Raw genomic sequence first — 121,896 nt, forward strand, 5'->3', positions numbered from 1 at the left:
TTTTACCCTCTGGACAAACAGCAGTTGGGACGAGTGGGGCTTTTTTTTTTTTTTTTTTTTTTTTTTTTATGAGTTGAGGTACTCAGGGCTGGAAAATAAACAGGCAGCTAATGAGACGTTCTTCTGGAAACTGGCATAAATAATAACAAAGACAACATCCTGTCCCTGGGTGCCAGCACCCGCACGTGAGGGGGTATAAAAGCTGCTGTCGGGCAGGCGACCGTCAGACTCGGGGAGCTCTGGGCGCGGTCCTGACCTGCGACCTGACCAGCGGGGACCATGGGGTGCTGCCCAGGGGACTGCCTCGCCTGCTGCACGCAAGAACAAGACTGCTGTGAGGTGTGCTGCTGCCAGCCCTCCTGCTGCGGCTGCTGCGGCAACTGCTGCGGCTGCTGCGGCGGCGGCGGCGGCGGCGGTGGCTGCGGCGGCGGCTGCTGCGGATCAGGCTGCGGGGGCTGCGGGGACTGCGGGGGCTGCGGCGGCTGCGGCGGCTGCGGGAGCTGCTGCGGCTCCAGCTGCTGCGGCTCGTCGGGCTGCTGCGGGCCCGTGTGCTGCCAGCCCACGCCCATCTGCGAGACGAAATGAAGACCGTTCCGCCCTCTCCGCGGAGGCGGTGCAGGGAGAGCCTCCGTCTGCCCCAGGCGGAGACGGCGGGCCCCCAGGCCGAGACCGCGGGCCCCCAGGCCCTTCCGCGTGCCCGAGACAGTGGCCTGCCTCCTGTGTCTTTTGTAGAAGATTTAGTCTTTAAAGCCGGCCCGGGGCTTTCAAGGCACTGAGAACAAGAGCCACATGCTGGTGAGAAGTGACAGCTGGGTCCCACCGCACCCAAAAGTGGTACCCGAAGCTCAAAGGGTGAATCCTCATGGCTTGTTTCCCCACCATGATGTTAAAAGGACACCTTCTTATTTAAAGTGACTTTCTGCTTTCCTGAGATGCAAACATTCCTCTTTGTTAACTTAATAAATTCAAGCGTGCTGGCATAATCAAGTTAGTTCGCCCGCCTCTTCCTTGGCTTCTTCCCCTTGGGCACTGGCCCAGGAAAATTGACTCTGGCATCCACAACAGGGTTCGGGAAACGTGGTTGTGGACCACCTGCGTTAGAATTAGCCGGGAGCTAGTTAGAACAGAGGTTCTGGAGCTCTCTTTGAGACAAGCGGAATCAGAATCCACAGGGGTGTGGCTTGGCAGTCTGTTTTTAACAAGACCCCAGATGTAGCTAGACTAGAGTTTCTACATGTTGCAGGAGAGTCACCTGGGGCAGATTTAAACCCATAGATCCTGCAGCTTCCCTGCTAGAGATCTGATCTTTCAGCTCTAGGGTGGGGGCCCTGGGTCCTGAATTTTTAAAAACTCCCAGGTAAATGCTGACGCTGGCCAAGTTGAATCTTGAGCGAGGACATGACTTCTTCTGCATCACAGTTCTGCAGGAAGGCTTCCAGTTTGGTTAGAAATTTCGGGCAAAGTCAGGGGGGAGGATCCTTTGATAAAACAAGCTCGGTTCTGAATGGAAGGGATCCCTGTGGCAAATCTTGGGAACACCCAGGATATTCTGGGAAGTCCAGTTCCTTCCTCTCCCTTTTCTGGGTTAGGTTTTCTTGTCCTGGGATCAGCAGTGTTTCTTCTGCTTGAGTTCCAGGTATGAGAGTGGTGTGTATCTGTGAGGTAGGGCCTGACCCAGGTGTGTGAGAGTCCAGTTGGAAGGTTAAAATTAAAAAGATAATTCAACCTTTGGCTGAACATGATTTTCTTTTTTTTAACAGAGGTACTGGGGATTGAACCCAGGACCTTATGCATGTTAAGCAGGCACACTAGCACTGAGCTATTACCCACCCCTACCCACCTGCCTCCCACCAGGTAGAACATAATCTTAAGTTACATGTGGAACAAAACTAATTCTGCTCTTGCCTTGGGAGAACAGTATTTATTCTCATTCCCACAAAACAATGTTTCTTTCATTTAACAAACAAAACCTTTTTTTCTGATTATAAGCATAAAAATGATCTCTAAAAATATGAAAAAAATACAGAAAAATATAAAGAAGAAATAATTGCCATCTGAATTATTACTATTTAGGGTTTATTACTGGCACATATCTTTCCACACTCCTTCTAAGCATCTTTATAAATAAACTGGGATTACGGTGTTTTTACTTTTTTACCTTTAAAATTTTTCTCTTTCATTTTTCATAAGTCAACTTTATTGTGCTATAATCCATATATAGTAAAGTAACCTATATGTAATTTAATCTATATGTCATGAAGTATTCCCATTTTTAGTGTACAGTTCAATGAGATTTGACAACTGTATATACTTAAGTAACCACTCAAGATACAGAACTTTCTATCATCCCCCAAATTTCCCAGTGCCCCTTTGCAGGTAATGCTCCCCACGACCCACCCCAACCTTAGGCAACCATCAGTCTGCTTTATATTACCATAAACTTTGCCATTTCTGTAACTTCATATAAGTGAAATCATACAGTGTGATTTTTTTTTCAATTGGAATAACACTTTTTTTCATCCATGTTGCTGCACTCTCAATAGTTTATTTCTTTTTATTGAATGGTATTCCATTGTATGAATAAACTACATGAAAAATATTCAACTACTGATGGGCATTTGGGCTGTCTCCAGTTTTGTTTTGTTTTGTTTTGTTTTGTTTTATTTTCATTATTATGAAAAAAGCTGCAATGGACATTGATGTACAGATTTTATGTGGACATGTTTTCATTTATTTTGGATGAATACCCAGGAGCTGGATTGCTGGGTAAATAGTAAGTGAATGTTCAACTTCATAAAAAACTACCGAACTGTTTTTGCAAAGTGGCTGTACCATTTTGTGTTCCCCTCAGCAATGTCAGAGAGTTCCAACTGCTCCATGTCCTTGCTAACACTTGGTATTGTCAGTCTTTTTATTTTTAACCATTCTGGCAAGTGTGTAGTGGAAGATCTTCTTGTTTCCTTCCTTTCTTCCTATCTTCCTTTCTTCCTTTCTTCCTATCTTCCTTTCTTCCTATCTTCCTTTCTTCCTTTCTTCCTATCTTCCTTTCTTCCTATCTTCCTTTCTTCCTTCCTATCTTCCTTCCTTTCTTCCTTCCTATCTTCCTTCCTATCTTCCTTCCTATCTTCCTTCCTTCCTTCCTTCCTTCCTTCCTTCCTTCCTTCCTTCCTTCCTTCCTTTCTTTCTTTCTTTCTTTCTTTCTTTCTTTCTTTCTTTCTTTCTTTCTTTCTTTCTTTCTTTCTTTCTTTCTTTCTTTCTTTCTTCTTTCTTTCTTTCTTTCTTTCTTTCTTTCTTCTTTCCTTTTTTTTTGTTTCATTAAAAATCCCAGCTGGTTTAGTACTGTCTTGCTTTTGGAGAGCATTCAAGATTTGACTTTTTTCTGGTTCAGTTTCAGACTTTATTATTCAGATCATTTTGGATCTGGCTGGAATTAGCACACTGAAAACTGACTCTTTAACAAAGCCACAGCCAGAGCAGGAGTGTGCCAAGGGGACAAAGTTGTCAAGAGGCCAGTGGGGCTTCACCGAGTGGTTGTGATTCAGAGCAGCTGAGTCTTTCCTTGTTCATGGTCTCCCAGTTGGGTGAGTCGAGGGTAGTAATTTCTTTGAATTACTGATAGGGAATTGCCCTTTCCTAGCTGTCCACAGAGGCCCTCATTCATTCTTTCCATAAATATTAATTGTGACCATCCTATGTATCAAACATTGCTCTGGGTGCTGGGTATATATCAGTGAATAAGCAAAATCCTTGCTTTCCCGGTTCTCAGATAATGTCAAGGGGGAAAAAGAGCTATAAGGAAGAATAAAGTAGGAATGGGCTAGATAGTTAAGAGTGGCTTATTTCATTTAGCAGGGAAGGATTGTTTGAGGAGAGGATATTCCAGCATAACAGATGATGCTATGTAAATTTCTCCACTGAGAGAGTTTACAAGGGATATGTTGGGAGGAGAGCTATCTCCCTCTAAAGTTTCGTTGCTGGCTTAGCTGAGGAAGAGAGGTGGATGGTAAGGAGAACTGGAAAGATGGGGATCAGGGTCTTGGGGGCTTCTAGTCTGCCTTATACTTTGTGAAGCTGTCCAAAAGTCCTCTTTCCTCACTGCCTGAGAGTCACATCTCAAAGGATGTCACTTCCTATTTTTTCTATTTTCAACCACAAAGTCCTGTCAGTTCTGCCTCATGTCGCTCTAGTTTCAAGGCACTTCCCAGTTTAGGTTGTCACCCTGAAGTTTTCCCCAGAACCTCAATGGTCTCCTTACCTCCAGACTTGTTCTCATTCTCCAATCCCTTTTCCACAGCCAGAGAGACCTTTCCAAAGGGCAAATCTGGTCAAGTTATTCTCTTGCTTAAAACTCCCAGGTTTCAGTACAAAACACAACTTCTGATCATGATCCACAAGGCCTTCCATGAGTGCCTAGTAACCCTCTAGTCCAATCACCATTCCTTCCCCCTTGTACTTCTCATCCTGGCTATAGAACCCTTTGCTGCTCCCCAAATGTATCATGCTCTTGTGTCTTTGGTTTCCATAGCTGACTCTTTTCCTGCCTTTACTGTCCCTCCTTCCTTGAGGATTCAATTTGGCCATCCTATTACTTGAGAAACCTTCCCTAACTTCCCCAAAACCATGTAGATGTTTCTCTCGGGTGCCCTGTAACACCTCATGCATCCATGTATTGTAGCACTTGTACGTATACTGTACCATAATTACTTATGTATGTATCTGTCTTTCTTCTAAATTTGGGCTCCTTGTGGCCGGAATTGCAAATCATTCTTTTCATATCCCTCATGCAGAACCCAGTGATGGCTAAACTGAATGGATGAATAAAAGAGAAACTGAATGAATGATTGCATAAGTTAATGAATGAAGGGAGGATGATGACTGGTTGGCACAATGGTCCAGCTCTTCCAAAGGAGAGTATGCCTAGTGCATTGATATTGAAATAACATAGCAGAAGCAAGGTAGGTTTTTCATTCAGCAAGGATGTCAGGCCTTGGTGTTTAGAAACCTAGGGTTTGTTTTTAACCCCACCTAAGCAGTAGCATTGATAAAATGCTTTAAGAAAGCATTTTTGTTCTTTGCGTTTGCTTACAATGTCTTTGCAAAAGATCTCTTGTCCTTCCTCTTTACTCTTGGGGTCTCAAAGGTGTCTTTCTTTTAGGAGCTGTTAAAATCACCAAAGGCAAGGACTCTGGGGCACTGCTGAATGCTTGAGGTAGGAGTGAGTGGAAGAAAGGAGGGAGGAGAAGCAGAGAGGCTAAGTCAAGTGCTCTCTGGGGATAGACAGAACCAGTGTTCTAGGGCAGGGCTGCTCACAGAACAGGTTGGAGGACAGCATTGTAGGCTGTGCCTATATGGCTCTTGAGAAAGGTCTGTCTGGATGGGATGAAGAGGAAGAAAAGCAGCCCTACATTAGGTGGCAAGCTGTGTGTGATTTTTAGCAAGCCACAGGCTTTCTGATTCTAATTCCCTTTCTTTTTCTTCACCTATGGGGGTGCAGTAGAAGAGATGAATCCCTGCTTCCAGGGATTTCTGATGGTTTGAAATGAGATCATTGTTGTAAAGTGCAGTAATTTAAAATGCAGCCCAGATATCCCCTCTCCCACAGAGCTCATCACTGTTTCTCTCTGCTTAACCCTTGATGTCTATTGTTGAGTTTGTCACTGCATGGCAACGAGTTGGCTTGCATGCTTGCCCACTAGAGAATGAGATCTGTGAGTGTGGGTGAGTAGGACTTATTCATGTGGGCATCCCCTGTGTCCAGCTGAGGGCCTGGTGCAGAGGACTAGAAGATGGTGAAATTATAAGTTCCTTTCTTCCCTTATTCACGATGCTCAGAAACACAGATTGTTCAGCTTGGAGGTGATGATGCTTATTCCAAGAGGACCTGAAGCTTCAAAGATTCCAAATTTAGCAAATCAGTAAACAAACAGCTTCTTTATGGGGATATCAACAACTTCCAGATCAACAAAGCTTGGCTAATAAGATGTTTCTGTGAAGACTGGCCCAAACAGCAATGAGGAAAAGATGCAGGGGCTCAAAACAGCATGTGCCAGGGAGCGGGTATAAAAGTGAGGGCCTCGGAGAGCTGTCTCCATCAGGCAGCAAACTCTCAGCACTCACCAGGGAGCAGAGGCACCTCCACCATGCCTGGAAACTGCTGTTCTAGAAAATGCCCCTCTGTGCCAGCTGTCTCCCTCTGCTCCACTGAGGTGAGCTGTGGAGGGCCTGTTTGCCTGCCCAGTTCTTGCCGGAGCCGGACTTGGCAACTGGTGACTCAAGATAGCTGCAGATCATCCAGCTGTGGCCTGCAGCGCTGTGAGCCCTCCTGTCCCGTAAGCAGCTGTGCCCAGCCTGTGTGCTGCGAGGCCACCATCTGCGAGCCCACCTGTCCCGTGAGCAGCTGTGCCCAGCCTGTGTGCTGCGAGGCCACCATCTGCGAGCCCACCTGTCCCGTGAGCAGCTGTGCCCAGCCTGTGTGCTGCGAGGCCACCATCTGCGAGCCCACCTGTCCCGTGAGCAGCTGTGCCCAGCCTGTGTGCTGCGAGGCCACCATCTGCGAGCCCACCTGTCCCGTGAGCAGCTGTGCCCAGCCTGTGTGCTGCGAGGCCACCATCTGCGAGCCCACCTGTCCCGTGAGCAGCTGTGCCCAGCCTGTGTGCTGCGAGGCCACCATCTGCGAGCCCACCTGTCCCGTGAGCAGCTGTGCCCAGCCTGTGTGCTGCGAGGCCACCATCTGCGAGCCCACCTGTCCCGTGAGCAGCTGTGTCCAGCCTGTGTGCTGCGAGGCCACCATCTGCGAGCCCACCTGTCCCGTGAGCAGCTGTGTCCAGCCTGTGTGCTGCGAGGCCACCATCTGTGAGCCCACCTGTCAGGTGAACAGCTGTGCCCAGCCTGTGTGCTGCGAGGCCCCTTCCTACCAACCAGTCCTCTGTGTGCCCACTACTTGCCAGAGCATCCTCCGCAGACCCAGCTGCTGCCAGCCAGTCATCTGTGAGCACACCTACTGTCCGACTGTCTGCACCAGGCCAAGTTCCTGCCAACCAGTGATCTGTGAGCCTGCTTGCTGTCAGCCAGTGTGCCCCACGCCTAGCTGCTGTTCATCTGTCCGCTCTGTGGCCAATGGCCGCCAGTCTGTCTGCTGTGAGCCACCTTGTGAGCCACATTGTGAGCCACCTTGCTCAGAGCCCATATGCCAGCCAACCACCCGTGTGTCTCTGGTCAGTGAGTCTGTCTGCGTCCGCCCGGTCTGCTGTGTTTCAAGCCCTTGCGAACCACCTTGTGTCTCTAGCACGAGCCAAGAGCCCTCTTACTGCATCTCTAGCCTCTGCCAACCCATCTGCTCCGAGCCCAGCCTCTGCTCACCTAGTGTCTGTGTGCCCCGGCCATGTCAACCCATCGGCTATGTCGTCAAGCGCTGCCAGTCTGTCTGCTGTGAGCCCGTTTCCTGCCCGTCTACCTCCTGCCGACCTCTCTGCTGCCGCCCAGGGTCTTCTGCATCTGTCATCTGCCGGCCAATTTGCTCTCGAACTTTCTACATACCCAGCTCCTGCAAACAACCGTGCACTCCTTCAATTTCCTACCGCCCAATTTGCCGCCCTCTCTTCTCTGGACCCACCACCTACAGGCAGCCGTATGTGACGTCCATCTCCTACCGCCCAGGCTGCTTTCGCCCCTGTTACTCCATCTTGCGCCGCCCGGCCTGCATCACTTCTGTCTCTTACCGTCCCATCTGCACCCACCTGTCTTGTACTGACACCTGCAAACGTGATTGCAAAAAGTCTACTTCCAGCCAACCGGATTGTGCTGACTCAACACCCTGCAAGACAGAGGTCTCAGAGGCCAATCCTTCCCAGCCCACTGAGGACAAGCCCACCAACCCAACCACCTGTGAGGCCGCAACAAGCCAGCCTGCTGCCACCAAGCCTGCTAACTGCTGAAATGGCCTCTGCCCACAAATCCCTGTAGTGCATGCCTCTGGCTACAGAGAAAATATGACTGCCCTCCCCAAAGCTCATTCTGACGTAGAATCTTTTTCTTTCTGCATTATCACTCACCATCTGCTTATGCTTCAAAGAACTCACCAGAAATGTCAGTCTCCTAAGGGTCCAAATGAAGTCCTCCTGGGCACGAGAGGGGGACACCCAGGTTCCTGTCTGCTGCTGCCCATAGGCTGAAAAAGGCTGCTGCGCTACATCATCTCAAGTCTCTCTCCTGGCATCAGATTTTTCTGTCTTCATGCGTGTGCTCCCTCGCTATGTGTGCCCCTCTTCCTTGGGGACCTCTTCCATGAGATCAAGCTATTTACCTGTCCAATAAACATGGCTAAGTTGAAGTGACGCACTGTTCTCACGGCTCTCTTGTTCGTGCCATATTCTCATCAGCTGACCTGTTCCATCTTTGAGAGCAGCTTCATTCATCCACTCATCCACCCAACAAACTTTATTAGATAGCTGTTAGGTGCCAGGGACCATGTCAGATTCTGGGAACGAGAAGACGAAAGTTTTAGGCCCATACTTAGGAGGCTTACTCTCTGATGGGGAGACAGGCAGAGAGATGACCACTATGTTCCACTCATGTGGTGCTAAGTCCTGGGGCAGAGGGCATTTGGAACTCAGCAGGGCATGGGGAGAAACAGGGAAGAATTCTTGGGGGATGTGATGCTGAAGCTGCGTCTTTCAGTACAAGTAGGAATTAACTGGTTGGAAACCAGGAAGGAAGAGCTTTCCAGACAGAGGAAACATGTGCAAATGAATGGGGCTTGTGAGCAAACTGTTCATTAGGCAAATCTTGGGCAGAGGTGTGCTTAGAGGAGTGGTGAGCTCTGAGGTCAGATAAGTAGACAGTGACCTGCCTTTGTCAGGCCTTGTGTGCTAGACAGAGGGGCCTGGTGCAGGGCTGACATGAAGGCATTGAGGGACTATATGCAGGGCAGTGGTTTTGGGATGTCCCTCTTGCCTTGGTGTGGCGAGCTTAATAGAGGAACATGGACTTGGATATAGGGAGACTGAGGAGGCAGCCAATGGCTTTGGGGTCCACAGTGGAATGAAACCAAGTAGGGGGTCATATTTACAATAAGGAATGTAACCTGGATTTATTGTACAAGAGATTTATGTTCCCTTATTCCCTAGAAGACACACTCTTTGTAAACCCCATCCATACCCTCTTACAAGCCTCAAGGACAGAGTCTCTTCAAAGTAGTCACCCCTTGCATTTACTGCACAGACTGAAGGGCTACCCCTTGTCCTCAAGGTGCAGCTTAGGCTATCCTAACCACAAGAGGGGGTAGCCCAGGGATTTTCAATTTTGGCACCACTGACATTCTGGGCTGGATAATTATTTGTTGTGGGGACTGTTCTTTGCGTTGTAGGATATTAAGCAATATCCCTGGCTTCTACCAACTAGAGGCCCCCTGAGGGTGATGGCCTGAAATGTCTCCAGACATTGGCAAACATCTCCTCTGGGGAGGAGAGGCAAAAATCACCCTGTTTGAGAACCATTGGGTTAGACAATGGCAGAGGGAGAAAGTCAAAAGTGAAACTTATCCTACACATTGGTGTTGGAGTTACTTTCTCATTTGGCCATTGGGATTTATTTCCATTTCCTTCCAGAGTCAAGAGATGAGTTGGCAAGGGTTTTAAATCTCTGATCCCAGCACAGACTCAGTATTTCATGTAAATCACAGCAATTCTGTGAAATAAGATTTCTTTTTCCCTATTTTATAGATGAAGAATTTGAAGGATAAATGATCCAAATGCCCATCAACAGAGATGAGAAAATTGTAGTATATTCATTCACACAATAGTTATTACACTGTAGTGAAGACACCTGGACAAAGGCTACATGAAACAAAATGGGTGAACCTTACTACTGTGATATTGATTGATATGAACAAGCCCCAGAGATCACATACATATTTAAAGGTCAAAACCAACACACACATACATACATATACATATGTATGAGTAGACATGTGTATACATATATACAAATATATATATATTCTATATCTGTATCTATCTATTCACAGGGGAATGACAAACACAAAATTCAGCATAATCACAGCCAGTAACACACCAAACCCCAGTACTGTCCAAGTTTGTGTTTTCATGCACCAACATGAAATCACAACAGCTTAATGTGATCACAACTCCTGGTGGTACACCAGATGTCCTTACCATCTTGCACCATGGCAAAATGAAAGTTCTTTCTACTGGGAGGGTTGTTTTTCAGTTTTATTTAGGGATAATTGACAAAATTGTGAGACATTGAAAGCATAGATTGTGATGATTTGATGTATATAATATTGTGAAAAGATTCTTCCCACCTAATTCATCTGCATATCCACCACCTCACATATTTATCTTTTTTGTGTGTGATAACATTCAAGTTCTTTTAGCAAATTTCCATTATATAATACAACGTTATCAACTATAGTCACCACGCTAAACATTAGATCCTCAGTCCTTATTCATCTTAGAGCTGAAAGTTTGTACCCTTTTTACCAGCCTATTGAGTGTTTTCTTTAAGAGGAATAGAGGCAAGTGCAAAATCAGAGAAAAGCGGATGTAAAAATGGATTGCTCTGAAACAATGAAAGTGGTATGTATGGGTATAAGATATAGGCATCTTTGTCAGATTGAAATTTGCATGGTTTCTCAAATAAGTTCATGTTCCCATTTTGACTGACCTATTTGGTGACACCAACAGTACTTCCTCCTGGGAGATGAGAGCTTTGGGATGTAGATGTTTAGGAATAAAACACAGTGCAGGGTTTGCAAGATGCTAAAATGAACAGCAAAGAGATGGGAGGACAAAAGAAGTAATCGATGCTGTGATGTGAAAAGCGATGGCAGAGGAAAGGCATTTTAATGACCAGGGTGAGGATTTTTCAGGCACCACTGTGATCAGAAAAATTTCTCTTCCTTTTAAAATGAACGCAAGGAGAAGGCATTTTGCAACTGGTACTTTGAAAAGTAGTTTCCAGAGTTTCCAGCATTTTCAATGATTGTGAGGCAGACCATAATAATAAAAGTGACCTGAGCAATAGCCATACAATTGATGAACAATCAGTACTTTTTTTTTTTTTTTCCAAATAGCAGTACTGGGGATTGAACCCAGGACCCCATGCATGCTACACATGGATTCTACCACTGAGCTCTTCCCAGCCCATAACACTCAGTACTTTGAACCCTTGGGTAGTGAGCTAACATGTCCAGCAAAGTGAGTTTGTGGCAGAGCCAGAAATCAAGACTAGCCCTACTGGGTCCCAAAGCCATGATCTTTCCATTCCATCATGTACCTCCAGCGTGAAACAGGCCAGGATGTGGACCAGTGTGGGATGCTGAAATTTGCTGGTGATGCAGAGCCGGGACCAGCCCAAAGGAAGAGGGGAAGAATCCACAAAGCCCCTCATGAATCTCTCTTGGAAGAAGTTGATTTAACACAAAAACGACTTTGCAGAGATGTCTTTATATCACTGCTACTTGCTGTGTTTTATATTTATAGAATTCATATGCCACTTACCCCACAGCATGAGTTTAATCTTTCTTTCTTTTCTTTTTTTTATTGAGTTATAGTCATTTTACAAAGCTGTGTTAATCTTTCTTGATGAAACATTTTGCAATTTTAAATTTCCAAATTAAAAAATTGTCTTCAGATATATTGGTAAGTAGAGATAAGTACACATACCAGTTTGATTTAGCTGATGGTTACAGTCACTAGAGTGGGCAGAGGACCCCCAGCAGAGGGCCTGGATTACCTGCCCTTGAGCCAGCGCTGCTGCACAAATGTCAACCTTCAATCATTATGTTAGAGTCTCCCTCCCCACCTCCAAATTTGGGAGGCATAGTAGGTGGTTAAGATCAAAGGTTTTGGGGTTGGCCCAACCTAGGTTTGAATTCTGTTTCTATCCCTTATTACTTGCATAATTTTGGGAACATGATTTAAACTCTCTGAGTTAGTTTTTCTACATCTACCACAATGGTGACAATTGCACCTATGAACTAGGATCACTGCAAAGATTCAATGAAAAAAGGTCAAGGACTTGGTACATAGTAAGTATGCTATAAATGGAAGCTGTTACTAGTGTTATTATTATTGGTGGTACTAGTAAAGTTGAGTTTCAGGAGAGCCAAACAAGAAGGTTCTAGAAAGAGGTTGTTACCAAGTCCAAGCTCGTACTGCTCGATGCATGACAGGCCAATAAATCTAGAGATGATTTGTTGGGGCAAGGAATAGTGATTTACTTTATTCAGAAAGCCAGTAGACCGGGAAGATGGTGGACCAGTGTCCCAAAGAACCACATTGCTTGAGTTAGAATTCAGGCTTGTTTTGTACTAAAAGAGGAGGGAGTAGTCAAACATTTCCTCATTCTGGTCATCCTCCAGTGGGGATGTGCTAATTTCTTTCTTCCTGCAGTCGTTCACAGGTGGGCCTGGTCAGGATGCTTCCCACGAGCTAAATAAAAGTATTTTAGAATTTAACCTTATAGGCAATATCCCTTTAGTGATTAACTTGTAATAGAACACAAAAGGGTTCCTTCCTATGACCAGGTCCCCACTGCAGAGTCCCTTGGGATGCACTACCTGATTTTCTGTGTGCCACCTCTGATATCAGCCTCCCTCAACTGGGTCAGAGCTTCATTTCCTGGCTGAATGGTGCGGTACTGCATTCCTGGCAGAGGAGCAGGCTGTTTCGGCTGGGCTGTAGCCTTCTGATGAGAGGTTAGCATTGGGAAGAGGCCTGCTTCAGAGAGGCCGAGAACAAGCTGTAAAAGAGACAGCTTATCCCAGAGCCGGAGCAGTGGCAAGGTAGCCCAAACTCAGCCATGAAAATGCCTAACTCAACAGATGAGTTTTTAAACTGGGGACATCTCCCAAGCTCCTGAATCCTCCTAATCAGATGTTTGTATGCAAATGTGTGGCAACCATAACAAGGAAAGATGCTCCATCATGCCAACATCCCTAGCGAAGGACTATAAAAGCCCCCACATATCAGATGTCTTTCAAACTCAGGGATACTGAGGTTGGAACCTCCTGGCAAGGTTAGCACCAGCACCATGGTGGATAGCTGTTGTCCTGGAAATGCCACTGCCATTCCAGCGGTGCTCCTGTGAATCTGGCACTGGTCAGTCTCCTTGTCTGGTTAGCTCGGGCGAGCCCTCCTGCTCAGAAACCATCGGCAGTCGGGGAAAGTGCTGTGAAGCCAGCCCCTGCCAACAGAGCTCCTGCCAGGGACCTGTCTACCTGTCTGGGTCATGCCAGGCAGCCTGTGGCCTAACAGTCTGCTGTGACATAGGTCCTGCCATCCATTCTGCTCTGAGGCAACTTTCTGTCCTGCAACACCTTGCCCACCAGCCATCCGTGCAGCTAGTCTATGCCAGCCAACTTGCTGCCAAGCACGTTCATGTCAACTCATTAGTGGTGAAGACCAGCCCCGCCAATCAACTTATTACCAACCTGTCTGCTACGTTTTTAAGTCTTGTCAATCAGTTCCCTGCGTGCCTGTGCCCCACCAGCTGTGTCCTTGTGTTTTCGGTTCTTGCAATCCTGCTTGCTGTTTCTCCTCCCCTTGCCAGACACTTCACTGCCCACCAGTTCCATCCATAACCTTCATCTGCCAGCCAGTGGCTAACCCTTGTTCTGTAAAGAACCCTTGCAAACCAGCTTCCTGCAGCACCATCCCTTCTGGCCAACCAACTTGTGGTGAACCTACTTCCTGCAATCAAAGTGCCTGCAAATCCCCTTCCTGCCAACAAGCTTTCTGTGTGACAGGTTCTGGCAAATCATCCAGTGGAGGTTCCAGTCGCTTCTGAGCCACTGCCCCAAGTCTGCCAGGCCAGCACCTGCTAGCCAACTTCCTGCCAACCCAGCCAGGAGTCCAGCTTCCGTACAGTGACATTTCACTGAGAGAGCACTCTTTACACGTCCTCCGAGGTCTGCCACTGTCTGCAAGTGCATAGCCACCCCATGCTTGCTAACTTTACTCTGAATCTGGCCCCCTCTTCTCTCCAGGTGCTGGTGAAGGAACTTGTCCAGCCACTAAGAGATCCTTCTTAACTGAGGATAACCTTTCAGCAAGCATGGTCCAAGCTAGAGCTTGCGTTTCCTGATGTCATCATTTCATTTCAGAAAAACCTTTTCTCTAGTTTTTCTTTCTTTTGATGCTGCCAAGTCGTTAAGAAGACTCTTTTGCTGCCAACTGCTGATAAAAACGTGACTGGTTAATCATAACAAAGCCTCTCAGAGTGCTTTCATTCCTTTCAATACACCCCTATGTTGATTTCCTTCAGTTCTCATTTGAACACAATGACCTTGGGTCCTCTGAGTCAGTGTGTCTGCATTCCTCTGCAAGGGTAGTTTGTGTCTAGAAATATAGATGCTCAAGCTGGAAGGAAGTGAGGACAAACAATGCCCTGGCTTCCAACCTTTACACTTTACCAAGTGCTCTTTTGAGTTGGGTGGCCTCAGTTCCCCGACAGTGAATAGACTTGGGCAGCCAAAGCCAGAATTGGTCCAGGGAAGCCACAGATGAAAATAAACATGAGGTTTCGACCATGGAGAATAACTAAGGGTTAAGTCACTTAAAATTGGTTTTAATGATCAATTCATCTGATTGGCCAATTTAAATAAAGTTAAAAAGTCTTTAGGAATTTTGGGCAGGTGTTTGCTATGGTTTTGACTTTCAAGAGACAGTTGAAAAAACAATTAGTCTAAGGGAACTTTTGACCGAATTTTGTATTTCCAGGGTGTAATTACTGAATCTAAACATTTTTTGGATTGGTTTTCTTTTGGGGGAAGCTTAGAGAAAGATGTACAGTGTGCGCTTGCAGCAATGGTGCAGAGTCTTTCCTGAAGGGGATCTGGCCCCCCTTTTAATCAAGGGACTTGGGGTCTGCAAACTGATTTAGGTATCTAACCCAAAAAATTCTCACACAGGTCCATAAAGAGACATGTATGAGGATGGTCACTGTGGCATTTCTGTAATGACATGAATTTTAAAGGAAATCTGTTGTCCACCACTAAGAGAACAAGGAGTGGGTAGGTAGGAAGTAGTGATTCCTTCCTTGGGTGTTGTATTAGACTGGTTCTAGACCTATCAGTCTATCTATCTATCTATTTATCTATCTATCTATCTATCTATCTATCTATCTATCTATCTATCTATCTATCTCCATTGAGAGGAATTGGCTCATGTAATTATGGAGGCTGGCAAGTCCAAATCTGTAATGTGGGGCCAAAGTGTGGGCTGACAGGCTGGAGACCCAAGAGAAGGCTGCCTGCTGGAGAATTTGCATCAACAGAATAAAACAGCCGCCTATAGGGAAAGGATGGGGCATCAGGGGAGCAGGAATTACATGAATTGATATAGAACTACATAAAGGAAAAATAAATAAATAAGAGCGATCTTGCAAGGACTGAAGATGATAATGTGCCAATAAAGAATATAACTGATTCAATTTTTTTGCAAATGAAGTCCAAACAGAAAATTAAAAAGAAGAAGAAAAAAATAAAGGGGGGTGGGGGGAGGGACTTTGGTATTGCAAAATTACCATGGATGGAATGTCTTCTAGAAATGACATTTTGATGGATACCACATTTAAATTCCCTCCCCCACACCTTCCATGGAGATTTCTCAGTCATGTCGGAGGAAGGATGAGGCTCTGGGAGGTGGAATGCATCTTACTTCAGTCTTGAATAGAATTTTCAACAATGTTCCTTACATGGTAACTTTAAGGAGGTACATCTCCCTAAATAATTTGCTTAATTCTTAATTCTTGACATACTTGGAACTTCAAATTTCATTTTGCAGTGTTTTTTTTTTTTTTGATCATCTTATTCTTTTTATCTTTTTCTTTTTTATCTCTGTTGTACTGGCACGAGTTTTTCACTGGCCACTTGCCAACAAGCAGACTGCATGTTTTAAACACGTTAAGTGTAAAAGGTGTGTTGGGAAGTCTTGTATCTCCTCCTATGCTTGGCAACAGTTTAAATAACAAAGCACTTAATAACTCTCTTTAGGTTTGCTAGAACTTGTTCATGAAACATCTGAACCTCCTTTTATAAAGAGTGTTTTGCCAAGCCTGAACATGCTTATAACTAAATCTTTATTTATATTTATGTCCCAGGTAGGGAAGCAATTTTAAAAGTACAGGGATATTTTGATTAAAATACAGGCACATCATGTTGTACTGCACTTCGCTTTATCATGCTTGGCAAATTTTGCATTTTTTGTTAACTGAAAGTCTGTGGCAACCCTGTGTGGAGCAAGTCTAATGGTGCCATTTTTCCAACAGCATTTGCTCACTTCATGTCTCTGTGTCACATTCTGGTAATTTTTGTAATATTTCAAACTTTTTCATTATTATTATTTGTTATAGTGATCTGTCACCAGTGATTTTTGATGTTACAATTGTAACTGTTTTTGGATGCCACAAATCATTCCCATATAAGATGGTGAACTTAAGATGTGTGTGTTCTGGCTGCCCCACCCCGTCACCGGCCATTCCCCCATCTCTTTCCTTCCTCTTGGGCTCCCCTATTCCCTGAGACACAATGATATTGATATTATGCTAGTTAATAACCCTACAATGGCCTCTAAGCGTTCAAGTGCAATGGAGAGTCACTAAGTCTCTCATTGTAGGTCAAAAGCTAGAAATGATTAAGTTTACCGAGGAAGGCATGTTAAAAGCTGAGAGAGGTCAAAAGCTGGACCTCTTGCACCAAAAAGTTAGCCAGGATGTGAAAGCAAAGGAAAAGTTCTTGAAGGAGATGAAAAGTGCTACTCCAGTGAACACATGAATGATGAGAAATTGAAATAGCCTTATTGCTGATATGGAGAAAGTTTGAGTGGTCTGGATAGAAGATCAAACCAGCCACAACATTCCCTTAAGCCAAAGCCTAATCTGCAGCAAGGTTCTAACTGTCTTCAATTCTATGAAGGCTGAGAGAGGTGAGGAAGCTGCAGAAGAAAAGCTTGAAGCTAACAGAGATTGGATCATGAGGTTTAAGAAAGAAGCCGTCTCCATAACTTCAGCTGGAAATATTCAAATGGCTAAGGGCCAGAAACTTCTGGAGGCTTCTTTTCTCCCATGCATGGTGCCTGGGCTAGGATGACTTGAAGGCAGGGCTTAGCGGGGACTGTTAACCAGAGTGCCTTGATGTGGCATTTCTGTGTTGCTTGCATTCCTCACGGCATGGCAGCTGGTTTTGGAGAGGGATTACTCCAAGAGGGAGCAGCACATGCTGGGTCTGCAGTAAGGCTGGCAGCACAGTGAACCACTATAGGTGGGCTGGCAGCCGGTGGTCTCAAACCAGGTGGTCCTGCAGCAGGTGGCCGGCAAAGGGAGCAGCACAGGTGGGTCACAGTGTGAGAAGTGGAGGTTGGGCTCCTTTGTAAAGACAAGTTTCCCCAAATGTGAGAATATATTCTTCCCTGATTTTTTTCTTTAATACATTGGTTTTGCAAGTTAGTATTATTGAAAAGGAAATATTCTTTCCTTAATACTATATATGACATTTACTATGACTTTGAAAGATGGCTTGGAAATTGTTGACTAAATGTGATTAAAAAAAAAAAAAAGAAATAGACTGGGTTAAATAGGTGAAGGGAGTCAAAAGGTATGAACTTCCAGTTGTAAAATAGAACCAAGGGGATGTAAGGTACAGCGTGGTGATTATAGTTAATAATACTGTATTGTCTACTTGAAGGTTGCTAAAAGAGTAGATCTGAGAAGTTCTCATAATAACAAAAAAATTTGGTAACCTTGTGTGGTGATGGATGTTAACTAGACTCAGCGTGGTGATCATTTCACATGTATAAATATGGAATCATTATGTTGTGCACCTGAAACTAATATAATGTTGTATGTCAGTTTACTTCAAATAAAAAAAAAATAGACTGGCTGATTCCTCATTTGGCTCTCATCAAGTTGGTTCCATCTTTGTGATGGTGAGGTTCAGGGAATTATCCCGGTAGTGAGTGACTGGAATGGAATGAGGATAAAGCTCATAGCCAGTGAAGAAGTCAAGGAACTGAGAGGTCAAGATGTCAGATGAATTATCCTTATGGAAGGTGAATTCACTAAACATAATGATAGTCTGAAGGATGCAAGAATTACCGTGAGCCACAAATGAATAATGGGAAGTGTCTGGAAACTGATGAAACAGCCAAAAGGAAGGGAAATGGCAGTAAAATCTGATGGTGTGAACTTCAAAGCAACTAAAATTTTTGAAGGAAGAGTGGGAGAGAAAGGCTTTGTTAGTGGCAAAGCCACTTTGAGAAGCAGATTTTTCACTCTGACTTGCCTTGGTCAAAATTCAGGACAATGAAGCCTGGATGATCACTGACTTCACGAAATCTTAAAGGCATAAGGAATCCTGTAACTCAGTTGGCCAAATTACCCACTTATTTACACAGTTCTTCTGTGACATCCATATTACTTTTATCTGAGTCTATGACTGTCTCCAGAGAGCAGGACGCGCCACCTCCTGAGGAAACACTGCTTCTCTGGACAGCTCCAACAGTGAGTTTTCACTCATTTATTGCTCCCTTGATTGGTCTTGTTTCTTGACCCCATAAGACCTCACAAGATACACTGAATCCATCTTCTGCTGACAGATATTTCCATATTTGGAGACACTAGGACATTCCCTCCCACCAAAGATCTTCTTTTCTCTTGGATAATTGTCACCAGATACCTCCATTCTTCATTATGTGACTTGAATTCCAGTTCCACCTCGAGGATAGTTGCACTCCTCAAAGCACCTTCCAGTTATTCACTATTCCTTTAAAGGGGACATCACCAGAGCTTAACTCAAGATCTAGCTGTTTTTTTTTTTTTTAAAAACAATCTAGTATGTGAAGTAGTCATCCTCCTCTTTTATTTCCCCTGGGTCATGTCTGCTTGATGATATAATTAATTACTATCCTTTAAGTTAGATATCTCAGCCACACCAGGAAATTTGCTGGAATTCAAATGACTAAGTCCCTGTTTAGTGAAGCAGCATCTATCTTCCTCAAATGGTCACCTTGTCCCTGTGTGGACATTCTCTGTTCCTGTCTTTGTATGCCTGTTGCTAGGTTCATATACCTACTCAGTCATACTGATATTCTTATTGTCATTGTATGGAAAAGGGAGTTCTTTGGGTTCAGATTTAACATCAACTTCAGATACATGACTCTTTGATTTGAATCTCAGTTAGTCATAGTTTCCTAACTAGCAAACTCTGATGCTTTGAGTATTTGCAGAAAAGCCTACCCAGTGGATCTGTCCAACTACCCCTCTAGTATATCTCCTGTCCAGGGTCTCAGCTTGAATTTGGGGTCAAGTGTTTGTTATTAATGGGTGACGTGAGATGCTGTCATTGGAAAGGAGACATGTCTTGGCAATTGTCACTGAATTCAGTCTATATTTCTGTACTTTCTTCATAAGATACTTTGAGAATCCTTTTCAATTGTCCTGCTGAAATTCAGATTCACTTGCTACTGAATTTCATTGATCACCTAATCTGACAAAGATAAAAAGTTAAATTATTTGGCATGACTTGGTCTAAGTGGTCCCATGTTCTTTTCCTCAGGGTTCACAAAATGTCTTTTGAACAGCCCATTCTACAATTTGCAGAAGTTTAAAAAGGCAATGGCACTTGCTTGTCTCAAAACATTCAGCATCTCTTGTTCTAAGATTCCTCAAAATCAATGTTTGGAAACACTGCTTTGGGAAAGATCCCGAGTGTTCTCCTCACATGCTGCAAGTAATAAATCCTTCTTTCTCCCTGAAAAAAAAAATGTGGTCCACTTCTAGTCTCTGAGTGCTCTGGAACACAGCATACAGTGATGTGAATTTATTTTGAGAATCTTGGCATTTGTAAAATCTATTAGTGCTTGTAAATGTTTAGTTATTTTTCCAATTTGATTATTCCCCATTGTCTGAAAAGACAGACACAAAATTTAGAATTTCTCTAGCACAACCCTCACATTCTTTGTACTAAATTCCACAGGGAGATCTCAGATCTTATCTCATTCCAGGTCTCAGCATGAACTAAGGAGAGCAAACCCCTTTTACAAGCCTGGATTTTCATTGCCAGATGCTGATATGTTGACAGCTCATGGATCATGAGTTGGGCGAGGAGCGGTTGCAAATGCATTAAGCAAAAAATTTTTTCAAGCCCACACTGAGGAGCTGACTTCATATTAAACTTCTTGGTGCTGTTTTGAAATAAGGTATGATTTCCTCATTCAAATCAAAAGGAGTTAAACTCTCTTTTCTTTCTCTCTCCTCTCTCTTTCTCATTGTTACAGGTTTTCCCATCTGGTTCAGAAGGACACATTACACTCTTCATTTTTCTTTTATTATAAAAATAGCTGATGCCTGATGTAGAAAACAATGCATAAAAAAAACTTGGAAAGACCTGGTCCATCAAAACTACCCCCGAATCCCACTTCCCTGGGGCAAATTATTGCTTTCTGTTTATTATGCCCTAATCTTGGGTTTCTCTTTCCCTGCACAGATAACTGGTTGTCTTCCCTATTTGAAAGATGGAAGAAAAATAAAAAGGAGCATCGATTTCTATATCTCAAGCACACACACAAGATTATCCACTCAAAGTAACACTTTTGTCCTGTGTGGCAGCATCCTTACTTTGCTTACGATCATTTTATAAACAACACATCTTCCTATGTGTTTTCTATTTTCTATTTTTTTCCTTTGTGAGCATCTGGAGCTTCCTTCATTTTTCTCATGGGTGTGTACCATCCCTGTTTAATGACCAGTTCATGAACCTTTCTGTGTAATTAAACACACTTTCTAATGTAATTAAGTACTGTACTCTAAATTAGCCCCCACCAGGAAATTTGCCAGGATTTGAATGTGGTGGCATCTGTCCTCCTGTAAGGAACAACTTCTGTTACTCCTCAGATATTCAACTGCAGATTATCCATTATTTTTGATCTACAAAAATGAAAATTTCATATGGTTCAAACTAACATATTCCCTACTTGGCCTTTTTCAGTCAGATCCTAATACACAGCTCCTTATAACTCGGGTACCTTTATACACTGGGAAGTATTTTAAAGGCATTAAGACAATCATCACACATAGGAAAACATTTTTTTAAAAAAATTAAGACAGTTTAAGCCATTCTTTCTGTCAGTGTCTTTTGGAATGAAATCTTGCCTGTCATTTTTCTGATTCTTTTGAAATCTATTCAACAACTAGGCATGTTAGACTGTCCTGAGAAATTCCATTCCTGAAGAACAAAAGCTATTTTATTATTTATCTTCTCTTCATAATCCTAAGTGTGAGACTGGCATAGTGGGTTTTGATAAAGAAGGTTAGGGGCAAAAGAATTAGTGTGATGACTGAAACAACCTCATAAAGGTCAATTTTGAAACTAAAGATCTACAGGGAGTCATCCCAGCGGCTATAAATAAGGGAAGTAGAATGGAAGGCAGTGTCTGAGACATACAAATGGCTCAAAAGATACAGATAAAGAGCCTCTGAGTCCCAAACATAACATGCGGCATTTTCCCATCTGTGTGATGTATGACGTTCAGTGTTATTTTTGTTGATCTCATGGATTTGCCCGTATAAGTGGGTTCATCTTATAACAACAGTTCCCATAACATCAGGAAGAAAATTTCCTCTTATAATCCACTTTCTCAGAAACTTCTGGGCAATGCTCTGTACCTTGCTGGTGCTGGAGAAATATTTGATGATAATGATTTTATGATGTCTAGTCCAGAGCTCTTACAAACAAAATCAGAGAATTTCTCCTTAGGTGGGCCCCTTACTTAGACTCTAAGGCAGCTCAGTGTGGGGGCCATAATCCTAGCTCCATGTCTTCAAATTTGGCCTCTTGCAAGCCAGACTGAAAATGCTACATATTGTATGATTTCAACAACATGACATTCTGGAAAGCCAAAGCTGTAGGATTAGTATAAAGATAAGTGGTTGCCAGGGGTTTAGGGGGAGGGGGAGAGGGATGAACAGGTGGCACACAGAGGATTTTACGATGGTGAAACTATTCTCTATATCTTAATGGAAACACAATGATTCACTCATAATAGAACTGTACAACACAAAAAGTAAACCCTCATGTAAACTATGCACTTTAGTTAATAATAATGCATCAGTATTGGTTCAGAGTTTGTAACAAACGTTCCACACTAATGCAAGGTGTTAATAACCTGGGGAACTTTGTGGGGTTGGGGTAGAGGGGGCATATGGAAACTCACTACTTGCTGTGCAATTTTTCTGTAAAATTATTCATATTCTAAAAAGTAAATTCAATAAAAAAAATAAGCTACCTGATTTGTGAAATATAAAATGTCTTAAATATTCTTAAAAGTATTCTTTCATGTATTTGATAACTTTAGTGTTTATATGTATCTTTAAAATAATTATAAGAAAATTTTAGTTAAAAAATTTGGCTTCTTGCCTTTGTGGTGCGGGAATAGATGTAAAAGAATTTTGTAAAATATGAAATAGCTACTAAATCTAAGGGCTAATGAAAACGTTGTCCACCTCTAGTCTCACACTGTACACATAGTCTAGGTCACTAGAAGACATGGGAGATGAGTAGAGTTTATTAGGTGAATGCCTTGGTTGCAAAGAACACAATTCAAATGACCATTATGGGAGGAAAACACATTACAAGCCTGATGAAGAAGGGTGAAAGACAGACATTTTTAGAGGTGGAAAAATTAACCAATTATTTAGATAATCGGCAGGGGTGGATGATGGGGATGGAGAATCTTAAGCCTCTCCAATTTCTTTCTTTCTTTTTTTTTTTCAGTGAAGGCAGATTATAAGATATTTTTTTAAAACATTTTTTATTGATTTATAATCATTTTACAATGTTGTGTCAAATTCCAGTGTTCAGCACAATTTTTCAGTTATTCATGGACATATACACACTCATTGTCACATTTTTTTTCTCTGTGAGTTATCATAACATTTTGTGTATATTTCCCTGTGCTATACAGTGTAGTCTATTCTACAATTTTGAAATCCCAGTCTATCCCTTCCCACCCTCCACCCCCCTGGTAACCACAAGTCTGTATTCTCTGTCTGTGAGTCTATTTCTGTCCTTTATTTATGCTTTGTTTTTGTTTGTTTGTTTGTTTTTGTTTTTGTTTTTTAGATTCCACATATGAGCGATCTCATATGGTATTTTTCTTTCTCTTTCTGGCTTACTTCACTTAGAATGACATTCTCCAGGAGCATCCATGTTGCTGCAAATGGCATTATGTTGTCGGTTTTTATGGCTGAGTAGTATTCCATTGTATAAATATACCACGTCTTCTTTATCCAGTCACCTGTTGATGGACATTTAGGCTGTTTCCATGTTTTGGCTATTGTAAATAGTGCTGCTATGAACATTGGGGTGCAGGTGTCATCCTGAAGTAGATTTCCTTCTGGATACAAGCCCAGGAGTGGGATTCCTGGGTCATATGGTAAGTCTATTCCTAGTCTTTTGAGGAATCTCCACACTGTTTTCCATAGTGGCTGCACCAAACTGCATTCCCACCAGCAGTGTAGGAGGGTTCCCCTTTCTCCACAGCCTCTCCAGCATTTGTCATTTGTGGATTTTTGAATGACGGCCATTCTGACTGGTGTGAGGTGATACCTCATTGTAGTTTTGATTTGCATTTCTCTGACAATTAGTGATATTGAGCATTTTTTTCATGTGCTTTTTGATCATTTGTATGTCTTCCTTGGAGAATTGCTTGTTTAGGTCTTCTGCCCATTTTGGATTGGGTTGTTTATTTTTTTCTTATTGAGTCGTATGAGCTACTTATATATTCTGGAGATCAAGCCTTTGTCGGTCTCATTTGCAAAAATTTTCTCCCATTCCGTAGGTTTTCTTCTTGTTTTATTTCTGGTTTCCTTTGCTGTGCAGAAGCTTGTAAGTTTCATTAGGTCCCATTTGTTTATTCTTGCTTTTATTTCTTCTAGGAGAAAATTTTTGAAATGTGTGTCAGATAATGTTTTGCCTATGTTTTCTTCTAGGAGGTTTATTGTATCTTGTCTTACGTTTAAGTCTTTGATCCATTTTGAGTTGATTTTTGTATATGGTGTAAGGGAGTGTTCTAGCTTCATTGTTTTACATGCTGCTGTCCAGGTTTCCCAACACCATTTACTAAAAAGACTGTCTTTTTTCCAATGTATATTCTTGCCTCCTTTGTCAAAGATGAGTTGACCAAAAGTTTGTGGGTTCATTTCTGGGCTCTCTATTCTGTTCCATTGGTCTATATGTCTGTTTTGGTACCAATACCATGCTGTCTTGATGACTGTAGCTCTATAGTATTGCCTGAAGTCTGGGAGAGTTATTCCTCCAGCCTCTTTCTTTCTCTTCAGTAATGCTTTGGCAATTCTAGGTCTTTGATGGTACATATGAATTTTATTATGATTTTTTCTAGTTCTGTGAAATATGTCCTGGGTAATTGGATAGGGATTGCATTAAATCTGTAGATTGCCTTGGGCAGTGTGACCATTTTAACAATATTGATTCTTCCAATCCAAGAGCATGGAATATCTTTCCATTTTTTAAAGTCTTCTTTAATTTCCTTCATCAATGGTTTATAGTTTTCTGTGTATAATTCTTTCACCTCCTTGGTTAGATTTATTCCCAGATATTTTATTACTTTGGGTGCTATTTTAAAGGGGATTGTTTCTTTACTTTCTTCTTCTGTTGATTTATCGTTAGTGTAAAGAAATGCAACTGATTTTTGAACGTTAATTTTGTAACCTGCTACCTTGCTGAATTCTTCAATCAGCTTTAGTAGCTTTTGTGTGGACCTTTTAGGGTTTTCTATATATAGTAACATGTCATCAGCATATAATGACACTTTTACCTCTTCTTTTCCAATTTGGATCCCTTTTATTTCTCTCTCTTGCCTGACTGCTGTGGCTAGGACATCCAGGACTATGTTGAATAGGAGTGGTGATAGTGGGCATCCTTGTCTTGTCCCAGATTTTAGTGGGAAGCTTTTCAGTTTTTCACTGTTGAGTACTATGCTGGCTGTAGGTTTGTCATATATAGCTTTTATTATGTTGAGATATGTTCCCTCTATACCCACTTTGGCGAGAGTTTTTATCATAAATGGGTGTTGAATTTTATCAAATGCTTTTTCTGCATCGATTGAGATGATCATGTGGTTTTTGTCCTTTCTCTTGTTGATGTGATGTATTACACTGATTGATTTGCGTATGTTGAACCAGCCTTGTGTCCCTGGGATGAACCCCACTTGGTCATGATGTATAATCTTTTTTATGTGTTGTTGGATTCTATTTGCTAAAATTTTGGTGAGGATTTTGGCGTCTATGTTCATCAGTGATATTGGCCTATAATTCTCTTTTTTTGTAGTGTCTTTGCCTGGTTTTGGTATCAGGGTGATGGTGGCTTCATAGAATGAGTTTGGGAGTATTCCCTCCTTTTCAATCGTCTGGAAGAGTTTGAGAAGGACTGGTATGAGTTCTTCGTTATATGTTTGGTAGAATTCCCCGGTGAAGCCGTCCGGTCCTGGACTTTTATTTGTAGGGAGGTTTTTAATTGCTATTTCTATTTCCTTTCTAGTGATCGGATTGTTCAAGTGTTCAGATTCTTCTTGATTCAGTTTTGGTGGACAGTATGTTTCCAGAAACTTGTCCATCTCCTCTAGGTTATCCAGTTTGGTTCCATATAGTTTTTCATAATATTCTCGTATGATATTCTGTATTTCTATTTTGTTTGTTGTAATTTCTCCATTTTCCTTTCTTATTTTGCTAATTTGTGCTCTCTCTTTTTTCTTCTTTGTGAGTTTGCCCACAGGTTTGTCGATTTTATTTACTTTTTCAAAAAACCAGCTTTTGGTTTGGTTGATTTTTTTCTATGGTCTTGTTAATCTCTATTGTATTTAATTCCTCTCTGATCTTTATTATTTCCTTCCTTCTGCTGCTTTTTGGGGCTTTTTATTCTTCTTTTTCTAATTCATTCAGGTGGTGGGTTAAATTGTTTATTTGAGATGGTTCTTCTTTTTTGAGGAAGGCCTGTATCGCTATAAACTTCCCTCTTAGCACTGCCTTTGCTGTGTCCCATAGGTTTTGAGTGGTTGTGCTTTCATTGTCATTTGTCTCAAGGTATTTTTTAATTTCAGCTTTGATTTCCTCATTGATCCATTGTTTTTTCAATAACATATTGTTTAATCTCCATGCTTTCCTTTTTTTCTCCTTTGTTTCTCTGTTGTTGATAGATTATAAGATATTATTTATTAAGCAAGTTATAGTTTAAGGGATCTAACCGATGACCACCCTTGGTTTCAAACGGAATTTGGGAGAAGAGATCAGATCCCAAAAGACTGCAGCCTGCATCCAACTCACTAGGAATCCTTGTTTCTTTCTTTCTGTCTCTTTTTGCCTCTCCAATTTCTAATGACACTCAACCCAAACTATCACTAGTGGCCAGAAAGCCCAACTTTTTGACAAGGTCAGTGAAGACTAAGGGGTGTTTTAAATCAAATCCTGTTATTTCCCTGATAATGTATTACTCCACCAGAGGAATAAATGTAAGCGGCCTGTTTTACATGTGTCTCAAAGCATCAGAAAAAGATTTGACACCACTGAACTGAACTATCAGGAAAGAGGGGGAAGGAAGAGGATGTCACTCAAGGCAAAGAGGTGCAGCTTCCATGGAAGCACCAGGTGCACCTTTCTTAGGACAGATCTGTACAAAGGAAGTTAATATTTACCAGTTTAGAGCAAAGAGAAGAAGGAGGAAGAGGCAATTCAGGCATTAAACAGAATGAAGATTCAATAATTTGAAATACAGAAAATGCTACAAATGCTGTTACAGACAACAACAACAACAATAATATACTGTTGTGCAATGGACACTGTAAGTTATTAAGGGTCAGTGAACAAAAACAGCTCTTCTAATTCAAATCCTGGTGCATAGATTGCAAACACTGGGACAGTCACCAGTTCCTGCGAGTCTGTTTCTTATTTCAGTCAGCTCAGATTGTACAAAAATTCTCTATGATGCGGATGCCCACCTATCTCTTTATGTCTCAGATTCCCCACAATTTTTCAGATTTTCAAATATCATCAACAAAGGTTTAGTGTCCTCACTTGGAAGGTATATTAGTATTTGAGAAGTATTTTGGCTAAGGTCAGTAAACTCGAACTCATTTAGAGAAACTAAATGTTCTGCACACTGTCCACACCCATTTAGAGCTATTAATCCCTCTTTTCAATTTTCTTTCTTCGCAATTCTGTTCAAATATTATCCTTTACATATGTAATACTGAGTAATACTGAGATGTCCTCTTTTCTTAAGTCATGGTCATAATTCTACCAATGGATCTTAAGTGAAATCTTATTCTTCTTGTAAGTCATCTATTTGGTGGGGGAAAATACTTTTTTGAGGAGGGGGGTCTTACTTAGTTGTTTGCTCTGTATATTAGGTATATTTATACTTTGCTGTATTTATTACTATTGGGCAGTTAAACAGGAATGCTTAGAGAGAACTGGGTTAACTTTGCTGGAAATCAGTCCTAAGTGGTACAAGATTACTTGAAGTTTGTTCCTTTCCATCTTAATCTTTGCTGCAAGCAAGAATCTGAATGAGGCTAAAGAACTTGTTTTTTTTTTTTTTTTTTTTTTTTAATTATACTCTTATCTTGGATAAGGAATGTTTTGTTTAGGAGGATCTGAAGGCTTTCTGGCCAGGGACAGTTACAACCACTGTGAACACAGGTATAACAAAGGAGAGGCCAAGCTTGCATGCTTTCCTTATCAAGTTTACAACTACCTATACAATTTAGACTTTTTGGGGGGGGGGCGATTTATGGTTTGGGCATGGAGAAAGAGTCTGATAATGGCCCATGTTGGTGCTGTAAATCAATGACCTTCAAAAAAGAAGTTCTGGGGAGAGATAACACAGGATTGTACCCCTCCTATCAAGGCCTCTAATTGAGAGATTTCCCTGGTGTCAGGAGAGGTTGAGTAGAGCTTGTTGTGTCAGTTTTGAGACTGGGCAGGAATTGCCAGGGCCTTGTTTCCATTAACATTTGTACATAGGCACATTTTAAAAATATATTCTTTAGATCTTCCCATAAATTCTAGGTAATAGGGTGGCTGGAGGGAGAAAAAGAGAGTGACCCAAGTTGTGGGTTGGATTTATGGGTCTGGGGGAACTGGCAGAAGTCAAGGAGCAGTGCAGCCTTGAGCAGCTCATACAAAGGACTGGAGATTTGAGGAACTAAAGGTCTAAGAAAAGGGAGAGGAGTGGACTGATGGCATAAATACCAGATCTCAAGGGATTTGAGGATCCAAGGTAAAAGGTCTATGTCTCAATCATGACATCCATTATGAAACATGCCCATGTTTGCAACTGTGTCAGGTTGATAAACTGAGCCTTTTAAAATTCCACTTAATTTAGTCCTTCCTTATGAATGAATTATTGGGAGTTCAGCTTCATAATAAAAAGAACCAAAATCCCAATAATTAGCCTTTTAACCAGAAGCCCCCCCCACCGCCCCGCAAGTGTTGCCTGCATCTAATGGAGTGGGTAGGTGGAGAACTACTACATGGGAATGAAAGGACAATTCTGATCCAAACCTGCAACTGATCACAGACACAAACACATAAAACCTGGCTCAGTTATTCTGTCCTATGTTGCAGACACCATCAGATGATCCTCATAGTCCAAATAAGAGTATCAATATGCATGCTGGTCACAGGATACGTGGGGAGATTGGAAGTGCTTCGTAAACATGTAAAATGCTTTCTTAAGGGGAATATTGAAAGGACTCAGGGCTCATATCAGTCAGAAGGGGGGAGGTAATTTGGTTTGTTTGTTTGTTTATTTATTTACTTTTTAATGGAAGTACTGAGGATGAAACCCAGGACCTGATGCATGCTAAGCTTGTGTTCTACCACTGAGCTATACCCTCCCCACAAGAGGTTTTAAGATGAGTTGAGATTATTAGGAGATTAAACAGGAAGGCCCTATTGTAGTTAGAAAGATTATTCAAAGTTAGAGTAAAAGGTAGGAAAAAGGATATCAGAATAATGAAGCAACCAGGGAAAACATTGTTCTGTACAAATGTTGAGCAATTGCAATTACTTGGGCCTGAACAATCAGCCTTGAGGATTTGGTTTTTAAAGATGTATTAGATTAAAGGACTGACCTAGAATCTCTTTGGGAACGTAGATCTTGTCATTGTTTGCCAAGATCTCTAAGCTGGAGTTACAAAAAGAAACTGAAATGTTGCAAACATCTCTTTGATCAATCACAACCAACAATTCTTAATAGTCTAAATTTCTCTAGTTGTAGAATACCCCTTATTTTCCCAGATTAATATCTATATTTGTTTACTGAAGTGGGAATTATTACAATTTTACTTTTGATTCTTAATCTTGTATTTTCTAAGTAAGTTACCTCCGAGCCTGTAAAATTCCTATTTCTTTTGTGATTAATTTGACTTTGAAATAGCTTCTTTTGTTGTCATTTCTAAAACTTGTCTCATTTTCCTTAAATGAAATGAAGTCTGTTGCAGAGTTTGGGCCTGGAGTCTAACAGCTATTCTGTTTCAAGTGCGTACACAAGAAAAATCCCAAGGTGCACTTTCTGAACCATGTAGATTGAGCGAGAACCATGGAGAGATTCCATGGAGACAGTTTCCAGTGATGAAAGCGCTAAGTGCCCCCCAACCGCCCCCCAGCTTTGAATGAAGGAAACAAAAACTGAGAATGGTTTTCTGAAATTAACCCCTGTTCTTTCCCTAACAATATTACATTACACTAGAGCGCCTAACCTAGGGATAGCCTTTCAAGTTCCATCCCAATCTTAAGAAGAGTAAATTAACTATAGTGTAATCACTAGAGTAACTCACAGGAGGGAGGGAAGGAATGTGATGGGTGTGTCACTCAAAACAAGCAGGAGATGTTAGATTATAACCTGCTAAACAAAGACACACAAAAATCAGAGTCAGCGCAATATTCTGATGTTAACTCCACATCACTAAGGATTCTTTTCCTCCTTTTTTTTTTAATACTTAGAAAAGAAGAGAAATGTAAATAAACCCTAAGTTACTGAGAAATACAATTAGAACTATTATAAATAGCCAGAATGAGCCAAAACATACATTTAATCATGGATGCTCACAACGCAGTGTGTGAGTGCAGATGCGTGACAAGTGGGGACCACAGTGAGACGCCACCCAAGACTCAGGATCTACATTAAAAAGGCACAAAGCGAATTATGTAATGTCGCCTTAAGGAGAAGGATATCTTTAAAGTCTGAGGAGTTGATTCGGAACTGATTAAAGATATATGAAATGTGAAACTTACCTGAGGGTGTTGGTGAACCCCAGAGTCTCAGAGTTAAGACAAGAGAATGTTGGCAGTGACCACTCGGGCACTGCTAGGGAGGGTGGACGGTGAGTTGTGGGATTGTGAGTTTTCAAGTTTCACTGGTGAGACCTGCTATAAAATGAATGCGTCAAATGCCATCTGACGTTGAGTTCCTTTAACTTCCTTTGCGGACTCCTTGCTCATGTGGTGGTTGAGAAGATCCTGTTGCAGTTAATTCTCCTGTAAGGTCATAAATCAGCATCCTTGCTTTATGGGCTTGGCTAACTGAGTCTGTTCCAAGAGGTGGCTTCATGCTTGTTTACAAGGCACGTAAGTATGTATGTAAACAAAATCGAATCTCCCATAGTCTGCAGGCTCAAGGCTAGTCTCTGATGACTTTATTAAGACCCTGATTGCCTTTTGGGAAACAGCCTCCCTACCACTCCAAGGGAATGACTGTTATCATGGCAGTGTGTATATTTTCATTCAAGCATTATGTATTTAAATGCTTATGAACTTCACAGACAAAGACAAGTATCATCTGATATTACTTACATGTGTAATCTAAAAAAAAATGACACAAATGAACTTATTAACAAACTGAAAATAGGCTCACAGACATAGAAAACTCAGTTACCAAAGGAGAAAGGGTTGGTGGAGGGTAGGGAGGGATAAATTAGGAGTTTGGGATTAACATATACACACTACTATATATAAAATAAACCTTTAATGAAAAAGAATATGAAAACAAATATATGTGCATATATGCATGACTGGGACATTGTGCTGTACGCCAGGAATTGACACACTGTAACTGATGGTACTTCAATTAAAAAAAATAGATGAATTACAAAGACCTCCTGTAGCGCACAGGGAGCTATATTCAATATCTTGTAATAACCTATAATGGACAATACTCTGAAAAAAATATATACATACATGTATGTGTATAACTGAATCAATTTGCTGTACACCTGAAACTAACACAGTATGGTAAATCAACTATACTTCAATAAAAATAAATAGAGGATTTGTGAATGTAAAGAACATACACATACATTGAAAAGACATGTCTAATATCCCCATCAATGAGACATACCAACTTATAAAACAAATAATGGGAATTATTTTTTAATAATTTTAATACTTATGAACTTCAGAGAATGATAACATGTTAGCAACCAATCAATCAAATGAGGCTGCGGCAAGGCAGAGAGTGTTTAAAGACCTCACTCAATCTTGATAAACTACCTGCCAAGTGGTTGTGAGTTCCCATGCTTGAATATCTAGTAATCAAGGGTTGGGTCTCTTTTACCCTTGGGAAGCTCTTTTAAAGAGTTTCTCCACATTTCAGGTTACACTCGCTCTATACATCCTGAACTTCTCCTCCATCAGAAGCATCCCTGACTGTACAATTAGAATGGCATTTCTGAGTACTTTCCTACCCTTATTAGCTCTGCCCTTTATTTCAGTGACCTGAAATCACATTCCTTTTCCTCTAAACATGGCAATTATCTTTATGCTCTGTAGAACATAGTTCTAGTCAAGCCAGCAATTTCTGTGACTGGGTTTCACAAAGTTTAAGATAGTCTGACTGTAGCAAGTTTATCATCATTAACTTTGCTTACCAGGGCCACCTCATTGTTAAAATCAAGTTCAGAGTGGTTTACCTGCATGCTTAAGAACTTTCTACTGTGTCTTAGTTACACTGAGAATCCCCCTGCAACATGCAGAGATTTGGGTGTCCCTTCATCCCTTTTCCTTGTACATGTGCCCGTTCTGTGATTTGCATTTTCAACACACCATCAATTCTCTGTGTCTGGTCAGGAAGTCTGTAAAGCATGCCCACATAATGAGAGCTCACCTATACACCCGTCCTTTTGTGTTCATCCTTATGTTCTCCATTGCAGAAGATAGGAGAGGTTGGGCCATGGGGACTGAAATCAGATAGATGAGTATTTACATCATGCGTGTTCTGTTGCCTATTAACTGCAGGCTTTTGAGAACATTACTTAATATATTCCAACCAGTCAGTGTTCATTGTTTTTATGTATACCTTGCTGGGGAATTTCTGTACCCAAATTCTTCTTTCAACATCACTCTTGCTATTTTTACATAGTAAGTTGGTTCATGGGATCAATATGAGGTTTTTTTTTTTTCCCCTTTCTTCCCCTCCCTGTTGTGTCAGCCAGATACAATCCTGCCTGCATACAGCCCTCCTGAACCATTTTTCCATATCATTAGTGATCATTAGTGATATAAGTTCATTACCCCTACTTCAGGTGTATAAATTTCATCTCCTGTTTGCATCCCACTTAGTAAAATAAAGATGGGGAACTTGAATGTCTTGTCCACAGGCACAGTACTCAGTAAGTACTCGATAAATCTTGTTGAAGTAAGCGACACTTTAATTTCCAGATGTAACTCTTACTTCTTTCGCCTCTGCAAAGTCCCTACTATTGAAAGGAGAGTGAGATAAACTGTGTTAAAGCACCAAGTAATCTGTTTTCGCATTCAAGGCTTCACAGACCGAGGTTCTCTCCCCAGTCTGGTGGGAGCAGGGGGCGTCGGGCACACGTGAGTGTGGTGCAAACAGCCTAGGGTTTGAAGCCACATAAACTGTTGGCTAGTGGTGCAACTTTAAGCAGGTTAGTTCATCTTCCTTAGCCTCTGTCTCCTCATCTGTTAAATGGGGATAATAAACCTTTTTCTTACGGTTAGATTGTGAATTAGAAATGATGAGAAAATATCAAGCCTAGTACTTGTAGTAACGCAGTAAACGGTAATAGTCCCTTAGTTTATCCCTCCCCATCATGAAGCAAATCAGAGAACCTGGCAGCCTCTTCACAGAATCCCTCTGCCCTGTGAGGTCTTCTAGGACCTAAAACAAGAAGATGGCTCTGGTCATAAAATACCCTTTTCGTCCCACAGCCAGTATCATGTCTTTTTCCAGCAAATATCTAGATCTCCTCTTTTTCTTCAGTTCTTCTTCAGAAAATATGGTTCCTACTTTGGAGGACTAGACTCATACCTATTACACCCACCACAGCTTCTCAGAGTGCTGGTTTCTTTTCTTTATCAAATTCTTCTGTTTCCCTCAGGATGATGTTTTAGAGAGATGTGGATGGCTCCAAAGTAAAATTTCCACGGTACAGTTAGCTCAGTGCCCAGTTCTATGTCCATGCTTAATTTACTGTGACGTGGTCATTTTGGTTCTGTCAGTTTTGGGGTCATTGTCAGGCTCAGAACAGAAAATACCTGTGAAATAAAATATGAATGAGAGGATTTACGAGAAAATGTTGCACAAAAAGTCAAATCACAATATAGGCTGGAAGACAGCAAAGGCTTCAACAGGATGGAATCAGAGAAGCTTCCTCATAGCTTGGAAGACAATACAGGGTCATCATAAAGAGGAGGAAGTGAAACAGAAGAATCATGAGTCCACTACAAAAGAAATGATTATAAAGAAATAGTAAACATGGAAGGAACCTAAGAAAACTATCACAATGATTTGTGCTTTAGGTTACTTAGGAAAAATGGTGATCATTTTTGCAAGGCTGATGCAATGACTGTAGGTCAAGGAGCCCTAAGATCTGCAGGTATCACAGAGATTGGCTGCAAATAAAATGAAGAAAATAAAACTGAAGTCAACTGCATGTCACTACACCATCTCACAGTGCCTCTTATTCAATATGACTAATAGAAAGATAGTGGCAGCCCACCAGACGCTAGTGAAGCCGGGTGATGGAGCTGGTGGCAGTAACTGGAGATCTCACAAGTTGGATGGCAGAAGGTTGGTCTGTGTCACATGATTCCATGGTGGGAGGATCAGCAGGAGGACAGTTGGCAGCAGCCGACACACAGCAAGGCTGGGAGCAGCTGGATCTGCAGCTCTGGGCCAGGCACCCAGGCAGGCAGCAGCACGTGGGGTGGTACCAGGTTTGGTGGCAGTACACGGGCGCACAGCTAGCTGGCTGGCAGCAAGGCTGGCAGCAGCTGGACTGGCTGCAGGTTTGTCCACAGCTACTGGACCCACAGCAGGTGGGCTGGCAACAAGGAGAACAGCACGGTCATGGTGTCAGTGGTGGAGGGCGGGCTCCTGTTAATGTTGAGTTTTCCAGAATCTCATGTCTCCTTCTGTTCTGGAGTTTTTATACAGGGGCGCCCCAAAGTTGAGACCAACGAGCAGGACTTCCTTGTCCTTCATAGTCATGGTGAAATTGTAAAAGAGGACATTGTTCTCTAAATGCAATGACTCTTCAGAAAAAAGTGTTTAATGTGTTTCTTAATTGACAGTAATCCTTAGAAACTTTTTCAGAAAAAGGAAGGCAGTCACATCAGCACCAATTTTGCTTTGATCATAGACTATAAACTAGTCACATGATACACTTTCTGATGGCCCTATGAGTGTCAGTACAGTCATCTCACAGAATCCCTCCTCAATTTTATTCCTTTGGTTGTACATAGATTAGAAAGTATACTTGGGGGGAGGGACACGATGCTGATCTCTTCACAGTGACAAAATGAAGCCATGCCTGAGTCCAAGTGTGTTTCCACAAAGCCTGATCCAAGACTTAGGCATCCCTCTGTAGCAACCAGCCCGCCCTGGGTAGCCCAGTCCTATCAGACACTTGAATAGAGGATTTTTGGCACAATGGCTTTCCAATGGCAAAGCAGAACCAAAGCAGGTGGGCAGAGGTAGAAGTAGTGCACTGGGGCTGAGGAAGCATCAGTTTATGTCCTGGGGTGACCAGCTGTACCAACTGAGGGATTCTCAGGAGGTGAGTTTTCACATATAATTGGAGGCAGTTCCAAGCAAATCGAGATGAGCTGGTGACTGTAACTACAGTCATGTTTTTACCCAGAGTCAATCAATTACCTCTCATCACTGAGTGCACTTTTTTTGGTTACTTAGTTTTTTTTTCTTTCATGAAACTAGACTAGATGAGATGATACCTGAGGTATCTATGAGTTCTAATATGTTCAAAACATTTTTGTGGTTGACATTGCATAACTGCTCTGGAAAGCAGTTTGGTAGTTCCTCTAAATGTGAAACAGTTACCATATGATCTAGCAACTCCACTCCTAGGTATCTACCCAAGAGAAATGAAAACATACACCCGCACAAAAACTTGTATGTGAATGTTCACTGCAATACTATTCATAATAGCCAAGAAGTGGAAACAATCTTGTGTCAGTTTCCCAAGGCTGCAGAAACAAATCACCACAAACTGGGTGGCTTAAAATAACAGAATTTTACTCTCTCACAGTTCTGAAAGCCAGTAATCTGAAATCAAAGTTCTGGTAGGACTGTGCTCCCTCTGAAGTTTCTAGGGGAGATTCCTTCCTTGCCTCTTCCAGCTTTTGGTGGCTTCTGGGGTTCCTTGGCTGGCTGTGGCTGCATCAATCCAATCTCTGCCTGATCTTTACATGTCTCCTCCTTTCTCTCTCCTCTATGTGCCTCTTATAAGAACTTTGGTCCTTGGATTTAGGGCCCACTAGGATGTTCTCATCTTGAGATCCCTAACTTAAGTGCATCTGCAAAGAACCTTTTTCCGAATAAGGTCACATTCATAAGTTTCAGGGCTCTTAAGGGATGGACATATATTTTGGTGGCCACCACTCAATGCACTGCAAAACCAAAGGTTTATCAACTGATGAATAAACAAAGTACGGTCCATCCATACAATGGAATATTATTTGGTGATAAAAATACTGACATATGCTACAGCATGGATGAAACCTGAAAACATTATACTAAGGGAAGAAGCCAGAAAAAAGCCCACTATTGTGCAATTCCATTTATATGAAATGTCCAGAATAGGGAAATCAACAGAAACAGAAAGTAGATCAGTGGTTGACTAGGGTTGTTGGAGCTGTAGGTGGAATGGGGAGTAATGGGTATGGGGTTTCTTTATGGCATAATGAAAATCGTCTAAAATTTTTATTACGGTAATAATTGCCCAGCTCAGTGAATATACTAAAAACCACTGAACTGTGCACTTTAAACAGCTGAATTGTATAGTCTGTGAATTATATCTCCATGAAGCTGTTCAAAATGAGGAATTAAAAAAATGAATAATGAACTGAAATGTATCAAGTATGCTTAAAAATTATGTCTGCATCTTTCACTTTTTTTTTCAGGAACTTTGTACCCTTAGTTTTATTAAACATGATTTAATGAACAAACTGGTTCAATGTTTTAAAGAGCCAATGATTATTCTGAGTTCCACATATATTGAAATATAAACTTACAAATTCAGATATATCTTGGCCATCAACCTATCTAACCCAATTGCCTCAATTTGTTAAAAAAAAAAAAAGTAAGTACAAGTTGGAATATCTCACCTGAGATTAGTGGCCCAGATAGAAAATAATGTTGGAAGATTAATAGATTGATGCTGTCTGAAAACCAGTGCCCTACTTCTGCCTCTATTCTCCTAATTTGGTGCTGATTTGCATCTGAAAAACTTTGTGCCAATCATCTTCCATGTAAATGTCGCTGATAAAACTGGGATTCTGAGTCAGTTGCCACAAACATAGATAAATGTGTTAGTCTTGAATCAGACTTTGTGGGAGATCAGACTTAGATTCAAGCAGGGCTTCCTTCATCACAGAATGCATCTGCATCCTGACCCTCTAAATGCCCTTCCTGATCTAAGTACAGTCAAAGGAGCAAAGCTGAGAGGGCAGAATTGTTCTCACCTTCTCAGAGACAGCAGGAGGAGCTATCACATGAGCAGATGATGTCCATGACCAGAAATGTTACTGGTGATGATTCCTGACTGTTTCATTTCTGGAAAATGTTCTTAAGTTGTAGTCACAATTAAGAAAATGATCAAACATTAATTTACAGAGGTATCTCTATAAAATGCAAAGAGAACAACTTCCTCCATAACAATTACCCAGTGACTCCAAAAACAACGTAAACAACAACCAGGAAAGTCCTGCTTATTGGTCCCAACACTGGGGGTCCAGTGTATAAAAGCCCCAGAACAGAAGGAGTGATCAGAATCTGAGAAACTCACCACTCAACAGGAGTTCCAACTTCCACCACTGACACCATGACCCATTCATGCTGCTCCCCTTGCCGCCAGCCCACCTGCTGTGAGTCCAGCTGCTGCCAGCCTTGCTGCCCCCAAACTTGCTATGAAGCTACTCAGACCACCTGCTGCAGGACCACCTGCCGCAAACCTACTTGTGTGACCACCTGCTGCCAGCCCACCTGCTGTGAGTCCAGCAGCTGTGGACAAACCTGCTGCCAGCCCACCTGTGTAACCAGCTGTTGCAGCCCTTCCTGCTGCCAGTCCACTTGCTGTGAGTCTAGCAGCTGCGGACAAAACTGCGGTGGGTCCAGCTGCTGCCAGCCAGCCAGCTGTGCACCCGTGTACTGCCACCGAACCTGGTACCAGCCCACGTGCTGCTGCCTGCCTGGGTGCCTGGCCCAGAGCTGTGGATCCAGCTGCTGCCAGCCTTGCTGCCGCCCTGTCTGCTGTCAGACCACCTGCTGCCGCCCTAGCTGTGTGTCCAGCTGCTGCCAGCCCTCCTGCTGATCACCTCGCCAAGAGCCATCCCCTGCATCCAACACAATCTGTCAACTGAGTTGCCATTTTGGGGGCAAATTCACTTCCTAGGTTTGCCAATTATCAGCATGCTCTCCCAGAACTTCTGTTACTCTTCTGCTTGTTTAAAGCATGTGAATCAGCTTGTTGGAGTGCAGAGGACTTCCCCCAATTCTCTTGCTCTCGTGTAGGTGGATGATGGGCCAGCTTTGTGCATCCTTGATATGGAGTTTGTCTGGGCTTTGACTCTGAAGTCAGGTCCACCCAGTCCCTCTGAGTGACTAAGGAAAACTAATTCTGGTAACTTTTTCATAGGTTTCTGCAACTGATCAATGTTATTCATAATCATATTTTCTTTATCAATGTACTCGTGGCTCTCACACCTTTCTTTTTTCTTTTATGATCACTTTGAGTTGTCTTCCTGGATACAGGAGTCTTCCCTATGTGTCTCTCAATAAATTCCGTATCATAATTTATCCCATATTGTGTTTGATTTATTGCACAGCATTCCTGATATAGGAATTTTAACCTGCTTTACACACTGTCTGCATTATCCATTCTGAGCATCATAATAGCCCTCCGACCCAATTATCTCCATTTTCAGAAGAAAAACATTTCATTGTGTAATGTCATGTAGCTAATCATAAACAGACTCATCCAGGATGAGGTCTTTCCTTGCTCAAAGGCACCACATTTGCATCTCAAGGAAATAGATGTCTGAGCCTCCGGTGACTATGCCCTCAGCAAGCTGTGGTTGCTGTCCTTGCTTGTGTGGTCATCCCTGGGCATGGACACAGCATGAGATACTCCAGGGAAATTCTGCATTCAGATGTATTTCCCTCTGCCCTCTACCTTCATGATAACTATCCCTCACTAAGTAATAGTAAGCTTTCTTGCCTGCTGATCTACTGACACGAGGAGCCCTAAACGACCAGAGGACATTTGTAAAATTAGGTTGTATCCCCTGACAGAAATGTGACTTCCATAGGATTAAAACCTTCAACCCAGGAGAGTCTAAATCCATGGAGATGGGAAGCACAGATTCCTGAGTATGTTACTGAGAATTAAAGTGAAGGGTTTCACTCCCGCATCCACCCATCACTTTCTGACACTACGTATACTACTTTTATGCACCTGTACGGTGCCACCTGTATGTGAACCACTTAGTGCCCACTGCATCAAGATACATACAACATGCAGAAGACAACCTATCAATCTCACAGGTTGTCACTCTAAGTAGGTTTCTCGGCTGCACATGTAGAAGACATTCCAATTTTCCATGAGGTGAGCCATTTCTCTGCCATGTGATGTGGAGCAGAGCAAGCAGATCTCATGGACTTCTGCCTGTTGTTTGACCTTGTTCACCATACAGCGGGTCCCTTGGTCCAAACTCATGATGATGATACTCTAAGTGGCTGTAATAGCACTGAGACAAGGAAGACAAATCCATACACAAAACACGCAATCGTAGTAGGGAAGAACTTGTGCCTTCTCTATGTAGACGGGGTCTCATGCAGAAAACTTGTCTTCGAGTGGGATGGTTCGGTGTCATGAGTGACATTACCAGTTAGGGCTCAACAACTTTCTTTGCTTCTGACTAACAGCACATACAGCAGAGGCAACCATGGTGAGAGGGACCCTGAGCTGTGGGGTCCACACAACCCTCTGCCTCTGCCACCATGGCTACTCTGTTGATGCTCTCCTGTGTAGATACCAGTGCACCTGAGGACAGAGGTGGGATGAGTTCTCCCGCAGTCGTGTTGTCTGGTGCCTCCTAAGTGGTGGGCACTGTCTGGTGGGCACCGACATGGGACACAAGGAGGAAATACTTTCTGCCCACACACCCATCTCCACCTAAGTGATTCTTCTCCAGATCTCCTTATCTTCCAATCATGCTTCTCCAGGGCTCAGTCCGATCAGTCAATCTTTCAGCACTTGCAAACAGTCAATGGATATCATTTCCCATGACCCTTCTTTCTCCCACCCCACAAAATTGTGACCATGTGTACTGCTCACAGTTTTTAAAATTGGGATAGCTCCTTTTTCTACTACCTTTTGAGCCCAGAAACTGTTGGTCTGTTGTAGTAAACATTCTATCTGGCATAAAGTGCAGCAACACGGATGGACTTGGAAGGCATTACGCTCAGTGAAATAATTCAAAGATAAATACCATATGATGTCACTTACGTGGTATCTCTAAAATACAACAAACTAGTGATTAAAACAAACAAGAAGAAGATTCACAGATGTAGAGGACAAGTGAATGGTTATCAGTTGGGGGGAGGGGCAACATGGGGGTAGGAGAGAAAAAAGGATTATTATGAGATTATATAAAATCATCTGTGTGAAACTTTTGAAAATTATAAAGCACCATAGAATTTGAAGAATTTCACTCAATAAAAATAAATCAATTAGAAAGCATTCTATCGGGCATAAAAGTTGCTGTTGGGGTTATCGACCAGTGACGTTTAATGTATTTCATGTTTATATAGTATAATCACATATGTTTTTTGCAGGAATCAAATGGAATTGTGCTGAGAATGATCACCAAGTATTCTATAGTCATTGAGATTGGCACTAAAGTCTGCTGTTGTCCCACATGGGTTGTAGCTTTTTATAAGTACTTTGGTTTGGATATTTCTGATTTGTAAATTTGAGGCTCACTTTTGTGAAGTTGGGCATACAGAGGTACATAAAAGACAAAATCTTAGATTGCCAAGGAGATGAAAGGGAAAAGGAACAATTCTCTACTAAAAGTAAGGGTGACAAACAGATTTGTTCCTGTGATATCACTTGATAATATATGAAAACACTAATCTGAAAAGATATGTGCACCCTTTTGTTCATGGTGGCATTCTTTACACTAGCCAAGAAACAACCTAAGTGCCCAACTATGATTGAATGGATAAAGAAGAAGACGTGGTTCACTCACACGCACACGCGCGCGCGCGCGCACACACACAGTGGAATACTATTCAGTCATAACAAAAGATGAAATCCTGCCATTTGCACCAACATGTATTGGCGGTATTTTGAGGGTATTTTCCTATGTGAAATAAATCAGACGGGGAGAGTCAAATTTTGTATGACTTCACTGATATGTGGAATACAACAAGCTATAATAAACATAAAGAAAGAAAGAGGTAAGTAAATACATAAGTAAATAAAAACATAAATAAGTGAACCAACCAAATCAAACAAACACAAACAGGTAGATACAGAGAAGAAAGTAGTGGTTATCAGAGGTGGGGGGCGGTAGGGAGACGGCAAAGTGGGTAAACGGGATTAACTTCATGTTGATGGAAACTAAATTTTTGGTGGTGAGCACATTGGAGGTATGCAGAAGGAGAACTATAATGTTGTACACACGAAAAGAAGAAAAGAATTGTGGCCCTTTCATGAAGGAATCTGCCTTTAGGCTGGCTCACCCAGTGAAAAAGAGAAAAAAGAGAAAGAAAACACCTCCAGGTTACACCATGGGTGGGCACCGTATGTGAGACAGTAGTCGGAAAATAAAGAAATGTTTAAAGGATGATGACACAATACACATGGGAAACAGTTCATGGAGTGACTTAAATATATTCCCCCAATCAACAGGTAGCGGCTGGCAGACCCGGAATGTGAATAGTCTTCCATACGATTTTATTTCCCATAACAGGATTCTTCCACCATAGATAATTTATGGTTGAAGATAACATCTGAGGTGAACAGATGCATGATCTATGAGGGAGCTTATACGGAAAATGGATAATGCAAACTAGAATCATCTTACAACACTGGCACAGACCCAAGTAGTAAAAATGATAAGACATGTCCATACATTTCAAGAATATTTCATCCCACTAAATCAGAATCTGGTAACATCTAGAACATTTAGAGAAACCACTCTGAATTTATTTTAATGATTAAGATCTGGTTAACCTTGCCAGGGGCCGTGGGGAAAACGAGCATCTTAGAGTTCATGCAGTTGACAGGGAAATGCTGTGCACAGTCAGAAGTGCATCCTATGAGGTGGGAAAACACTGGCCAGGATTAGAGTGAAAGGAGTATGATGTTGCAGCATGGGATATCAGGAAACAGGTTTATAATGAGAGGAAGAATTGCTCAGCAATGCTATTCTGACCATCTAACCATAAATGATCCCACTGAGCAAAAGACACAGGAGACCCAGGATGGACAGATGTTAACTTCATCAATCCTTATTCATGGGAGATGCCTGAAAATGAAATAAGCTGCCATGGAGGTAGGAAGTCACATCACTGGAGGTATCCAAGCAGTTGGCAGATGGAATATTGTATCTTTGATTGGCAGCCTCTGTGAGTGAAATCTACCAGGGGCTTCTAAGGATCCCTTCCACTATTTTTTTAAACATTTTTTTTTATTGAGTTACAGTCATTTTACAATGTTGTGTCAAATTCCAGTGTAGAGCACAATTTTTCAGTTATACGTGAACAGACATACATTCATTGTCACATTTTTTTTTTGCTGTGAGTTACACCAAGATCTTGTATATATTCCCCTGTGCTATATAGCATAATCTTGTTTATCTATTCTGCATATGCCTGTCAGTATCTACAACTTTTGAGCTCCCAGTTAGTCCCTTCCCACCCCCCACGCCCTTGGTAACCACAAGTTTGTATTGTATGTCTATGTTTCTGTTTCTGTTTTGTATTTATGGTTTTTTTTGTTTGTTTTTAGATTCCACACATAAATGATCTCATATGGTATTTTCTTTCTCTTTGTGGCTTACTTCACTTAGAATGACATTCTCCGGGAACATCCATGTTGCTGCAAATGGCATTATGTTATCAGTTTTTATGGCGGATTAGTATTCTATTGTCTAAATATACCACATCTTCTTTATCTAGTCATCTGTTGATGGACACTTAGGCTGTTTCCATGTCTTGGCTATTGTAAAGAATGCTGCTATGAACACTGGGGTGAAGGTGTCTTTTTGAAGTAGGGTTCCCTCTGGATATATGCCCAGGAGTGGGATTACTGGGTCATATGGTAAGTCTATTCCTAGTCTTTTGAGGAATCTCCATACTGTTTTCCATAGTGGATGCACCAAACTGCATTCCCACGAGCAGTGTAGGAGGGTTCCCCTTTCTCCACAGCCTCTCCAGCATTGGTCATTTGTGGACTTTTGAATGATGACCATTCTGACTGGTGTGAGGTGATAGCTCATTGTAGTTTTGATTTGCATTTCTCTGACAATTAGTGATATTGAGCATTTTTTCATTTGTATATTGATCATTTGTATTTCTTCCTTGGAGAATTGCTTGTTTAGGTCTTCTGCCCATTTTTGGATTGGGTTGTTTGTTTTTTTCTTATTGAGTCATATGAGCTGCTTATATATTCTGGACATCAAGCCTTTGTCGGTCTCATTTGCAAAAATTTTCTCCCATTCTGGAGGTTGTCGTTTTGTTTTACTTCTTGTTTCCTTTGCTGTGCAGAAGCTAGTAAGTTTAATTAGGTCCCATTTGTTTATTCTTGCTTTTATTTCTATTGTGTGGGTAAGCTGCCCTAGGAGAACATTTTTGAGATGTATGTCAGATAATGTTTTGCCTATGTTTTCTTCTAGGAGGTTTATTGTATCTTGTCTTATGTTTAAGTCTTTGACCCATTTTGAGTTGATTTTTGTATATGGTGTAAGGGAGTGTTCTAGCTTCATTGTTTTACATGCTGCTGTCCAGTTTTCCCAACACCATTTACTAAAAAGACTGTCTTTATTCCATTGTATATTCTTGCCTCCTTTGTTGAAGATTAGTTGGCCAAAAGTTTGTGAGTTCATTTCTGGGCTCTCTATTCTGTTCCATTGGTCTATATGTCTGTTTTTGTACCAATACCATGCTGTCTTGATGATTGTAGCTCTGTAGTATTGTCTGAAGTCTGGGAGAGTTATTCCTCCAGCCTCTTTCTTTTTCTCAAGTAATGCTTTGGCAATTCTTGGCCTTTTGTGGTTCCATATAAATTTTATTATGATTTGTTCTAGTTCTGTGAAATATGTCCTGGGTAATTGGATAGAGATTGCATTAAATCTGTAGATTGCCTTGGGCATTGTGACCATTTTAACAATATTGATTCTTCCAATCCAGGAGCATGGGATATGTTTGCATTTTTTAAAGTCTTCTTTAATTTCCTTCATCAGTGGTTTATAGTTTTCCATGTATAAGTCTTTCATCTCCTTGGTTAGATTTATTCCTAGGTATTTTATTACTTTGGGTGCTATTTTAAGGGAGATTGTTTCTTTACTTTCTTTTTCTGTTGATTCATCATTAGTGTAAAGAAATGCAACTGATTTTTGAACGTTAATCTTGTAACCTACTGCCTTGCTGAATTCTTCGATCAGCTCTAGTAGTTTTTGCGTGGACCTTTTAGGATTTTCTATATATAGTATCATGTCATCTGCATATAGTGACACTTTTACCTCTTCTTTTCCAATTTGGATGCCTTTTATTTCTCTCTCTTGCCTGATTGCTGTGGCTAGGACTTCCAAGACTATGTTGAATAGGAGTGGTGATAGTGGGCATCCTTGTCTTGTCCCAGATTTTAGTGGGAAGCTTTTCAGTTTTTCACCGTTGAGTACTATGCTGGCTATTCGTTTGTCATATATAGCTTTTATTATGCTGAGATATGTTCCCTTTATACCTGCTTTGGTGTGAGTTTTTACCATAAATGGGTGTTGAATTTTATCAAATGCTTTTTCTGCATCCGTTGAGTTGATCATGTGGTTTTTGTCCTTTTTCTTGTTGATGTGATGTATTACACTGATTGATTTGCGTATGTTGAACCACCCTTGTGTCCCTGGATGAACACCCCTTGATCATGAGGTATAATCATTTTTATGTGCTGTTGGATTCTATTTGCTAATATTTTGGTAAGATTTTTGCATCTATGTTCATCAGTGATATTGGTCTGTAATTCTCTTTTTTGGTGGTGTCTTTGCCTGGTTTTGGTATCAGGGTGATGGTGGCTTCACAGAATGTATTTGGGAATAGTCCCTCCTTTTTGATCTTGTGGAAGAGTTTGTGAAGGACTGGTATGAGTTCTTCTTTGCATGTTTGGTAGAATTCCCCGGTGAAGCCGTCCGGTCCTGGACTTCTATTTTTAGGGAGGTTTTTTTTTTTTTTTTTTTATTGCTAATTCGATTTCCCTTCCACTATTGAATCACTGTGAGGTCCCTAAGTCCTCAGTGTTGTTCAAGCACTAAGGCTGATTGACTGCTGACATTGCTGTAATTCGCTCAAGTCCACAATCATTGAAAGGCATGACATTAAAAACAATAATACATGGTACCATGAAATTATATTATCCATTACCTAGGCAAAAAGAGCTCTTTCCCAGAAAGGTTTTTAAGTTGACCTTCAATATTTTGACAAATCTATGAGGGCCTGAACTTGATTCTTGCAGATTCAGAAATCTACGCTTATTTCACTCTTATTTACATACAAAGGATGTCCACTTGTTGGGGCATAACAGTTTATCCATCATCGTAAACTGATATGCCAATTTTTTAATCACAATCATAACTGCAATAAATATAGTTTTTATAGGCTTTTTACTTATAGGCTTTTTTTTTTTTTACCAGTTTTCCATGCATGAATATCTAAAGGAGAGATCAGTAGCAATCAGAAGATTATTTTGTGAGCAAAGAATTAGAAGAAGTATTTGGAATGATGAAAATTTGAGTGGCATCTTGCATTTATGTCAAACACGTGGTCTTTCCCAAGGGACTGGAAGACTCAGGCGCAGTGTCCCTCTCCCCTGTGCACTTCTTGGCTGTGCACTGCCAACTTTTGCACGTGAGCCTCTCCTAACTCTGAACTTCCATGGTTGACTATCCCACCTGCATTTAAGAAACATGCATTCATTTTTCAAATCCTCCTCCAGGCTAGAGGAAATTCTGCTTGTCTTGACAAAGCCCTTTTTCTATAAAATACCTTTGCAAAAATTGATTTTGCTCCTATTTATGTCCTTTAAGTTCCACTTTATAGACGGGCAATGCCATCAACTGTAGTTGGTATGACTGGTCACGTAAAATTAAAAAAAAAATCTATTGAGTAACTACTAGATATAGTAAGGGAGTTTGGTAACAAGATCAGCATACATAAATTAATTGCTTTTATATATGTCAGGAACAGCGAAAGAATAAAAAATTTAAACTATAGCCTATAATAGCATACAAAATAAAATACCTAGAAATAAATTTAATAGCAGTGGGAAAGACCTCTACAGAGAACAGTATAAACACTTTGGCCACACACTTCTACGAATAATTCTACTCATGGAATTTAATCCAACAGAGATGTTCATATATGTTTAACAGGACAATTTTTATTAGTCCCAGATGGCAAACAGCCCACATGTATATCAACAGTATACAAATAAAATACATCATATTCATTCAGTGAAGATCATACAGAGAGGGGGATGAATGTCCTATGGATAATTACATGGATGATTCTCACAATATAATTTCTCTTCCTATTGAGAGAGATAATTTGAAACGAAAGGGGTTAAGTTCTATTTCTTAACCTGGTAATAGGGACATGGGTGTGTTCACTTTGAGATAATCTATGAAGTTGGTCATTTTCTCACGTGAGAAGGGAAGAGAATTTGTGGGGGACCGTATGAATTCAGAAGGAACAACGCACGTGACATGCACCTGTGCGTAAATCCTTACAGCAGGAAAGCTGTCCAATAACCCAAAGACACAACATGGGATGAAAAGTGGAAGAGGATTTATTTAGAAATGTGGGTAAGATTCCCTGCTTCTAGGGAGACACCTCAAAGTGATCATGAAAAGAAGAAAGCAGGGTACAAGAACCATGAATACATTGAACAAGAAATGTGATTATGAAGAGTATTATGAAGATACGTAGCAGAAACTGAAGGAAAAGTCATGAGGATTTTTTTCCCCTACGTTACATGTGGAGAGAAGGTAAAGATCATGATTTCAGAGTCAAAGCAGAGACCAACACTCCCCGTGGAGGATGCAGGAAGCCAGCACAGGACCACACACATAGGAAGAGAATCAGGAGGAAGTCTTCCACACTCCATCAGGCTGATTCACAAGCTTTTAAACAGGCAGATGAGTAACAAAAATGTGGTGGTAGAATGCTGGCTTTCAGCAATGTTTGGAAGTGACATTTGTTCTAGAATGCCAAATCTAGAATGCCATGTGAGATGGTGGTTCTTGGAGAGGTGATCAGCAGCAGGAGGGCTGGCAGCAGCTGGACACACAGCTAGGGCGGCAGCAGGTGGATCTGACAGCAGACAGGGCGACAGCAGGTGGTCTGACGGCAGACAGGGCGGCAGCAAGGCTGGCAGTAGCTGGACCCGCTGCAGGTTTGTCCACAGCTGCTGGACTCACAGCAGGTGGGCTGCCAGCAGGTGGTCACACAGGTAGGTTTGCGGCAGATGGTCCTGCAGTAGGTGGCTTGAGTAGTTTGATAGCAAGTTTGGGGGCAGCAGGGCTGGCAGCAGCTGGACTCACAGCATGTGGGCTGGCTGCATGTGGTCCTGCAGCAGGTGGGCTGGGAGCAAGGAGAGCAACACAAGTGGGACATGGTGTCAGTGGTGGAGGCTGGAATCCTGTTCAGAGGTGAGTTTTCCAGAATCTGGTGACTCCTTCTTTTCTAGAGTTTTTATACATGGGGTCCCCACAGTTGTGACAAATGAGCAGTATTTTCCTTATTTTTGTTCACATTTTTTCCATGGTCACTGGGGGAATTGTAAAAGAAGAAGTTTTCCCCTAGACACTATGAATCTTTAAAAAATAATCTTCTAATGTGTTTCTTAATTGAGAATAATTCACAGAAACTTTTTCTGATGAAAGGAAGTAGTCATATCATCAGTCTCATTCCTGCTTTGATTACTATTTGATCATGTGACATAGTTCCCACTTACTTGGGGAGGGTCAGAGCAGTTATCACTCCCCAGTTTTTCCTTTTGGATATATGTAGATTGGGGAGTGTTCCTGGGGAGGAGCATGCAGCCTGTATCTTTACAATGACTAGAGACCAAATGCGTTTTCCCACATAGGCCTGATTCAAGAGTATTTCAAATATCACTTTGCAGCAACCCACACCATTTGTATATGCCAGTTCTACGAAAGACACTTGGGTAGAGGACGTTTGGCGATCTTTCAGATGGGAAAGGTGAACTGAAGTAGGTGGATAAAAGCAGAAGCAGTACACTGGGATTAGGAAGCATAAATCAGTTTACCTCCTGGAGTGACCAATAGTCCTAGCCAGGATGGGAGATTTTCACATAGGCCTGTGGGCATTTCCAAGCAAATCAAGATGAGTTGGTGACTCTCGTTAAGTCTTTACCAGCAGAGTCAGTGACTTGAAATCACTGACTGCACTTTTCCTGTTTTCTTTCTTACTTTTTTGGTATTATATGAATTAGACTAAATAGGGGATACCTAAGGTATATGTGAGTTCTAACATGTTCAAAACATTTTTGTGATTAAATTTCATTTAAAAAGTGCTCAGATTTAAAGTTTACAACTTGTTAAAATTTATTCATTTTAAATTGGATGGAGTATCACAAAATGAACAACCCATGTTGCTATTAGTGAGTTAAGAAATTTTTAGTTCAGTTCTGCTTTAGAACTGAACGACCCTCTCGAATTATACCCCTCATTCATTCCCAAAGTAAGTGATCATTCCTTTGACTTGTAGCACTGTTTGTTAGTTAGTTAGTTGGTTTTGGATGTTTTAGACTTTGTACAAGTGGCATATTATGGAATTGACCTCTTGTATACATTCTGATTGTGAGATTTATCCGGGTAGTTCATTCATTCTTGTTACTGTATAATCTTCCACTGAATAAATTGACATAATTTATTTTCTCACCCTACTGTTGATATATATGTAGGTTATTTGAAGTTTGGCACTATTGGAAATATTAAAATATTAAAATAGTTTTACTATGTATGTTTCTGTACTTGTCTTTTGATAAATACGTATGTATATTATATAAATAAAATATTTATTTATTTACACATTTGAATGTATACATTCAGTTCATACAATGGAAAGATATTCTGTGCTCATGAATTGGAAGAATTAATATTGTTGAAATGTCCATATTACCCAAGGCAATCTACTGATTGAATATAATCCCTATTAAAATTTCAATGTAGTTTTTACAGGAATAGGAAAAATAATCCTAAAATTTGTATGGAACCAGAAAAGACCTCAAAGCCTAAAACAATCTTGAAAATGAAAAATTGGAGGCATCATGTTCACTGATCCCAAACTATATTACAAAGCTCTAGTAAACAGAACAGTACGATATGGGTATAAAAAAGACACATAGATCAATGGAACAGATGCCCAGAAATAATCCACACACATATGGACAGTTAATTTACAATGAAAGAGCCCAAGTTACAAAGTGAGGAAAGAACAGTCTTTCCAATAAATGGCGTTGGAAAACCTGGGCAGTCACATGCCAAAGAATGAAACTGGACCACAGTCTTATAGGATACACAAAAATTAACTCCAAATGGACTAAAAACTTGGCTGCAAGACCTGAAACCATAAAACTCCTAGAAGAAAACTTAGATGGTAAACTCCTTGACATAGGTCTTGGCAATGAGTTTTGGGATTTGACAGTAGAAGGAAAGGCAACAAATAATCAAGTGAGACTGTATCAAACCAGAAAGCTTCTGGACAGTAAAGGGAACAATCAGCAAAATGAAAAGGCATCCTACTGAATGAGAGAAAATATTTGCAAACCACGCATCTGATAAGGCATTAATATTAAAATTATACAAAGAACTCACAAGACTCAATAGGACAAAAACCCAAACAATCATTAAAAAGGGGGAAGAATTAAGGAAAAGACATCTTTCCATAGAAGGCATAGATGAACAATAGGTTCGTGAAAAGGTGCCCAACATCACTAACCATCAGGGAAATGCAAATCAAAACCACAATGCCGTATTAACTCACATCAGTTTAGAAAGACAATTGTTTAAAAGATATGAAATAACAAGTGTTGGTGAGGATGTGGGGAAAAAGGAAACTTGTGCGTTGCTGGTGGGGATGTAAATTGATATAACCATCATGGAAAACATTATGGATGTTTCTCAAAAATTAAAGGCAGAACTACCACATGATCCAACAATTCCACTTCTGGGTATTTATCTGAGGAAAACAAAAACTCAGCAAGATATATATGCACCCACATGTTCATTGCAGCATTATTTATAATAGCCAAGATATGGAAAGTGCCTAAGTGTCAGTCGATGGAAAAATAGATGAAGAAAATGTGGTTTATACTACACAATAAAATATTATTCAGCCATTAAAAAGAAGGAAATCTTCCCATTTGTGATGACATGAATGGACCTTGTGGCTATTATGCTAAATGAAATAAGTCAGACAGAGAAAGACAAATACCGTATGATCTCACTTATATGTGGAAACTGAAAAAAAAAAAAAAAACCCAAAGAAACAAAAACTGAGCTCACAGATACACAGAACAGATTGGTGGTGGACAGACGTTGGGGGTGGGAGGGTGGGCAAACTGGGTGAATGGGGTGAATGGGTACAAACTTCCAGTTATAAATAAATAGGTCATGGGAATACAACATACAGCATGGTGACTATAGTTACTAATAATCTATTGCATATTTTTGAAACTTGCTAAGAGAGTAGATCTTAAAATTTCTCATCATAAAAAAATTTTATACCTATGTATGGTGACAGAGGTTAACTAGACTTATTGTAGTGACCATTTTGTAATATATATACATTTCAAATCATTATGTTGTACACCTGAAACTAATATACTGTTATACAGCAATTACACTTTAGTTTTTAAAAAAAAAGCGTAGATACATACCAGAAGAATTCAGAAGGCCCACAATATCAGGAGAGCAGGTGACACTGCTGGCAGTGGAATGTTGAAACACTGTTTCATTCTGTCTACTCCTATTGATGATATGTTTGCCTCATGACACAGCAATTTTACTCCTACATGTGTACCTAGAAGAGAGAGAATGAGGCTGAAAAATAATTAAGAAATTGTAGTACACTGTTCTACATTTATTGAAATATGAAAATTTGTAAATTCAAATATACCTTGGCTATCACCTTATCGATTCTGTTTGTCTCAATTTATAAAAGAAAGTACATGTAAGTCGGGATTTGAGATCACTGGCCCAGCTAGAAAATAGCAATGGAATATTAACAGATTGATGCTGTCTGAAAACCAGTATACTGCTTCTGCCTCTGTTCTCCTGATTTGGTGCTGACGTGCACCTGAAAAAACATTGCATCAATCATCCTCTACCTTAATGTCTCTAGGAAAACTGGGAAATTTTGTGTTGGTTGCAACAGAGATAGACACATGTGATAGTACTGAATCAAACTTTGTAGGGGATCAGATTTCAACTCAACAGGGCTTCATTCATCGCAGAACGCATGAGCATTCTGACCCTCTTAGGACACTTCCCAATCTAAGCATAGCCAAAGGGACAAAGCTGAAAAGGGTCGACTGCTCTGACCTTGGAAAAGCCACCAAGAACTATCACATGACAAGATGATGTCACATGAACAGAAATGCTACTGGAGATGATTTCTAAGTTTCTCATTTCTGGAAGAGGCTCTTAAGTTGTAGCCACAATTAAGGAAAAGATCAAACACTAATCTAAGGAGGCCTCAAAGAAACAAAAGAACAACTTCCTCCATGACAATTACCCAGTGACTCCAAAAACAACGTAAACAACAACCAGGAAAGTCCTGCTTATTGGTCCCAACACTGGGGGTCCAGTGTATAAAAGCCCCAGAACAGAAGGAGTGATCAGAATCTGAGAAACTCACCACTCAACAGGAGTTCCAACTTCCACCACTGACACCATGACCCATTCATGCTGCTCCCCTTGCCGCCAGCCCACCTGCTGTGAGTCCAGCTGCTGCCAGCCTTGCTGCCCCCAAACTTGCTATGAAGCTACTCAGACCACCTGCTGCAGGACCACCTGCCGCAAACCTACTTGTGTGACCACCTGCTGCCAGCCCACCTGCTGTGAGTCCAGCAGCTGTGGACAAACCTGCTGCCAGCCCACCTGTGTAACCAGCTGTTGCAGCCCTTCCTGCTGCCAGTCCACTTGCTGTGAGTCTAGCAGCTGCGGACAAAACTGCGGTGGGTCCAGCTGCTGCCAGCCAGCCAGCTGTGCACCCGTGTACTGCCACCGAACCTGGTACCAGCCCACGTGCTGCTGCCTGCCTGGGTGCCTGGCCCAGAGCTGCGGATCCAGCTGCTGCCAGCCTTGCTGCCGCCCTGTCTGCTGTCAGACCACCTGCTGCCGCCCTAGCTGTGTGTCCAGCTGCTGCCAGCCCTCCTGCTGATCACCTCGCCAAGAGCCATCCCCTGCATCCAACACAATCTGTCAACTGAGTTGCCATTTTGGGGGCAAATTCACTTCCTAGGTTTGCCAATTATCAGCATGCTCTCCCAGAACTTCTGTTACTCTTCTGCTTGTTTAAAGTGTGTGAATCAGCTTGTTGGAGTGCAGAGGACTTCCCCCAATTCTCTTGCTCTCGTGTAGGTGGATGATGGGCCAGCTTTGTGCATCCTTGATATGGAGTTTGTCTGGGCTTTGACTCTGAAGTCAGGTCCACCCAGTCCCTCTGAGTGACTAAGGAAAACTAATTCTGGTAACTTTTTCATAGGTTTCTGCAACTGATCAATGTTATTCATAATCATATTTTCTTTATCAATGTACTCGTGGCTCTCACACCTTTCTTTTTTCTTTTATGATCACTTTGAGTTGTCTTCCTGGATACAGGAGTCTTCCCTATGTGTCTCTCAATAAATTCCGTGTCATAATTTATCCCATATTGTGTTTGATTTATTGCACAGCATTCCTGATATAGGAATTTTAACCTGCTTTACACACTGTCTGCATTATCCATTCTGAGCATCATAATAGCCCTCCGACCCAATTATCTCCATTTTCAGAAGAAAAACATTTCATTGTGTAATGTCATGTAGCTAATCATAAACAGACTCATCCAGGATGAGGTCTTTCCTTGCTCAAAGGCACCACATTTGCATCTCAAGGAAATAGATGTCTGAGCCTCCGGTGACTATGCCCTCAGCAAGCTGTGGTTGCTGTCCTTGCTTGTGTGGTCATCCCTGGGCATGGACACAGCATGAGATACTCCAGGGAAATTCTGCATTCAGATGTATTTCCCTCTGCCCTCTACCTTCATGATAACTATCCCTCACTAAGTAATAGTAAGCTTTCTTGCCTGCTGATCTACTGACACGAGGAGCCCTAAACGACCAGAGGACATTTGTAAAATTAGGTTGTATCCCCTGACAGAAATGTGACTTCCATAGGATTAAAACCTTCAACCCAGGAGAGTCTAAATCCATGGAGATGGGAAGCACAGATTCCTGAGTATGTCACTGAGAATTAAAGTGAAGGGTTTCACTCCCGCATCCACCCATCACTTTCTGACACTACGTATACTACTTTTATGCACCTGTACGGTGCCACCTGTATGTGAACCACTTAGTGCCCACTGCATCAAGATACATACAACATGCAGAAGACAACCTATCAATCTCACAGGTTGTCACTCTAAGTAGGTTTCTCGGCTGCACATGTAGAAGACATTCCAATTTTCCATGAGGTGAGCCATTTCTCTGCCATGTGATGTGGAGCAGAGCAAGCAGATCTCATGGACTTCTGCCTGTTGTTTGACCTTGTTCACCATACAGCGGGTCCCTTGGTCCAAACTCATGATGATGATACTCTAAGTGGCTGTAATAGCACTGAGACAAGGAAGACAAATCCATACACAAAACACGCAATCGTAGTAGGGAAGAACTTGTGCCTTCTCTATGTAGACGGGGTCTCATGCAGAAAACTTGTCTTCGAGTGGGATGGTTCGGTGTCATGAGTGACATTACCAGTTAGGGCTCAACAACTTTCTTTGCTTCTGACTAACAGCACATACAGCAGAGGCAACCATGGTGAGAGGGACCCTGAGCTGTGGGGTCCACACAACCCTCTGCCTCTGCCACCATGGCTACTCTGTTGATGCTCTCCTGTGTAGATACCAGTGCACCTGAGGACAGAGGTGGGATGAGTTCTCCCGCAGTCGTGTTGTCTGGTGCCTCCTAAGTGGTGGGCACTGTCTGGTGGGCACCGACATGGGACACAAGGAGGAAATACTTTCTGCCCACACACCCATCTCCACCTAAGTGATTCTTCTCCAGATCTCCTTGTCTTCCAATCATGCTTCTCCAGGGCTCAGTCCAATCAGTCAATCTTTCAGCACTTGCAAACAGTCAATGGATATCATTTCCCATGACCCTTCTTTCTCCCACCCCACAAAATTGTGACCATGTGTACTGCTCACAGTTTTTAAAATTGGGATAGCTCCTTTTTCTACTACCTTTTGAGCCCAGAAACTGTTGGTCTGTTGTAGTAAACATTCTATCTGGCATAAAGTGCAGCAACACGGATGGACTTGGAAGGCATTACGCTCAGTGAAATAATTCAAAGATAAATACCATATGATGTCACTTACGTGGTATCTCTAAAATACAACAAACTAGTGATTAAAACAAACAAGAAGAAGATTCACAGATGTAGAGGACAAGTGAATGGTTATCAGTTGGGGGGAGGGGCAACATGGGGGTAGGAGAGAAAAAAGGATTATTATGAGATTATATAAAATCATCTGTGTGAAACTTTTGAAAATTATAAAGCACCATAGAATCTGAAGAATTTCACTCAATAAAAATAAATCAATTAGAAAGCATTCTATCGGGCATAAAAGTTGCTGTTGGGGTTATCGACCAGTGACGTTTAATGTATTTCATGTTTATATAGTATAATCACATATGTTTTTTGCAGGAATCAAATGGAATTGTGCTGAGAATGATCACCAAGTTTTCTATAGTCATTGAGATTGGCACTAAAGTCTGCTGTTGTCCCACATGGGTTGTAGCTTTTTATAAGTACTTTGGTTTGGATATTTCTGATTTGTAAATTTGAGGCTCACTTTTGTGAAGTTGGGCATACAGAGGTACATAAAAGACAAAATCTTAGATTGCCAAGGAGATGAAAGGGAAAAGGAACAATTCTCTACTAAAAGTAAGGGTGACAAACAGATTTGTTCCTGTGATATCACTTGATAATATATGAAAACACTAATCTGAAAAGATATGTGCACCCTTTTGTTCATGGTGGCATTCTTTACACTAGCCAAGAAACAACCTAAGTGCCCAACTATGATTGAATGGATAAAGAAGAAGACGTGGTTCACTCACACGCACACGCGCGCGCGCACACACACAGTGGAATACTATTCAGTCATAACAAAAGATGAAATCCTGCCATTTGCACCAACATGTATTGGCGGTATTTTGAGGGTATTTTCCTATGTGAAATAAATCAGACGGGGAGAGTCAAATTTTGTATGACTTCACTGATATGTGGAATACAACAAGCTATAATAAACATAAAGAAAGAAAGAGATAAGTAAATACGTAAGTAAATAAAAACATAAATAAGTGAACCAACCAAATCAAACAAACACAAACAGGTAGATACAGAGAAGAAAGTAGTGGTTATCAGAGGTGGGGGGCGGTAGGGAGACGGCAAAGTGGGTAAACGGGATTAACTTCATGTTGATGGAAACTAAATTTTTGGTGGTGAGCACATTGGAGGTATGCAGAAGGAGAACTATAATGTTGTACACACGAAAAGAAGAAAAGAATTGTGGCCCTTTCATGAAGGAATCTGCCTTTAGGCTGGCTCACCCAGTGAAAAAGATAAAAAAAGAGAAAAAAACACCTCCAGGTTACACCATGGGTGGGCACCGTATGTGTGACAGTAGTCGGAAAATAAAGAAATGTTTAAAGGATGATGACACAATACACATGGGAAACAGTTCATGGAGTGACTTAAATATATTCCCCCAATCAACAGGTAGCGGCTGGCAGACCCGGAATGTGAATAGTCTTCCATACGATTTTATTTCCCATAACAGGATTCTTCCACCATAGATAATTTATGGTTGAAGATAACATCTGAGGTGAACAGATGCATGATCTATGAGGGAGCTTATACGGAAAATGGATAATGCAAACTAGAATCATCTTACAACACTGGCACAGACCCAAGTAGTAAAAATGATAAGACATGTCCATACATTTCAAGAATATTTCATCCCACTAAATCAGAATCTGGTAACATCTAGAACATTTAGAGAAACCACTCTGAATTTATTTTAATGATTAAGATCTGGTTAACCTTGCCAGGGGCCGTGGGGAAAACGAGCATCTTAGAGTTCATGCAGTTGACAGGGAAATGCTGTGCACAGTCAGAAGTGCATCCTATGAGGTGGGAAAACACTGGCCAGGATTAGAGTGAAAGGAGTATGATGTTGCAGCATGGGATATCAGGAAACAGGTTTATAATGAGAGGAAGAATTGCTCAGCAATGCTATTCTGACTATCTAACCATAAATGATCCCACTGAGCAAAAGACACAGGAGACCCAGGATGGACAGATGTTAACTTCATCAATCCTTATTCATGGGAGATGCCTGAAAATGAAATAAGCTGCCATGGAGGTAGGAAGTCACATCACTGGAGGTATCCAAGCAGTTGGCAGATGGAATATCGTATCTTTGATTGGCAGCCTCTGTGAGTGAAATCTACCAGGGGCTTCTAAGGATCCCTTCCACTATTTTTTTAAACATTTTTTTTTATTGAGTTACAGTCATTTTACAATGTTGTGTCAAATTCCAGTGTAGAGCACAATTTTTCAGTTATACGTGAACAGACATACATTCATTGTCACATTTTTTTTTTGCTGTGAGTTACACCAAGATCTTGTATATATTCCCCTGTGCTATATAGCATAATCTTGTTTATCTATTCTGCATATGCCTGTCAGTATCTACAACTTTTGAGCTCCCAGTTAGTCCCTTCCCACCCCCCACGCCCTTGGTAACCACAAGTTTGTATTGTATGTCTATGTTTCTGTTTCTGTTTTGTATTTATGGGTTTTTTTGTTTGTTTTTAGATTCCACACATAAATGATCTCATATGGTATTTTCTTTCTCTTTGTGGCTTACTTCACTTAGAATGACATTCTCCGGGAACATCCATGTTGCTGCAAATGGCATTATGTTATCAGTTTTTATGGCGGATTAGTATTCCATTGTCTAAATATACCACATCTTCTTTATCTAGTCATCTGTTGATGGACACTTAGGCTGTTTCCATGTCTTGGCTATTGTAAAGAATGCTGCTATGAACACTGGGGTGAAGGTGTCTTTTTGAAGTAGGGTTCCCTCTGGATATATGCCCAGGAATGGGATTACTGGGTCATATGGTAAGTCTATTCCTAGTCTTTTGAGGAATCTCCATACTGTTTTCCATAGTGGATGCACCAAACTGCATTCCCACGAGCAGTGTAGGAGGGTTCCCCTTTCTCCACAGCCTCTCCAGCATTGGTCATTTGTGGACTTTTGAATGATGACCATTCTGACTGGTGTGAGGTGATAGCTCATTGTAGTTTTGATTTGCATTTCTCTGACAATTAGTGATATTGAGCATTTTTTCATTTGTATATTGATCATTTGTATTTCTTCCTTGGAGAATTGCTTGTTTAGGTCTTCTGCCCATTTTTGGATTGGGTTGTTTGTTTTTTTCTTATTGAGTCATATGAGCTGCTTATATATTCTGGACATCAAGCCTTTGTCGGTCTCATTTGCAAAAATTTTCTCCCATTCCGGAGGTTGTCGTTTTGTTTTACTTCTTGTTTCCTTTGCTGTGCAGAAGCTAGTAAGTTTAATTAGGTCCCATTTGTTTATTCTTGCTTTTATTTCTATTGTGTGGGTAAGCTGCCCTAGGAGAACATTTTTGAGATGTATGTCAGATAATGTTTTGCCTGTGTTTTCTTCTAGGAGGTTTATTGTATCTTGTCTTATGTTTAAGTCTTTGACCCATTTTGAGTTGATTTTTGTATATGGTGTAAGGGAGTGTTCTAGCTTCATTGTTTTACATGCTGCTGTCCAGTTTTCCCAACACCATTTACTAAAAAGACTGTCTTTATTCCATTGTATATTCTTGCCTCCTTTGTTGAAGATTAGTTGGCCAAAAGTTTGTGAGTTCATTTCTGGGCTCTCTATTCTGTTCCATTGGTCTATATGTCTGTTTTTGTACCAATACCATGCTGTCTTGATGATTGTAGCTCTGTAGTATTGTCTGAAGTCTGGGAGAGTTATTCCTCCAGCCTCTTTCTTTTTCTCAAGTAATGCTTTGGCAATTCTTGGCCTTTTGTGGTTCCATATAAATTTTATTATGATTTGTTCTAGTTCTGTGAAATATGTCCTGGGTAACTGGATAGAGATTGCATTAAATCTGTAGATTGCCTTGGGCATTGTGACCATTTTAACAATATTGATTCTTCCAATCCAGGAGCATGGGATATGTTTGCATTTTTTAAAGTCTTCTTTAATTTCCTTCATCAGTGGTTTATAGTTTTCCATGTATAAGTCTTTCATCTCCTTGGTTAGATTTATTCCTAGGTATTTTATTACTTTGGGTGCTATTTTAAGGGAGATTGTTTCTTTACTTTCTTTTTCTGTTGATTCATCATTAGTGTAAAGAAATGCAACTGATTTTTGAACGTTAATCTTGTAACCTACTGCCTTGCTGAATTCTTCGATCAGCTCTAGTAGTTTTTGCGTGGACCTTTTAGGATTTTCTGTATATAGTATCATGTCATCTGCATATAGTGACACTTTTACCTCTTCTTTTCCAATTTGGATGCCTTTTATTTCTCTCTCTTGCCTGATTGCTGTGGCTAGGACTTCCAAGACTATGTTGAATAGGAGTGGTGATAGTGGGCATCCTTGTCTTGTCCCAGATTTTAGTGAGAAGCTTTTCAGTTTTTCACCGTTGAGTACTATGCTGGCTATTCGTTTGTCATATATAGCTTTTATTATGCTGAGATATGTTCCCTTTATACCTGCTTTGGTGTGAGTTTTTACCAAAATGGGTGTTGAATTTTATCAAATGCTTTTTCTGCATCCGTTGAGTTGATCATGTGGTTTTTGTCCTTTTTCTTGTTGATGTGATGTATTACACTGATTGATTTGCATATGTTGAACCACCCTTGTGTCCCTGGATGAACACCCCTTGATCATGAGGTATAATCATTTTTATGTGCTGTTGGATTCTATTTGCTAATATTTTGGTAAGATTTTTGCATCTATGTTCATCAGTGATATTGGTCTGTAATTCTCTTTTTTGGTGGTGTCTTTGCCTGGTTTTGGTATCAGGGTGATGGTGGCTTCACAGAATGTATTTGGGAATAGTCCCTCCTTTTTGATCTTGTGGAAGAGTTTGTGAAGGACTGGTATGAGTTCTTCTTTGCATGTTTGGTAGAATTCCCCGGTGAAGCCGTCCGGTCCTGGACTTCTATTTGTAGGGAGGTTTTTTTTTTTTTTTTTTTTATTGCTAATTCGATTTCCCTTCCACTATTGAATCACTGTGAGGTCCCTAAGTCCTCAGTGTTGTTCAAGCACTAAGGCTGATTGACTGCTGACATTGCTGTAATTCGCTCAAGTCCACAATCATTGAAAGGCATGACATTAAAAACAATAATACATGGTACCATGAAATTATATTATCCATTACCTAGGCAAAAAGAGCTCTTTCCCAGAAAGGTTTTTAAGTTGACCTTCAATATTTTGACAAATCTATGAGGGCCTGAACTTGATTCTTGCAGATTCAGAAATCTACGCTTATTTCACTCTTATTTACATACAAAGGATGTCCACTTGTTGGGGCATAACAGTTTATCCATCATCGTAAACTGATATGCCAATTTTTTAATCACAGTCATAACTGCAATAAATATAGTTTTTATAGGCTTTTTACTTATAGGCTTTTTTTTTTTTTTTACCAGTTTTCCATGCATGAATATCTAAAGGAGAGATCAGTAGCAATCAGAAGATTATTTTGTGAGCAAAGAATTAGAAGAAGTATTTGGAATGATGAAAATTTGAGTGGCATCTTGCATTTATGTCAAACACGTGGTCTTTCCCAAGGGACTGGAAGACTCAGGCGCAGTGTCCCTCTCCCCTGTGCACTTCTTGGCTGTGCACTGCCAACTTTTGCACGTGAGCCTCTCCTAACTCTGAACTTCCATGGTTGACTATCCCACCTGCATTTAAGAAACATGCATTCATTTTTCAAATCCTCCTCCAGGCTAGAGGAAATTCTGCTTGTCTTGACAAAGCCCTTTTTCTATAAAATACCTTTGCAAAAATTGATTTTGCTCCTATTTATGTCCTTTAAGTTCCACTTTATAGACGGGCAATGCCATCAACTGTAGTTGGTATGACTGGTCACGTAAAATTAAAAAAAAAATCTATTGAGTAACTACTAGATATAGTAAGGGAGTTTGGTAACAAGATCAGCATACATAAATTAATTGCTTTTATATATGTCAGGAACAGCGAAAGAATAAAAAATTTAAACTATAGCCTATAATAGCATACAAAATAAAATACCTAGAAATAAATTTAATAGCAGTGGGAAAGACCTCTACAGAGAACAGTATAAACACTTTGGCCACACACTTCTACGAATAATTCTACTCATGGAATTTAATCCAACAGAGATGTTCATATATGTTTAACAGGACAATTTTTATTAGTCCCAGATGGCAAACAGCCCACATGTATATCAACAGTATACAAATAAAATACATCATATTCATTCAGTGAAGATCATACAGAGAGGGGGATGAATGTCCTATGGATAATTACATGGATGATTCTCACAATATAATTTCTCTTCCTATTGAGAGAGATAATTTGAAACGAAAGGGGTTAAGTTCTATTTCTTAACCTGGTAATAGGGACATGGGTGTGTTCACTTTGAGATAATCTATGAAGTTGGTCATTTTCTCACGTGAGAAGGGAAGAGAATTTGTGGGGGACCGTATGAATTCAGAAGGAACAACGCACGTGACATGCACCTGTGCGTAAATCCTTACAGCAGGAAAGCTGTCCAATAACCCAAAGACACAACATGGGATGAAAAGTGGAAGAGGATTTATTTAGAAATGTGGGTAAGATTCCCTGCTTCTAGGGAGACACCTCAAAGTGATCATGAAAAGAAGAAAGCAGGGTACAAGAACCATGAATACATTGAACAAGAAATGTGATTATGAAGAGTATTATGAAGATACGTAGCAGAAACTGAAGGAAAAGTCATGAGGATTTTTTTCCCCTACGTTACATGTGGAGAGAAGGTAAAGATCATGATTTCAGAGTCAAAGCAGAGACCAACACTCCCCGTGGAGGATGCAGGAAGCCAGCACAGGACCACACACATAGGAAGAGAATCAGGAGGAAGTCTTCCACACTCCATCAGGCTGATTCACAAGCTTTTAAACAGGCAGATGAGTAACAAAAATGTGGTGGTAGAATGCTGGCTTTCAGCAATGTTTGGAAGTGACATTTGTTCTAGAATGCCAAATCAGATGCTAAGAAGTTTGGTATGTGAGATGGTGGTTCTTGGAGAGGTGATCAGCAGCAGGAGGGCTGGCAGCAGCTGGACACACAGCTAGGGCGGCAGCAGGTGGATCTGACAGCAGACAGGGCGACAGCAGGTGGTCTGACGGCAGACAGGGCGGCAGCAAGGCTGGCAGTAGCTGGACCCGCTGCAGGTTTGTCCACAGCTGCTGGACTCACAGCAGGTGGGCTGGCAGCAGGTGGTCACACAGGTAGGTTTGCGGCAGATGGTCCTGCAGTAGGTGGCTTGAGTAGTTTGATAGCAAGTTTGGGGGCAGCAGGGCTGGCAGCAGCTGGACTCACAGCATGTGGGCTGGCTGCATGTGGTCCTGCAGCAGGTGGGCTGGGAGCAAGGAGAGCAACACAAGTGGGACATGGTGTCAGTGGTGGAGGCTGGAATCCTGTTCAGAGGTGAGTTTTCCAGAATCTGGTGACTCCTTCTTTTCTAGAGTTTTTATACATGGGGTCCCCACAGTTGTGACAAATGAGCAGTATTTTCCTTATTTTTGTTCACATTTTTTCCATGGTCACTGGGGGAACTGTAAAAGAAGAAGTTTTCCCCTAGACACTATGAATCTTTAAAAAATAATCTTCTAATGTGTTTCTTAATTGAGAATAATTCACAGAAACTTTTTCTGATGAAAGGAAGTAGTCATATCATCAGTCTCATTCCTGCTTTGATTACTATTTGATCATGTGACATAGTTCCCACTTACTTGGGGAGGGTCAGAGCAGTTATCACTCCCCAGTTTTTCCTTTTGGATATATGTAGATTGGGGAGTGTTCCTGGGGAGGAGCATGCAGCCTGTATCTTTACAATGACTAGAGACCAAATGCGTTTTCCCACATAGGCCTGATTCAAGAGTATTTCAAATATCACTTTGCAGCAACCCACACCATTTGTATATGCCAGTTCTACGAAAGACACTTGGGTAGAGGACGTTTGGCGATCTTTCAGATGGGAAAGGTGAACTGAAGTAGGTGGATAAAAGCAGAAGCAGTACACTGGGATTAGGAAGCATAAATCAGTTTACCTCCTGGAGTGACCAATAGTCCTAGCCAGGATGGGAGATTTTCACATAGGCCTGTGGGCATTTCCAAGCAAATCAAGATGAGTTGGTGACTCTCGTTAAGTCTTTACCAGCAGAGTCAGTGACTTGAAATCACTGACTGCACTTTTCCTGTTTTCTTTCTTACTTTTTTGGTATTATATGAATTAGACTAAATAGGGGATACCTAAGGTATATGTGAGTTCTAACATGTTCAAAACATTTTTGTGATTAAATTTCATTTAAAAAGTGCTCAGATTTAAAGTTTACAACTTGTTAAAATTTATTCATTTTAAATTGGATGGAGTATCACAAAATGAACAACCCATGTTGCTATTAGTGAGTTAAGAAATTTTTAGTTCAGTTCTACTTTAGAACTGAACGACCCTCTCGAATTATACCCCTCATTCATTCCCAAAGTAAGTGATCATTCCTTTGACTTGTAGCACTGTTTGTTAGTTAGTTAGTTGGTTTTGGATGTTTTAGACTTTGTACAAGTGGCATATTATGGAATTGACCTCTTGTATACATTCTGATTGTGAGATTTATCCGGGTAGTTCATTCATTCTTGTTACTGTATAATCTTCCACTGAATAAATTGACATAATTTATTTTCTCACCCTACTGTTGATATATATGTAGGTTATTTGAAGTTTGGCACTATTGGAAATATTAAAATATTAAAATAGTTTTACTATGTATGTTTCTGTACTTGTCTTTTGATAAATACATATGTATATTATATAAATAAAATGTTTATTTATTTACACATTTGAATGTATACATTCAGTTCATACAATGGAAAGATATTCTGTGCTCATGAATTGGAAGAATTAATATTGTTGAAATGTCCATATTACCCAAGGCAATCTACTGATTGAATATAATCCCTATTAAAATTTCAATGTAGTTTTTACAGGGATAGGAAAAATAATCCTAAAATTTGTATGGAACCAGAAAAGACCTCAAAGCCTAAAACAATCTTGAAAATGAAAAATTGGAGGCATCATGTTCACTGATCCCAAACTATATTACAAAGCTCTAGTAAACAGAACAGTATGATATGGGTATAAAAAAGACACATAGATCAATGGAACAGATGCCCAGAAATAATCCACACACATATGGACAGTTAATTTACAATGAAAGAGCCCAAGTTACAAAGTGAGGAAAGAACAGTCTTTCCAATAAATGGCGTTGGAAAACCTGGGCAGTCACATGCCAAAGAATGAAACTGGACCACAGTCTTATAGGATACACAAAAATTAACTCCAAATGGACTAAAAACTTGGCTGCAAGACCTGAAACCATAAAACTCCTAGAAGAAAACTTAGATGGTAAACTCCTTGACATAGGTCTTGGCAATGAGTTTTGGGATTTGACAGTAGAAGGAAAGGCAACAAATAATCAAGTGAGACTGTATCAAACCAGAAAGCTTCTGGACAGTAAAGGGAACAATCAGCAAAATGAAAAGGCATCCTACTGAATGAGAGAAAATATTTGCAAACCACGCATCTGATAAGGCATTAATATTAAAATTATACAAAGAACTCACAAGACTCAATAGGACAAAAACCCAAACAATCATTAAAAAGGGGGAAGAATTAAGGAAAAGACATCTTTCCATAGAAGGCATAGATGAACAATAGGTTCGTGAAAAGGTGCCCAACATCACTAACCATCAGGGAAATGCAAATCAAAACCACAATGCCGTATTAACTCACATCAGTTTAGAAAGACAATTGTTTAAAAGATATGAAATAACAAGTGTTGGTGAGGATGTGGGGAAAAAGGAAACTTGTGCGTTGCTGGTGGGGATGTAAATTGATATAACCATCATGGAAAACATTATGGATGTTTCTCAAAAATTAAAGGCAGAACTACCACATGATCCAACAATTCCACTTCTGGGTATTTATCTGAGGAAAACAAAAACTCAGCAAGATATATATGCACCCACATGTTCATTGCAGCATTATTTATAATAGCCAAGATATGGAAAGTGCCTAAGTGTCAGTCGATGGAAAAATAGATGAAGAAAATGTGGTTTATACTACACAATAAAATATTATTCAGCCATTAAAAAGAAGGAAATCTTCCCATTTGTGATGACATGAATGGACCTTGTGGCTATTATGCTAAATGAAATAAGTCAGACAGAGAAAGACAAATACCGTATGATCTCACTTATATGTGGAAACTGAAAAAAAAAAAAAAAAAACCCAAAGAAACAAAAACTGAGCTCACAGATACACAGAACAGATTGGTGGTGGACAGACGTTGGGGGTGGGAGGGTGGGCAAACTGGGTGAATGGGGTGAATGGGTACAAACTTCCAGTTATAAATAAATAGGTCATGGGAATACAACATACAGCATGGTGACTATAGTTACTAATAATCTATTGCATATTTTTGAAACTTGCTAAGAGAGTAGATCTTAAAATTTCTCATCATAAAAAAATTTTATACCTATGTATGGTGACAGAGGTTAACTAGACTTATTGTAGTGACCATTTTGTAATATATATACATTTCAAATCATTATGTTGTACACCTGAAACTAATATACTGTTATACAGCAATTACACTTTAGTTTTTAAAAAAAAAGCGTAGATACATACCAGAAGAATTCAGAAGGCCCACAATATCAGGAGAGCAGGTGACACTGCTGGCAGTGGAATGTTGAAACACTGTTTCATTCTGTCTACTCCTATTGATGATATGTTTGCCTCATGACACAGCAATTTTACTCCTACATGTGTACCTAGAAGAGAGAGAATGAGGCTGAAAAATAATTAAGAAATTGTAGTACACTGTTCTACATTTATTGAAATATGAAAATTTGTAAATTCAAATATACCTTGGCTATCACCTTATCGATTCTGTTTGTCTCAATTTATAAAAGAAAGTACATGTAAGTCGGGATTTGAGATCACTGGCCCAGCTAGAAAATAGCAATGGAATATTAACAGATTGATGCTGTCTGAAAACCAGTATACTGCTTCTGCCTCTGTTCTCCTGATTTGGTGCTGACGTGCACCTGAAAAAACATTGCATCAATCATCCTCTACCTTAATGTCTCTAGGAAAACTGGGAAATTTTGTGTTGGTTGCAACAGAGATAGACACATGTGATAGTACTGAATCAAACTTTGTAGGGGATCAGATTTCAACTCAACAGGGCTTCATTCATCGCAGAACGCATGAGCATTCTGACCCTCTTAGGACACTTCCCAATCTAAGCATAGCCAAAGGGACAAAGCTGAAAAGGGTCGACTGCTCTGACCTTGGAAAAGCCACCAAGAACTATCACATGACAAGATGATGTCACATGAACAGAAATGCTACTGGAGATGATTTCTAAGTTTCTCATTTCTGGAAGAGGCTCTTAAGTTGTAGCCACAATTAAGGAAAAGATCAAACACTAATCTAAGGAGGCCTCAAAGAAACAAAAGAACAACTTCCTCCATGACAATTACCCAGTGACTCCAAAAACAACGTAAACAACAACCAGGAAAGTCCTGCTTATTGGTCCCAACACTGGGGGTCCAGTGTATAAAAGCCCCAGAACAGAAGGAGTGATCAGAATCTGAGAAACTCACCACTCAACAGGAGTTCCAACTTCCACCACTGACACCATGACCCATTCATGCTGCTCCCCTTGCCGCCAGCCCACCTGCTGTGAGTCCAGCTGCTGCCAGCCTTGCTGCCCCCAAACTTGCTATGAAGCTACTCAGACCACCTGCTGCAGGACCACCTGCCGCAAACCTACTTGTGTGACCACCTGCTGCCAGCCCACCTGCTGTGAGTCCAGCAGCTGTGGACAAACCTGCTGCCAGCCCACCTGTGTAACCAGCTGTTGCAGCCCTTCCTGCTGCCAGTCCACTTGCTGTGAGTCTAGCAGCTGCGGACAAAACTGCGGTGGGTCCAGCTGCTGCCAGCCAGCCAGCTGTGCACCCGTGTACTGCCACCGAACCTGGTACCAGCCCACGTGCTGCTGCCTGCCTGGGTGCCTGGCCCAGAGCTGCGGATCCAGCTGCTGCCAGCCTTGCTGCCGCCCTGTCTGCTGTCAGACCACCTGCTGCCGCCCTAGCTGTGTGTCCAGCTGCTGCCAGCCCTCCTGCTGATCACCTCGCCAAGAGCCATCCCCTGCATCCAACACAATCTGTCAACTGAGTTGCCATTTTGGGGGCAAATTCACTTCCTAGGTTTGCCAATTATCAGCATGCTCTCCCAGAACTTCTGTTACTCTTCTGCTTGTTTAAAGTGTGTGAATCAGCTTGTTGGAGTGCAGAGGACTTCCCCCAATTCTCTTGCTCTCGTGTAGGTGGATGATGGGCCAGCTTTGTGCATCCTTGATATGGAGTTTGTCTGGGCTTTGACTCTGAAGTCAGGTCCACCCAGTCCCTCTGAGTGACTAAGGAAAACTAATTCTGGTAACTTTTTCATAGGTTTCTGCAACTGATCAATGTTATTCATAATCATATTTTCTTTATCAATGTACTCGTGGCTCTCACACCTTTCTTTTTTCTTTTATGATCACTTTGAGTTGTCTTCCTGGATACAGGAGTCTTCCCTATGTGTCTCTCAATAAATTCCGTGTCATAATTTATCCCATATTGTGTTTGATTTATTGCACAGCATTCCTGATATAGGAATTTTAACCTGCTTTACACACTGTCTGCATTATCCATTCTGAGCATCATAATAGCCCTCCGACCCAATTATCTCCATTTTCAGAAGAAAAACATTTCATTGTGTAATGTCATGTAGCTAATCATAAACAGACTCATCCAGGATGAGGTCTTTCCTTGCTCAAAGGCACCACATTTGCATCTCAAGGAAATAGATGTCTGAGCCTCCGGTGACTATGCCCTCAGCAAGCTGTGGTTGCTGTCCTTGCTTGTGTGGTCATCCCTGGGCATGGACACAGCATGAGATACTCCAGGGAAATTCTGCATTCAGATGTATTTCCCTCTGCCCTCTACCTTCATGATAACTATCCCTCACTAAGTAATAGTAAGCTTTCTTGCCTGCTGATCTACTGACACGAGGAGCCCTAAACGACCAGAGGACATTTGTAAAATTAGGTTGTATCCCCTGACAGAAATGTGACTTCCATAGGATTAAAACCTTCAACCCAGGAGAGTCTAAATCCATGGAGATGGGAAGCACAGATTCCTGAGTATGTCACTGAGAATTAAAGTGAAGGGTTTCACTCCCGCATCCACCCATCACTTTCTGACACTACGTATACTACTTTTATGCACCTGTACGGTGCCACCTGTATGTGAACCACTTAGTGCCCACTGCATCAAGATACATACAACATGCAGAAGACAACCTATCAATCTCACAGGTTGTCACTCTAAGTAGGTTTCTCGGCTGCACATGTAGAAGACATTCCAATTTTCCATGAGGTGAGCCATTTCTCTGCCATGTGATGTGGAGCAGAGCAAGCAGATCTCATGGACTTCTGCCTGTTGTTTGACCTTGTTCACCATACAGCGGGTCCCTTGGTCCAAACTCATGATGATGATACTCTAAGTGGCTGTAATAGCACTGAGACAAGGAAGACAAATCCATACACAAAACACGCAATCGTAGTAGGGAAGAACTTGTGCCTTCTCTATGTAGACGGGGTCTCATGCAGAAAACTTGTCTTCGAGTGGGATGGTTCGGTGTCATGAGTGACATTACCAGTTAGGGCTCAACAACTTTCTTTGCTTCTGACTAACAGCACATACAGCAGAGGCAACCATGGTGAGAGGGACCCTGAGCTGTGGGGTCCACACAACCCTCTGCCTCTGCCACCATGGCTACTCTGTTGATGCTCTCCTGTGTAGATACCAGTGCACCTGAGGACAGAGGTGGGATGAGTTCTCCCGCAGTCGTGTTGTCTGGTGCCTCCTAAGTGGTGGGCACTGTCTGGTGGGCACCGACATGGGACACAAGGAGGAAATACTTTCTGCCCACACACCCATCTCCACCTAAGTGATTCTTCTCCAGATCTCCTTATCTTCCAATCATGCTTCTCCAGGGCTCAGTCCGATCAGTCAATCTTTCAGCACTTGCAAACAGTCAATGGATATCATTTCCCATGACCCTTCTTTCTCCCACCCCACAAAATTGTGACCATGTGTACTGCTCACAGTTTTTAAAATTGGGATAGCTCCTTTTTCTACTACCTTTTGAGCCCAGAAACTGTTGGTCTGTTGTAGTAAACATTCTATCTGGCATAAAGTGCAGCAACACGGATGGACTTGGAAGGCATTACGCTCAGTGAAATAATTCAAAGATAAATACCATATGATGTCACTTACGTGGTATCTCTAAAATACAACAAACTAGTGATTAAAACAAACAAGAAGAAGATTCACAGATGTAGAGGACAAGTGAATGGTTATCAGTTGGGGGGAGGGGCAACATGGGGGTAGGAGAGAAAAAAGGATTATTATGAGATTATATAAAATCATCTGTGTGAAACTTTTGAAAATTATAAAGCACCATAGAATTTGAAGAATTTCACTCAATAAAAATAAATCAATTAGAAAGCATTCTATCGGGCATAAAAGTTGCTGTTGGGGTTATCGACCAGTGACGTTTAATGTATTTCATGTTTATATAGTATAATCACATATGTTTTTTGCAGGAATCAAATGGAATTGTGCTGAGAATGATCACCAAGTATTCTATAGTCATTGAGATTGGCACTAAAGTCTGCTGTTGTCCCACATGGGTTGTAGCTTTTTATAAGTACTTTGGTTTGGATATTTCTGATTTGTAAATTTGAGGCTCACTTTTGTGAAGTTGGGCATACAGAGGTACATAAAAGACAAAATCTTAGATTGCCAAGGAGATGAAAGGGAAAAGGAACAATTCTCTACTAAAAGTAAGGGTGACAAACAGATTTGTTCCTGTGATATCACTTGATAATATATGAAAACACTAATCTGAAAAGATATGTGCACCCTTTTGTTCATGGTGGCATTCTTTACACTAGCCAAGAAACAACCTAAGTGCCCAACTATGATTGAATGGATAAAGAAGAAGACGTGGTTCACTCACACGCACACGCGCGCGCGCGCGCACACACACAGTGGAATACTATTCAGTCATAACAAAAGATGAAATCCTGCCATTTGCACCAACATGTATTGGCGGTATTTTGAGGGTATTTTCCTATGTGAAATAAATCAGACGGGGAGAGTCAAATTTTGTATGACTTCACTGATATGTGGAATACAACAAGCTATAATAAACATAAAGAAAGAAAGAGATAAGTAAATACGTAAGTAAATAAAAACATAAATAAGTGAACCAACCAAATCAAACAAACACAAACAGGTAGATACAGAGAAGAAAGTAGTGGTTATCAGAGGTGGGGGGCGGTAGGGAGACGGCAAAGTGGGTAAACGGGATTAACTTCATGTTGATGGAAACTAAATTTTTGGTGGTGAGCACATTGGAGGTATGCAGAAGGAGAACTATAATGTTGTACACACGAAAAGAAGAAAAGAACTGTGGCCCTTTCATGAAGGAATCTGCCTGTAAGCTGGCTCACCTAGTGAAAAGAAAAAAAAGAGAAAGAAAACACCTCCAGGTTACACCATGGGTGGGCACCGTATGTGAGACAGTAGTCGGAAAATAAAGAAATGTTTAAAGGATGATGACACAATATACATGGGAAACTGTTCATGGGGGGACTTAAATATATTCCCCCAATCAACAGGTAGCGGCTGGCAGACCTGGAAAGTGAATACTCTTCCATACGATTTTAATTCCCATAACAGGATTCTTCCACCATAGATAATTTATGGTTGAAGATAACATCTGAGGTGAACAGGTGCATGATCTATGAGGGAGCTTATACGGAAAATGGATAATTCAAACTAGAATCTTCTTACAACACTGGCACAGACCCAAGTAGTAAAAATGATAAGACATGTCCATACATTTCAAGAATATTTCATCCCACTAAGTCAGAATCTGGTAACATCTAGAACATTTAGAGAAAGCACTCTGTATTTATTTTAATGATTAAGATCTGGTTATCCTTGCCAGGGGCCGTGGGGAAAACGAGCATCTTAGAATTCATGCAGTTAACAGGGAAATGCTGTGCACAGTCAGAAGTGCATCCTATGAGGTGGGAAAACACTGGCCAGGATTAGAGTGAAAGGAGTATGATGTTGCAGCATGGGATATCAGGAAACAGGTTTATAATGAGAGGAAGAATTGCTCAGCAATGCTATTCTGACTATCTAACCATAAATGATCCCACTGAGCAAAAGATACAGGAGACCCAGGATGGACAGATGTTAACTTCATCAATCCTTATTCATGGGAGATGCCTGAAAATGAAATAAGCTGCCATGGAGGTAGGAAGTCACATCACTGGAGGTATCCAAGCAGTTGGCAGATGGAATATTGTATCTTTGATTGGCAGCCTCTGTGAGTGAAATCTACCAGGGGCTTCTAAGGATCCCTTCATCTATTGAATCACTGTGAGGTCCCTAAATCTTCAGTGTTGTTCAAGCACTATAGGTGATTTACTGCTGACATTGCTGTAATTCGCTCAAGTCCACAATCATTCAAAGGCATGACATTAAAAACAATAAAACATGGTACCATGAAATTATATTATCCATTACCTAGGCAAAAAGATCTCTTTCCGAAAAAGGTTTTTAAGTTTACCTTGAATATTTTACAAACCTATGAGGGCCTGAACTTGATTCTGCTGATTCAGTAATCTACTCTTATTTCTCTCTTATTTACATACAGGGGATGTCCACTTCTTGAGGCATAACAATTTACCCATCACTGTAATCTGATATGTTAATTTATTAATCACAATCATAACTGTAATAACTATAGTTTTATAGGCTTTTTATTTATAGGCTTTACAATTTTTTATTTATAGTCTTTTTTTACCAGATATTTTTCCATGCATGAATATCTAAAAGAGAGCTCAGTAGCAATCAGAAGATTATTTTGTGAGCAAAGAATTAGAAGAAGTATTTGGAATGATGAAAATTTGAGTAGCATCTTGCATTTATGTCAAACACGTGGTCTTTCCCAAAGGACTGGAAGACTCAGGTGCAGTGTCCCTCTCCCCTGTGCACTGCTTGGCTGTGCACTGCCAACTTTTGCACGTGAGCCTCTCCTGACTCTGAATTTCCGTGGTTTACTACCCCACTCGTATTTACAAACATGCATTCATTTTTCAAATCCTCCTCCAGGCTAGAGGAAATTCTGCTTGTCTTGACAAAGCCCTTTTTCTATAAAATACCTTTGCAAAAATTGGTTTTGCTCCTATATATGCCCTTTAGTTCAACTTTATAGACAGGCAATGCCATCAACTATAGTTGCTATAACTGTTCATGTAAAATTAATAAAAACAATCTATTGAGTAACTACTGGATATAGTAAGGGAGTTTGGTAACAAGATCAACATACATAAATTAATTGCTTTTATATACGTCAGGAACAGTGAAAGAATAAAAAATTTAAAGTATAGCCTATAATAGCATACAAAATAAAATAACTAGAAATAAATTTAATAGCAGTGGGAAAGACCTCTACAGAGAACAGTATAAACACTTTGGCCACACACTTCTACGAATAATTCTACTCATGGAATTTAATCCAACAGAGATGTTCATTTATTTTTAACAGGACAATTTTTATTAGTCCCAAATGGCAAACAGCCCACATGTATATCAACAGTATACAAATAAAATACGTCATATTCATTCAGTGAAGATGATACAGAGAGGGGGATGAATTTCCCATAGATAATTACATGGATGATACTCACAATATAAATTTTCATATTATTGAGAGAGATAATTTGAAACAAAAGGGGTTAAGTTCTATTTCTTAACCTGGTAATAGGGACATGGGTGTGTTCACTTTGAGATAATCTATCAAGTTGGACATTTTCTCACGTGAGAAGGGAAGAGAATTTGTGGGAGTCCGTATGAGTTTAGAAGGAACAACGCGTATGAGATGCACCTGTGTGTAAATCCTTACAGCAGGAAAGCTGTCCAATAACCCAAAGACACAACATGGGATGAAAAGTGGAAGAGGATTTATTTAGAAATGTGGGTAAGATTCCCTGCTTCTAGGGAGACACCTCAAAGTGATCATGAAAAGAAGAAAGCAGGGTACAAGAACCATGAATACATTGAACAAGAAATGTGATTATGAAGAGTATTATGAAGATATGTAGCAGAAACTAAAGAAAAAGTCATGAGGACCTTTTTCCTGAGTTACGTGTAGAGAAAAGGTAAAGATCATGATTTCAGAGTCAAAGCAGATACCAACACTCCCCGTGGAGGATGCAGGAAGCCAGCACAGACCACACACATAGGAAGAGAATCAGGAGGAAGTCCTCCGCACTCCATCAGGCTGATTCACAAGCTTTTAAACAGGCAGATGAGTAACAAAAATGTGGTAGTAGAATGCTGGCTTTCAGCAATGTTTGGAAGTGACATTTGTTCTAGAATGCCAAATCAGATGCTAAGAAGTTTGGTATGTGAGGTGGTGGTTCTTGGAGAGGTGATTAACAGCAGGAGGGCTGGCAGCAGCTGGACACACAGCTAGGGCGGCAGCAGGTGGTCTGACAGCAGACAGGGCGGCAGCAAGGCTGGCAGCAGCTGGATCCACAGCTCTGGGCCAGGCACCCAGGCAGGCAGCAGCACGTGGGCTGGTACCAGGTTCGGTGGCAGTACACGGGTGCACAGCTGGCTGGCTGGCAGCAGCTGGACCCACCGCAGTTTTGTCCGCAGCTGCTAGACTCACAGCAAGTGGACTGGCAGCAGGAAGGGCTGCAACAGCTGGTTACACAGGTGGGCTGGCAGCAGGTTTGTCCACAGCTGCTGGACTCACAGCAGGTGGGCTGGCAGCAGGTGGTCACACAAGTAGGTTTGCGGCAGGTGGTCCTGCAGCAGGTGGTCTGAGTAGCTTCATAGCAAGTTTGGGGGCAGCAAGGCTGGCAGCAGCTGGACTCACAGCAGGTGGGCTGGCAGCAGGTGGGCTGGCGGCAAGGGGAGCAGCATGAATGGGTCATGGTGTCAGTGGTGGAAGGTTGGCTTCTGAGCAGAGATAAATTTCTCAGAAACTGACATCGTCTTCTGTACAAGACCTTTTATACTGTGGTTCCCAAATTTAGGACCAATGGACAGAATCTTCCTTGTTGTTATTTATAACATTTTTTTCATGACCCATGGAAAATTGCCTAAGGAGGAAGTGCTCCCTAAGTATTATGAATCTCCTGAAAATAGAATTATTCTAATAGTTAATATTAAACTGTAAGAACTTGTTTCCAGAAATAAGACAGGCCACCAACATCCACAGCATCATTTAATTATGAATCATCATTTCTCAAGACAGAGTTCATCCTTTTGTCACCCATCAGTTCAGCATAATTTGGAGAAGAGTTCACAGCCATTCTCACTGTCTGTATTTTCCCTTGGCACTACTTCAATTGGGATTCACCTCTAAAGACAGGTGGAACAAAAGTAATGGATTCAAATCAGATTTTAACATGTTTGGAATTAAAACCATATTTTAAAAAGGTTTTCATCTGTGTCAGACAAAGTTGAACAATAGATAAATCTATTAGTAGCAAGCTACTCCACACAGGTATCTCATTTCCTGCAAAAGGGGACAGAACTGACTGTCCTAGACAGAAGCTTTTCCATGCCGAACCCGAAACCTGTTGACAGACCTGATAACAGTTCTGCTCTCGGGGACACTATATTTACATTTAGCAGCAAAGAGAAAAGTTGCAAAGCGGTTAATTTGATACTAAAATATTTTGCTTTGAATTGCAGTTTAGAATGAAGGCAGTGGGAGAGGGCAAAATGAGTAAGGGGGGGAGGCAACTGTATGAAGACCGAAACGAAACCTCTGATGGTGATCACATGGTAGTGGACACAGAAGTTGAAACATAGTATTGTATGTACAGGACTCATAATGTTATAAACCAACGAAAAGACACCATCACCAATAAGTGTATTAAAATGCAGGAACAAAAGGGACAGGAATGACTTCCTCACATGCATCAGAGGAGCAAAGCATAACATTTTGGATACTTAGCAATGTCTGTATTTGTAACCTTTTGAAAGAAAGGGCATTTTTCTTTAGTTGGTTGCACTGTGGCTCCTGATATGGCTTCATTTGCTCTGACTTAACTGGGGCTGTGAACTTCTTGGTCCCTCTGCTGCTGAGGTTTCCTGATCTTGGCTGCAAAGTTGGATAAACCCCGTTTGCAGATTCCAGCACATGGGTAATGGCATTGCTAATTCACTGTGTCAAATAATCTGCGGCTCTACTTTGAGGCAGAGCGGAATCAGAGCAGAAGGAAGGTGGGGTGGATAGCTTTCTCTTCTGTGTCTGTCCTGAGAATGGCTCTTAACAGAGTCAATAGGTGGTTACTTGCATGAAGGAGAACTCGTTCGCTAGTTTGAAAATGTGGGATAGCAGTAATTTGCACTAGGACTGAATCATTGGGATGTTGATTTGGAAAAGTGACAGAACAACCAATTCTATCTCGAACAAGATAAATTTAAGGCACGTGCCTTAAACCCAGTACATTTCTTAGCTTCTTCCTAAGTTACAAGTGTGCCCTGCTGATTTTGCCACCAGTCATTTTGCTATAGTTTATGGAGGTCTGATTTTTGGTGCATTAGCTTATCCATGTTTGTGACTATTTTAAGTACTGTCAACACAGTGGGGAGGGTATAGCTCAGTGGCAGAGTGTATGCTTAGCATGCGTGAGGTCCTGGGTTCAAATCCAGTACCTCCATTAAAAAACCAAATAAATTACAAAAAACCTAATTACCTCTCCCCTGTTTAAAAAAAAAAAGTATTATTGACATAGAAGGAATTGTGTCTCTGTGTCTCTTTTATTTTTATTTTTTTCATTGTTTTAAATTGAAGTATAGTTGATTTACAATATTGTGTTAATTTCTGGCGTACAGCATAGTGACTCATTTAGAGATATTCATATTCATTTCCATATCTTTTTTATTATAGGCCACTACAAGGTATTGAATATAGTTTCCTGTGTTATACAGTAGGAAATTGTCGTTTATCTACTTTATATATAATAGTTAGTATCTATAAATCCTGAACTCCCAATTTATCGTTGCCAACCCCTTTCCCCCTGGTAATCATGTTTGTTTTCTATGTTTGTGAGTCTTTCTCTGTTTTGTAAATATGTTCACTTGTGTCCTTTTTTTTAAGATTCCACATATAAGTGGTATTGTATGGTATTTTTCTTTACCTTTCTGGCTTACCATGTCTCTTTTAGATGCAAGAAGTTAAACGATTGTCAGGCCAAAGAATATCAAATGACACACTTTGAAAAGTGTAAGAGGTAATAGATGAGATGATGCTGAAACAAAAGAGAAAGGCAAATAATGCTTTTTAGGGAGAGAGAAATGATTAGATATATGTAAGCACCCGTTTTAAATACCAAAGCTAACCAGATGCCACAATCAGAATGTCTGATAATTTCTCTTTAAACATGACAAACAGCAAGTAGAAAATAATCTTGGACTTGATGATAACAGCTTCTCAGCAAAGTATGAAACAGGATTTGGGAGAAGACTTCCATTTGAGAACCTCCCTTTCCTGGAAACCCACCCAGAACCTCCACCCTATGACACCATGGTCAGCGCCTGCTGTGGCTCCGTCTGCTCTGACCAGGGCTGTGGCCAAGGCCTCTGCCAGGAGACCTGCTGCCGCCCCAGCTGCTGCCAGACCACCTGCTGCAGGACCACGTGCTACCGCCCCAGGTGCTGTGAGTCCAGCTGCTGCAGACCCCAGTGCTGCCAGCCCGTGTGCTGCCAGTCCATCTGCTGTTACCCCAGGTGCTGCATCTCCAGCTTCTGCCACCCCAGGTGCTGTGAGTCCAGCTGCTGCGCCCCATCTGCTGTGGATCCTCTTTTTGCTGAACTTCATTCCTCACCACCAGCCCCGAGCCAACCACCATCATCCCAGTGTATCAGTCTTGTTCTCATTTCCTTTGTCCATAGCACCTGGCCTTGTTTTCATCTGTCACTATGTTTATTCATCCCATTGGCTATGCCGCCAAGCAACTGTTTAAGAAGCAACAATTTAAACTAAACACCACACAGAACCTCCAAATTCTGTGCCTATTACCGTGGCATTCGGTCAGATGCCCAAACGCCTACCCTAGTTCATGGGAACAGGCTCCTAATCCTATGATTGCTGCACATGGCTTGGCCTTCATGATGACTTATGTGTGTTAGGATAACTACGTCTCAATAAATACTTGGTATCAGAAACACTTGTGGCTCTTAATTATTTTTTAGTGCTGATTATGAACTGGAGATACGTTTGTGTTTCTGTCATGTGAACAAAGAAAACTGATTTTGCTTATCAATCAAAGCCTATATGAGAGAAAAGGCCAAATGATGATTTTTCCCCCAAAGCAGATTGCCCACCTTGCCTGCCATCAAGTTTGTTGAGAGAAAACAAGAATTTCCTTTTTACTACAACTGGACTATGGACCACCTAGCAAGGTCCTTGTACTGCTGGGTTCTGGGAAGCACGTCGGTTGAATGAGACTTCGTTCTCATCACCATGTAACTCATAATGAAATCTTGGATTTAATAGGAAAACATATGTCAGGTAGAACATGTTGATAATATTGGTGAGAAAGAGAAATCATTCTGTGGAAAAATACAAAGGTTGATTCCTGGAAATAAAATGTGTCAAGTCTGGAAATTCAAGGGAAGGTGTATAGTTCACAAACCACCTAAGACAAGACAAAGTGATGGAGAGGCTCAGATGAAAGCAGCATGTTTATATTTTTATAATGTAATTACCATTTTAAAAGTACCAAAACATACATTATAGTCATTCTAAGGAGGAGGGCTATCTCCTTGCTGTCTTCCTGCTTTCGGACAGAAGACCAACCATCTCTAAACAAACAAATGACCACAAAACTGTGGCCCACTTGGATCAAAATCCTATAATACCTGTCCTTGTCTTGACCTTGATTGTGACTTCTCACTGATACATTAATTTATGGCTTCATAAATATTTTAGCTTTCTTGTCATAAGCACTTTGAGCTACATAGAAACTAAGTGCAAAATAACTGTTATATACAGGGGAAAATGATGAAACCACAATCATAGCAGAAATTTTAACACATTGTTTAGATAGTGGTCATTTGAAGGAGAACAATAAACAAGGAAATAGAAAATGTGAGTAGGACCATTATCAACTTAGATGTAATTGATATTTATAAGTAATCTTATGCCTGACAGACTGTTTTCATAATTTTCATACATATCCAGAATATTCATAAAACATTTAGGTACAAAGAAAATCTTACAGCAGAATGACATAAGCCTTTGTCTCCTACCTAAATGCAATGAAATCAGACTTCAGTAACTGAAAAAACAGCACAACCAAACATATTTTTTACAGCTTTGCTTCCTTCCTTCCTTTCTTTTCTCCTTGCTGAAAAATGTTGTCTAAAAGGCAAGCTAGAGGGGGAAGCTCAAGTGGTAGAGTGCATTCTCAGCACCCAAGAGGTCCCAGGTTCAATCCCTGGTACCTCCTCCAAGCTGAAATCAACGAAGAAACCTAATCACCTCCCACTCAGAAAAAAAGACAAAGAAAAAAGCTTCATTAAAAGGCAAGCTGATGTTTGTATGGGAGAGGGATGATCTGTTTTGCCTTAAAAGTGTGCTTCATTTCTTTTTTTTTAAATAACTTAAAAGTTGTGGGAAAATTGCAAGAATAGTTCAAACAGTGTTCTTCATGACATGATGCTCTGTCACTGAACGCTGGTGTGTGTTCCTGACATCAAACACATTCTCCTCTGTAGCCGTAACACAGTTCAGTCTCAGACTTTTGCCTCTTAAAAACAGTGCTGCAAAGAGCATCTTGAGTGTATGTCTTGGGGCACCTGTATATGTTTACCTGTTGAATACGCTTCTAGAAGTGAAATTGCTTAGTCAAAGGACAGGCGTATTTACAAATCTTACTGATACTGTTAAATTACCTTATAAAGAATTTGCCCCAGTTTAGACCCTTGCCATTCTGTATATGAGAATCTCTCCAATTTATCAGAGTTAAAAAAATTAGATATTGTATATTTGTCATTCCAAACTATTCACTGCTCTATCCCCAGAGCCTAGGGTGGGAGTTGGCACACAGTAGGTGTTCCATAGTTGGTTTGATGAACAGATAAATTGTTTAATTAAAATTTTTAAAATTATAAATGAGACTGAACATCTTTTAAAAACTTAAAAGGTATTTGTATTTCTTTTTTAGTGAAATGACTGTTAATATCCTTCACTCAATTTTCTATTTGGCTGTTGGCCTTTTTTAAAAATTAGGCGTATAAGAGGTATTCATACATTAGAAAAAATTAGGTCTTTTTCTGTTATATTGGTTAAGGCATTTGTTATTTATTCCCAGTTTGCCCTTTGGTAGCCTTTTGATTTTGTTTAAAGCTTAAAAAACTAATTAGCATGAACACTTTTCTGCTGTAAAATTTTTTAATCTTTTCCTTTATTGCCATTAAATTTTCTGTCTCAGAAAAGCCTCTCCACTTCAAATGTTTTAAGAAAAATTCTTCCAAGTGTTCTCCCAGTACGTTCACAGTTTATTTTCCCCAAAAGAGTCTTTAGAAAACAAAACCTACTGTCTCACTGAGGAATGGTGTAATACACAAAGCTTTAATGTTGACACATTGAGTGTTGGGTTTCAAGTGATGTATCACATGACAACCAATTTGATAGAGCATCTGCAGAGTCTTTGAAATTAGATGATACACATAAGAAAGAAGACGAGAGGTGAGTGAGGAGGAAAGGCTGAATTGGAAGAACCATAACACAGAGACAAGAAAAATGCATTCTACCTAACAAATAACTAATTTGATAATTGCCTATCTATTAACATAAATAATAACAAGGAAATGATGATGCAGTGACAGCAGCTCTTCAGCAGGATATAAAGGGAGCTGTGGGCCAAGAAGACTCCCAAACTCAAGAACCTCACTCTCCTGGAAACCCACCCAGAACCTCCACCCTCTGACACCATGGTCAGCTCCTGCTGTGGCTCCATCTGCTCTGACCAGGGCTGTGGCCAAGGCCTCTGTCAGGAGACCTGCTGCCGCCCCAGCTGCTGCCAGACCACCTGCTGCAGGACCACCTGCTGCCACCCCAGCTGTGGTGTGTCCAGCTGCTGCCGCCCCGTCTGCTGCCGGACCACCTGCCACCCCAGCTGTGGTGTGTCCAGCTGCTGCCGCCCCGTCTGCTGCCGGACCACCTGCCGCCCCAGCTGTGGTGTGTCCAGCTGCTGCCGCCCCGTCTGCTGCCGGACCACCTGCCGCCCCAGCTGTGGTGTGTCCAGCTGCTGCCGCCCCGTCTGCTGCCGGACCACCTGCCGCCCCAGCTGTGGTGTGTCCAGCTGCTGCCGCCCCGTCTGCTGCCGGACCACCTGCCGCCCCAGCTGTGGTGTGTCCAGCTGCTGCCGCCCCATCTGCTGCCAGACCACCTGCCACCGTACAACTTGCTGCCACTCCAGCTGCGGTAGATCCTCCTGCTGAACTCATATCTGACTATCAACCATGAGCCAGCCACCATCACATCAGTGTGAAAGTGTCATTCATTCTAACTTTTCCATGTTTTAAATGACCACCAAGTTTATTATCCTGTGACACTACCAAGCCACTGGAGAAAGAGCCTCCATCTGGATGCAGTACCACCCCTGCTTCCCAGAAATCTCTTTCCTTCATTCAGCCTCACATGCACTATGCTGTTCGATCAAACCCCCAAGTCTCTGGCTGTTACACTTGCCTTGACCTTCATAATTGCATGTTAACTATTTCTCAATAATACTATCTTGATATCATAAATTTGTGTATCCTTCTTTACTTATTTCTGAGAGCTGATTTTCAGTTTATTTTCTAGCATTCTTTCTCTCAAGATAAAGAAAAGTGTGGATTTCTGTGGCCAGGAAAGAAAATAGATTTTTCAAATGTTACCTAATGCCTATATTATAGAAAGGACTTTATATATGTATGTTTTTTCAAAATAAGATAACTCACCTTACCTAATAAACAATGGTTTTTTTATCCAGTCTGTAAAATGATTAATCACCTGGCATGTTCATTGCACCATTGGGCTTTGGGGAGCATTCCAACCTACGTGAGGCACAGTTGTTTCCTGCCAGGAGCTCACAAGCCAGTCTTGGAGATAAGAGAATCTTCCAAGACAGGTAGAACACGTTGGGTGATATTGATCAAAAGGGTGAAATTTCTGTCTTGGAGAAGGGTAATATAGAAGGAATAATTTTGATAGATGAATTAAGTCAATACACTTAGGGGAAATCTGCAAGTCATGAAGCCACAAGATAAAAAGGAGGTGGAGACAGGAAAATGTTTACATTCTTTTGATGACAATAGTGGCATGAACCAAAGAATCAGTTGTCATTGACCAAATGTGGCAAAGACTGAACCTCACTAGAGTCCCCTAACCTCCTTTTTCTTAGTGACGCCATACCGAAAAAGTCATAAGCAAATGAGGAGGCTATCGGTCAGAGGTGGAGCATCTGTGGATAAGTAAGCACCCCTTTGGGGAAGTTCCAGGGGTGAGTTGGGGAAGGGTCTGAATGGGGGACAAAGATGAGGTCATCAAAGAAAGAACTTAGGTTGTGCTTGAAAGCTTGCACTGAGCCTGCACTCTTGGGATTTTCTTAGATACTGTGAATCTCTTGTACCTCAGGCACACTTGGTCACATTCAGGTAAAAAAACCAAATGTCTCCTGCAGTCACATTGCTGCACCTGTCCTGTCTGATGCCACTTCCACATGAAAAGAAAGTTACTTGAGTAGGAGCAAAAGAAATGAGACAACAGAATAAAGCAATTAGCGTAAGAAAGGAACCAAGAAAACATTATAGACATTCTAAAATGGAGAAATCATAGCCTTTTTAGTGATGATCATAATAATGAAGGATCATAAGATATGAACAGGAGTGCAATAAACAGCATGCCAGGCACTTCAAGTTGAAGCACGGATGCTGTAGAAAACTACCGAGAGTGATCAGTGAGCATGCAGCTCACAGGCGGGACAGGAGGAAGTTAAGGCTAGAATTACTGGTCAACTTCTAATGTTGACGGGCTTGATTGCCATCGTGATGTGTTTATACTTAGAACTGTCAAAATTGTCTGTGATGGGCAAAGAAAATTGTCAAGACATATTCTCCATTCCAGCTCCACTCCATCCACGTTGCAGTGTTTTCATTGGCCTCTCAACCATGGCAAGCGTGTTTCAGATTCATGGTCTCACCCAATGTTGTCTGGCACTAAGGAAGCCATCTATCTGACTGTTTCATCTCTGTTCTTTAAGCAACTACCGAATGTTAACTTCCTTTGTCTTTGAGGGAATTTCCATTTCATAACCAAATAATATCAATGGGCCCAAGGATGGGGGATATTGGTTCTAAACAAGGTATAGTTGAAAAAGGAAAAAAAAATGAAAAATTAAACATCACTTTAAGGTATCAATAGAGCAATGTGGCATTAGTATCATAAATAAAATCACACCCTTAAACTCAGGATTTTATTATTAGTCATTTATCTGAAGACAACCATTGCTCTCACTAAGATTCTCAATGCAGCATTCTTCTCTTATTAACACATGTGACAACGCACACATGTCTGTTTTGAGTAATGACTGAGAAATCTGTTAGAGCAAACTCAGGAGATTGTGATTTTGTTCCTTTATTTCTAACATAGTAAATAAAAAACTCTGTTGTTTCATTTATTTTTTATTTTCATTCCATTACTCTTTGTGTCAATTGCATCCATAAAGATACAGAACATTTCCGGCCCCACAAAGATTGCCAGTGATGCCGTTTTATAGCCACACCCATTTCCCTCTCCCCCCACCTCCTCCTTAATCTTTAGCAACCACTGATGTGTTCTATGTTTCTATACTTTGGCCATTTTGAGAAGTTCACATCAATGAAAACATAGGGTACGTAACTTTTCGGGATTGCCATTTTTCACTCAAAATAATTTTCTGTTGAGTCATCCAGGTTGTTGAGCATATTGATAGTTCCTTCTCTTCTATTGCTGAGAAGTTTTGATAGGATGAGTGTGGCCATTTGCTCAGACACTCACCCACTGAAGAACATCCGGGTTGTTTTCATTCTTTGGCTATTTTGATTAAAATTGCTGTAAACATTCATGAACACAATGTGTGAACTTATTATTATGTGAACAAAAATCTTCATTTCTCTGGTATAAATGTGTTGATGAAAATTCAATTAGCAATCAAGTTAAGAAGTAAAAAGAGAATTTTATTCCAGCCAAACTGAGGATTTTAATGTGGGAGACAGAAGCTCTGAGAATTGTTCCACCTGTTAGAAGTTAAAAGCACAGTTTTATGTATTTTCGAGACAAAGGATCATACATCAAAATGACACACTGACATTTTACATAAACTTCACCAAAGAGATACAGTTCAGATAAGCACATAGAAAGAGAGCAGCCAGTCACCACGATCCCCTACAGAGCTTTTAAGAAGCTACGTTGCTAGTGTGATCTTTGAGGCTGGTCGAGCAGGCATTCCCACCGTGAATGGGCAAAGAGGAGGTCTGGTTAACGCAGATGCATATTGCACACTAAAGGGGGGAGGGAAGAGGCTTGAATGGTTAGAGAGGGAGAATTTTATGCTTAAATTTTCTTGCCCTGACTTAAAATACAAATTTCATTTTATCATATGGTAGTGGCATGTTTAGATTTTTTCAGAAACTGCCAAACAATGTTTTTGAGAATGGTTATATTATTTTATATTCCTATCAGCACTGTATGAGTGATACAGTTTCTCCATGTCCTCACCAGCATTTGGTATAGCCTATTTTTACTTTTAGTCACTATGATGGGTATACAGTGATAGCTCATTATGGATCTATTAATTGCATTTCCCCAATGGCTAATGGTATTGGACACCTTTTCATGTGCTTATTTGTCATCTATACATCTCCTTCAGTGAAATGTCTCTTCTTTTGTCCATGCTCACCAGCATCATTGCTTTTTTTTTTTTAACTACTGAATTTGAGAGTTCTTCATATAGTCTAGATACCAGTCTTTTGTCACATACGTGGTTTGCAAATATTTCTCCCCTTCTGTAGCTTGTCTTTTCATCCTCTTAACAGTGTCTCTTGCAGAGCAAAGTTTTAAATTTTCGATTTACCAGCTTTTCCTTTTATGGATTGTACTTTCGGTGACAATAGTAAGAACTCTTTGCCTAGTCCAAGATCCCAGAGATTTTCTCCTCTGTTTTGTCCTGAAAGTTTTCATCATTTTACTTTTAAGTTCATGATACAATTTTGAGTTAATTTTTAAAAAATAAGATATGAGACTTAGGTTGAGGTTTTCTCTTTTTTTCCTTCCTTTTTTTTGCCTGCAGATGTCTGCTTGTTCCTTTGTTAAAAAATTAATTGGGCATATTTATGTGGGCTTATCTGAGTCATCTTTTACTTGGAGATTTTTCCCACTTCATATTTTTAATACCTAATGTATTTATTCTTACTTTTTAAAGAATTTTATTGAGATGTAATTCACAAACAATTTAACTCACCCATTTAAAAATATACAATTCAATGTTTCTAGCATCTAAACAGGATTGTGCAACCATTACTACATTTAATTTAGAATATCTTGGTGCCCAGAAAGGAAACTTCATATCCATTTAGCAGTCACTCTCAATCCCCCCACGCTCTGTCTCAGCTGTAGGCAACCACTGATCAGTCCCTAGATTTGCGTCTCCAGAACTTGCACATACATGGTAATATGTAATATGTGGCTTTTTGTGAATGACCTCCTATACTTAGTGTATTGCTTTCAAGGTTTGTCTACATCGTATCATGAGTCAGTACTTCATTCCTTTTTATTGACTAATAATATTCTATTTATGGATACACTACATTTTGTTTATCCAGCCATCAGTTGATGGACATTTAGGTTGTTTCCACTTTTTGGATATTATTTTTAATGCTGCTATGAATGTATTCAACTTTTCATTGAACTATATTTTCATTTCCCTTGGATATATATCCAGGGGTGGAATTGTTGAGTCTTTATGCATGGTAATTCTGTGCTTCAATTTCTGAGAAATTTCCAAACTATTTTCCAAAGCAGTGTACCATTTTATAATCCCATCAGCAACGTGTAAGGGCTCCAATTTCTGCACATTCTTGCCAACAATTGTTATTATCTGTCTTTTAGCTTAAAGCCATCCTAGTGGGCATAAAGTGATACCACATTGTGGTTTTGATTTGCATTTCCCTAATGAATAATGATGTTGAGCACCTTTTCATAGACTTACAGGCTAATTTGTGCATCATCTTTGGACACATGTCTAATCAAATCTGTAGTTCACTTTTAACTGGGTTATTTTTCTTTTAATTATTGAGTTGCATGGATGTTTAATATATCCGGGATACAAGTCCATTTCTCTATAACCCCTCTTTATTTCCTTCTGTTGTATTAAGTGGTTATTTTCTAATATAACATTTTAATTACTATAATGAAGTGTGTGTGTGTGTGTGTGTGTGTGTGTGTGTGTGTGTATTAGATGTGTTTAAATGCTAGGGCTTAAAATATATACCAATTTGTCAGAATGTACTTCAGATTGATATCGATTTTGTTTCAGTAAAATAGAGAAAATTTTTCTTATATAACTCCACTTCATGCTCCTTTCTTGTGCTATTATTACACATATTATGTATATATATATTACAAATCAAGCAATACATTATTAATATCATTTCTTTATATAATGTTATGCCTTTTAAACAAGCTGAGCAAACAAAGAAGAGCAAGTATGTATTTTGGACTTATAGTAACTTTTTTGGGGAGAAATTTTAAGATGTACTCTCTTAGCAACTTTCAAATCCACAATACAGTGTTACTAAACTTAGTTAATCATATTATTTAACCTTTCTGGTTCTCTTCATTTCTTCTCAAAGATTCAAGTTACCATCTGATGTCACTTTTCTCCAATCCAGCTTTGCTCCATCTGCTTCCTCTGTGCTGGTATTGTCAAATGTGTTACATATCCCGTTGTTATAGGCACAATTATTTTGTACGTTGTCTTATGCAATTGCTTTTAAATCAGTTTAGAGAAGAAATCAGAAGAAATACGCAATTATATACAATTATCCGGCACAGCCTTCCTGACCACCAGAGTTGACTATGATCCTGGGAGTCCTCTTCTTTGGCTGCCTTTCCCTCTGATTATCTCTAATAAACTTATAGCTACTCTGCCATTTGCTTGTACCAAGTAGTTACCAGCCTTATTTTCACTCTCCACCAAGATCTCCACTGTTTTTGACAATACCCTTGGGCATAGAGTTCTCCAAGCTCTGCTCCAAATAAAGCCAATCTTCTCAGGTAGAGCTGAAAAACGATTAGTCCTTAAGACCTGCCCTTCCATCTGGGCAGAGTCTCTGTGCCAGTGCACTGGGACTAGGGAAGGGACTCACTTTTACCAAAGTGACCCCCCCCACCCTGCTAGGTGGGCTCCCTCTCATCATCTCAGCTTAGCCCTCCCAGTGTGGAAGCTCTTCTCTGTGAGATGGGATGTGGGTGATGAGACCATCTTCACAAAGAGCAAGTAGGCTTGACTGAGTGTGATTAGGGAGGTCCTAAGTATTATCAGTCCTTCTGTAACTCGGTGAAAGAGTAGTTTTCTCCTATTAGGGGCACGCTAAATCAGCGAACTTCCCAGAACTGCACAACTGCTCCTCATATCTGGAGTCTCCATATGGCTCAGGAAAGTAGCCACCATCATCCAGCTGCAAGGTGAGTTGTCTTTGATTCATCTTTGCTCCCAAGTCCCTAAACTCTTGGTCTTTCCCATCTTGTTATTAAAAACCTTGGCCTATGATGTCACATTTTACAGAGCCCTACTCCTGTTCCAATCTTTTTGAGAAGATGAAGTCTCGGTGTATTTGACTTTAGGCTTTATTCTTACGAACAGAAATCTACCAACAAAAGTTGGGAGAGATGGCCGTGGTCCTGGACTCTCCTGGGCACCTTCCCAGAACATCCTAAGCAGCTTTTGAAAAATATAGATTTCTAGGCTGCACTACTGGAAATTCTGTTACTTCATTATTTTGGAAAGAAGAGACATGATGATTGCATATGCAACTTTGATTCCTAAATAGAGTGATACTGCCAGTCAGAACCAGTTAATAACATGAGGAAATATGCCAAAATGCATTGCTTGGGATTTCTTTCCCCAGCTCGCTGGTCACCCGCCAACACCTGGAGCCACATCCTTTCTCATTGCTCGAGTTATTCACAGTGTGGAATCTTCTCCTCCCCTCCACAAGGCTCCTTCCATTGGTCTAAACTGGGAATTATTTCATTCCCGTTGACTCTTCCCTGCATGCTCCCATCTGCTCTATGCCCTGAACTCATGAGACTCACAGTTTAGGCTTAGGTTGAATCATGGTTGAAAGAGGAAGAGAGGGATACCTAGTAACAAATGGTCAGTCCCATGACAGCTAATTGGAAGAGACAGCTGCAGTCTTAAATATTAGATGACATAAACAAGGAAGAAACACAAGAGTTAATTTGGGGAAAAAAATTACGGTAAAGATATATCATAGAAATGAAAAATGCCTTCTATCTAATTTGCAAGAAAAATGTCTACAATTATGTAATTTAATAATTGCTTTCCTAGTAGGATAAACAATAACAAGGAAGAAGCTCCTTCAACAGGGTATAAAAGGGGGCATAGAGCAAGGAGACTCAGGAAACTCACTCTCCTGGAAATCCACCCAGAACCTCTACCCTCTGACACCATGGTCAGCTCCTGCTGTGGCTCCGTCTGCTCTGACCAGGGCTGTGGTCAAAACCTCTGTCAGGAGACCTGCTGCCGCCCCAGCTGCTGCCAGACCACCTGCTGCAGGACCACCTGCTACCGCCCCAGGTGCTGTGAGTCCATCTGCTGCCGCCCCCAGTGCTGCCAGTCCGTGTGCTGCCAGCCCACCTGCTGCCGCCCCAGATGCTGCATTTCCAGTTGCTGCCGCCCTTTCCGCTGTGGTTCCAGCTGCTGCAGGCCCACCTGCTGCATCTCTAGCTGCTGTCGTCCCAGCTGCTACCAGACCACGTGCTGCCACCCCAGATGCTGTGTGTCCAGCTTCTGCCGCCCCAGATGCTGCCAGACCACCTGCTGCCGTACCACCCGCTGCCGCCCCATCTGCTGCCGCCCCATCTGCTGTGGATCCTCTTTTTTGCTGAACTTCATTCCTCACCACCAGCCCTGAGCCAACCACCATCATCCCAGTGTATCAGTCTTGTTCTCATTTCCTTTGTCCATAGCACCTGGCCTTATTTTCATCTGTCACTATGTTTATTCACCCCATTGGCTATGCCGCCAAGCAACTGTTTAAGAAGCAACAATTTAAACTAAACACCACACAGAACCTCCAAGTTCTGTGCCTATTACCGTGGCATTCGATCTGATGCCCAAACGCCTACCCTAGTTCATGGGGACAGGCTCCTAATCCTATGATTGCTGCACATGGCTTGGCCTTCATGATGACTTACGTGTGTTAGGATAACTACGTCTCAATAAATACTTGGTATCAGAAACACTTGTGGCTCTTAATTATTTTTTAGTGATGATTATGAACTGGAGATATGTTTCTGTTTCTGTCATGTGAACAAAGAAAACTGATTTTGCTTATCAATCAAAGCCTATATGAGAGAAAATGCCAAATGATGATTTTTCCCCCAAAGCAGATTGCCCAACTTGCCTGCCGTCAAGTTTGTTGAGAGAAAACAAGAATTTCCTTTTTACTACAACTGGACTATGGACCACCTAGCAAGGTCCTGGTACTGCTGGGTTCTGGGAAACACGTCAGTTGAATGAGACCCATTTCTCATCACCATGTAACTCACAATGAAATTTTGGATTTAATAGGAAGACATACACCTGGTAGGTTGGTAATATTGGTGAGAAAGAGAAATCATTCCGTCAGAGACAGGTAACGTATAAAGCTTGATTCCTTGAAATAAGATGTGTCAAGTCCTGAAATTCAAGGGAGGGTGTACAGTTGGCAACAATGTAAGACAAGACAAAGCGAAGGAGAGGATCAGATGAAAGCAGTGTGTTTATATTCTTATGAAGGCAATCTAGATTTTGAAAGTACCAAGAAAACATTATCACCATTTACAGAGTAGAAGTATGTCAAGATCATTCATGGAGTGGATCTATGAGAACACAAAAGCCAGGGGTTTAAGGGTCAACCTACAGATGCAGTAGAAAATAAGGAGGTGTGATGGGTCGAACATACTGCTTATGGGAAGAAAAGTAAAGGAAGTTAAGTTGGAAATACTGGCAACCCTGATGTGGTATGTCCAGTTGCTGCCACCCTGGTTATTGTTGCCCCAGCTGCTGCCAGGTCACCTGCTACCATACCACCTGCTGCTGCCCCAGCTGCTATGGACCCTTGTTGCTGAACTCATCATCCCATACCCACAACTTCATCAACATTCTCACAGAATCAGTGGCATCTTTTCTTCAAGGCACTAGGACCCAGAATCCTGGGTGAAGTTACTCAAATTTGTCTTAATAGTTGTGTGTCCAGTCTCTGACTTTCTCCCACATTGTCCCTGAGACCCTCACCCTGAGTCTGTAAGTGACCAATAAGAGTCCCAGATTGTTGCCCTCCCCCGGGCATCCAGGCATCATCTTATGTTACTCAATAGGAAAAAAATTATTCAAGCATCTGAATTCTCACTTTTTGTTGATGACATTATTTCAGATTTTCCTTTCTATTGCTTATCTCTCCTCCCTTTGATTCTCTGTTTACTTTTCTGATTAAAAAAATAATGAAATGGACTCACTCTTCACTCCTTCTCCTGTGTTCACAAATAGATCCTGCATAATTGATTTCATATACAGATACAGACAAGAATTTAGACCTGAGTCACTACATAGCAGAATTTCCAAACTTATTTTGACAGCAAAAAAGCATCAGATAACGCAAACCAAACTCATCTCACTGATTCTTTAAGGAACCAGCGATGCCTTGTTTCCCTCCTTACCCAGAACAACAATCAGCTGTAGAAAACTTTTGGGAAGAGTTATTTTCCATTCATGTACCAAATGCAGATTTTATTCACATCTATCCTTAGGTGATTCAAGCTAAAGAGGAAAATTCATGTCTCCTATTCCACCAGTGTCACTCTGTGACATTCCAACATCCTCCAAAGTGTACATCCCTGGGGGACAAAGAAAGAACTCAGTTGACTTTCATTACTCTCTATAATGAAGTTTCTCCTGGGCACAATTCCTCTACCTCGACCTCCCAGCCCCAACCCCAGTATCTTCTTTCACAAAGAGACAGACCATCTAAGCTAAGGATATTACACTTTACAAAGGCATCCTTCCCTCAAAACAGTATATCTGGGAGGATTGATTATATGCATCAGACGAGCTCACTGGTGCCTCTTTTTCGAAGGAACACGGAATCAGGGCTCAGATTATTGTACCATCCTCGCCTAATTCTCTTGCCTAGAACAACAGCCTTCCAAATGAGCTCCCTGGACTTTGGCAAGAAGTGTCTCAGCTGCCAGACTGTTTGCTGGGAGCTGGGCCATCTCCCTCCAACCAGAGTGGCTACATTTTATCTGATTTTCATATATAGTGAGAGATTCCAGATGAAGCAGCATTTTTTTAAAAAGCTTTAAAAGTTCTGAAAATAATTGAGTCAAAATAAGAGATTCACAGCAATGTGAATAATGTGAACAAAATACTAAGAACGTGGCATAAATGGAAAAACTAAGCTGATCTGGAAGGTTATATTTAAACTACTAGTACAAGGAAAACACTGAACTGGCAAAATTCTCCAATGCTTTCCTGGTCTATGGGTTTTCATTTAATTCTACTGATATGAGCATTAAAATGCATCACAATCTGATCTTTCTGATACCACCTCTTCACCCAGATCCTAAACAAAGCGATGTCCAGGAACTACCTGTATCAGAATTACCTGGGGTGTTTATTTTATTAATAAAATAACTACCTGAGTTAAAGTCAGTTTACAATGTTGTGTCAATTTCCATGGTAGGGCACAATTTTTCAGTTATACATGAACATACATATATTCACTGTCGTCTTCTTTTTCACTGTGAGCTACCACAAGATCTTGTATATATTTCCTTGTGCTATACAGTATAATCTTGTTTATCTATTCTGCATATGCCTGTCAGTATCCACAAATTTCAAACTCCCAGTCTGTCCCTTCCCACTCGCCTCCCCTCTGGTAACCACAAGTTTGTATTCTATATCTATGAGTCTGTTTCTGTTTTGTATTTATGTTCATTTGTCCTCTTCCTTTCCTCCTTTCCCCCTCCCTCCCTCCCTCCCTCCCTCCCTCTCTTTCTTTCTTTCTTTCTTTCTTTCTTTCTTTCTTTCTTTCTTTCTTTCTTTCTTTCTTTCTTTCTTTCTTTCTTTCTTTCTTTCTTTCTTCTTTCTTTCTTTCTTTTCCACATATAAGCGATCTCATCTGGTATTTTTCTTTCTTTTTCTGGCTTACTTCACTTAGAATGACATTCTCCAGGGACATCCATGTTGCTGCAAATGGCATTATGTTGTCATTTTTATAGCTGAATAGTATTCCATTGTATAAATATATGGGGTATTTATTTTAAATGCAACTTCCTGTGGCCTAAGATTTTCTATATCAGAATCTTTGGGAGTTAGGGTAGGATAAATTCCCAAGATAATTTTTTTAAGTACACCAGTGTTAGAGAACCTCTGTAGAAACTTTAGCTCTCCAAAGTCACTTACCACTCCATGAACACAACTCTGTGCCTTTGTACATGTCAGCATTTCTGGCTCAAGTTCACTCTCCACCTGCTCTTTCTTGTTCTTTCAAGTCCATGTTTAAGGTCCCCCCTTTTTTGGCATCAGTTTTAGATAGTTAGTTATTCCTCCTATCATGTGGGAGTGACAGCATTCCGTTCTCTGTATAGAATTGTTCTTTGTACTGTTTGTTCATCTTTCTCCCCATCCACACCGAGTTTCTCAACAGTGTAAACTGTATGATTTATTCAACAAACATGTACATAGAACCAGCTCCTGGACATGCTGTGAGCTAGACAAGGGGGTTTTAATGAGACACATTAGTATCTTCTTAGGAAGTTCAGGAAAAGTGATAATAAAACAATGTGAAGCACATAAGGAGCTTGCTCCCAAAATATTAGAAGAGGGCCACCTAAGGGAGGGGTGGCTAGGGTGGAGGGTATCAGTAATGATATCTCCTTCTTAAAGAAGAGTTAGGATGGAGGTTCCTGCATAGTGCCTGGAACAGAATAAGGGGCTTTCAACCACTGGTTGTTGGATAGATGAGAGGGTGACAAGCTACAGCTCTATAGGACTCCAGTTTTATAATTCTATCAGATTCAACAAAGATTTTTCAAGAAGTACATTTTTGACCAACATATAGCTGGTCTGCAAACGTGGGCCTGATATTGTAATCCCAACTGTGGGTCACTGGGGGCCCTTTTAGGCCTCAAACCAATCCCCAAGTGACCCTGCACACTTTCTGAACATTGGCAACTGTGGGATCAGTGACTCATTTTCACTCTCAGGAAAGTGATTCTATTCTAAGGGCATTATACATTCCTGGGAGTGTTATGTGTTGGTGCAATAATCCGTCACTTGGCTGACATATTATCTGAACCACTAAGAAAGGATTAAGACAATGTCCTGAATGTCTCCTACATCCTTTAAATCTCTTGCTATGACATTCACACAATAAAATCTAATTAATTTGGACACATCCCATTTGAGACATGTGCAGGTTAATTTTTTCTGGCCTCCACTGTTTATGAAATTTGGCATCTTCTGTAAGTGATTGTTTGTAAGGCAAGTTGAGAAGGTAAACATAATTATAGAAGATATATTTAACTCAATGTGGATCTACTTAGCACTAATTACAAGTGATTCATATCATCCTGTACCTAAGCCTTGAACTTATCACTTGGAAGCATTCTCTAGCCATGATTCTTAATTATACTTTAAATGTATTGGAAAGAAGATAAGAGGCAATATTTTAAAAAGTTCTAGCAAACCAAATTAGCCAAGTTTGCCTTTTTAAAATATTGAAGCATGGTTAACCTGTAATATTCTATTAGTTTCAAGTGTACAACATAAAGATTTGATTTTTTTATAGATTACACACTATACAAGTTATTATAATATTATTTCCAGTGCTGTACATTACAACCCAGTGACTTATTTAAAACTCATGGTTTGTAACTCTTAATCTCCTTCACGTATTTTGCCCATCCACCAACCCCTTTCCCTCTGGCAACCACTAGTGTGTTCTCTGTATCTGTGAGTCTGTTTCTGTTTTGTTCTATTTGTTTCTTCACTTTTGTAGATTCCATGTATAAGTGGAAACATAAAGGTATTTGTATTTCTCTGTCTGACTTATTTCACTTAGCATAATACCCTCTAGGTCCATATATGCTGCTGTATATGGCAAGGTTTCTTCATTATTTATAGCTAAGTAATATTCCACTATATACATTCTTGGTTCATTCAACTGTCTATGGACACTTATGTTGCTTCCATTTCTTGGCTATTGGAAATAATGCTGCAAAGAACTTTGAGGTTGTATAAATACCCAGGAGTGGAATTGCTGAATCATATGGTTCTGTTTTTAATTTTTTGAAGAAATTCTGTACTGTTTTCCATAGTGGATTTATTTCTGGGCTCTTCTTTCAGTTCCATTGATCTATGTATCTGTTTTTGTGCCAATATCATACTGTTTTGATTACTATAGCTTTGTAGAATAGTTTGAAGTCAGGGAGAGTGACCACCAGCTTTGTCCTTCTTTCTCAAGATTGCTTTGGCTACTTGAGGTCTTTTGTGGGTCCATACAAATTTCAGGATTATTTGTTCTAGTTCTGTGAAAAATGACACTGGTAGTTTGGTAGAGATTTTCTTGAATCTGCAGATTGCTTTGGGTAGTATGGACATTCAAACAATATTAATTCTTCCAATCCATAAACATGGAATATCTTTCCATTTATTTGTGCAACTTTCAATTTCATTCATCAGTCTCTTGTAGTTTATCAGAGTACTGGTCTTTCACCTGCTTGGTTAAATTTATTCCTAGGTATTTTATTCTTTTTGATGCAATTGTAAACAAGATTGTTTCTTGATTTTTCTTTCTGATAGTTTATTATTAATGTACAGAAATTCAACAGATTTCTGTATATTGATTTTGTACCCTGCAAATTAACTGAATTTATTTATTAGTTCTAAAAGATATTTGGTGGAGAGACGGAGAAGATGGCAGAGTAGAAGGACGCTCGCAGGTCACCCTCTCCCACAAATACACCAAGACCCACATCTACAGACCCACTCAGCCAACCAGAGCACCTGTGGAACTCCGACAGAACATCGCCCTCTTCAAAAGATAAAGACGCCAAAAATCTGGTAGGAGAAAAGGAAAAAAGAAAGAACAAAAGGCAAAGCAGCGCGGGACGGGTCCCGCGGGGAGGGAGCGGCAAAGGAGGACTGGCGCTCGCTCGCTGGGTCTCCCCTCTCCAACGGAGAGGCCAGCAGGACGGAGGGGGAGCCTCCGAGGCTCGGATCTGTACAGACCAGCCTTGACTAACAGAACTAAGTTAAACAGGCACAGAGCGTCCCCCCGACACCCAACCTGAGACGCCGGCCGGCAGCCGCGGGCAGGGCCAGGCTGCACAAGCCGTGCGGAGGATGGAAGTGGCTGCACGGAGGCAGTCCCGGGGGAACGCAAGGGGCTGCGTGCCGTGGCTGTGCGTGCACAGGGCAGAACAACTTGGGCCCTCCATAAAAAAGCAAGGTCGATGTGCTTTCCGGGGAAGGGTGCACCCCCCCATTTCTGAAAACCCGCGGAAAGTTTTCGGGGGAAGAGAGGCGGGGCTCAGGCACAGCCGCCATATCCTCCGCGCTGAGCACTCAGGCGGGGGCGGGGGCGAAACCTGCATCCGCACCGAAGGGCTTAGCAGCCTCAAAGGCCAGACTGAGACTGGCCTGCAGCCCGGGGCAGATAGGATCCTTCCATCCTGGTCCCTCAGAGAACTTGCTCCACAAAGACAAACAAGGAGCTGGGTTTTGGCTCGGAGCAGGGACAGGGCTGTCCCTCGGTCTTCCCCGAGCCCACCCGCGGAGCGCCGACCAGGGCGGAGCGCGCAGCCGCACAGAGCAGCGGAGCTACCGGCTGCGGCGCAGGTAGAGCGAGAGCGGCCCCCCCGCCTTCGGGGCAGGAACACAGCCCCTGACCGAGGTGCTGGGAGGGGGCACGACCCGCCCTCCTACCCGGCCAGTCTGCAACATCTGACTGCGGCATCCGGAGGGGCAGCGACCCACCCGCCCACAGCAGAGACCTGCACCTGACCCAGTGTTAGGAGGAGGCGCGATCTGCTTGCCGACAGGTGCTGGGAGCAGCAAAGAAGAGGGCGCCAACAGAGGGCCTCTGAAAACAGCAAGCTGAGCTTCCAAAACAGGATGAAGACAGAAAGACTTCATATTAAAAGCACACAGACTCCAGGAGAACACCGACAACCCCCCCCCCCTTTTTTTTAATCTGTTTTTACCTGTTCTATTTTCTATTACTCTCTTAATCTTTACTTCTTAATTCATTTCTATTTCTCTTGGGTTTTGATGTCCTGCTATTGATTAGACACAGGTTTCAAATACATCTATTCATCTCCCCCCCTCCTTTTTTTGTAAAGGTTTCAAAAGGACGTCTCAACCCGATTAATACTCTGCTTCAAGTCACTCTTCTATTATTCATTATACACTGTTTTCAAACCCTCTTTCTCCCTTCTTTTAAAATTCGTTCTCTCTCATTTTTTTTTCTTTTTTTCCTAAGTTCTATTCCTAAATAGGCATCAGATAGATAAAATCCTTAAGGACCAAAATAAACAACTGATAATCCATAAACCACAGTGCCAAAGAGGTATGAGCAAGATGAAGAAGCAGAAAAACCTTTCCCAATTAAAAGAACAAGAGAAATCCCCTGAAAGAAAGATCAAAGAAATAGACATCGATAGCCTACTAGATCAAGATTTCAAAAAAGGAGTGATCGAATTGCTGAAGGAATTAAAAGAGATAGTGTTTAGAGATATAAAATATGTCAAAAATGAAATTGAAGCTATAAAGAAGAGCCAAGTAGAATGGGTAAACTCATTGACAGAGATGAGGAATGATCTAATAGCTGTGCAAAGCCGACGAGATAATGCAGAGGAACGAATTAGTGATCTAGAAGACAGGACAACAGAAAGCACCCATTCAGAAGAACTACAAGAGAAGCAAATAAAAAATAATGAAAATAGCATAAGGGACCTATGGGATAATATAAAGCGTCCCAATCTTCGCATAATAGGGATCCCAGAAGGAGAAGAAAGATCAAAGGGGATTGAAAAGGTTTTTGAAGGAATCATGACTGAAAACTTCCCAAACTTAAAGAAGGAATCAGATATCCAAGTACAGGAAGCTCAGAGGGTCCCAAACAGGAAGAACCCAAAAGACCCACACCAAGACATATCATAATCAAGATGGCCAGAGTCAAGGATAAAGAAAGGATTCTAAAGGCAGCAAGAGAAAAGCAAAGAGTAAGTTACAAGGGAACCCCCATAAGGCTCTCAGCTGATTTCTCTACACAAACACTACAGGCCAGAAGGGAGTGGCAAGATATATTCAGAGCCCTGAATGAAAAAAAGATGCAGCCTAGGATCCTTTATCCAGCAAGGCTATCCTTGAGGATAGAAGGAGAAATAAAGAGTTTCACAGACAAAAAAAAAAAAAAAAAAAAGCTGCAGGAGTTTAGCAACACTAAACCCATGCTAAAAGAAATATTGAAAGGGCTATTCTAAATAGAAAAGCAGCAGGATGCTACAGAAATGAGAAACACACAACTGGAAAGGTGATAACTCACGAATTACAAATAAAGTAAACACGAAATTATAAAAGAAGACATACAAATCACAGAGTGGGAGAGGGAGGCAGGGAAATATAGAATATTTTTTTCTTTCTTTTAAAAATTTTTTTGACAGTAGGATGGGTTTGAGATCATGTTACTATCAGTTTAATAAAAACTTATAGTAATGGGTTGATAGATTTACAAAAAAGGGTAACCACAAGCCAAAAATTTACAAAGGAGTCACAAAAGTTAAATAAAATCCATGATAATACAAAGGAAAATTACCAAACCACAAAAGGAAGAAGAAAGGAACAAAGAGGATATACCAATTCAACTGCAAAGATAAGTTCAAAATGGCAATAAACACACATCTATCATTAATTACTGTATATGTTAATGGACTAAATGCTCCAGTCAAAAGACACAGAGTGGCAGACTGGATAATAAAGCAAGAACCTTCAATATGCTGCATACAAGAGACCCACTTTAGGGAGAAGGACACATAGATTGAGAGTGAAAGGATGGAAAAGGATATTCCATGCAAATGGAAAAGCCAGAAAAGCAGGTGTTGCAGTACTGATTTCAGACAAAACGGACTTTAAAACAAAGGCCATAAAGAAAGATAAAGAAGGACATTTTATAATGATTAAAGGAGTGATACAAGATGAGGATATTACACTCGTTAATATATATGCACCCAATATAGGAGCACCTAAGTACATACAAGAATTACTAACAGAGATAAAGGGGGATATTGATGGGAATACAATCATAGTTGGAGGTTTTAACACTGCATTAACATCACTAGACAGATCTTCCAGACAGAAAATAAACAAGGCAACAGAGAAATTAAATACTACAATAGAAAAATTAGATTTGGTGGATATTTTCAGAGCATTACACTCCCAAAAATAGGATATACATTCTTTCCAAGTGCACATGGAACATTTTCCAGGATCGATCATGTACTTGAGCACAAAAGAAACCTCAACAATTTTAAGAAGATAGAAATTATCTCAAGCATCTTTACTGACCACAATGCCATGAAACTGGAAATCAACAACAGAGAAACAAAGGAGAAAAAAAGGAAAGCATGGAGATTAAACAGTATGTTATTGAAAAAACAATGGATCAATGAGGAAATCAAAGCTGAAATTAAAAAATACCTTGAGACAAATGACAATGAAAGCACAACCACTCAAAACCTATGGGACACAGCAAAGGCAGTGCTAAGAGGGAAGTTTATAGCGATACAGGCCTTCCTCAAAAAAGGAGAACAATCTCAAATAAACAATTTAACCCACCACCTGAATGAATTAGAAAAAGAAGAACAAAAAGCCCCAAAAAGCAGCAGAAGTAAGGAAATAATAAAGATCAGAGGGGAATTAAATACAATGGAGATTAACAGACCATAGAAAAAAATCAACCAAAGCAAAAGCTGGTTTTTTGAAAAAGTAAATAAAATCGACAAACCTGTGGGCAAACTCACAAAGAAGAAAAAAGAGAGAGCACAAATTAGCAAAATAAGAAAGGAAAATGTAGAAATTACAACAAACAAAATAGAAATACAGAATATCATATGAGAATATTATGAAAAACTATATGGAACCAAACTGGATAACCTAGAGGAGATGGACAAGTTTCTGGAAACATACTGTCCACCAAAAGTGAATCAAGAAGAATCTGAACACTTGAACAATCTGATCACTAGAAAGGAAATAGAAATAGCAATTAAAAACCTCCCTACAAATAAAAGTCCAGGACCGGACGGCTTCACCGGGGAATTCTACCAAACATATAACGAAGAACTCATACCAGTCCTTCTCAAACTCTTCCAGACGATTGAAAAGGAGGGAATACTCCCAAACTCATTCTATGAAGCCACCATCACCCTGATACCAAAACCAGGCAAAGACACTACAAAAAAAGAGAATTATAGGCCAATATCACTGATGAACATAGACGCCAAAATCCTCACCAAAATTTTAGCAAATAGAATCCAACAACACGTAAAAAAGATTATACATCATGAGCAGGTGGGGTTCATCCCAGGGACACAAGGCTGGTTCAACATACGCAAATCAATCAGTGTAACACATCACATCAACAAGAGAAAGGACAACAACCACATGATCATCTCAATCGATGCAGAAAAAGCATTTGATAAAATTCAACACCCATTTATGATAAAAACTCTCGCCAAAGTGGGTATAGAGGGAACATATCTCAACATAATAAAAGCTATGTATGACAAACCTACAGCCAGCATAGTACTCAACAGTGAAAAACTCAAAAGCTTCCCACTAAAATCTGGGACAAGACAAGGATGCCCACTATCACCACTCCTATTCAACATAGTCCTGGATGTCCTAGCCACAGCAGTCAGGCAAGAGAAAGAAATAAAAGGGATCCAAATTGGAAAAGAAGAGGTAAAAGTGTCATTATATGCTGATGACATGTTACTATATATAGAAAACCCTAAAAGGTCCACACAAAAGCTACTAGAGCTGATTGAAGAATTCAGCAAGGTAGCAGGTTACAAAATTAACGTTCAAAAATCAGTTGCATTTCTTTACACTAACGATAAATCAACAGAAGAAGAAAGTAAAGAAACAATCCCCTTTAAAATAGCACCCAAAGTAATAAAATATCTGGGAATAAATCTAACCAAGGAGGTGAAAGAATTATACACAGAAAACTATAAACCATTGATGAAGGAAATTAAAGAAGACTTTAAAAAATAGAAAGATATTCCATGCTCTTGGATTGGAAGAATCAATATTGTTAAAATGGTCACAATGCCCAAGGCAATCTACAGATTTAATGCAATCCCTATCCAATTACCCAGGACATATTTCACAGAACTACAACAAGTCATAATAAAATTCATATGGAACCATCAAAGACCTAGAATTGCCAAAGCATTACTTGAGAAAAAGAAAGAGGCTGGAGGAATAACTCTCCCAGACTTCAGGCAATACTATAGAGCTACAGTCATCAAGACAGCATGGTATTGGTACCAAAACAGACATATAGACCAATGGAACAGAATAGAGAGCCCAGAAATGAACCCACAAACTTTTGGTCAACTCATCTTTGACAAAGGAGGCAAGAATATACATTGGAATAAAGACAGTCTCTTCAGCAAATGGTGTTGGGAAACCTGGACAGCAGCATGTAAAACAATGAAGCTAGAACACTCCCTTACACCATATACAACAATCAACTCAAAATGGATTAAAGACTTAAACATAAGACAAGACACAATAAACCTCCTAGAGGAAAACATAGGCAAAACATTATCTGACATGCATTTAAAAAATTTTCTCCTAGAAGAAATAAAAGCAAGAATAAACAAATGGGACCTAATGAATCTTACAAGCTTCTGCACAGCAAAGGAAACCAGAAATAAAACAAGAAGAAAACCTACGGAATGGGAGAAAATTTTTGCAAGTGAAACCAACAAAGGCTTGATCTCCGGAATATATAAGCAGCTCATACGACTCAATAAGAAAAAAATAAACAACCCAATCCAAAAATGGGCAGAAGACCTAAACAAGCAATTCTCCAAGGAAGAAATACAAATGATCAATATACAAATGAAAAAAATGCTCAATATCACTAATTGTCAGAGAAATGCAAATCAAAACTACAATGAGCTATCACCTCACACCAGTCAGAATGGCCGTCATTCAAAAATCCACAAATGACAAATGCTGGAGAGGCTGTGGAGAAAGGGGAACCCTCCTACACTGCTGGTGGGAATGCAGTTTGGTGCAGCCACTATGGAAAACAGTGTGGAGATTCCTCAAAAGACTAGGAATAGACTTACCATATGGCCCAGGAATCCCACTCCTGGGCTTGTATCCAGAAGGAAATCTACTTCAGGATGACACCTTCACCCCAATGTTCATAGCAGCACTATTTACAATAGCCAAAACATGGAAACAGCCTAAATGTCCATCAACAGGTGACTGGATAAAGAAGACGTGGTATATTTATACAATGGAATACTATTCAGCCATAAAACCCGACAACATAATGCCATTTGCAGCAGCATGAATGCTCCTGGAGAATGTCATTCTAAGTGAAGTATGCCAGAAAGAGAAAGAAAAATACCATATGAGATCGCTCATATGTGGAATCTAAAAAAGAAAAAGAAAAACAAACAAACAAAAACAAAGCGTAAATAAAGGACTGAAATAGACTCACAGACAGAGAATACAGACTTGTGGTTACCAGGGGGGTGGAGGGTGGGAAGGGATAGACTGGGATTTCAAAATTGTAGAATAGACTACACTGTATAGCACAGGGAAATATACACAAAATGTTATGATAACTCACAGAGAAAAAAAATGTGACAATGAGTGTGTATATGTCCATGAATAAGTGAAAAATTGTGCTGAACACTGGAATTTGACAGAACATTGTAAAATGATTATAAATCAATAAAAAAATGTTTTAAAAAATGAAAGATTTTTGGTGGAAACTTTAGGTTTTTCTATATATGTGTCGTGTCATTGGCAAATAGTAACAGTTAACTTATTCCTTCCAATTTGGATGCCTTTTATTCTTTACTTGTCTAATTGCTATAGGTAGAACTTCCAAAACTATGTTTAATTAAAGTGCTGAGAGTAGGCATCCTTTTCTTGTTCCTGATTTTAGAGGAAAAGCCTTCAGCATTTCCCTGTTGAGTATGATGTTATCTGTGGGTTTGTCATAAATGACCTTTATTATTTTGAGGTATGTTCCCTCTATACCCACTGTGTTCAGAGTTTTTAATCATTCTGATGTGCAGCATAGTAATTTAGTTATACACACACACATATATATATATATTTTTTTTCTTTTTCACTATAGGATAATATAATATATTAAATATAATTCCCTGTGCTACACAGTATGTCCTTGTTGTTTATCTATTTTATATATAGTAGTTTGTATCTGCTAATCCCAAACTCCTAATTTATCCCTCACCCCCTTTCCCTTTTGGTAACCATAAATTTGTTTTCTATATCTGTGAGTCTGTTTCCATTTTGTAAATAAGTTCACTTGTATCATTTTTTAGATTCCACATAGAAGTGATATCATATGATATTTGTCTTTCCCTGTCTGACTTACTTCACTTAAGATGATAGTATCTAGGTCCATCCATGTTGCTGCAAATGGCATTATTTCATTCTCTTTTATGGCTGAGTCGTATTCCATTGTGTGTGTGTGTGTGTGTGTGTGTGTGTGTGTGTGTGTGTGTATCTCACGTCTTCTTTATCTGTTCATTTGTTGATGGCCATTTAGGTTGCTTCCATGTCTTGGCTATTGTAATAGTGCTACTATAAACACTGGGGTGCATGAAGCTTTTTGAATTAGTTTCCTCTGGATATACGCCCAGGAGTGGAATTGCTGGGTCATACGGTAACTCCATTTTTAGTTTTTAAAGGAATCTCCATACTGTTTTCCATAGTGGTTGCACCAGATTACATTCCCACCAACAGTGTAGGAGGGTTCCCTTTCCTCCACACCCTCTCTGGCATTTATTATCTGTAGACTTCTTAATGATAGCCACTCTGACCAATGGTGAAGTGATACCTCATTGTAGTTTTGATGTGCATTTCCCTGATAATTAGCAATGTTGAGCATTTTCCATGTGTCTTTTGGCCATCGGGATGTCTTCTTTGGAAAATGTCTATTTAGGACTTCTGCCCATTTTTGGGTTGGGTAGTTTAGTTTTTTTGTTTGTTTGTTTGTTATTGAGTTCTATGAGCTGTTTGAATATTCTGGAAATTAAGCCCTTGAAGAAATATTTTTAATTAATGACATAAAGAATAAAAATGAAGCTATGCCTTCCAGAATCTAAGAGACCAGCTGGAGAATGTGACACAAATATTTTAAATAGCACAGTAACAACTCAATAAACTATGTGACCTGGTAGTAGCAGGAACCATAAAGATAAACTGTCTGCCAGGGTTTTAGGACATAGAATATGATCCAAAGTTTGATATATCCAAGGAAATCCATCCATTTATCAATGTCATACACATAGAGCTGTCCCTTCATCATTGCTCAGAAATGACCCACAAAATAGGGCCTTTTCCTCATGTCCCATGCCTGCTGCCACACTATGTAGATGGAATTTCTATTCCATTGGTCATTGGAAGAAATGTACAGTCAGAAATATGACTGCCCAGATCCCATCCTCATGGGAGATACAGGAGGGGAGAGCAAGAAATGTAACTTCAAAGGCCGAATATCACATGACAGCCCTCTTTGGAGGAAGATGACAAGAGTGTGGTCTAGAAGATGCCAGTGGGTTGACTCGGAAAGAAAAGCAGATTAGATAGAACTGATCATACCTGGAAAAGAAATTTTGTTTCAAAAAAGTCAAAGCCATTAAATACATTGTTGTATATTCTGATAATTAGTTACATATTAGGTAAACAAAAACAAGGAAAATGTGTTGACAACTCACTCTATTCAGGCCATATATAAGAGGCTGTAGCACAAGGTGACTCCCAAACTCAAGAACCTCACTCTCCTGGAAACCCACTCAGAACCTCCACCCTCTGACACCATGGTCAGCTCCTGCTGTGGCTCCGTCTTCTCTGACCAGGGCTGTGGCCAAGGCCTCTGTCAGGAGACCTGCTGCCGCCCCAGCTGCTGCCAGACCACCTGCTGCAGGACCACGTGCTACCGCCCCAGGTGCTGTGAGTCCAGCTGCTGCAGACCCCAGTGCTGCCAGTCCGTGTGCTGCCAGCCCACCTGCTGCCGTCCCAGGTGCTGTGAGTCCATCAGCTGCAGACCCCAGTGCTGCCAGTCTGAGTGTTGCCAGCCCACCTGCTGCATTTCTAGCTGCTGCCGTCCCAGATGCTGTGAGTCCAGCTGCTGCCGCCCCTCCTGCTGTGGTTCCAGCTCCTGTGGCTCCAGCTGCTGCCGCACCTGCTGTTGCCTGCGCCCAGTCTGTGGCCAGGTCTCCTGCCACACCACTTGCTATCGCCCCACCTGTGTCATTTCTACCTGCCCCCGCCCCATGTGCTGTGCCTTCTCTTGCTGCTAATGCCCTGTGACCACTGTCTCTGTTACCCTCCGACTTCACAGATGTAGACCCGCCTACTGTGCTGACTCTTAGGACACATGGAGTGGGGTTGATGTTACTCAAATAAATTGGGCTTTGTGATTCCAACGAGGAAGCCGCCCATGCTACTGAAGAAGATGGGTATGGCCTGGAGCACTTTTAAAGTAACAGATTTTACCCTCCCACCTGACCATCGTAAATCAACCTGCTAGCTTCTTTTTTATAGGACTTTTCTGTAACCTAGTCTATTTCTGTGCTAAAATAAAGTTATCCTTCCCTGCATTAAAAATTGAGTTTGATTTTTGCTCCTTTATGATTTTGTCTTCAGTTCATAGACAAGTGTATGTGACCTACACCTGCAGGACACACACCACGGTCTTGTCACTTCTAAATGAAAGATTTCAATCATCACTGCCTCATTCTTTCCTAGGTGCCTCTTAATTTCATGGAAAGATCACTTTTACCCACGGATGTGACCTAAGAAAAGAACAAAAAAGGGAAAAATAGAAGTTTGATGGAATCCATGTATATAAAAGCAAAAAGAACCCAGCGTACGGTTCATGCATCATGGCAGCTACCATAGGTAGGCAATGTGCTGTTTATCACACACTGCAAGTTTGTATTCAGACTTGCAAACCAAGTGAGCACTACTTCCGCCCCTTCTAATAGGAAAGTTTCAAAAGCTTGTGCACTCAAAGGACACACAGGTGACCTCGATGAGTGAAGCAGGTCCTGATAAGACAAGGTTTGGTGAAACCAGCAAACTGAAGAGCGTCTGACCACACCCGAGAGTAGAACTGCGCTCCCGTCAATTGTTTCTATGGGGAAATGGGAGCCAAAGCTTTGTCACTGAAAAGTTGAGTCTGCTTTCATCGATCTTTCCAGATGCCAATCATTTCGTTCACACATTTAAAAAGTATTTCTTGAGCATTTATTACGTGGAAGACTGTAAAAAGGCACAAGGGTGACAGGGGAAACCAACACACAAGAACTCTTGGCACTAATGGAGCTGAAATTCTAATGGAGTTTCTCAACAGACATAAATTTTTGATGTGTTTACATAAAAATATTTTTCTATACATTTGTCCCCACAGGCTTGTCCAAAAACTTTTTCTCTGTGCTTTTTATATGAATAAGATTAGCTTTGGATCAATGTTTAGAGACAGGTAGCTGTGATTCAAATCGAGACACAGTAACCTAAAGGACAGTTTTACCAATGACCTCAGGTTTACCCTTCAACCCCAGAGCCCCACTAAAGCCACCTAGTTTGGAGAGGCAGCTAGAGGGGCAGGCTCACTGATGAGGAATAGAATGGAGATGAATCATAAGTTATTTACTTGGGGGGAGAACTAAACTATAGTTGGGCTCCCCCACCACCAAAAGTTCCTGACACTAAGAAGTGAAGTTACACGAGACATAAAGTCAGTGTACATTAATTAATTGTATTTTATATACTGGCTACAAATAATTACATAATAAATTTAAATAAGAGCAATTCCATTTATGTGGACATAGTAAAATTATCCAAATATGGAGGGAAAGGAGACAGATTATGTAAGGTAGAAAAATTTTGCCAATTGCCTATGTGGATTGACTAAGAGTTCAAGTCTGAGTCTAAGGCATTGCGGGATGAAGAAGTAACCAGGTAATTTCAGTATTTCTGAAAGTAGAGAATCAAATGACAGTAGCCAAACAATTGGGCTCCTAGGGTATTATACAAACATATTTATACAATGGTAAAATTAGTACAAAATACAAGCCTTCTTAAATATCAAAAGACACATCAAGAGTGGGAAGGAAAGAAAATTAAACAAATAGTAAAAGATTAGATGGAGTCATAGTAATAGAGATGTATATATTTAACACATACATTATATATAATATATAATTCACCATATGTATATATCACTATTCATTATATCTATAACTACACATTATATTATATATCGCTATCTATATTTTATACAATAGACACTAGATAACTCAAGTCAAGCATATTGATCAATTGCCCACACTAATACATTTAATACGCTAAAGAAATTACATTCTGTCCACAGATGGACTACTTTGTGGCTGAGAATGGAATCAAGAATATCAAACACACTACGGTGAAGGAATCTCTGGGATAACTTGTTGAGTGAGAACAAGAAAGTTGGAGACAAGTGTATATGGAAGAAAACTATCTAAGAAAAAAAGGAGATACAAATATGCAAAAATTATATTGAAAATAGCAATGAGGAAGAAGACCTTAAATTACAAAAAGAAATATGTATGAAGGAGTCAGAAAACTCATGAAAGGAACAGCATTACGAACATGACATCATTGAATGGGAATCTGACTTTGTAGAACTTCTTTTGGAACCATAAATACTTTGCAGAATCATAAAACAAAATCTAAATTCAGAAGTTGATTCCTAGAAATAAAAAGAAAACACTGACGGCATCCATGCATGTAGAGGTGACACATGGTTCAAGTGTTCATTTCAAGAGTTTATAGCTGGAGGGACACGGGTTGTAGTCGGATGTGAAGATCTGAGTGTTCCAGATGTGACTGATATCAGGCAGAAAGGAGGAGAAGATGAAGTTTGTTTGTTTGTTTGTTTTTAAAGTATGTCAGGGAAAACCATAGGAGAGGAGGAGGCTTCTGAGCTGGAACTTAAAGGAAAAATACGTTGCAGAGTTGATGTGAGAGAAAGGATTCTCTAAGGACTTACAACAGCACAATGAAAGGTGCGGAGTAAGTACTGTCGACACGTCGTAGACTGTTACAGGATTTAACAACCATAATTCACTTCCATGTGAGCTGTTGGAGCACAGCAAGAACCTCATGGCTTCCATCAGAAGACAATCAAGACAGCGACTAGAGATCATTCAGCAGAGTATCGGGCACGTGGCCAGCACTCACACATAGTAGCCATCTACATTATCTCATTTTCCACTGAGAGCACAGAGGACTTAAGTACATATGCTTGTTTTGGATATGAATTAATTCAAATTACTGAAACAGTACCAGAAAGAGATGCTTTTAATAACAATTTCTATACAGTGCAAAATCCATTGCATATGTTGGCTTATCAAAAGACAGGTCCAACACACTCACCTTTAGCATATATTGTGTGGAGAAGATTCCTGAGGGTATCAGTTCATCTGTGTAAATGGTTCTTACCATCCTAAAGGAAAAACTAACAGCTCACTCTTGGGGTCGGCATCACAGTGAGATTGGACCATCTCTTGTAACCCCTGATTCTCTAATCATCCAGGAAACACATCCAGTCTCCCCTCATTGTATAAAAGCATACTGTCAACAAGCCTCAACTCAAATCACAGTCTCCCCACATTGTACTCAAAAATCCAATGATGAGTCTTTCCTCCTACTTCCTTATCAACATTCCACCTGTCAGTAGTATGCATTTCCCCCACTTTGACATAAAAAGAGATTTGGCATTGTGATAGCCATTCTCAAAGGATTGTCATGGAGTCATACACAAAGAAGGAACAAAATGACACATGTAAAAACTGAATATTAGAATATCACATGATATTTCCAACTAAGAAGACACACTAGGAGGAAGAAACATGAAAATGGTTTCACATGGTTTAAGAAGCTTCAGTGAATCATAACACTAGAAAAAGGAAATGATGCTTTTCTTAGATATTGGTGTAATTAGCATGATAAAGACAGTTATCAACTTAGTAATATTAATGGAAGCCCAGTAGGAAAAACAACAAGGAAACGGGGTTGCTTATGGTAATGTCAGCTAACCTCACAGTATAAAAGGGGACAGGGGTAAGGAGACATTAAGACTCAAGAAACCACCTCCGTGGAAACCCACTTGTGGAACCCCAATCCTTGCATTGACACCATGGTCAGCTCCTGCTGTGGCTCCATCTGTTCTGAGGAGGGCTGTGGCCAAGGCCTCTGCCAGGAGACCTGCTGCCGCCCCAGCTGCTGCCAGACCACCTGCTGCAGGACCACCTACTGCCGCCCCAGGTGCTGTGAGTCCAGCTGCTGCAGACCCCCGTGCTGCCAGTCTGTGTGCTGCCAGCCCACCTGCTACCGTCCCAGGTGCTGTGAGTCCAGCTGCTGCAGACCCCAGTGCTGCCAGTCCGTGTGCTGCCAGCCCATCTGCTGCCGCCCCAGGTGCTGTGAGTCCAGCTGCTGCAGACCCCAATGCTGCCAGTCCGTGTGCTGCCAGCCCATCTGCTGCCGCCCCAGGTGCTGTGAGTCCAGCTGCTGCAGACCCCAATGCTGCCAGTCCGTGTGCTGCCAGCCCACCTGCTGCCGCCCCAGCTACTGCCAGACCACCTGCTGCAGGACAACGTGCTATCGCCCCAGGTGCTGTGAGTCAAGCTGCTGCCGCCCCAGATGTTGCATCTCCATCTGCCAGCCCCAAGCTTGCTGACGCTCCAGCAGCTCTGGTTCCAGCTGCTAGCAACCCTCTTGCTGCATTTCCAGCTGCTGCCGCACCTGCTGCTGCCTGCGCCCAGTCTGTGGCCAGGTCTCCTGCCACACCACTTGCTATCGCCCCACCTGTGTCATCTCCACCTGCCTCTGCCCCATGTGCTGTGCCTCCTCTTGCTGCTGACTCTCTACCTGTAATCTTTGTCATGCTGTGAATGTCCTCACAAGCCATAAAATGTGTTGGAGCCAGCCAGCGACTGGGGAGTGGACTTTTACCGGCCAGTCTTCTCTTTCTGATTTGGCATTCAGACTTGGCACTCAGTTCTAGGAAATGACAGATGAAAACACATCTGTCACATAATTTTAGCTCAGATCCAAATCCATCTATTTTTGGATCAGCAACATCTTCGTTCCTCATATACACTGATTGTGATCTGAAATGACATTGTTTCCATATGTTCTTAATAAAGACAGCCATTTCCCCTGATTTTGAAATCTCCTGATTTTTTAATGCTTTGGCTTGTGCATGCATGAGTGTATGTGCATGTATTTTTAACTATCATTTCATGCCAGGGACCATCTTGCCTCAAATGTAGGAGAGCACATTCAAGAGCAATTACTTATGTTGGAGTCGAGACTCCACCAGGCATTGTTGTACAACATGGTCAAAGTTATTCAACTGCTTCAAGCCTGTGGTTTTTTCTTCTGTGAAACGGAGATGATACCTAACGTTCTTCAAAGGTTCAAAGACATAAGACATGTAATACACTCAGCACAGGTGAGGTGCACAATGTAAACTCTTAAGAAATATCATTTTTATTGTTACTGCTATTGAAACACCTCCCTGGGCTAGAATACTATCTTAGCATGGTGTTCTTTTTGACAGAAGAGCAAAGAAAGTGTGCATAAAGGTTTTGCTGTCCTCTATAATTCAAAATTGAGTTTTGGTATACATCACAAATATCCCTTAAGAACTCCAGTGAGTTGAACATCATAAAGTCAACTAAAGTTCACTTGACTATATTTCTTGTTCTAGTATGTTCCATCACTGGTTGTAGAAATATCAGGTATTTGACCTACCTCAAGTACTTTTTCCTCCTTCTTTCAACTTCCCTTCTTTTCTTCCTTCCTTCCTTCCTAAACATAAGACTATTTCAGAATACTAAGTGTACCATCTAAAGCCAGATTTCTGGAAATTCATGGACCCCACGATAATTTTTCCATAAACATTTGAAAGCATTTTATTAATAGATGCCCCAAATTTTAGTATTTCCAGATTGAAGCCCCTTTATAATTTTGGACTCATATTATTGAGGTTTCTCCGTCATCTTGATGGTTTTATTCTCCCACTTGAGTCTTTCATCACCTTGCTTGGTCTTAAAAGCACATGGGCAGGATATTTTTTTGAGATTCAGTTCTCTCATTCCCAAAACTCAGGTAAGAGTGATCCTTCTTAGCTGTGAAAATGTGTCACAATATGCACAATAACATCATTTCTATACAAACATAAGAGTCTATAAGTTTTGGTTCATAATATGAATTATATTAAAAACATTTTAAATTCAAATTTTGAATATATTAGCTAAGCGTCATATTTCCAAACAACAACCCTAAGAGTTGATTGTTAATTATAACATTTTTAAAAAATTAAGATGTTAAAAGACAAAGGTGATAGAAGCTGACATAACGTGGGCTTCATTTCAACATAGGTTGGGAACTACATTCTCAGTATAGCATAGAAACGTCTCAGACATTTTCGGCTTCACCTTTTGCAACTTACTCTGAAATGTTCTACAGCCCTTCTTTTCATACACTAGAATTAACAAATCTTTTATCTTCCCATATGTTTTTCTTTGATAACTGCTAATTATAGGATGCAGGCTCTGATTTTAACATGGTGCTTTATCAGCTAGAGCTAAATCAAAGAATGCAGGTGTACACTGTCTTTTTCAGTATTAAAATATCTGAGGCTTATAATTCTCTGTTTTTGCAACAAGAACTGTGTCACAGTGGGAATGAGATGGTGCACTGAATCTGGGTAATAAAAGGACTCTTTATAGAGGCATAGAGTTAGCAACACAGACTAGCTCAGCACCTGAGGCCCATAATAGCAAGGAACAGCGACCCCTATGCCTACAATGATATGGGCGAAGCAGCCAAAGGGTGGCATGCAAGACTTCTCAGGATGACGACATACAGGCACTCAGTGTGCAATACTGCCATCAGGGAGAGTCATGGTGCACTAAAAGATCCAAAAGTGATACAGGAGATACTGTGGTAGAAAAAACCACAGAGATGAAGTTACAAATGGCAAAGTGTGGCTGGAGTGATCATTCTCTGGTCCCATCAACTTTCCCTAATGCATAGTTGGTATGGATTTTAGGTGCACAGAGCATCTACTAAATCTTCCCTTCATTCAGTTTTATTTAGTCATGCTAAAGCTGAATTTTTAGAATTGCTTAAACCCTCCAGGTAGTAAATACTAAACAATAAATCATTCTAGAAGAGCAACAAGAGATAACTGCTCTTATTCAGGAATAGCTAAAGCAGGAGTTTTAATTCCCACGAACTCCCTCTTAACAGTCCTATCTGGCCAGTAGATAGGAAGACGGTTCCTGGAGTCTAACAGTGGACTCTCAGTGATGAAACAAGATGATTCCTCTGAATGTTTCCACTATAACTAATAGCTAAGAATTTACCAGAAGCACACATCTAGCAAGCCTGATCTGTCATTCCAGGCTCAGCTAGTGCTTATTTACAATGCCAGCCTCAGAGTCCAGCCAGGTGCAATTTATTTTCTCGTGGCAGGGAACCCAATATCTTGGACTTGGACTTGTAACCATTAAGAGGTAAGCATTTTAATATAAATTGATGATTGTGGTTCTAATGCACGAAAAATCATTAATGAATTTTAAAAAGCAAGCCCAGAAGTAGACACAAATATGTAAGGGAATTTAGGATATGAGAAGATGGCATTGTTAGTCAGTGGGGGGAAAATGTATTGTTCAATAAATGATGTTGGGCTATGTTCATATCAGATTTTAAAACATTTGAACCATATATCCTATACCTGTATAAATTCCTAACAGATCAAATATTTGAAAATGAAAAACATGAAACTTTGAACTTAACAGAAGAGACTATGGGACAATGCTTATGCAAATTTACCACTGGAGCAGCCTTTCAAAGTATGACTCCAGCCCTAGAAGCCATAAAATAAAAGATTAATAAATTTTACTGTACCAAAAGTAAATATCTACATGGCAAAAACCACATAAGCAAAGTCAAAGAAGAAAGACCAGATATCCATGAGCTACCATAAGATCTTGTATATATTTCCCTGTGCTCATGGAGAAAAAAGGTGACAATGAATATATGTATGTTCATGTATAACTGAAAAATTGTGCTCTACACTGGAATTTGATACAATATTGTAAAATGATTATAAATCAATAAAAAATGTTAAAAAAAAAAGAAACATTTAAAAAAAATAATAAATAAATAAAAGAAAGACCAGTTAGGAAAAATATTTGAAATTCACATTATACAAAAAGGCTTATTTTGATAAAAAATTAATGTATAAAGACTAAACCAGCAAAGAAACATAAAAACATAAATTACAGATAATATGGAAAATAGTCCATAATTTTCCTTACAGAAAACGAAATACCAGCCCTGTAGCTCTTAAACATCTGAGGATCTGTTCTATTTCATTTACAAAAAAGGAAATGCAAATTAAAATAACACGGAGAAACTTCTCACCCACCTGTCATATTGACCAAAACAGATAAATAGATAGGCTGATAGATAAATGTCTATATATTAAAAATATGTCTATATATGTATTTATGTATCTGTGTATCATGTGTATTATTGTGTTAATAAAATGGGGGAAAACAAGCACTCATGGCTTTGCTAATAGAACTGTAAATTGGTACATCTGTATAGAAGGTGAAGTTGGCATTATCTAACAAATATTATAAATAAATGTGTACTCTTTGATCCAGCAATTCTATTTCTGTAGGAATTCACCCTACTGGAAATATTCACACATGTGAGATTATGTTTAAACAGGCTTATTCATTGCAGCATCACCTGTAACATCCAAAGACTGGAGCAGGGAGGGTAGAGCTGAGTGGTAGAGCGCATGCTTCGCGTGCACGACAGTCCAGGTTCAATCCCCAGTACCTCCATTAATTTTTTTTAATTAAAAAAAAAAGAAAGAAAGACTGGAAACAAACTAAATGTCCAACAATGTCCAAGATTGTTTAAGTAAATTATGGTACATTCATAATTGGAATCCTATGCAACTGTAAAAGACAAAGAATGACAAAGCTGTATGTATACTATCTGAATGCTTCAGGTGAAAACAGCAAAGCAGGAAGCGCATGACCAGTATAACACCGCTTGTATAAGTGAAAGAAATCGATAAATATCCATAGTTGTTTCTTATGTGTTAAATATCCGCAGAAGGAGTCACAGCAAACTGAAGACTCTGCCTGCCTTCAGGGAGGGGAAGAAAGGGGAGGCGGGTATCTTTTACTTTTAGATTATATATATGCATGAAAAATCCATGCATAAAATTTTATCTGTGCATAAGTACATATAATATATAGTGAATGCCATATATATATATATGGCATATATATATAAAATTAAATTTAAAATATAAAATATAATGAAGTAAATATTAAAACCTTTCTCCGGGGACTATTTACTGTGTTTCGGATCTTACTCTCCAGTGCTTCCCTATCCAAGACAATGACAAGCAACCCTGAAGCTTTTTCTGCACTCCTTCCAAAGGGGATCATTTTCTTTTCGTGTCTTAGCAATGCTGGTTTTGCTGAAGCTCATGTGGATAGAAACGGGGATGGACATAAAGAGACTGGCTGCAAACCACAGCCAAGCTCGGTGGGCGTGACCAGAGGACTGATGCAAACAGTGGGGAGACTTGGGGGTAGGGTGGGTTTCTAGCCCCTTAGGAAAAATGGTGGGTGGGCTCTGGTGGCATCAAATGACAACAGTTACCTCTTTCAAGGCAGCTTTATTTGGTATGTACTTCCCCTATTCTCTGAGAGAAAAATTAAACAGTGAGCAAGCATGTTTAGGGCATAGAGATAAATTCCAAGGGAATTGTTTAAATATTATATACATATATATTTTTTTCCTTTAATGCAACATAAATGACTTATCATCTGGAAGGGGCAACAGATTTAATTTTAATTACTTAAGAAAAACATACAATGGTCATAGCTAATTAGAAAAAGAAACAGGGGAATATATGAATATTGAATGTCAAGGGATCCTTAGGCCCGTAAAAGAGAATCTGACTCAAGTTTCTCAAGATACACTTCCACAGACATTTGCTGACAGCAGGGTTTTTAAGGACTCCATGTAAGTTTCATGTGCAATATTTATATGTTAATATTGCACTCTGCTTGGTTAACCTGGAGCAACACGAGGGGAGGGTAAAGAATTTCTTTCACATCTGATTTTTCAGAGAGGCAGCAAGTCTAGTGGTTAAAAACATGGACTCCCATGGTGGGCTGGCTGGGATCAAATCACAGCTCCTCCACTTACTGGCTTTAAGCCTCCCTGTGCCTCAGTTTCTTCATCTGTAAAGGGAGGATTACCATGGAAGTTACCACACTGGATTGAGGGGACTAGAAAATGAGTGTAATGACTGGTAGTAATGTGTAAGGCACTAGAATACTTTCATAACGTGCTGGCTGATGTGTTGTTATTCCAGCATCCAGCAAAGTGCTCAGCACACAACCGTCAGAGCCCAGAGGGGGAAGGAGGGAAGAACAGAAATTCCATAATCCATTGCATTTTCATCATGCTTAGGCTCCTGAGAATAGATATATTTAGTGCATAAAGGTGCCACATACTCCATTCTAATTTTTTGATGCAAATATCTCCTCCTTATCTCTAGCTTCGGTTCTCTTCTTCTTCTCCTCCTCCTCCTCCTCCTCCTCCTCCTCCTCCTCCTCCTCCTCCTCCTCCTCCTCCTCCTCCTCCTTCTTCTTCTTCTTCTTCTTCTTCTTCTTCTTCTTCTTCTTCTTCTTCTTCTTCTTCTTCTTCTTCTTCTTCTTCTTCTTCTTCTTTTAGGGCAACTTATCCTTTCTGATTAATTTATCCTTTAAAATTTTTAATTATTAGCTTTTAGGAGGTGGGGGCATAAGATATGTATACACACACACATATATTTATAAAATATATAAGCAGTTACACTGAAATATCTTTTATATTTTACAAAGATCTCTCCTTATATCTCTATTCAATTTGGCCCAAGTCTGTGCAGATGTGTTCTTTGCAATAACTCAGTGACGCTCTTGCCAGCACCTGATGCTGTGAGATCATGTCTCAGCCTGCCCCACTTCAACCTTTTAAGCAATGTCTCCCTCATTCTGGCATTTCTAAAGGCAGATCAAAAATTAAAATAAACAATACATAGCATATATATTATAGTACGTTCTGACCTAAAGGCTTTTAATAGATCTACTATTTTTTTCTAGAATTCAAGGCTACCCACGATCTCTACCACATTCCAGGAATCTCAACTTATCTCTCATTACTTCTTAAAATAGACTTTGGAGACACATCCCCTTCACCATCACAAATTAGGGTTATTCCCAATCTCAACTGTTCCTCCTCCTTTTGAATCTCCACTCTGTTCATCCATGTGAATAACATGTGTTCTCAAGTTCAGTGTGTCTTATTTAATGCCCTAGACCAAATCCTCACTCATTAAATAAGCATCTCCTTTATCAAAAATTCATTATATTTCAGGCCCTGGGGATAAGATGATGAATAAAGTATTGTCCCTGCCCTGATGGAATTTATATTGCAGAGGAAGCCAGATGCCCCAGTGCATTTCTGGCAGAGGATGATACGGTAGAACCCACGCACACACAAAGCATAGCAGAAGTGCCTTGGAGGAAGAACTTTACTTTTCATGGTGACCACGAGCATACTGGAGGAAGACAGCTTTTGAACTCAGTGGTAAAGGATCACTAGGAGAATGTTAAGCTCACGAGACTTTGCAGGAAGAGGGAATATCATGAAGGCAATTTGTTATTTCCTGGAATATTGTTTTTCTCTGAATGCCTATGGTGATAAAGAAGATCTCTAATTTAGAAGCATAATCATATGTGGCTTTGGTTATAAAACGCTTTATGGATGCAATTTCTATGCAATTACATATAAGATAGTGACTATTATTTATATTCCCCTTAATGCTTCTAAGAAAATCTTAAACGTAAGTGATACTACAAAAACTGCTAGGCATTTTAGCTTAGAATATTTGGAATATATTTTAATAAAATATTCATAAAGCAAAACCATGACATATTTTGATATTTCAAAAGGCAGATCAAAATTATTGTCTTAATTACTCTGCCTCAGCCTAGGAGACATTTCTGAAGATTGTCACTGATCAAACCCAGATGACTCTTTGCTAAATGAAAACACTGAGTCACTGCTAACTGTTTCAAAATGCATCAGGTGAGGAGAAATAACACTGCTTGGAATATTATAGGAATTTTGTTAGCTCAAAGACCAACCTGAATACACACAATGAATCATAAGTTTTCTCATTTGTCCCCGACAAAGGAGGGGCTTACTTCCTTTTTCCCTACCAGCATTCCATATGATTGAAACACAGAATTTCCACAGAGATCCTAGTCTCATCAGAAGCTCCCCCAAAGTCATAGCAATGTGAGAAATAGACAAGAAACGGGGGCCCATCTGTGTCACATGATACACAGGGACTGAAGTCTTATAAAATTTCAAACAAAAGAAGACACACAAAGGGTGATTTGTGTGGGATCAAGGGGAAACTTGAGAAGAGGGAAATGAACATTTGGTATATAGTCAGAGATTTTTATTAGAAAAACACTTAATAGAATTTACTAATTGTATGTGTAGTCACATAAACAAAAACAAGGAAAGAGTCCTTCATAATCACAGGAGTCCCTCAGATGGGTATAAAAGGGGACATGTGGCAGGAGACTCACAAATTCAAGAAACTCACTCTCCTGGAACCTCACCCAGAAACTCACCCTCTGACACCATGGTCAGCTCCTGTTGTGGCTCCGTCTGTTCTGAGGAGGGCTGTGGCCAAGGCCTCTGCCAGGAGACCTGCTGCCGCCCCAGCTGCTGCCAGACCACCTGCTGCAGGACCACCTGCTACCGCCCCAGGTGCTGTGAGTCCAGCTGCTACCGCCCCCAGTGCTGCCAGTCCGTGTGCTGCCAGCCCACCTGCTGCCGCCCCAGGTGCTGTGAGTCCAGCTGCTGCCGCCCCATCTGCTGCCAGACCACCTGCCACCCCAGCTGTGGTGTGTCCAGCTGCTGCAGACCCCAGTGCTGCCAGCCCATCTGCTGCCAGCCCACCTGCTGCCGCCCCAGGTGCTGTGAGTCCATCAGCTGCTGCCGCCCCCAGTGCTGCCAGTCTGTGTGCTGCGAGCCCACGTGCTGCCGCCCCAGGTGCTGCATTTCCAGCTGTTGCCGCCCCAGCTGCTGCCAGACCACCTGCTGCAGGACAACGTGCTATCGCCCCAGGAGCTGTGAGTCAAGCTGCTGCCGCCCCAGACGCTGCATCTCCAGCTGCGAGCCCCAAACTTGCTGATGCTCCAGCAGCTCTGGTTCCAGCTGCTGCAGCCCCTTCTGCTGCATTTCCAGCTGTTGCCGCCCCTGCCTCTGCCTGAGCCCAGTCTGTGGCCAGGTCTCCTGCCACACCACTTGCTATCGCCCCACCTGTGTCATCTCCACCTGCCCCCGCCCCATGTGCTGTGCCTCCTCTTGCTGCTGATGCCCTGTGACCACCGTCTCTGTTACCCTCCGACTTCACAGATATAGACCCACCTACTGTGCTGACTCTTAGGACACATGGAGTGGGGTTGATGTTACTCAAATAAATTGGGCTTCGTGATGCCAGTGAGGAAGCCGCCCATGCCACTGAAGAAGATGGGTATGGCCCGGAGCACTGCTATAGTAACGGATTTTACCCTCCCACCTGACCATCGTAAATCATCCTGCTAACTTCCTTTTTATAGGACTTTTCTGTAACCTAGTCTATTTCTGTGCTAAAATAAAGTTATCCTTCCCTGCATTAAAAATTCAGTGTGATTTTTGTTCCTTTAAGATTTTGTCTTCAGGTCCTAGACAAGTGTATGTGACCTACACCTGCAGGACACACACCACGGTCTTGTCACTTCTCAATGAAAGATTTCAATCATCACTGCCTCATTCTTTCCTAGGTGCCTCCTAATTTCATGGGCAGACCACCTAACACTATAGATCTGACCTAGGGAAAGAACAAAAAAGGGAAAAGTAGAAGTTTGGCAGACTCCGTGTATATAAAAGCAAAAAGAACCCAGTGTACGGTTCACGCATCACGGCAGCTACCATAGGTGGCAATGTGCTGTTTATCACACTCTGCAAGTTTGTATTCAGACTTGCAAACCAAGTGAGCACTACTTCTGCCCCTTCTCATAGGAAAGTTTCAAAAGCTTGTGCACTCAAAGGACACACAGGTGACCTCGATGAGTGAAGCAGGTCCTGATAAGACAAGGTTTGGTGAAACCAGCAAACTGAAGAGCGTCTGACCACACCCGAGAGTAGAACTGCGCTCCTGTTAATTGTTTCTATGGGGAAATGGGAGCCAAAGCTTTGTCACTGAAAAGTTGAGTCTGCTTTCATCGATCTTTCCAGATGCCAATCATTTCGTTCACACATTTAAAAAGTATTTCTTGAGCATTTATTACATGGGAGACACTGTTAAAGGCACAAGGGTGACAGAGGAAACCAACACACAAAAACTCTCTGCACTAATGATGCTGATATTCTAACGGAGTTTCTCAACAAAAATCAATTTTTGATGTGTTTACATAAAAATATTTTTCTATACATTTCTCCCCACAGGCTTATACAAAATATTTTTCTCTGTGCTTTTTATACGAGTAAGATTAGCTTTAGAACCCCTTTTCAGAAGCAGGTGGCTGTGATTCAAATGGGGAAACAGTAACCAAAAGGACAGTTTTACTAATGATGACAGTTTTACCCTTCAAGCCCAGAGTCCCACTAAACCTGCCTAGTTTGGAAAGGCAGCTAATGGGGTAGGCTCACTGATGAGGAATAGAATGGAGATAAATCATCAGTTATTTACTTGGGTTCAGAACCAAACATAAATTTGGGCTCCCCTACTACCAAAAATTCCTGACACTAAGTGAACTTATACGAGTCATAAGGTCAGTGTACATTAATTAATTGTATTTTATATACTAGCCACAAATAATTACATAATTAAATTTAAATAAAGGCAATTCTATTTATATGTACACATAAGAAAAATTATCAGAAAATAGAGGGAAAGGAGATGGAATATGTAAGATAGAAAACTTTTGCCAATTGCTTATGGGAATTGACTAAGAGTTCTAATTTGATCCTAAGGCTTTGCAGGATGAAGAAGTAATCACGTAATTTCAGTATTTCTGAAAGTAGAGAATCAACTGACAGTAATCAAACAACTGGACTCCTAGGGTATTATACAAAGATACAGACAAAAGTAACCATTAGTACAAAATACAAAGCTTCCTAGCATCAAATGACACCCTAAGAGAGAATGAAAGAAAATAAAATGAACAGTGAATTATTAGATACAGAGATATAGAAATGGAGATGTATTTAATATATACATTATATATAATATATATTCACCATATGTACATATCAGTATTCATTATATATATATAACTATACAATATATACCACTATCTATGTTATATACTAAAACACTAGATAAGTAAAGCCAAGCAAATTGATCAATTGCTCACACTAATACATGTAATAGGCTAACGAAGTTACATTCTGTCCACAGATGGACTACTTTGTGGCTGAGAAAGGAATGAAGAATATCTGAACACACTACTGTGAAGGAATCTCCAGGATAACTTGTTGAATGAGAACAAGAAAGTTGGAGCCAAGTGTGTATGTAAGACAACTATTTATCTAAGAAACAAAGGAGACACAAATATGAAAAAATTTACATTTAAAATATCAATAAGGAGGAAAACACTAAATTACAAGAAGAAGGATGCATGAGGGAGCAAGGAAATGCATGAAAGAAGCAGGAATAGGAACATGACTTCCTTCAATTGGAATCTCACTTTGTAGAACTTCTCTTAGAACCATAAATACTTAGCAAAATCATAAAACAAAGTCTAAATTCAGAAGTTGATTCCTAGAAATAAAAAGAAAACACTGACGGCGCCCATGCATGTAGAGGTGACATGTGGTTCAAGAGTTCATCTAAGGTGTTTACAGCTGGAGAGAGATAGGATGTAGTCAGATGTGCAGGTCTGAGTGTTCCAGATGAGATTGATACCAGGCAGAAAGGAGGAGCAGATGAAGTTTGTTTGTTTGTTTGTTTGTTTTTAAAGTATGTCCAGAAAAACCGTAAGAGAGGAGGAAGCTTGAGCTGGAACTTAAAGGAAAAATAAGAAGTTGCTGAGTTGATGTGAGAGGAGGGATTCTCTACACACATGTAACAGCACAATGAAAGGTATGGAGTAAGTACTGTTGACACGTCGTAGACTAATACAGCATTTAACAACCTTAATGCACTTCCATGTGAGCTGTTGGAGCACAGCAAGGACTTCATGGCTCCTCTCAGAAGACAGTCAACACAGTGACTACAGATCATTCAGCAGAGTATTGGGCATGCGGCCAGCACTCACAAATAGTACATTATCTCATTTTTCAGCGAACGTACAGAGGATGTAATTCACAATGCTTGTTTTAGAAATGAATTAATTCAAATTACTGAAAGAGTACCAGAAAGAGATGCTTTAAATAAAAACTTCTGTATAGTACAAAATCCACTGTCCATGTTATAAAAAGACAGGTCCAACACACTCACCTTTAGCATATATTGTGTGGAGAAGATTCCTGGGGGTAAAAGTCCATCTGTGTAAATGGTTCTTACCATCCAAACGGAAAAACTAATAGCTTACTCCTGCGGTCGGCATCACAGTGATGTTGGAACATCTCTTGTAACCCCTGATTCTCTAATCATCCAGGAAACACATCCAGTCTCCCCTCATTGTATAAAAGCATACTGTCAACAAGCCTCAACCCAAATCAGTCTCCCCTCATTGTACACAGAACCCAATGATGAGTCTTTCCTCCTACTTCCTTATCAACATTCCACCTGTCAGTAGTATGCATTTTCCCCACTTTGACATAAAAAGAGATTTGGCATGGTGATAGCTGTCCTCAAAGGATTGTCATGGAGTCATACACAAAGAAGGAACAAAATGACACATGTAAAAACTGAGTAATAGAATATCATATGACATTTCCAACTTAGAAGACACACTAGAGAGGAAGAAATACAAAAATAGTTTCACATGGTTTAAGAAGCTTCAGTGAATCGTAACACTAGAAAAAGGAAATGATGCTTTTCTTAGATATCGGTGTAATTAACATGATAAACATAATTATCAACTTAGTGATATTAATTGATTGCCCAGTAGGAAAAACAATGAGGAAAGGGTGTTGCTCATGGTAATGTCAGTTAACTGAATAGTATAAAAGGGGACAGGGGTTAGGAGACATTCAGACTCAAGAAAGCACCTCCGTGGAAACCCACTCGTGGAACCCCAATCCTCGCATTAACAACATGGTCAGCTCCTGCTGTGGCTCCATCTGTTCTGAGGAGGGATGTGGCCAAGGCCTCTGCCAGGAGACCTGCTGCCGCCCCAGCTGCTGCCAGACCACCTGCTGCAGGACCACCTGCTACCGCCCCAGGTGCTGTGAGTCCAGCTGCTGCAGACCCCAGTGCTGCCAGTCTGAGTGTTGCCAGCCCAGCTGTTGCCAACCCAGATGCTGCATCTCCAGCTGCTGCCGCCCCCAGTGCTGCCAGCCCATCTGCTGCCAGCCCACCTGCTACCGCCCCAGGTGCTGTGAGTCCAGCTGCTGCAGACCCCAGTGCTGCCAGTCCGTGTGCTGCCAGCCCACCTGCTGCCGTCCCAGGTGCTGTGAGTCCATCAGCTGCAGACCCCAGTGCTGCCACTCTGAGTGTTGCCAGCCCACCTGCTGCATTTCTAGCTGCTGCCGTCCCAGATGCTGTGATTCCAGCTCCTGTGGCTCCAGCTGCTGCCGCACCTGCTGCTGCCTGCGCCCAGTCTGTGGCCAGGTCTCCTGCCACACCACTTGCTATCGCCCCACCTGTGTCATCTCCACCTGCCCCCGCCCCATGTGCTGTGCCTCCTCTTGCTGCTGATGCCCTGTGACCACCGTCTCTGTTACCCTCCGACTTCACAGATATAGACCCACCTACTGTGCTGACTCTTAGGACACATGGAGTGGGGTTGATGTTACTCAAATAAATTGGGCTTCGTGATGCCAGTGAGGAAGCCGCCCATGCCACTGAAGAAGATGGGTATGGCCCGGAGCACTGCTATAGTAACGGATTTTACCCTCCCACCTGACCATCGTAAATCATCCTGCTAACTTCCTTTTTATAGGACTTTTCTGTAACCTAGTCTATTTCTGTGCTAAAATAAAGTTATCCTTCCCTGCATTAAAAATTCAGTGTGATTTTTGTTCCTTTAAGATTTTGTCTTCAGGTCCTAGACAAGTGTATGTGACCTACACCTGCAGGACACACACCACGGTCTTGTCACTTCTCAATGAAAGATTTCAATCATCACTGCCTCATTCTTTCCTAGGTGCCTCCTAATTTCATGGGCAGACCACCTAACACTATAGATCTGACCTAGGGAAAGAACAAAAAAGGGAAAAGTAGAAGTTTGGCAGACTCCGTGTATATAAAAGCAAAAAGAACCCAGTGTACGGTTCACGCATCACGGCAGCTACCATAGGTGGCAATGTGCTGTT

The 121,896-nt window shown here is 40.8% G+C and overlaps 8 protein-coding genes across 9 annotated transcripts; 7 read left to right on the forward strand and 1 right to left on the reverse strand.

Annotated features, from left to right (window-relative positions):
• The first annotated feature begins 207 nt into the window (after nt 1-207).
• Nucleotides 208-987, forward strand: KRTAP17-1 (keratin associated protein 17-1). Its single transcript, XM_074341889.1, has one exon. It carries the CDS (start codon nt 280-282, stop codon nt 583-585), a length of 306 nt encoding a protein of 101 aa, XP_074197990.1. The 5' UTR covers nt 208-279; the 3' UTR covers nt 586-987.
• A 5,086-nt stretch (nt 988-6,073) lies between these two features.
• KRTAP16-1 (keratin associated protein 16-1) lies at nt 6,074-8,329 on the forward strand. The gene has a single exon (XM_010968024.3). The coding sequence runs from the start codon at nt 6,141-6,143 to the stop codon at nt 7,932-7,934; it is 1,794 nt and encodes a 597-aa protein (XP_010966326.2). The 5' UTR covers nt 6,074-6,140; the 3' UTR covers nt 7,935-8,329.
• Nucleotides 8,330-13,078: 4,749 nt separating this feature from the next.
• On the forward strand, nt 13,079-13,809 carry KRTAP29-1 (keratin associated like protein 29-1). Its single transcript, XM_010968042.1, is given in 2 exon segments — nt 13,079-13,292; nt 13,295-13,809. Coding segments are annotated over 2 exon segments (729 nt in total).
• A 10,796-nt stretch (nt 13,810-24,605) lies between these two features.
• Nucleotides 24,606-47,731, reverse strand: LOC141573536 (uncharacterized). The gene is given in 5 exon segments (XM_074341904.1): nt 24,606-33,588; nt 34,053-34,382; nt 37,529-37,761; nt 47,109-47,163; nt 47,165-47,731. Coding segments are annotated over 4 exon segments (912 nt in total). The 5' UTR covers nt 47,465-47,731; the 3' UTR covers nt 24,606-33,588; nt 34,053-34,058.
• Nucleotides 47,732-66,093: 18,362 nt separating this feature from the next.
• On the forward strand, nt 66,094-67,134 carry LOC105075528 (uncharacterized). The gene has a single exon (XM_010963396.3). The coding sequence runs from the start codon at nt 66,161-66,163 to the stop codon at nt 66,647-66,649; it is 489 nt and encodes a 162-aa protein (XP_010961698.1). The 5' UTR covers nt 66,094-66,160; the 3' UTR covers nt 66,650-67,134.
• Nucleotides 67,135-76,181: 9,047 nt separating this feature from the next.
• KRTAP4-1 (keratin associated protein 4-1) lies at nt 76,182-80,707 on the forward strand. 2 transcript variants are annotated; one of them, XM_074342824.1, is made up of 2 exons: nt 76,182-76,416; nt 79,665-80,707. In XM_074342824.1, exons 1-2 carry the CDS (start codon nt 76,200-76,202, stop codon nt 80,120-80,122), a joined length of 675 nt encoding a protein of 224 aa, XP_074198925.1. In that variant the 5' UTR covers nt 76,182-76,199; the 3' UTR covers nt 80,123-80,707. The 2 variants fall into 2 exon arrangements, with proteins under 2 accessions (XP_074198925.1, XP_074198924.1); XM_074342823.1 differs by lacking the exon at nt 76,182-76,416 and having other exon boundaries at nt 79,559-80,686.
• A 6,614-nt stretch (nt 80,708-87,321) lies between these two features.
• Nucleotides 87,322-103,881, forward strand: LOC105062291 (uncharacterized). Its single transcript, XM_074341905.1, has 2 exons — nt 87,322-87,856; nt 103,020-103,881. The coding sequence occupies exons 1-2, from the start codon at nt 87,395-87,397 to the stop codon at nt 103,572-103,574; spliced, it is 1,017 nt and encodes a 338-aa protein (XP_074198006.1). The 5' UTR covers nt 87,322-87,394; the 3' UTR covers nt 103,575-103,881.
• Nucleotides 103,882-107,382: 3,501 nt separating this feature from the next.
• On the forward strand, nt 107,383-121,586 carry LOC141573537 (uncharacterized). Its single transcript, XM_074341906.1, has 3 exons — nt 107,383-107,990; nt 108,049-108,188; nt 120,584-121,586. Exons 1-3 carry the CDS (start codon nt 107,456-107,458, stop codon nt 121,277-121,279), a joined length of 1,371 nt encoding a protein of 456 aa, XP_074198007.1. The 5' UTR covers nt 107,383-107,455; the 3' UTR covers nt 121,280-121,586.
• Nucleotides 121,587-121,896: the final 310 nt, after the last annotated feature.

Source organism: Camelus bactrianus, chromosome 16, assembly GCF_048773025.1.
Source record: "Camelus bactrianus isolate YW-2024 breed Bactrian camel chromosome 16, ASM4877302v1, whole genome shotgun sequence".
NCBI classification, from domain to species: domain Eukaryota; kingdom Metazoa; phylum Chordata; class Mammalia; order Artiodactyla; family Camelidae; genus Camelus; species Camelus bactrianus.

Bases quoted from the DNA above. Each gene is read 5' to 3' on its own strand.
- LOC105062291 (XM_074341905.1), top strand. From the start codon at position 87,395: ATGGTCAGCTCCTGCTGTGGCTCCGTCTGCTCTGACCAGGGCTGTGGT. The intron at 87,857-103,019 runs TGAGCCAACCAC...AAGAGGCTGTAG, and splicing joins TCATTCCTCACCACCAGCCC to CACAAGGTGACTCCCAAACT.
- KRTAP4-1 (XM_074342824.1), top strand. From the start codon at position 76,200: ATGGTCAGCGCCTGCTGTGGCTCCGTCTGCTCTGACCAGGGCTGTGGC. The intron at 76,417-79,664 runs GCTTCTGCCACC...GCTGTGGCCAAG, and splicing joins CCCCAGGTGCTGCATCTCCA to GCCTCTGTCAGGAGACCTGC.
- KRTAP17-1 (XM_074341889.1), top strand. From the start codon at position 280: ATGGGGTGCTGCCCAGGGGACTGCCTCGCCTGCTGCACGCAAGAACAA.
- LOC141573537 (XM_074341906.1), top strand. From the start codon at position 107,456: ATGGTCAGCTCCTGCTGTGGCTCCATCTGTTCTGAGGAGGGCTGTGGC. The intron at 107,991-108,048 runs GCTGACGCTCCA...CTGCATTTCCAG, and splicing joins CATCTGCCAGCCCCAAGCTT to CTGCTGCCGCACCTGCTGCT. The intron at 108,189-120,583 runs GTAATCTTTGTC...TTAACTGAATAG, and splicing joins TTGCTGCTGACTCTCTACCT to TATAAAAGGGGACAGGGGTT.
- KRTAP16-1 (XM_010968024.3), top strand. From the start codon at position 6,141: ATGCCTGGAAACTGCTGTTCTAGAAAATGCCCCTCTGTGCCAGCTGTC.
- LOC105075528 (XM_010963396.3), top strand. From the start codon at position 66,161: ATGACCCATTCATGCTGCTCCCCTTGCCGCCAGCCCACCTGCTGTGAG.